Source organism: Apostichopus japonicus, chromosome 8 (genome assembly GCF_037975245.1).
Source record: "Apostichopus japonicus isolate 1M-3 chromosome 8, ASM3797524v1, whole genome shotgun sequence".
NCBI classification, from domain to species: Eukaryota; Metazoa; Echinodermata; class Holothuroidea; order Aspidochirotida; family Stichopodidae; genus Apostichopus; species Apostichopus japonicus.
In genome coordinates this window covers 9,427,942-9,553,122 of record NC_092568.1, presented here as the reverse complement: position 1 = coordinate 9,553,122, position 125,181 = coordinate 9,427,942, and the positions used below count along the sequence as shown (strand labels likewise).

General features: G+C 38.3%; 4 protein-coding genes and 1 long non-coding RNA gene across 16 annotated transcripts in view; 2 read left to right on the top strand and 3 right to left on the bottom strand.

Moving 5' to 3' along the window:
* Positions 1-3,962: 3,962 nt before the first annotated feature.
* Positions 3,963-30,491, bottom strand: LOC139971825 (platelet glycoprotein 4-like). 3 transcript variants are annotated; one of them, XM_071978582.1, is made up of 14 exons: positions 29,908-30,491; positions 27,765-28,026; positions 21,830-22,004; positions 21,305-21,468; positions 18,502-18,643; positions 17,769-17,972; positions 16,537-16,678; positions 14,805-14,874; positions 13,995-14,167; positions 12,885-13,003; positions 12,310-12,383; positions 11,579-11,630; positions 10,802-10,981; positions 3,963-10,093 (listed from the first exon to the last, which is right to left on the bottom strand). In XM_071978582.1, the coding sequence occupies exons 3-14, from the start codon at positions 21,941-21,943 to the stop codon at positions 9,983-9,985; spliced, it is 1,545 nt and encodes a 514-aa protein (XP_071834683.1). In that variant the 5' UTR covers positions 21,944-22,004; positions 27,765-28,026; positions 29,908-30,491; the 3' UTR covers positions 3,963-9,982. The 3 variants fall into 3 exon arrangements, with proteins under 3 accessions (XP_071834683.1, XP_071834681.1, XP_071834682.1); XM_071978580.1 differs by having other exon boundaries at positions 21,830-21,983; positions 29,908-30,488; XM_071978581.1 differs by lacking the exons at positions 27,765-28,026; positions 29,908-30,491 and adding an exon at positions 24,996-25,184 and having other exon boundaries at positions 21,830-21,983.
* A 4,650-nt stretch (positions 30,492-35,141) lies between these two features.
* Positions 35,142-64,811, bottom strand: LOC139971823 (scavenger receptor class B member 1-like). Of its 6 annotated transcripts, none has more exons than XM_071978576.1 (15): positions 64,623-64,811; positions 60,417-60,494; positions 58,584-58,653; positions 56,155-56,311; positions 50,498-50,655; positions 49,317-49,458; positions 47,765-47,968; positions 47,246-47,387; positions 44,877-44,946; positions 43,223-43,398; positions 40,960-41,078; positions 39,996-40,069; positions 39,581-39,632; positions 38,155-38,322; positions 35,142-36,045 (listed from the first exon to the last, which is right to left on the bottom strand). In XM_071978576.1, the coding sequence occupies exons 4-15, from the start codon at positions 56,296-56,298 to the stop codon at positions 35,914-35,916; spliced, it is 1,581 nt and encodes a 526-aa protein (XP_071834677.1). In that variant the 5' UTR covers positions 56,299-56,311; positions 58,584-58,653; positions 60,417-60,494; positions 64,623-64,811; the 3' UTR covers positions 35,142-35,913. The 6 variants fall into 6 exon arrangements, with proteins under 6 accessions (XP_071834677.1, XP_071834675.1, XP_071834678.1 ...); XM_071978574.1 differs by having other exon boundaries at positions 56,155-56,335; positions 64,623-64,810; XM_071978577.1 differs by lacking the exon at positions 60,417-60,494.
* LOC139971826 (uncharacterized) lies at positions 44,928-50,333 on the top strand. Its single transcript, XR_011794498.1, has 3 exons — positions 44,928-45,045; positions 46,014-46,098; positions 50,247-50,333. It is a non-coding gene; the product is annotated as an uncharacterized lncRNA (long non-coding RNA).
* Positions 64,812-67,790: 2,979 nt separating the features above from the next.
* Positions 67,791-95,249, bottom strand: LOC139971822 (uncharacterized). 2 transcript variants are annotated; one of them, XM_071978571.1, is made up of 16 exons: positions 94,879-95,249; positions 93,567-93,752; positions 93,179-93,343; positions 89,115-92,529; positions 87,463-87,636; positions 85,067-85,118; positions 81,812-84,761; positions 79,824-80,228; positions 77,993-78,107; positions 75,134-75,274; positions 74,183-74,302; positions 73,381-73,569; positions 71,873-71,935; positions 70,738-70,857; positions 69,159-69,224; positions 67,791-68,428 (listed from the first exon to the last, which is right to left on the bottom strand). In XM_071978571.1, exons 2-16 carry the CDS (start codon positions 93,689-93,691, stop codon positions 68,345-68,347), a joined length of 8,184 nt encoding a protein of 2,727 aa, XP_071834672.1. In that variant the 5' UTR covers positions 93,692-93,752; positions 94,879-95,249; the 3' UTR covers positions 67,791-68,344. The 2 variants fall into 2 exon arrangements, with proteins under 2 accessions (XP_071834672.1, XP_071834673.1); XM_071978572.1 differs by having other exon boundaries at positions 94,969-95,249.
* An 8,291-nt stretch (positions 95,250-103,540) lies between these two features.
* Positions 103,541-125,181, top strand: part of LOC139970621 (synaptosomal-associated protein 25-like) — a 147,763-nt gene continuing 126,122 nt past the window's right edge. For 2 of the 4 annotated variants that reach the window (XM_071976473.1, XM_071976470.1), the window contains exon 1: positions 103,541-103,695. The gene's annotated coding sequence lies outside the window, so the exon portion shown is untranslated. Of the gene's footprint in view, positions 103,700-113,240; positions 113,465-125,181 lie in introns of those variants that run through there. The other 2 variants (XM_071976471.1, XM_071976472.1) reach the window with 2 other exon arrangements.

Sequence of the window (125,181 nt, the reverse complement as noted above, 5' to 3'; positions counted from 1 at the left end):
GGCCTCTTGCTAACTTGAGACACCTCATTCAATATCACTCATCTTAAACCCAAAAAACAAACGAGGTTAAAATAGTACGTAATTCAATACTACTTAATGTATTTAAAATTAGCAAGGTAGGCTACATGTACAGAGTAGTCTTACTTTTCAACTTCTGATAGCCTACTTGAAGATAAAAAGATAGGCCAGAAATGTCTTTGATACAACTATAGCCAGGAATTGTCTATGATACAACTGTAGCTAGTAAATGTTTAGCCTAAGTTAGCCTAATAAGAGAAGGCGAGAGCTATCCGACGATTGCCATCTGATGCAAATTTCTTCAGGACAACATCATCGCCAATTGCAAAGTCTCTGTGGATGTGCATGAGTGCCAAACCACTGAGTCTCTCTTCATTCGTTGTAGAACGCATGTATTTTTTCGGCGGGTAGAGTGTTGAATGAAACGGCACGCGATGGAAATGACAGCCTAGATGACAGAAGAATAGGTCACCTAATTTAGCCATATTCTTACTACGTTCATTTCAATAGTTTTTCCTGTCTAGACTCTTAAACTCGTCCAGCAAGCGTATGGATTTGAACTATATGGGTGTTTTTAAAAAACCGATAACTTGGCCATAAAAAGTGTAGGCGCGGGCCTACAGTGCTACATACTGGCTACTCCCCTGATAACAACTTAATACTGTTATTGGCTGAGGGTGTAGTCTACTCCCACCCCCCCATGCACCCCGCCCCGCCCCCCCCCCGAATTTCTGCAGAATTGTTCAATAGTTCTTGTTCGTTTCCGTATCGATTTTGGAGCACAACAAGGAATTATACTGGAATGTATCTCAAGGCTATAGGTTCATGGTGAGAAGGCCCAAGAAAGATCAAGCATTTTCAGATATTTTGCAACAATACATGAGAGAGAGAATTTCAATTTCAAATGCCCAGGTGTGCTTCAACCCACACAAGTTTTTTCTCTAATCACCGCGTCAGTAAAACACGGAAAATTAAACTCGTGTGGATGGTGATTCCAAGCCCTGGCTGGGGTCCTTTGGAAGTTAATCTGCAGTGCTGTCCGATAGCTCTCATGTCAATTATTATGTTATGTTACAGGGTGTTCAGGATCCCCATAGCCTGCAAAGCAGGAGAGAGTAAACAGGATCAAGTTATTTAACAGCAAGTTTATTTACCTCCTTAACGGATCTCATCTGTCCTAACTTGAAGTACCCTTTAAGATATTTATAAGAATGAAACTTTGTTACTGCTGTTTTCACCAAAATAGTTCTTAAAATACCCGTTAAGATATTAATAAGAATGAAATTTTGTGACTGTTCTCCGTACCAGAACAGTTCTTAAAAGTTAGTTGAAACCGATATTAAATTAATAATAAACTTTTCATATCATCCCTACGCATGAAACTATGATTCATTGTATGGGATGGGGATTTCCCCTTCTTAAAACCAACTGCCCATGATTTACCCTATTTATAACTTGGTTTTTGTAGCCACCGTCTTGATTGGATATTATTCGCGAAAGACGCACATTCAACTCACAAAGATAAGCTGATAGCTTGTGAAATGAATGAAATATGGATAATCTTACCCGAGAGTGACACAAGTAGTGTGAATGGGTTTAAGAATGCTTTGGAAAAGCACTCTTAAGCATTGTAATCGGGTCAGAGTTTTTGTGTCTTCAGTTTTTTTTTACTCCAATAGGGTCCTTGATGGGGACTTGAGTGTCCCTCCTGATCTTTTTTTTCTACTAAACTAAATTAAACATGGTGTAAGTTTATTTCACAGCAACTGAAGCTTATTTAGCTGCTGCGCCCCTATATGGGAACTTTTACGGGACTGGAATACTTTGGTGGAGGGGGGGGGGGGTGGGGAGGTCAACCTGCCCGTTACAGCTTTATGAGAATGTCGACATTTATATCAGCATGTTATAAGGGCATGATCGTATTAATATGGTGACTTACATATGAGCATGTCATAATTTGATGTCTAAAACTAACTTAGAAACCAGACAGCAAACCTGCAGTGTGGTTTCAATGATGCTTCATGAATAATCTTATAATGAATGTGACACACTATGCTGTTGTGTATACTCGCCTGGTTAAATAACATATTTCAATCTAGGTAGTGCAGCAAAAAGCAATGAGATATGACAAACAATATTCACATTTGCAGCTGATGACCGAGATGGAAACTTCAAGTCACCAATGGACTTGATCAAGTCATCAATGGATCGTATATTCAGTATACATATTGATCTCTATCAAAGACAACATGCTTCTTCTACTCAATGTGGTACACATACAAGCCGTACATTAAGGAGGTGCAGGGTGAATTTTACCCCTGGTCCCCAAGATTTCGCGTCTGTCTTGCCTCTGAAACATCTACCTAGGCGACAGTTAATTTTCGTAAACGGCGCCTTGTCATTTCCTCAACATAACTACATCCAAACCTGAAGTTTGTATTTGGCACTGAATCTCGATAATTGCGAAATACAACGGAAATCTTCAACAACGGAAGCAAAGAAATAATACCGACTTTTCACAATGATTCCAATACATTAAGAATGTACAAACAGTACAATGTTCATTACACACCTTTGTGCACAGGAAATGTATGCAGCGAATCTAGCGATGTAGGTTAGCGACACACTTAGGCCTAAGTCAATGAGATTTGGTGGAGACTTCTTGATTCGTATCTACGGATGCCCTTAAGCCAATTTCCAGTTGCGAACAGCCTCTCATATTCTAATAAGGTGTAGCCCACATGTTATCTATGATAGGCTGGTCGGTGGGAGATTATAAAACGTTTCCAAAATTTGACCCCATACAGGTGACTCCAAATGACATTTAACTTCCACAAAAAACATTAGGCTTCTTGTACTTAACATGACACTACAGTCTACAAACTAAATATGAGATTGGTCCGAGCCTCCTCTCTTGAGATTTCGTTTACGTTTTCACAATTTGACCCCTGGTGACCTCAAATGACGTTTGACCTCCTTTAAAAGCAATAAGCTTTTTCTACTCAATTCGGTTCTCCTACACACCAAATATGACATTGGTCCAAGCTTGTTTTCTTGAGATATCGTGTTTACAAGCAAGACGTCACACACACACACACACACATAAAGAAACCAGAGCTTAATTTGCCTGCAAATACGCAGTATTGTAGTGCGCGTGAAATGCTTGCAATATTCGGAAGAATTTCCGATTGTTCGTGGTGTTAGTTTTTGGGGCGGACAACACAACAGGGAGTAGTCATGTGGGTACATACAGAGTGAGGGCGCTTGTGAGCGCCGTGACAGGTTCAGAATAAGTTGGCCACGCAGCTAGTCTGCAACTGCAAATGTACAACAAGACTAGATAAAATTTTTCAACGTCCAGTCATGTAGGTATCGTCACTTGCTCAGTAATGCCTATATCGTAGCACGCACGCGAATAACAATAATAAATATTGACCCCTACATAACTATTATATTTCTCTTTTCGTTTTCGGCATGCTCAAACATTTAGTCTTCTGCTTGGCTCCCCGGGAATCAAATTACTATAGGGCGCCACTGTCCATCTCTTCATTAATAGCAGCGGACACAAGTCAACGGGGAAAATTTATTAGCAGATTTATTGAGGTACTTGATCGTCAGGTTAGCACCTCTATGACAATGACACAAAGGTTACATATTGTGATAGCCATGGTTGGGGAGAGATTCTCCTCACCCTGTTGGCTGGCCACGGTACATGCAAGGTGTATGTTTATACAAACTGCACACATGGTTTTGTAAAGCCAAAGATAGTTGCTGGAGGGGGGGGGGGGGGGGTTGCTGGGGTGAAAACACAGTTTTGGCTGGAGAAGGCGGTTGACAAGAATTGCAACAGGATATAATCACATATTCAATTTGATTTATAGAAGTATGTAACATACATAACATAACATATGAATTGAGATAAAATGAAAAGAAACACATAATAATGCTATGGTTTTGTTTTTTATTTAATCTGTGTAGTAGATGAAATATGTCAAAAGAAAGGCCAGGCATTTCTACATACATGACACAATCATTAACAAACTTAATGAGTATAAAAAGGAAATTGACGATAAAAAACAAAATATCAGAAGACAAAATTGATAGTGAAAGTGCTACAACCATTGCATACACTAGTCTTATCCCTTTTCCTTTGGTTTTTCTGCATATTGCTAAACATTTCCAAAATCAAATTTGATTTGGTAAATGACAAAATTTCCTCTTGGAAAACTTTACTATCATGCAGGATTGAAAATGTTGTAAAATGATTTGGTTTATCTTATATTTCTTTGATCATCGTAAAAACAGGGCAACATGTGTTAGTCATGCCCTGGAACCAATATGGTGATTCTATAGTCCCAATTTTTAAAATTTTCAATCATTTATGAGAACAGTTATAATTATGTGCTAATTAGCTATGTAGTGGTGGAATGCTATCATTGTAAACAGTCTTTATTCTGAAGACTAAGGCATGATGGTATAATTTCTTAAGATGGCAGGAAACACATACGGCCTGTTAGTGCTGTCGTCTGTATAAATCGGTAGTCAGTACGTGCAATTTACAGAAAATTGAGAGAAAGAAACCAGAGACTATAAAATATGACTATATCCCGAATACTACAAGATAACAAAATCATTTACACCCAAAACTGCTTCCAAAATCTCTTGATATATTGCTGCAACTGCACATTCAGTCCAAATTCCATGTGTGAGATAGCTATAGCTTTCTACAAGAACATTCCATTTATGGCTAGAGGATAAATTTAGCACGTTTTGTTGACTATCCGCCATGTTAATATATCATAGTAAAATAAAACTGTTAGCAAACTGCTTATCCACTAGAGAGCCTGTGTAAGAGAATGTGTAAAAGTAAGTTGGCCTGACGTTTCGATCCTAGCAGTATCTTCGCATGTTAATATCATCAACACTTGACATCATTTTTGGAAAAAGCTAGCTTATTATAGAAGCCGTCCGTTTATGGCTATGGGATCATTAAGCACGTATTTTGACTATCCATGTTATGTTGTCATCAACACTAGACATGATTAAGTGAGACAGCTAGATCACGATAGGAACCTTCCATTTATGAAGGAGGGAGATGCATTTAGCATGCTTTGCCTTCAATCGATGTCATGTCATGTTATCATCAATACCTTATATAACTATGTGAGAAAGCTAGCTCTCTATAAGAACATTCCATTTACGGCTTGGGGAGCTATTTAGCATGTTTTGTTGATGATCCTTGTTACGTTATCATCCACACTTGACATGATTTTCTGAGAAAGTTAGAATATTGCTCAAGGATCATTCCATTTATATATGTTGTATTGACAATCCATTTAGATGATTATTATGTACACTAGACATGATTATGGGAGAAATTAGGCTACAGTTGATAAGGCTTACATTAAACTCACTTCCAATTAATTTAGTCCTGTTTAGTTTAGTTTTAACTTTGAGTGAATTTCAAGGTTCAGGCAACCCACAGAAGTTTGTTTGAAACTCTAAGCGTGCTGGATGAACACTTGCTTAAATATCAAGCCTTCTCTGTCTGAATGAGTGTTCAGAGAATTGCAAATCAGGTATGTAATTGTCAGTAACCGTTCCTGCTCTCCTAGCTTTCTATAGGATCATTCCATTAGTGGATGGAATTTGGCTGGGATCTATTCAAATTTTGGGGTTCATAACTTTGCATAGTTCCATTAGTCTTGTAAAGAAAAAGGATAAAACCATTTTAGTACTACAGACACCTAGCCCCATATTCAGTACATTTCTTGTGTGTGATAATCTCATTCAAAATCTGTTAATAGTTTTTGAAAAGCTCCTTTCATTTCCAAGATACACACATTTGAAGTTTTGATTTATCTAGGAAACTCATTAAATATGTGCCAACTATGGAGTCAGTGGAGTGTTGCATTCATCAAAATTTCTTATTTTAGCGCTTAAGAGGGTTAACTCTTACTTAAAAGCCCTCATATTATCATTGGAATAATGTAATGTTCCTCTTTCAAAGAGGACAATACAATATTTCAATAAATCCCGTCAGGCCACACACCTGCGTTCAGTGTCCTTGAAACAAAGCTTGTACAAAAAAAGAAGAAATAACTTAACTGAAAATTAGGCAGTCACTCCCTTGATATCATCATTGTGCATAATTAGCTAATGTTTATTCATAGATAAAACTAGAATTAAGTAAAGACTTTTTGAATGGTAAATTCTTGATGAATTTTGGTGGGAGTTGTAGTGCCTATTAGGGTGATTAGCACATTGTTGTTTATAGGTCTCCGTAGACCTTTAATTAACGAATGATTGCACACCGTGGAAAACAATTAAGACTTCACCTTTTCACATTTTGACATTCAATCCATTAAATGGTCCAAAAAAAAAAAAGGAGGAAAAAAAAAGGAAAGAATATTAAAGCAGATAATTATATTATACTGCCCAATGGTTAATAAATTGTCAAAAAAAAAGAGAAGAAAAAAAAAAGGGAATGATATTAACCAGCTGCTAACATTTTATGTTTGGCTCTTTCACACACTTTAACACAGGCCTTTAAGACAAGGCCCATTTTGAACAATGACATGTAATTTTACCACAAAACAGTCAACACAGCAACAAACGAACTTGAGGAATATTTATCTTGCCACTCTTCAAGTCATCAATTTCTCATCGTTTTTTAAGTGTTCAGTTGTACGTTTATTGCTGCGATCCTCACCCAAACATTGCTACTCACTGGTATACTTTTTAACATTGTCTGACAAGTTTTTTTTCTTTCTCACACGTTAAATTCAATCATTTATTATTTCCTAAACTGTGATATTAATCAAGACGGTCGTTAACACGAGAGATCTGAATGAGGAGTACAGACAATTATATGTCAGTGATTCTTGTCAAAGGCCTGTTCAAAATAATACAGCCTTTAAGTCCTTAAAACGAGAGAAAAGATTGCTTTTAAAGCCAAACGGACGACCTAAAGTCAGTCCCTATGATAGTACTGAAAAAAACAAAACAAAAAGCTTCTCTTAAGCAGGTCGCACACTGCCCATATTCAACTCCACGACCTAGTTTTCAATAGTCGTCAAGACCCACCTCACCACTGAGCCTCTCCCACCCCATCCCCCACCCCCCGCATAACAACTGACAAGCGCTCAAAACAACCGTTTCTCGTTGGCCACCGGTGCTTGTATAGGTCACGTTCAATATATTATATCCCTGTGATATTTTTGAAACTTGACATTGTTAGTCATCAACCGTTGCCGAATGCCAATCAGGAAAATGCCACATGTTCAGTTGTCCCGACAACGGTAGATGAGACTTTTTCAAATTTGCTAAGTTGATGTCCTAAAGCATGAGGCACATTTGCTCGATACCATATACTACGAGTTTGCAAGTTGTGACGGTTGAGATGAAACTGGTCACGTGCAACGGGTCTTAGAGAATGTCTTACGGACTGACAGGATTAGTTAACCAACAATTAAGTTTGAAAAGAAAATTTTAAGCTGAAAAATCCTCTTTACACAAGAAAACAAAGAATTCTGATCAAGAAATAACCAGTGATCTCCGTTACTCGTTACAACACCTTGACAAATGAAACTTCTTCTGTCAGATGCGATGAGATGAACGACAAAGGTCGACATGGAAATCGCAGAAATGGAGGTAATAAAAGAAATATGAATAACATTGAATATTAATCGGATTTATATTCACAGGATTCCTATGAACTTTTTTTTCTCCCTTTATCTTCTTTCTCGTCATGTAGAAAAAGGAAGTTCTTCCAACAACCAGACTTGAAGACAATCCCCTCTTTTCCATGAATATATGCGAGTTTGGCTAATACATTTTATAACATCTTTTTTTTATTTTTTAAACAGTTCATCTTGGGGACACGACGAAAGAACACACAGTAGTAAAGATCATTGGTGTAATAAAAATCTGACACTAATCATCCATCTACTATGTGCAACTTTTTTCTTTCTAAAACAGTACGAAAATAACAAACGGTGGCATTAAAGTAAATCTTTTTACCTTATTTTGAGCGAGTTGAACAACGTTCCCAATGAGGCATCACAAGGACGTAGAAATAATATATTTCAGCAAATTGCAAACAATAATGTAGTGGTGTTAAATTCTACCTGGCAATGTTTTGGTACTTACTCCCGTGGCAGAGGTAATTCTGTAATTCTTGATCGAATCTTATGACTCTGTATCAATGAAGCTGTCTGTAGCTTTTCAATGATATACTTGGTATAGGGGTTCCACGAATGTTATCGTTAGAAATTCGGGACTCGTGAGAACGTATATTTTCTTTCAATGATCATATCCTTACTTATTTCAATGTTCGTATTCTTAAGATTTATTGTCCTAGAAATGATGTACGTATATTGATATCATGTTTAAGTTTATTTATCATTCCGATGGATCGTAATATTAGATTATTCTTGTTGTAACAGTGCTCATGTTAGGATAGGTAAATGTGCCATTACGTAATAGGTGTGGGTTGAAGTGCTATGGAAGCCTGGCATTTTTGTTTGTCAAAATGGCGGCGCACTTTCAGTATTATTAAGTGGGAGTATCAAAGTGTTGTTTTGGTTCCCAATGTATGAATTCTGCTACGGTATACGTTAATATGTGTTGAATGGGATTGCAAGGTGTTAAAACTTATTTAATTGTTTGATTAAATGTTTTTGATTAAAGACTATGCTTATTGACAGAGTTTTGTAAAGTTATGTAAGATTTGTACTGTTTGTTATTCAACTGAACTAAATTGTTGTGACTTTGGATTCAACCGAACGCAGATTATATAATTTTCAGTAAAAGGACATAGACTGTAAACTGGTATATATTTAATTCAAACAGGTTTGGTGTGAGTTCTCCTCTACCTTGGGTATCTACCAACTATGATGCTTGCCATTTGCTGAAGTCAAAACCTTGTATCTAGTTTTAGCCTGGTGAGTTATCATGTCAAGGGTCAAGTGTAAATGTTGTAAATAAAGTTTCTTTTCCGTTCATACAGATCCATGCAGTTTTACTCTGTGCATGTTATCATTGATACTGATGTTTTCTGAGAGTTATATTACATGAACCGAGGGAAAATTGTTATGTTGATATTTAGAAACTTAGAAGAGAGTTAAACTAGAAAGTGTGAAGCATTTATATTAATTGTTTGCATACTAATGAGGTCATATTCGCATATTCATGTTGTTTTACAGAGGCTGTTTTATTGTAAGAATAGATTACGTCAACCGCAGCTACTGGTGTCTTCTGTCATTCGTTTGACTGTCCACTCCTTTTCTTAAGCCTTTTGGGTCCATTTCAATAACAATACTATCAAGAAAAGTGTCAAATGTCAATCAAGGTATCTGTGGGATTTAGTCTGCTGTGTGAGACGATACATGTACATTACAATGTATTGCCTACATCCACTTCCAAAAAACTAGGCTTAAAGATCATTAATAGTACCCTAAATTTTTAGCATGCTCAAAATTGCTTGATACTGATCGTTAATATCTCAAATAATTCCCAGTCAACGAGGAGTGGTGACTTAGAAGATTACATATCTTGATGATGAAAAACTGGTAGTCAAAATGTTTGTTGTAGTTGTAACAGAGGTGACCATTATTTGAACTTCTAGCAGATTTGAGGGGCAAGCAATACTGATGACCTAGCTTTCAAAGATTACATTCGCCGTTACCACGGTGAATGTTCCAATGAGCGATGAATCTCTACTTGATTCAACCTGGATAAACTCTTGCAATAACAAAACACTTACAATGATACTTTACAACATTTGGCAAAACAAAAACAGAATTGCTGGAGCTTACAAAAGATCCTTTCAATATCATCAGACTTTCTTTTTAAGCTTGAAGTCTACAGATCTACAGGTTACAGCAGTAGGTTTCTCCGAGCAATCTGCAATTCCCCATTTCCATTTTTCCCTGAAAGCTTTCAAAGAAGTCAGAGTTTATCTTCAAATTGTCGGCAAGAGGGGGGATCTTTCATTGACAACCATATGGGAGTTGTTACTGTTGCTATGGTTACTATTGTCACTGTTCCTTGACAAAAGATGTTGCTTGGATCCCTAAAATAGTGGGAAGAAAATGGGAAAAAGTTCTGTCATTCCTATAGTCAAAGTAATCATATCTGATATAAAATTGTCGTGTGAGATATAAGATGTCTTTATCATCTATTAAACAATAGTCATTTAAATTTGTTGAATAATCCAAATGGGTTGAAACACTTGATAGTTTTCCTGAAATTGAAGTATTAATACCAAACAGCTGTATTAAAACACCTGCCTTGGTTGCAACAACGTGTGAGTCATTTGAAATAATTCAACATTTATTACAAAATGGTTTGGTCACTTGGAGACACTGCAAAGAAAATACTGGGACCTTTAGCACTTAATGTGTTTGTATGTTACACTGCAAAATACCACATTAAAATGCCAGCCTAAAGCCACAGTACTTTGCATACACATGGTGGTGTAACCAGGGACCAAATCCCAGTTTCATTCACATACAACCAAGGCAAAGGATAAATAATGAATAAAATGAATACAATAAAAAAAAAAAAGATAAAAAAAAAAGAACAGGCTCATATTGCTAGACAGAAGATTTGCATGTTTGATTCCCATTTTAAATTATCAATAAACAGAGATAACTGAGAAGAAACTTTGCTTCAAACAAAAATAATTGAAAGAGAAAAAAAAATTTTTTTTTTAAATTTTGCTGCAGCAACTATTCAATTATTAGATTTAATTAAAATTAATCAACAGAATGTAACAAACCTTTGCCACACTTCTCTCCCGAGAAGAGTAGACTATCTTCCTAGTTAAAAGAGTCCCAGCCGCTAGTATAAGACAGCCTCCAAAGATAGATAATCCTATCTTTAATGCAAAGACTACCGTATTTATCACCAAGATGGTCGATTTATATTTCATGGCATCCTCTGTCCTCACTGTTACTTTCTGGAAAAAATAAAAAATCATGAAAAGGCTGATTATTTGACACGGAAAATTGGATACAAGCAATCGTTTCTGCAATTCATTTGATTGGAGGATAGATCAGGGGGAGGGATGAGGTAGCAGTCGTTTTAACAGTAAGACATCTAATATTCTATTCTATGCAACCTGTAACAATATTATTGGTTCATGGACTTGTGTTGTATATATATATCCTGGGCAAAGGTCACAGTTACTGACTGGCAAATATGAGACTTTTAAGTCCCAGGGCTACCCCTTAGTATCTACCTTAGGATCCACCCTGCGCCCCTCCCCCTGCGTCACTTTATACAAAATTTGCTCTCATTTTCAAAACCATGGTTAATACTTCCTTTTATTAAGTCGTGTAAAAGTAAGTTGGTCTGACGTTTCAATCCTAGCAGGATCTTCTTCAGAGGCTTTTTTTATTTTTAAATCGCTTTTTTATTTATTTATTTTTTTTAAATCGGTTTGATAAGTGTGAGCTCAAACCTTCAACGTTACCCGATATCAACTAAAAGCAGGTTAAAGTGAGCCGAGGTTCTTTAAGGAATCACATCAGGATGTAAACATTTTCAAACCTACCTCTTCAAACCACAGGAAAGGAAAGTAGAAAGATGGAACATTTTGCATATCCCTGAAATTGAAAAAGAAAGGTAAAACAGAAACCAGGTTAAACTAAAGCCGTGAGTACTCTTAACAAAAGTAAAGGGTTTCGTGAGATAGGTTTTGCTTCTCATCAAGCTGTTGAAAGCAAATTGGGACAAGGCCTGAGAGGGTTTGATGATGGATGCCGGGGTATTCGACCCTCTTGTAACCCCTGGTGATGCCCAGATATATATGTGTGTTGTCGTAATCTATTTACTATTTGATAATTAATCAAACTGAATTTATGTATATATATTTATAAAAGAAGAGGGGGAAAAAAAAAAAATTCAAAATATTTTTCGCATTTTGTAAATATTTCAATTTCAAATGTAGTTACCAGAATTGTAAATACAAGTGTGTACTGTGTACCATATACATAAATACTCTTGAATATAATAATATGCTCGTATACTCTTGAATAATCTCATATACTCTCATAAACTCTTAAATAAATGAGATGGGGAAGAAAAAAAATCAAACTGAATTTAAATCAAAGAGAGATATTATCTAAAATATTAATTAAATTATTACTCATAGTCAAGACTTTAAAATCACACACAGTGTACATAGACTCCATAAATATTGATTGTGACATCTTAAAACGACTACAATTTAATAATAGATTCCTTTACCGTCAAAGAATAATCAAGAAGAAATATCAAACTCACGATAAGAATGGATATGGTTCCACAAAGAGATTTATTTGAAGCCTCTCAGCAAAGATATATGGCATACCCATAATCTGAAAGGAAATCATAACCAGGACACTCACAAATGATGAATTCTCGCTCCAAGCAGGATCACTTCGCATAACAATATTTACACATCTATCCATTTATTATACATCGGACGTTATTTTGAATTCAGACCTAGAGAAACAACTGCCCGGCAAAGCGCACTGCTATACACTGTATCAGTTGAGAAAATGCATTAGCAGTGAAGAGCAACATATTCCGAGTTTCATGGATGTTCTCTGTTCTGTTCTCATTCTTAAAAAAAAAAAAAATTGATCATAATTCTCACCGATTTCTTCATAAATCCGTTTTTCTGTTTCTTAATTTGTTTATCTGTTTCATCTCCCCCCCCCCTGTTTCTCTAATCAGTACTCAAGGGCAGAATACCCTCCCAAATCCCCTCTTCTGGGTGAGCTACTGTAATCTCCTAGCCGATCCTTCATTTCATTCCTGTAGATTTCTCCAGTATATCTCAAATTTCACGGAATAACAAGAATGCCAATACTCACAGGTTCGACTTGAAAGAAATTCTCATGCAAAGACACATTAGGATTCAGTCCCTCTACAGAGTCTTGTAAATCCTTGCTGCCGTACAAGAAATGTGGATTAGAAAGGCCTAGCGGAGCACCTGTGGATGAGAAAACTCTGGAGTAATACAAGGTGTAGGTGGTAAAGGACGGTTAGTGGGTTAGCTCATCAAACTCTATTCACTCTTTGGAGGAAAGGGGGAAGGAGGGAAAGGGGAGGAGGGGAAGGCAAAGAGGGAAAGGAGAGGTGGGAAAGGAGAGGAGGGAAAATACAGGAGAGGAGGGGTGGGAAAGGAAAGGAGGGAGAGGAGGGGAGGGAAAGGGGAAGAGTTAAGGGAAAGGGGAAGAGGAGGGAAAGGGGAGTAGGGAAAGGAAAGGAGGGAAAGGAGAGGAGGGGAGGGAAAGGAGAGGAGGGAAAGGGGAGGAGGGAAAGGAAAGGAGAGAAGGAAGGAAAGGAGAGGAGAGGGAGAAGGAGAGACGAGGAAGAGGAGGGGAAGGAGAGGCGAGAAAGGAGAGGAGAGGAAGCAGAGGAGGGGAGAGGAAGCAGAGGAGGGGAGGGAGAGGAGGGGAGGGAGAGGAGGGAGAGGAGGGGAGGGAGAGGGGAGGAGGGAAAAAGAAAATAGAAAAAGGAGAAGAGGGAAAGGAGAGGAGTTGAGGGAAAAGAGGGGAGAGAAAGGGGAGGAGGGAATGGGGAGGAGGGAAAGGGGACAAGGGAAAGGGGAGGAGGGAAAGGGGACAAGGGAAAGGGGAGGAGGGAAAGGGGAGGAGGGAAAGGGGAGGAAGGGGTGGGCACTTGTGTCCAGCCTGAAGGTGGGTAGGAAAACTGTCTATTTGGGCAATCTACTCTGTGGAAGAGAAGGCACCTTGAATAACCAGTGGCTGGGTCAGTCGAAAAGTGTTAATGTGAGCGGTGTCAACCTAAACCATAGCATGATACTGAAGGAGAGAAATTTGAAATATAACCTGACATCACAGGGGCATAACAATAAAAGCAGGGTGATAGGTTGGCTGAGACCTACATGGTTTTCAAGTAGGTCCTGGATGTGAACAACCGTTTTCTTCATATCCAATAATTTTTAACACCAAACTTACCTCTCGAACACTGAGATATGTTGAAGACGCCAGAGAACAGGCAGCGTGAATTACAAAACTCCTTATTTTCTGGATGATAGGTTGTGTTGGCGTACACGTAAGGAGGAAGATAGTAGTGGTGCAGCGGTATATCTAGATACCACGCGTCCTCTTTAAATATGTAGGGCAGAGATCTGAAAGATAATGGAGAAAATACCTATTTCAAACTTTTCTGTATTGAAACATAAAAAGTTCCCCACCCTGTAAAAAATTGGAAAAATGTTGTAAATAATAATCTGACCACCACTCCCTCCTACTCCCCCAGCTGATATCTTTGTTAATTTCATTTTTAATAAAGCAAGGTAGTGTACAACACACATTTAATGTTATGATATACCATCACAGCGCCTCCTCTGGCCCCCACCATCCACCCAACACCACCAACCCTTTATCCTCGATGTTTTTAAGAAACAGTGTCAGAATTTTTTACTAAATCTACTTCATTAGTTTTTATATTTTGACCAGTCACTATAAACTCCCCCTTTTAATAAATTTGTTGCATTTCAAGTTCATATCTTGTTACCAACACTGCACTTCATATTTTTGATCTTGCTCTTTGTACCAGCTAATTACTAGTCATTTTGAAGTAATTTTGCTTTGCAATTTCAGTAATATGCTAACTACTGGTAGCTGCATTTATTCCAGACAGTTTACACTTGACTCAAGTCAACTCACAAGTGACGACAAAGAATATTCAGAATTTCATAATTTGCTGCAAGTCAGGCAAACAGCCAAGTTTCACCAAAATCAAAAGATTTACAATATTTTTACCTGCATGTATCCGGATTGAATATATACAGAATTTCAGATTTGTCGATGAACGGGTGAAACATTGTTCCATCTGCGAAAATACCGTTTGAATAAAACAACCAGAAAACGAAAAAAGTTTAGTGGTTCCGATGCCCAAAAAATATTCATAGTGTGGTGAGCCACACCTGTTAATGTTCATGAACTTGTGCACAAAACAGATGAAGAGGGATTATCTATTGACTAATGTGGCAACATATAAAGGAAGGTACCAGGAATCAGTTATCATGTTGATTATCACGTATAATTAGTGACATAGTATAAACACAGATACATACATAAATATTAATGATGTCTAATTTTATGATCTCGTAAGCATGTATCTATACACTTACACTGTATTATCCAAGTACACAGTATAATAATAAAGCTAATTTTGTACTAATTATTTTCATAGATATCTGATTAAGAATTTTATATCCACTGATTAATATTTATGAAATATTCACAAAAAACAACATGGCTGATTGTATGAATGAATGTGAGACATATCTAATATGCCAAGGATGAAAACCAAGGAACATTTGGTTCTTCTCTTGTCTTTAAAAGCCATTTCTTGCAAATTGACGAATATTATTGACATAAAGTTGGAGACGTCATGAAAATGTGCCGATTATGAACCAACATCACAGTATGAAGCAAATTTTAAGCCCCGCCCACTTGTTAATATTCATGGCATGGGAACCCAAAACAATCTACTCATCATGGGACATCTACCAAGTATGACATTGATTCATCTTGAGGTTGTTGAGATATTCTGTTTACAAGCTGTTTTTTGACAATTTGCCATTAAGCCCCACCCATAAATGAATATTAAGGAAGTAAAAACTGTTGTTGCAAAGATCATGTAGTTACATCATTAGGTGGACCCCAACACCATGTATTCAATACAATTATTAACTGGATAGTTTAACCCCAACACCATGTATTCAATACAATTATTAATTGGACAGGCATAACCCCAACACCATGTATTCAATACAATTATTAACTGGATAGGTTAACCCCAACACCATGTATTCAATACAACTATTAAATGGACAGGCATAATCCCAACATCATGTATTCAATACAATTATTAACTGGATAGGTTAACCCCAACACCATGTATTCAATACAACTATTAAATGGACAGGCATAATCCCAACATCATGTATTCAATACAATTATTAACTGGATAGGTTAACCCCAACACAATGTATTCAATACAACTATTAAATGGACAGGCATAATCCCAACATCATGTATTCTATACAATTATTAACTGGATAGGTTAACCCCAACACCATGTATTCAATGCAATTATTAACTGGACAAGCTAATCCCTACACCATATGTTATCAAATACAATTATTAAATGGACAGGCTAACCCCACCACCATGTATTCAATGCAAATATTAACTGGATAGGCTAACCCCTACACCATGTATTCAATACAATTATTAAATGGACAGGTTAACCCCTACACCATGTATTCAATACAGGCTAACCCCTACACCATGTATTCAATACAATTATTGAATGGACAGGTTAACCCCTACACCATATATTCAATAGAACTATTAAATGGACAGGCTAACCCCAACACCATGTATTCAATGCAAAGTAAAGTGGACAGACCTAGCCCTACTGTACATGTACGATGTGTTCCGTGTAATTATTAGGCAGACATTTAATAAGGAAGGTTGTACAAACCTGTTCCATTGATCATGTTAGCCCATTTGCTATACCAAAAATTTAAAGAATTTGTGCCATTCCAGTATGCTATTCTTGCTACATCTTTGTAGTTTCCAGCACCAGTATATGCATTGTACAGTCCATTCGATGTACCATTCCTCTGAGAGAGAAAATCATAAGGTTTAGCAAACATTTGAATCAAAACAGTTTAATAATGAGAAGTCAAAAAAGATATAAAACTCTACACATCCCAAAAAGGCTGTCAACCAAACATTTGAAAAAGGAATTGATTAACTCGTACTAGTATTATATAATCTATTCACGTATCCATCTCAGCATCATTAGAAAATTATTACTGTATATTTAATCCTACGTATATACTGTATTATTTATATTTGTACATTTTTTTTCCCTTTTCTTCCAGGGAGTCTCCTACTTTGTTAAGTCTTTTTAAGACTTTATAGGAGACTTCCTTTCCCATTGTACACAATTGGCGATAAAACAAATAAATAAATGAACTACATATATCTTCCAGGAGTCAGTGTTTTATTAGGTCCAAAGCAACATTTCCCAGCAAAATGTTTTGTAACTCTCTAATACGGAACAGCCAAACAGTTGTAACAACATGGATATCTTAATCTTAGGATATTTCAGGAGACAGTTAAGTTTTGATTAATCAAATCAATTTCTAAGGTAAAATATGAATACAATTCCTACAGAGAATATTTGAAATAAAAAAGATTTGAAGCTGACATCAAAAAGTGTACTTGAAGCAGATGGCTAAAATGTTGTAGATACACGCTGCAAAACACATTGTTTTTATTCTGGAACAGAACTGTGACAATTTTCAACTATTGATATCTTAATAACACTATGTAGGAATTGTATTCTAGTTTCATCAGGAAGTTATAATGGAATATGTACCTTTCACATCAGTCAAAATTAATAAAGGTTGCCCTCTACAATATATTGTTTCCCCTTAAGATTGTGGCATATACACATCTAAAATGTGAGAATGCTACTTTATCAGACATGATATGAAGACATTTACAACCAAATGCGAAATGACAGGTTTGTTGGAAACAATAGTTCACTCACAGGGTTGGAAATTGGCAGGAATAATGTATCAATAATGATTGAGAACTACAACGATAGGAAGTGTTTTTTCATAGGGTGCTCATGAGGTCAATTAAAATATGTACCTGACAACGGTAAACAAAACTATACAAAAATATGTAAAAAAAACTTACCCCCATTAGAAATCCAAAATGATCACTTGGTATAACCTTCTTGCCAGCAAAAATCTGGGCCTCGTGTAAAAATTTGTCGTAATAACCCCACAAGATTTCTTTTATGCTCAGCCTCCTAAACAGTGTGGAGTTGGTAGATTGAGCCAGTGCAGCTAGGAAGTGTTGCACACCACTCGACATATTCCGTGATGAACTGATCGCAGCCTGTGTGAGTCGAGAGAGTAGAGAGTGGAGGAATTTATTATAACCGATAGGAAATTAGTCAGCCCTGTGACATGGTAAAAGGCCTTCCCTTTAAATGACACCAAAATCAAATGAGAGGTTAGATGCTTAGAGATGATTAATAATATCATTTGAGAAAAAAAAAAAATGCATTGTTGTCATAAGAAGTATTTTGTCAGAGAGAATGGGTGGATGAGAGAAGAGGTGATGAAGGAAGGGAAGATGAGAGGAGGGGAGATGAGTAGGGGAATGAGATGAGGGGAGGGCTGGGAAGGGGAGGAAAGGGGAGAGGAGGGGAGGGGAGGATAGAGGGGATTGGGAGGTGGTAGAGAGGGCAGAGAGTGGAGAGGAAGAGAAGGGGCATGGAGGAGAAAAGGGGGATTGGAAGAGGGGAAGGAGGACAGGAGGGGATGGAGAAGAGGATGGGATGGAGGAGAGGAAGGGGCAGAAAGAGATTTTCAAACGTTTGGTACATATTTCTCATCAAAGAACGAAATTAAGTTTTACTCACTACCAGAGGAAAGTTGATGGTAGTGATAACACGGTCATCTGAGCTGACAGAAAGAGATTCTACAAAATGGTACCATATAGGCTGAATGTACGTGACAGTGTCGTTGAGGTGCCACACGCCGCCATCTCTGTGCATGGTCAAGCTGGAAGGAAAAGAAGTAAAAGAGACCATCAGGATTCACAAGATGAAGACTTTTAGGATAAAACCATGGGTCTGTTTATCATGTCCTGCATTTTTAAAACCGATAAAACTTTTTCATCAAAAGTTCTTTTCCAGCAGTGCTGGACTTTTTATGTAATAACTCAAACTCTTGCAACAATGGGATTTATCACAGTCACTCTGTAGTTCTGTTTCTACTTTAATACAAAGCACCATGTTGGGTTTCAACCCTTCCAATAATGTTCACATTTATTTTACAACTCTAAAACAGCCCACTCGCTAAAAATAACCGCCCAGTGTGTACTCATCTTTTCTAAACTGCTTCAAAGGCACTTGTGTTGACAGTTCTATATAAATATCTTGTTTCTAGCTATATTAAAGGTTCAAAATTGTTCATCTTGTCCATACAATTGCTTTTGAGGTGTGAAATGAAGGTATGTACTTTAGTGGTATTTTATTAGCATACCATTAACTAATTGTCCCAAATAGCTGAAAGTAACTCATAAAACGTTCTCTACTAAAGTTGCGGGTGAACTTTGACTTTCATATAGGAGCAAGTAGTTGGTAATTAATGTCAAGTTGTTAATGAAAACTTAAAACTTTCCTCCTCCTGGGCATAATCTAATATGCAAATATGTCTCAGTAGTGTAATCCTTGAATATTATTAGTATTGGATGCTTTAATTTTGACAAGCAGAAGACTACAGCTTTGCGGCTGGAAACATCTATAGTACATATAAGTGACACCAATTCAGACACACATATGATATAATGTAACAGAGCATCAAGGTCATCATTATCGCTTCCTAGTATGTTAAAAAATCAAATGTTGGTTGGTCACTTCTTCATTTGCAAAACTTCAAAAAGCAATTTATGATCCTCAAAAGCATAATTTACTAATTATTCCTCTCTGTGACTTTTCAATTGCATAGACTGAACATAGTACACAACATATGATTAGTTAGTGAATTCAAACCAACAGAAACTGAAACAAGTTCAAACAACAGACTACCCAGAACCACAGACATCTTATCAACTAAAAACGTCAGTAATCCAGATTATTTTTATCAGTACGTGATGTGGATTGCTTTGATAGGCTGGTCTTATACAAAAGTAAACTAATTTTGTTGACACATCGATTGTATGCAAAAAAAGAGTGTAATTGTTATCACACCTGCAGGGACAAATCAGGTTATTTAACATATATATTTAAGACGTTTTGACACTGTACAGGTTAAAAAGGAAGACAAAACTATATCACATGACTCCATGACAATTAATCCCATCTTATTGTTCCCAACTCTAGACTTCAATTAGCTGCTTGCGAAGGTGACTTGTTATTGCTTCTAGAATAACCAAGCTTCTGCATATCTTGTATGTATGTGTGTATATGTATGTATGTGTGAATGTATGTATTTTAAATCCTCCTGCAAGCAGGAACTCGCGAAGAAGCCTCATTGGCTTATCAAAGCCGCAAGCTGACCGAAGTCATTCTCTTACATTCATATTTAACGTCCATGATTATGAATTGTCAATTGTCAACAACTCTGTAACTGGACGACATACATTAATCTTGGGGTGCCTCGAACCGGGGACCTTATGATTGGAAGGCAGGTTAATTAACAGATTGTGCTAGCGGCTTAACTTCCGTTGCTGTGAAATACACCGAGATCGATGAATAAAAGATGAGAGAGAACAAGATGTTACATCATCGAACCTCAAGAAAGTCCATTTCTCGTTAATGTCAACTTCATCACTCATATCCTACAGTGGATGGGAGGTCCCCCCATACTTTCATTAATTACATGAGGATACACTAAGCTTGTTTAACATACAGCAAGTTAAGGGTCCAAATTGTTATTATCACTAAGTGTTCAGTGTGATATCACGATGATTGCACAAGTGATTTGAGAAAGACTAGGGTTGGGGGAGGGGGTGAGAAGGAGGGGAGGGAATAGAATACTGCAATAAACTGTAATCTGCTTATAATTTATCTTCAATGCGTGGATGTGATGACATACTCCACTCACCGACCACGCACCGAACACTCCATGTCTCTTGATGGAAGTGATGGAGAACTATGCCAAATTTCCTTGGGCAATAAACCAGTGGCAATTTGAATGTACATTATAAGGTTATAAATGAGCGCTGATAGACTGCGACACTTATACCTCCTTCCAGTATTGAAGAACTACATGGTGATTGGTTTGCGGGAGGTCCCGAAGATCCGTATTCAATATTGTAAAATGTTAAGAAGAAGAAGAAGCAAACCCGCGACCATCATCATTGGGAGAGGCGACAGAAATGCATTTTTGTGATATGAAATAATTTTACAGCACAAACAGGCCCACCATACCCTCCTTCTCCGCTTACAAACTTGTTATAACTAGGATTGTTTGCACACTTTATCATAGCTATAAAAGAAAAGAAAAAACATGAGATTCATGAATAGGTGAAACAAACAAGCAGCAAGAGGGAAACAATATATACATATATATATAAATACATATAAATACATATATATAAATACATATATATATATATATTTATATATATATATATAAATACATATAAATACATATATATATATATATATATATATATATATATTTATTTTTTTTTTAAATCATAAAAACAAGACTAACTTGTAAACATATGGACCAACTTCTTTCACTTTTGGTTTAGCTCCTTGACTGACTTCATCTGGATTCTCAATCTCTAAGAAATAAAAGGTTTGGTACAGAGGGATGACACTGGTTGGTTCCTTCCAGGAAGGGTATAACTGGGAACATGGGCATATAGTCATGATCTAAAAAGAGAACAAAAAGAAAAGAAACCCACAAGAATGAATCTAGTGTGAGATGTCAATTTATATTACTGATGAAAAGATCACTTTTAAAACAACACCAAACATTTGAACCTTGGCAAACCTGATTTAACCAACCTGATAGAGACACTCTTAAGCCCAATCAAGTTCCCTTACATTGTGATTAGGATAAGGAGCTAGCAATCCCCTCTTCCCATTAACATGTTCCACCTCCACAAATAGCCCCTCCGCCTCCCCCTCCCACCACCCTTGCTTATACTGCATCTCCAATACCACCACCACCACCAAACAAGCCCTCCTTAATACTCCTTCCACCCCCTAATTTCCTCCAATCAAAACTTACTTCTTTAACCATAAACTGTAGCACAGCATTCATAGACTTTGGAATTAGTATTACACCTAGGACCACAAAAATGGCTCCTGTCAGGCCCAGAGTAACATGTCCACAAGGCTTCATCTTGAGTTGATATATATGTCACAGCCTCTTCTGAGTCTCTCTGTGTATAGAAATGAATTGATTAAAGTCTATGTAAAAATCAACACTGACTTCCTTGTACCACAGTAGATTAGTACCTGGTTAATTGTATGGCATGACAGCTGTGGGATCGAGCTCTCACAGCAGACATTACAATGTTTGTATAGTGGTCTAGGAGTTACATAATATGTTGTCTGGTTGCATTTGTCAAACAGTACAATCTTCTGCATAATAATGTGGAGAAAAAAAAAAATTCATTGTTCCTGTGCACATGCTGCCCCCCTTACTAAGGGTAAGAATCGACCAATAACAAGTTAAAGGAAAATTTTTAGTGGCAGTCTATTGGGTGTATGACAAAAACTCCATATATTTTTTCATCGCCACAGTCATAGTTCGGGGATTTTTCATCCTATGATTCAGGGGAAGTGAATTGTTGAACGTTAATCTGATATATTTTGAACACTGGAGCACGATGAGCGACCGTGACGTCATCGCAGCACTGCAGGGACGATATCATCAGCAAGCTACAGTGTAGCGAGGAAAGTGAACATTTCTGAAAGTAAAACAGCAATTTAGATGGAAACTTCCCAGTGAAGTTGCAAGTTAGCAATCTTTCGAAAAGCTAAAATGTTCCAGAATTCCATAACTAGTTCTTCATCATAATATGTTGTTCAGATATTTGTTATTTGAGAGATTTTTTATAATCACAGCCATAAGCGAAGTCTGTACACATTCCTGTGTATTGTATCAAGGCCAAGCTTTGAGAGATCTTTTGTATTCACATCCATATGCAAAATGTGTTAACATTTCTGTGTATTGTATCAAGGCCAAGCTCAGAGAGTGGGATCTTTTGTATTCGCAGCCATATGCGAAGTCTATACACATTCTTGTGAAACAAAGCCAGACGCGTAGCCAGGAATTTGCCAAGGGAGGGGCAAAACTGTAGATCTGGCATTGCAAACTATCTAAGTGTAGCGCCACCATGGTTGGCGTGAAGCGTACAAGAAAATTTTGACTGAAAATGCCTCCCAGATCGCTGGAAATGGCACTTCCCAGGCCTTGTAAGTTGCATCTTAGCACTTTCTCTTTTGAAAATACTAGCGATATCATAAAAACATTAATTTTTTTTTTTAAATATGCTCAAGGGGGGGCAGCTGCCCCCTTCGCCCCCCCCCTTGGCTACGCGCCTGAACAAGGCCAAAGCTTAGAGCTAGATCTGAACATGTCTGACCAATGTGCCACACTGATGTCACGTCTCGACGTAAGTCAGTGTTAGATTCAAATGTTCTGGGCAGGATGGGCCAACGTTTTGAGCACTCTACCACATAGGCTATAAAACTAAATTTCATCATATAGCAAGGCTTAGGCCGATACAAAACAAAAAATGATATATGACCGAAAGGACTGGATATCATTTTTCACAAAACAATTCCTTTAAATCTGTATATGTGCTAAATTAAATTGACAATAGCAAAATCATTCAAATCTTTTATGTTAATGAGGTAAAACGATGTCATGGCAAATTAGACCGGTGTATATACAGCCAATCTCAACTATTAGATGTTTATATAAATTGACATAACCCAATTTAAAAGGTATTTGTCAAAATAAACTTGATACAAGCCTTGCATTAAAACAGACATATACTGAGTTTAAAACACTAGTGTTTAATTTATGAATTTTTTTGCAGGTATCAAATTAAATAAACCAAAACAAAATTTAGCTAGTTTGTGTTGATTTCAATGAAAAAGAAATTCTTCAATGTTATTTTTCTCTTCAATAAACATGATGACAGCAATAACATTTGTGTGAATTTTTTCCTGGTATAGTTGTAGTTAATGGTCATTCAGAATTGCCTCAAATATGCTAGCAAGTAAAATAATGGTCACGTGATGCACAGACTTTTAAAGGGTGTGAAGACTCGCACAAAAAGAAACGTCTTATGCCGGTAATTTGACCTAGTTTTGAATGAGGTGTAACAGAAGTGTTAAACACGACCATCGATGCCAGAAAACAGGCGCGTAGCCAAGGGGGGGCGAAGGGGGCAGCCGCCCCCCCTTGAGCATATTTTTTGCAAAATTTTTAAAGGTTTTTATGATATCGCTAGTATTTTCAAAAGAGAAAATGCTAAGATGCAACTTACAAGGCATGGGAAGTGCCATTTCCGGCGATCTGGGAGGCATTTACAGCCAAAATTTTCTTGTACGCTTCGCGCCAACCATGGTGGCGCTACGCTTAGATAGTTTGCAATGCCGAATCTACAGTTTCGCCCCTCCCTTGGCAATTTCCTGGCTACGCGTCTGCCAGAAAATACACACAGCTTGCTACCGTCGGTAATTAGACACTATTGTACAGTCAGTACATACAACTGCGGTCAATACCCACAGCACAGTATACAAACGGTACAGCGATGGACATCTCAGGTCCAGCTAAAGATAACAAGGTATCACGTTTCATTACTGTCTGCATTTTGTAGCGACACAAACAAAGCACCACTTGCATGCAACAGAAAGTTAACTTTTTAAGATGGCCGCACGCGGTTTGGGGCGAGTCTTCAATGTCTTTAAGTGCCGCCTCCCTGAAGAGTATATGTACTTCCTAAATTTAGACATCAATATTTTTTGAATTATCTAAATTGAACACTTCTCTCTTTATGTCTAACAAATAATTTGCAGAGGGCATGGTGGCATAAAAAGGACATTTGCATAACCTTTATACAATTTTTTAAGCAAGCTTAAATTGGGGCCCATATCAAATACGTTCACCTTTTGTCAAAATTCTTAGACTGTTTTTATTACAACCTTTGAGGAAACTTTCCTCACTGGCGGGACATTCAGTCATCTTGTGTGTAATTCTTTAAAAATGTCTGAGAACAATTAGGAGAGTAAAGACCTCCAGGAAAGTTCTTCTTCTAGTAATTATAGCTTGCTATAACTTGAGGCCTGCTATACTAACTACCTTTACATGCTGAACTGAACACAATATAAATTTTAAAAATGAATGAAAAAAAATTAAGTACCATGATTTACTTCACCTTGAAATGGTATTTCTTTTGCATACCACACAGTTGATCCTAAAGTGTTATTGCTTTACAGCAATATGACTATGTCAAGCACTCAGCTCTTCTGGTCTTTATACTGCTGAACGATACATCCTACCACCAACTAAACAGACTGGTGAAGGACACTTCAATTGTCTATAGTATAGAAGTATTTAACCCTGCAGGATGACTAGAGAAATACTTTCAGATGCCTGTAGTCACGGCATGCATGTATGGTTGTGCTTACACAACCAGTACCTAACTCAAGAAGTAAACATTAGCTGCTACGGATCAATAACTTCAGTTATGCAACAGCTGTTCCTAAGGTATGCAATTAGCACACAGACATATATTGCTAGCGTATAACTGTTGCATTATAGTTTGAGTCAAAGCTAGTGGTATGTGGACTGGAACAAATATAGTTGAATTAACATGACAGAGTATAGGTGAGCTTCATCTGGCTGGATATCTACTACAGGATACAATAAGTTTTGTCAGAGGGAAGCAAGTTTGAATGAGCCGCGAAGAGCTGGAGCCCTGCAGGTTGGATCACGCTGAATACAATTCGTGAAAGTTACATCTTAGATTCTCTTCAACAATACATAACAGAGGACGGGACAGGCTGTTACTCTGTCTTCATATTCACTTTTCTCCTTAAACAGACTGTACTAAGAAATGACCACACTGTGACATCATTGTGAATGATGACATCATACTGAAGAATACTTACTTGGTAGAGATCTGATATTCATGGACACCTGACAGGTGTGTAGTGTTTCTGTTGTAGAGAGTTACTGTGGAGGTCAAAGTGTGAGTGATCTACTGGGACTTAAAAGTTGGAAAAGTATATTTTTTTGTTTATGGCTTGTAAATAGAATCTGTTAGTAAGTTTAAGTTTCTGGGAAGTGTGAAGTAGGAGGACTTCTTGTCTGTGCTACTAGCTAACAGATTTAAAATGTGAACCTAGGTATAGGGTTAGGGTACGATAATAATGGTAGTATGCTTTGTTATCATTGTACTAGAATTTTCTTTTTATAACCTATCCTTTCAACACTATACAGCTGGTCAAACAATATGATCAAACATATGTCTCATTGAGAATTAGAGAACATATATGGAGCTTTCTTACTGTCATACTGTATATGTAATATATAGCTCCCTCGCTGATAACCACGGTTGCAAACAGTGACTGAAGGATAGATGGAGCTGGGCAAAATTGCAAGGGGAAGGGAAGGGTGAGAGCGGGGGTGGGGGGGGTGAATGGAAGGGTGAAGAGGAGAGGGGAATGGGTGAGAGGAGAGGGGGTGAAGAATGTGGCTGAAGTATCATATAGCAAAGAAAAAAAAGAAAAAGAAAAAAGGAGGGCTAGAGAGATGACTTAAAATATTTCCCTGGTAGCAGATTTGAATGAGTGGGAAAAAGGAATGAGAATGGGTATCGCTACATGATCACTGTCAACATATGATGATAAGGGAGGGAAATGACAGTGAGAATACAATCATAATAGTGAAAGTGGTGAAGGGAAGTCGGAAAGGAGAGTGACAGTGAAATTTAGTGAGGAGTGACAGTGACAAGGGAGTGACAGTTGGAGAGAAGTGGTGATGGTGGGTGGGGTAACATAGGTGACAATTGCACGATTGGAAAGAAAAGTGAAATTGGGAATGCAAATAGGAATTAAAGAGAGTACCTCGGTGACAGTGGGAGGGGTTAATCAACATGGCAAACGGAGGGTGATATTGTTAGGGGATGAGGGGGAGTGACAGTGGGAGTGGGGAATAATGGTTGCATGGGAGGGGGGGTTGTAGGATGATGGTAACAGTGACAATTAGGCAACATGAAAGTGGGGAAAGTGATAGAGGGAAGGGAAAGTGACAGCTAGAGTGGCGGTTGAAGTCACAGTGAAAAGGGAAAGTGGTTTTGTGGGAAGGAGATCGAAACAATGAGTGCAAGAGCGATGGGGGCATGAAAGGATCAGTCAAGGATATGAGAAGTGTATGAAAGGTACTAAGCTGCCAGTCTTAGCGGGGGAAGGGGTATGGAGGGGGGAGGTGGTTTGACAACTATAGTCACTGTGGAGATACATGCATGGGCAGATCGGAGTGAGGAAGGAGAGACTATATACTGTAAGTAGAAAGCAAGGAAAAATAAGAAGTCAAGTAGTAGAGTGTTTAATCAAAAAACCACATGTACTCTTTGATATAACCGGAAATTATCAACAATAGGATAATAAAGGTTTCCATATCCAACTTGCTATCCACGCCTCAGGCAGTGTGGCTGCAGTAGTTCACGGGAACAACATTTCTCGTACAATTTTGAAAAATGTTTATATGGTCCTGTGTGCACACATAAAAATGAACTGCTAACCACCGACATCTTTTTCTTCTGTGCAGCTATTTGTCCGCCCATTTGCATAGGATTTTGTCATGTGATATATTAGTTATGAAATTATTATAGCATTAATTGAACCTACTGTAGCTTTGAACATGCACAACTTTGTGACATCTCAGTGGAATTTCTAATACGTGTTTGATAAACTTGGATGCAAGAGATATTGCAGAGCAATTCCTCTTTCTGACATTTATTATTAGGAGCATCTGCCAAAGAACAAGAAAGCAAAAGGAAAAAAAATGCAGAAACTCCTTGGTGTTCATCCCCTGAAAACCCACCAGGGCTCTATCCCCTTGGCAACCACTCACACTCCCCAACCAATAACAGCACCCCCCCCCCCCATCAGAAATATTCTCTTATAACTTCTGTTCTTACCTGATCAGGATAAGGAATCCCAGCTAAATATAGCACTATGTATAGTTGTATATACCACTCTGGTTGTGGAGATAGCTAGCACTCTTACGGCTGTTGGGGGTCCTTTGGTTGTGGAGGTAGCACTCCTATGGCTGTTGGGGGTCCTTTGGTTGTGGAGGTAGCACTCCTATGGCTGTTGGGGGTCCTCTGGTTGTGGAGGTAGCACTCCTACGGCAGTAGGGGGTCCTCTAGTTGTGGAGGCTGGTAGCAGTCCTGTGGCTGTCTGAGGTTCAAAAATATTAATCATGGCATAATTCCTCACTCAGCTTACATGCATATTATTACTAACCTGCTTATGTATAACCTACATTTTCCCATGTTTACATATAGGCCTATATACAGTTTAACCAGTGCTGAGACTTCATTGCTTATGTAACATCACAAACTGACACAGAGACATCAGAAAGAGAGTGACTAAGTACTAGGTTGTTTTGGATACATATTTATTCACAGGTGGGAAATTTGGAAAAAAGGGAAATTCCGTAAAAGAAAATTACAAAATAATAATAGAAACAATCAACTTTGGATGACAATAATTACAATAATCATGCATAACTATGATCATGAATAGCAATAGCAGATATGGTGGTATATATCACTGTAAACAAAGATGAATATATTACTTTAACTTCAGTGTACAGGAGAACAATACTATACTGCTGTAAGATTCTAGCATTCACAGTACAGACAGCAATGAGTAATACTGTAGAAAACCAGTCAGAGCCTTAAAGGAATACCAATAGTAAACAACCTTGTATTTTGCCACTTAAAACAACAAAGATATAACCACTTTAATTATTTAATTCACAAGGATATACAAATATGAGCAAAAAATACAATTAAACATCAACTGTGTTGGAAAATCTGAGTGATTGATTACAACAGAGAAAGAAAGTTATGGTAAAAGATTGCATGAACTTCTAACCTCTAAAAGGGAACATCCTAAGAGAGTTACATAATATCTATTCACAGTATATGGACATAGCAAATAAAACAAGCTCAAAACTAAACACAAGATTCAACTACTTTAAGATGGCCGCACGGGGTACCATCTGTGACAGTAGGGTAACTTCTTAGAAACCAATCAGAATGAATCACTATTATAGACAGAACACATGGTGAACTAAATCCTTTGTCCTCTACATCTCTAAGAGACTAACAAGATAAAGTTAGAATAATTATCAAATATATATTCAGAGTTCATACAATTTTTATACCAAGAAGAAACCTATGTAATAAAACTCTTATCTGTCTTACAAACAACCTTTATCATGGCAAAGAACTTAAGCTTAGAACTATCTAGATGATAACATTATGACAACATGTTAAAACAGAACTTTCTGGAATTAAACTTTCATTACACCAAGACAAATTGTGTATCATACCAATGATGGATTATATGCAATGATACAATATCAGATAACTTACAAGTAATCTTAATTGAACTAATTAAGGTAATATCCAACAATTCTAATGATGAATTCCAAGGCATCAATGTATATTCAGTACGCATACTAATTCAGCTTATACGAATACCATTAATTAAAATGACACAAAAACCCCAAAACTTAACCTATAGCCCTGTTCCTTTTCCTTAAATGAATAAATCAAGTAGAACTCCTTACAGAAAATCTTCTTGATGCATGTAAGAATAAAACTACTAACTCCAACAAATAGAAACTGTAAAACGCCTGTGCACTACACAATGATCATGAGATGAACATGAGTGGTAACACATGGGTGACAACAGGCAATCCGTGGGGTAGTGGTGTATTGTCAAGGTCATCGGGGTCAGTGGCAAGAATTGTATGACTAATGAAGGATTCTGGAAGGTTCATCCAGAGGGCTTATACTTAAAGGGGTTTGACCTATCAAATGCCAATTGTCTCACTTAACAAACAAACTGAGCATTTCACAAGAAATAAAAACAACCCTCAAAACACAATTATTTATCAAATGAAAATGACCATACTTGTCTAATTTGACTTTTCTTATCATCTATTACCCTTTCATGAACATTAAAGTATGAAATCTATGGGGATTTGTTAGCAGGTAATTGTGAAAATGATTATGCAATTTATGGCCATATACCATTCGATCTTACCTATGACTAGCTTTAACTTTCTCCTCCGTCTCCTCTACAGGTTAATTAATCCTCACGTTTTTTTCCCCCACAGAATACTTTCAAAACAAACACATATAGCGCTATAACATTTTCGTCCTGATACAGATAGTACAACCTGAAGCTGTGTAAGTTGTGCACTACTAATCCCCGATAACCATTCACTGTTATGATGCAGTTGCTTGAAGTAATAATGTCACCACATGAAAATGTCCTTGTCAACCAGCCAACTGCACAGGGAACTACACAATGATAAAAACCACAACAATGAACCAAGTTATCAAAAAGGTCAATGAAGGGTCAGGGATCCACAAGAGCTCCACTCCTGGATTCACAGTTATGTAGAAATTTTGAGAACATTTCTTAGAACAAAACAGCCTCAAGCTCAAGGACGTTGATTCTTTGAAAAGCAATTATATGAAAAAAAAGAAAAAGCTTGGCACCAAAGTGGTTTTGCGAAATTGAAGGTGACAAAAGTCACGTGACAGAGTAATATGGTAATATTATAAAGATAATTCAGATGATTATTTTGTGTATGGAGTAGTATAATTGGCAACTATTAAAAACTAAAGCTGTAAATCGGAGGTGGAGGGCACAGCACTTAATTGGGGGGGGGGGGGGGGCACAATGTTTATTTGTGAATGCTGTCCTTGGGGAGGGGTCTTAAGGGAGGAGGTGAAATTTTTAATTAATTAAGGGTCCTTAGATGTAATCTGGTGCTGTATTTTGCAACTTGAAGTAACTTTATGTTGACAATTAAATCTGACACATCCTGTGTGTTTTTTTGAGGGGGGGTGGGGTGATGTGGGAGGTGATGTGGGAGGTGATGTGGGAGATGAGCCCACAGACCCCAAGCAATAAAGGGATGTAAAATGAAATGATCTATTCCTGTGGTTCCAAAATGCTTTGGTCCATGACCCAGGGCCTTCTTTCATGGTGACACACAGTAGCGTCGCCAGACATTTCAATCTTGGGGGAAAAGGGGGGGGAGGGGGTGAGGGAACAGCACTTAATTAGGGGGGAAAATGTTTATTTGTGAATGCTATCCTGGGGGAGGTCTAAGGGGAGGAAGTGAACTTATTAATTAGATGTAATATGGTGCTATATTTTGCAACTTGAAGTAAACTTTATGTTCAAGAATTTTCGGGATTAGTCTGTCCGATATTTATGTTTTTAATTGAGACAGATAAAAGTTTTTGTTTGAGTCTTTTTTTCAACAATTTTTTGGGGAGGGCACGTGCCCCCCCAGGTGACACCACTGATGACTGAGCCACAACATACAGCAGACCCTCACCCCACAGAATCAATGCTCGGGATGCAAGAAAGCTAGCCATGAGTGCGGACTTGATGTTAAAATAAGTAACTCAATCAATCTCTGAATAGCCAAGCTCTGAAACGACAGATAATTCAACCTTGCAGATAAATATTTCAATGTCTGGAAAAAGGTTGTGACTCACTGGAATATATTGGGTAGACAATAGCTTCCTCTCACCCCTCCCCCCCCCCACCCCACCCACCTTCTATTTCTTGTATATTCTTCTCATTTTACACTTTAAGTCACAGTTAAACAATAGCTACAAATCTGGAATAGATTTTGATCATTTAAAAAAAAAATTCCCACTGCAACGTTCGCTTTTAACCTTTGCAACTGGCAGTAATAAAAACATTCCAGAGTGTGGCTGAGGGCACGTTTAATTTTTAGTGTACCATAGGGGACAAGAAAGAAAAATTGTTAAAATTTCATGTACAGACCTTGATGTGTCCATGCATGCCAAATACTGTGCCAAAACTAGCTAGCTAAATCTGTTGAATTATTTACTGATACTTTATAGATCTCAATTAATCAAAAGGTAAAATGGAGGCCGGGGTTACGAGAGGGATAGGAATGGGGAAGGGATGGGGGATGGGATAGTCCTGGGGGCAGGATTATCAAATTGGCAAATGAGGCAACTGCCTAGGGGCTGCCAGGCTAGGTCAAAGGTTCATACCAGACACACTTTCTATTTTCTGGGTTCTGCCAGCAAAATTAAAAGGAGGGGAGATATAAGGTTGGGAAGGGGGAGGGGTGGAGAGAGGGAGGGTGAGAGCAAGGAGGACAGAGGGGAGAGGAGGGAGCATTTGACTCCTTATGGAGGGTGTTAATCTGGCGTTGAGGTAATCTGTTCCTTGGTCCTCAAAATGCAATCTCAAGTTTACAAGTTAAATCCTGCAAATTTAAGCAATGGTTTACAATATGTAATTATATGAAACTATCTTCTGTACACTTTATGGATTAAGGTTCGACATTTGTTCATTAATTTATGGCAATTTTACCAAACCTGACAAGTATTACTCATAATAAGAGTATAATTTATCAATATCTTTTTAGAAGACACTTTCTAAAAGCTTTTTATGTACAATTAAAAATCTTGTTATATATATCTTGTTTAAAAATCTTGTTATATATATATATATATATATATATATATATATATAATATAACGAAAATCCACGTTTACTCCAAAAGAAAATATTATTAGAGAAAACCAGAGAAATAAGATATGACTCATAATTGACAAATAAGGAGTAAGTTTTAGAAAATATATTGGAATTTTCAGTCCCCCTGGGACCGTCAGCAATACTTGGCAATTGACTGATATAGGTCCATTCCCATCGACAACAAGAAAGTCAGGATATTGCATCCATAGAAATGGTTGGAAATACCCATTAACGGAAACTCCAACTTGTAGATAGAGTATATTTAACTATGTATGTCTCTGCTTGTATGTTTACTCACACAATCGATACTAAGCACTATTAGAGGCATTAAACAACTGCTTTTGTTTCCTTTTTAAGACACCATTAACAGTTTCATAAATTAATACTGTATCTCTTCTCAATTTTTACACTTTAAGTCACAGTTAAACCATAGCTGGCAATCTGGGATTGATTTTGATCACTTAAAAACACAAATTATGGCCATTTGCCACTGCAACCCTTTTAACCTTTTCAACTGGCAGTACTAATAGCAACATTCCAGAGTGTGGATGAGAACACGTTGCATTTTACAGGCCTAGTTTGGGCACGAAAGAAAATAGTAAAAATATAATTTATAGACCTGGAAGTGTCCATGCTATATGATAATCCACAATAAGTATATTTATGTATGTATGTATGGGTGTATGTATGTATGTATGTATGCGTGTATGTATGTATGTATGTGTGTATGTATGTGTGTATGTGTGCATGTATGTATGCGTGTATGTATGTATGTATGTATGTGTGTATGTATGTATGTATGTATGTATGTATGTATGTGTGTATGTGTGTATGTATGTATGTATTACTTCTTATAAGCCAGTTATCAATTTTGAAAAATTTCATAGTACCACTGCTTATAATGCCTGTATTTAAAGTATTGGCCCCAAATATGCTAGATATTCAAATATAGTCACCTTTGGTCAAAATTCTTTAACTGTTTTTATTACAACCTTCGAGTAAATTTCCCTCAATTGGATATTCAGTCATCTTGTGTGTTCCTTAAAAATGTCTGAGAACAATTTGGAGAGTGTAAAGATCTCCAGGAACATTCTTTTTTTAAAAATTTTTCTAGCAATTATAGCATGCTATAATATGGGGTCTATACTGACTACCTTTAACATTCTGTGTAAAAAACATGCATTTTGCATGTAATCTGCAATTGTGTGTTAATGTGAGGATTTTTGTGTAGTATTTTGCTATATCCTATTCAATGATACCAGTAACATTGTGTATAAGGATGTATATGATAAACAATACTTCCTCTGTGTCAAGGGTTTCTAGCATCCTGTCACAACCATTGTTAACAATAATCAGGGTTCAACCACCTTGAGTTATATAGCATTGCTTGGAAACAACAGTTACATATGTAGCAAAACCACTAGCCCGTTTCAATTAACATACACCAAATCCAAACAAGAGCCGTGTATTGTTTCATGAACAATTCATTTCAAAAGGCTCCCTATATAGAGAAAATAGGTAGGATGAGTCCCATGGTGACTTCAAGAGACCTCAATCTAAGGGGTTTGGGAAGGAGAGGCTAGGGGAGGGAATTGGCTTGAAGTACAAGAAGGAGGGGGGGGGGGGGAGGGATTGGCGATTAGATTAGGAAGGAGAGAAGCGAAGAACAAATGATACACCAGTTATAAAAGAGCTTTATGTAAACTGAAGGTTTTAATACTTTGTAGAAATCTATCTAACGTTTGACACTCTAATTGTAGAGCACAGAGAGGACACAAACAAAATGACCAGCTAGCTGATTAAGGCGTTTTGTGTCATCAGTAGCCGGGTCACTTTTGGAGGGAAAAGGCTGCAATTTTCTGAAATTGCATGTGAACAGCAACCAATGGCAAAAGTGATCTATGCTACCCAGTGGCGTAGGAAGGTACCTTTGAGTGGGGGGCTGAAGACTGATGGCCGGCCTGGGGGAGGGGTCTAAGGGGAGGGGTGTCCCCTCCCTTTTGGAATTTTTTTGCATTTCCAGGTGGCCTCAGATGCAATTTGGTGCAATATAGCACACTTCAACACCCACTCCATTTTGTAAATAATTTTGCATTTTCACCTGGCCTTAGATGCAATTTGGTGCTCCAAATGAGATTTTTTTCTCATTTGGAAATGAAAAAGGGGTTTTCTGACTTGCGAAGCGGGGGGGCGGAATGATACTTCCGCCACACCATATTTTTCACTGGGGGGGCTGGCGCCCCCAGCCCCCCCCGGTTCCTACGCCCTTGATGCCACCGATTTTGTTGGGCCCCGCTATGGTTTTTTCCTGCCCTGGTATATTCTTCAAACTTGGATCAAGAAAGCCTAAAGACCAACAGGTCATCACTTAACCATAGCCGTGTCTGGCTATATATATACTATATATATATTTTACCGATATTGGCCACGTACTGTTTTCACCCAAGGGTACACTTAACCGCCGAGACAATTGTTTTCCCTATTAATAAGCACGTTAAGCCATTCAGTAAGATTTTAGTTACCTCGAGTTAGAAGACCACAACATTCTCAGAACTGAATCTTGACAACAGAAACAAGTGGGAGAGGGGCAGGGTGGGGGCAGGGGGATTGTAGGGGCACAGAAGCAGAGACTTAACGAACTGTAGTGATGATTGGTACATATATATAAGTTGTAAAGCAAAGTCAACATATTATCTGCAGCAAACAAATATATAGACAGATTTGGACAATACCATATGTTTGTTTAATAGTACTGTATTACTTCTTTATGCAATATACTTTACAACTTCAGATTCAAGCAGATATAGTGAACCTGAATAATATTTTGTTTGCGTTATGCAACCATTCACTTTGAGCAAACAACCATATCTTTGAACAAACAATTCACTCTGAGCGACAAACAACACAGTCATTTTTGGATATGGTCAAAGTACGACACACTAACTGCATGATGTAAGCTTGGCTTAGGTAATAAAAAGACTTGCTCGAGTCGTTTACAGGACTTGCCAAGTCGCGACCCTTCAAACTACCTTAAAATAAAATGAAATCTGCAAAGTTGTAAAGGAAAGGTTTTTCAATCTATAAACCTTAATTTCTTCCTTTTAAAACAGATTTGAAATTTTCAGAAAGTATCCAAATCATATTTGAATGGACCTGCAAGGCAAACAATCCCAAAATGACATTTTCAGACCATATGATATTATGACTCAAAAGAAAACTATTTTTGGTCGTACTGTTTCCCAGGTTTTGACCAAACAGCCATATCTTATTACCTTAGGCCTATAATAATGCTTCATAATATTTTTCACATACATTTAGGTTCGTTATCATAATTATTACTATTATCATTGACTTACACAAAAGAGTTCCTTTACAGTGTACACACATTATAACAACCACAAAAAAAAAAACAAAAAAAAAAAAGTGATAAAATGACTTTCCTGCCTTGAGGTTTAGACAATGAATTAAATTTTAATACACAGCTTTCCAGCATTGTTAATCCACTACGAATCAACTTGACCCTGTTTCCATCCTCTCTTCCTCAAATCCAAGGTTATCTTCCTGTTTTTCAACTTCCGATACATCAGCTTTCTTAAAGACTTCTACATCCGTTTCTTCGGTGCCTTTGAGTTCTTTTTCGTTCTATTATAATCAGAAAGAAGAAGAAGAAGAAGAAGAAGAAGAAGAAAAACATAAAAGAAGGAAAAAAACTTCAATGTTGATGGGAGGAGGAATTAGGGAAAGCAGAGCTGGTTTTTGCTTCCTTTTATGAAATCTGCATCATATATTAAACTTTTCATAAATTTTCATAAATATGACTGTCGGCCGCAATAATTCGCCTCAGGGTTCTCTGTGATTATGATTGTCTATGTTTAACAGTGATTAAAACACGCTTGGGGGAGATGAAAGCGGAAGCACATCAATTCATATAAAGACCTTGGAACTGTTGAACGAAATGCTTGAATACAACTGCTAAAGTCCCATTTATCTTTGGGTATCTTGCTCAAGACCATTAATTTTTGGAATCTCAACTCGGCAGTCCCCAAATGTTCAGGTTCACGACTGTGCCACGACCTACCAGAACCCCACCCACCCCTCCCCCACCCATCAGAATCAATACTAAGTTGGAATTGTGACTTGACGCTAAAAATGAACTTAATCGTTTCAGTCGCCGAAACCACAACCCCTCCCCCCAATCCTTCCCGGGGATATCTGTATGTAAAGTTTTGACATCATGAAAAATCTCGCAGTTCCTCACCTGACTTGTTTGTAACCCACAAATGGTTTGAACCCTATAGTTTGCAGACTATTGTCTTAATTGACATGGTGCAGCTAAGTTGGGGGGAAGTGTCTTTTATCTCTAGATCACTTCAACCATGACTGATTTGACCTCTTGTCTTTACCTGTGTTCATTCTGAGGCCACAAACAAGGCTATTAAAAGTGTTGTATCATGAATGATTGAATATAAATGTTGCATAATGCATTTATTACACAACCCATGTAAATGGTGGTTTTTTAATCTCGTTAGGATTAAATGGAAATAAAAAGTGATTTCCCCTTCTTATTACGACCCACCGACCATTATCAGTGTACGCTATTTCCTGCAGGCTTTCCTTGTTTTGTTTTGTGATTGCCGTTTTTCCTACAATCTATCTTTATACTATGTACGTAATGCTGAGGGTGACTTGCTACTACTCGTAGACATAATCTATTACATACCCTCCAGCGAAACCACAACAGAGAGCTTGGAAAAAGATATTAACTTCACAGGGTTTGTGAAAGAACAAATAAAATATTACATGTGAAAGAGAGAGGGAGAGAGAATTTCTTTGACAGTGTTCATGGAATATTCGTTTTGAATATAATTACACATTTTGGGACTATCTTTGCGTTCACTGGTGTTTGATGGTGAAAGGCTGCCATCGCTAAAGTTTGTGTACCACCAAGCCATACAATTTTTTAGCCCTCTTGGTTTGCTACCCTCTACACTGTGCCGATAAATTTGATGACCCCCTATTTGGAACAGCTTTCAAACTGCAACGACAGGGGAATTTAATCAATAGCCTGGGATACTCCAGTAGTGAAATTTTTTCAAATATTGGTCCCAAAATGACAGCTTGGTGACCTTTGACCCTTGCCATTCCTGAATACGTTAAAATGACTCACCACCTAACAAGACAACTAATCAGCAGTTTGGTAGATATTTATTTTGATTTTTGTTGCATTATTGACAGATCTCTAACTGTTACATACAGTTGGTTTGTCAGTTCACTGAATAATGTGATACACATACACTATAAAACTGCTGTAAGCTTTGTGCCTCAATAAGTCTGTGGTGTCACAATTAGATACAAAGAAGTTTGGGAAACTATTCAGGGTTCGAGGGAAGACCATTTCTGGAAATGTTTTATAGGCCGCCAAGCCACCATTTCCACCGAAATAGCATGAGGAATAATGTCATTGGGCAAACTTCAAGATCCTGTGAGAAAAATGTTTTCTCTACTAAGGGGGGGTAAAACATAAATATCTCGCTAATCATGGGTACTGCAAATTATGGTTGTTTACCACACAGGTATCTTAGTTTAATAGAAGAGAGACGATAATCCAAAGTGATGCGTCTTGGGACGAGACACGCGTTACTTTTGCCCCTTTCGTCCCTTCGACACTTGAGCTTCCACTAGGGAAGCACCAATTGAAATAATCAGCCGTAAGAATACACACTGGTTTCATATACGCTGGCCCTCCTTTACCTTTGCTAGCTGCCTACGGCGATACCAACGTATAAACCAGTAAGTCGAGACGGCCGCTAGGATGAGTCCGCAGGCGAAGAAGAACCACTGCAATGCGTCCATGACTTTCTCTGATGTCACAAATCCTTTCTTGTACAATGAAACGATAGTATCATCTACTTCCACGGACTGTGAGAGAAAAGGAATTATCAAAGAGAAGATAAGAAAGAGAGAGATAGACCTCTGAACTAAAACTTTTGGAAACGGATAGTCCGGGTGAAAATTGATTATTTGACTAATGAAAAGATGAACATAGTCTACTTTTTATTGAGCTGGGAGACACAGAAGGGAAATGTTTCGTAACAGCTATTAAGAGGGAAATCTTGCTCCGATCGCTGGATATCCTAGTTTTCAAAAGTCTTGTCCGGGAGATGTCATTTTGTACACCTGTGTCGTGATATTGCCGTTAGGATCTGAAAGTCTTTCCAGGTCAAATGTTAACAGTGTTGACCTTAACCAATGCCACCATCAGGTTTTTAAGAATTTTATAAAAACCAATCTTTATTACCAAAAAAAAATGAAAATATGTTAAAAAAATAACGAAATTAATGAAAAACATAAGAAACTGAAAAACAGGTGGCTGGATGTTTAGACTTGATCAAGTCTTCAGCTTTCCCAAATGGAATAAGATTTTTCTAAGCTTTGTTTTCCAAGCTTTGTTTTCTAAGCTGCGTCCTTTTTATTTTTCGTATTCGTATTTTTAAGGGGGGTTTGTCATTTTGTTAAATAAAATTACTTAAATCTTGTTTTTTCTTTTTAGGAATTTCACTGTAAATCTATATTGTTTTTAAAATTATTCCTTCGTATATATATTTATGTTTTTATATTAATACTTAAGCTGCATCCATTTTATTTTTCATGTTCATATTTTAAGGGTTTTGTCATTTTGTTGTCATTGTAAAGCGCTCTTGAACATGCTTAAGCATGAAAAGAGCGCTATATAAATCTGGTAAATAATAAATAAATATAATCATATAAAATTTGCGACAATTATCTCTATCAAATATGATGGTTGGGAGTGTGTCCCTCCTTTACAACATGAAATTAATCTTGGATTCTACCAACAGGGATTGGTGGATTGTCATGTGAACAGCTGAGCTCCACCTCTGACCACAAATAGGCAAGGACTTCCCAAAATCAAAACAACAGTTCTTGTTTCACGGAATAAGGATTAACAAGCAAGAAATTAACAATTTCCCTCATGTTTTTTTAAATTTAAGAAATTTCATTTTTTTTTAATTACCTTTTACTTCATTATATGAAATGATATTACTTGAAAAGTCAAGCTAATAAATTAAATTATTATGTGATTTCAGTGTCAGAACCTGTCCGAAAAATTGCTCCAATTCAACGAAAGGTCGACATTTTTAATTATGATGAAACTTACTTGCTCAAACCACACCAGTGGGAAGTACACTCTAGATACATTCTCAACTTGTCTGAAAATATAACCAAATAAAAACTCGGTTTCATATTATGAAATACAATATAGATATATCACAAGTTGGTTTCTGCAGCTTTAAGATCTTTAAGACACTTTACACTTACACACTAAGACCAACATAAAATACATACATACACACACACCTATACAACTTTACACACACACATACATACATACATAGCTCAGAAGGTTGGAATAGTTATAGTTTTATTCCAAACATCTCTGCAACTTGGAAAACTCAACAGGCTGATAGTTTCTGATGTTTTAACCATCTTTTTACAATAATTCATAAATATCGTACAGGTGGAACAAATGATCCATTACTGAAAACATATGCAAATCTCAGGGAGAATCTCACCTGATATCTTCGACAGGTTCCAATAAAGAATTAATCTGAAGTCTTAATTTGAATACGTATGGCATGCCCATTCTCTATACGGCAAAGCAAATACAAAAGAAACAAAGAAAAAATGTATACGTTATTAAAGCCAGGCAAGGGAAAAAACAAAATCAATTTAAAATCTTCTGTAGAAATGAAATTAACCAGCACCATAAACTTTAAAAGATGTTATATTTCTCACAATGTGAAATTCTTTGATCTGCTTCATCCAATTCCCCCACCCCCTCCCCCCCCATCCATCCCTTTGCTCCTTATCTCACTTCAACAGATATTTCAAAATAATTAAATTATTCCCAATGTTATTGGCATTTCTGAAGTGGTTAAACATGCCAAGTTTCAATGAGATGACTTTCCCCTGCTCTCAGATTGCCATAAGGTTGTACAGTATAACTCTCAAAGGCTCTACGTTCATAATTGTACGAGAGTCTTAACCAGTGGCGGAGCAAGGGGTATTGGTCAAGGGGGCGAGAATGGTCTGTAGGGCGCTTTGGACACTACTGTATCTAAGCGGAGCGCCACCACAGGTTGGCGCGGAGCGTATACAGAAATTTTTTGAGTAAAGATACTTCATACATCGCCGGAAATGACCCTTTCCTGGCCTTGCTAATTTGCAGATAAACGAAGAACAAATAGGTGTCATCGCCAACAAAATGTGACAAATGTCAATAGGTAGATGAGAGCGCAATAAAAAAGTAAATAATCGCGAATAAGTTAAAAAGTGGTCAAAAGCTGAAAAGGGCGCCAGCAGTCCATTTGAATCCGTCAGGGGGGGCATCCGCCCCCCCTGACTGTATGGATGCTCCGCCACTGGTCTTAACCACATATTCTTATTTTGACAAGATGGGTACGTAAATATGTAAAAGTCACATCAAAAAAATAAGACTTAAAAGTGATCATTTAAAATGAACTTCTTCATTAATACCTCTTCCATTGCCAGGTAGCTTTCGTGGTCGTCCTTGTTTGGACTCAGGCCGTCAATCGCTTCGTAAAGAATCGGGTCACCGTCGAGAAAATGTGGATTGGACAGTGCCATTGGCTGACCTGCAAGAAAAGTTTGTATCAACTATCATCCTCTTTTCTGGAGTAGAATCCAGACTTTGTTGAGCTTGAACTTCTGTCAATTTCCTCTAGCCTTTGATACTTCAAACAATGAAGAAAATATTTCAAAAAAAGCTTGAAGATTTGAAATTACTACTTGTACAAGACCAAAGCGGTTGGACCACCATTTTCATTTCTTCTTTTTTTTTGTCTTGTAGAATAAATATTTGTTGTCTGATGTTCATTTTATGAAAAAAAGAAAAAAAAATCTTTAAAGGTATCTTAATATTTTTTTGACTTTTGAATAATGATTTCGTAGACTTGGTTAAATTGTCAGAGAATTGAATACCAAAAGTAAACAGATACTTTGTAATGGTAACTATGCAGAAAAATGATATTAAAAATAAGAATTGATAATCGTTAAAAGATTAGGAGGTCATAGCAAACTTTTTCTCTGCAAAACATGTTAATAATACATCACTAAACAGCTTTTGCTGTTACACCTGCTTAGCACAATTAGGCTTAATTGATATATCCCATACAAAGTGGAATTACCAAGAACAAAACAACACACGTCCCACAAATTGTTTTAAGAAACAAGAACATTTCCTATAGATATTCCCTAGGCGGGGCGGGGGGTGGATAATTGAGTGTCTGATGATAAAAACTTAATAAATATTCATATTTCTGCTGCACAAATTACACACACTGTCTGTTAGTCCCCAAGTCATTCTTACCCTCCAAGTAACTTAATTTTTTAAGTGCCAGCACTGAAAGCTATGACTATCTGCTTTTTGACATTTGGACTAAAACATGTCATCCGAGGTGGTTTACATGGTTCGCTTTCAGAATGTTATCACGAACAGTTACTATCCATTTATGAATAGCACCCTCTTCATATGATATTCTTGTTCGTCTTCTCCACAGGCTACAGTTGATAAGGCTTACATTAAACTCACTTCCAATTAATTTAGTCCTGTTTAGTTATGTTTTACTTTGAGTGAATTTCAAGGTTCAGGAAACCCACAGAAGTTTGTTTGAAACTCTATGCGTGCCGGATGAACACCTGCTTAAATATCAAGCCTTCTCTGTCTGAATGAGTGTTCAGAGAATTGCAAATCAGGTATGTAATTGTCAGTCAACCGTTCCTGCTCTCCGGGACTGCCGCTTAAAGGCATTGAAGACTCACCCCAAACCGCTTGCACCCATCTGAAAAAGTTAACTTTCTGTTGCTTGCAAGTGACGTTTTGTGCGTGTCGCTACAAAATGCAGACAGTAATGAAACGTGATACCTTGTTATCTTTAGCTGGACCTGAGATGTCCATCCCTGTATCGTTTATACACTGTGCTGTGGGTATTGACCGCAGCTGTATGTAATGACTGTACACTAGTGTCTAATTACCGACGGTAGCAAGCTGTGTGTGTATTTTCTGGGATCGATGGTGGTGGTTAACACTTCTGTTACACCTCATTCGAAACTAGGTCAGATTGCAGGCATGAGACGTTTCTTTTTGCGCGAGTCTTCACACCCTTTAAACTCACTTCCAAGTAATTAAGTCCTCTTTAGTTTCAAGTTTTACTTTGAGTGTATCCCAAGGTTCAGGAAACCCACAGAAGTTCGTTTGAAACTCTAAGCGTGCCGGATGAACACCTGCTTAAGTATCAAGCCTTCTCTGTCTGATGAGTGTTCAGAGAGAATTGCAAAGCAGGTACGTAATTGTCTGTCAACCGTTCCTGCTCTCCGGGACTGCGGCTAAATGTGGCGACGGAGGGACGACAGTGCACCTCTGCATCTGACCCCTCTCTCATCCTGAGAGAGGTGAAGGTACCCTTTTCGGTGAAGGTACCCTTTTCGGTGAAGGTACCCTTTTCGGTGAAGGTACCCTTTTCAGTGAAGGTACCCTCTTCACCACCGTTGAAATTGCAGCGATGGTAAAATAAAGTTGTTTCAACACCAGTGGAAGAAAACAAAACCAAGCCTCATTTCCCAAATTCACAAAAGAAGTCCCACCTTCATGAAGGACTCAACAACACTGCCACAGCAGGGATTTGGGGATAGGTCAATAGTGTCCTCTTCCTGATGGATTGTATTGGAACCTGGGAACCTAAACGGTTGTGGGGTAAAGGTAAACAACTCAATTACTCACCAAACCTACATGGGTCTTGTCTTAGCAACCCAGAAGGTGCCCACATGTCCTCTCTGTAGAATCCTTCATTCGGTGGATGCACGGTACCGTTTGCATAGGTGTAGTTTGCCAGGACAAATTTAAAGAGTGGAACTCCTTTAAAATTCATATCCTTCTCATAGAGATAGGGTAAAGATCTGTAACATTGAGAATAACACAGTGTGTCAAGTATTGTACTGCAAAAACAAATCTTGACCAAAAAATTGAATGCTTAATTGCTCTACCCTTCCATGCATAAGAAAAAATTGTGACAAATTTAGGACTAGTGAAACAAAATAAAAAGTTGCATTTGAAAAACACACAGATTGTAATGGCAAGTCAGAATGAAAAAAGGTATGTTACATACATTCATTTCTGCTCTGCTGTATGTAAAAGACAGAAAAGTTTGTGATAAATTTTGTGCAACATTACGGACTTTCGTCTTTCTCAGAAAATATCTCTAAGCATTTACTGAAACTTAGCTGTACTTCTTTTACGATGGATCGGACACTAAGTTATCAAGAGAGGTCCCCCAGTGTACCCATTACTATCACACAGTAGAACATTTAGAGGCATAAAGAGGTCCCCGGTGTACCCATTACTACCACACAGTAGAACATTCAGAGGTATAAAGAGGTCCCCCAGTGTACCCATTACTACCACACAGTAGAACATATAGAGGCATAAAGGGGTCCCCATTGTACCCATTACTATCACACGGTAGAACATTCAGAGGCATAAAGAGGTCCCCATTGTACCCATTACTACCACACAGTAGAACATTCAGAGGTCCCCCAGTGTACCCATTACTATCACACAGTAGAACATTTAGAGGCATAAAGAGGTCCCCCAGTGTACCCATTACTACCACACAGTAGAACATATAGAGGCATAAAGAGGTCCCCCAGTGTACCCATAACTATCACACAGTAGAACATTTAGAGGCATAAAGAGGTCCCCCAGTGTACCCATTACTATCACACAGTAGAACATTTAGAGGCATAAAGAGGTCCCCCAGTGTACCCATTACTACCACACAGTAGAACATTTAGAGGCATAAAGAGGTCCCCAGCGTACCCATTACTACCATGCAGCAGACCATTCAGAAGCATAAAGAGCAAGGTGGAGCTCCAGAGGACAATCATGTCACCAGGTCCCCATTCTTTTTTTTTCTTTGGTTATATCATGAAAATTGGAAAATATTTTTCTTTATCCCATATTTCTATGGGATCCCAGGATATTGGCCCACAACCCGTCCTCTCATCAAGACTGATAACACAAAGGGTACAGCGAGGGGGTTCTTACTGGTAAATTCTATCTTTGTATATTATTGTCATCTTGTTTGACTTTTGGCCATTGCAACATATCCCCCCCCCCCCGGCCCATCCGTCCCCTCCCGGCTCTGAACTTAACACTTCAACCCATTGTGGTTTATTACACTCATTCTTTTTTGATGAGAACTACTCAAAAATTCCATACCGCTTATAGTGTTGGATAGTAATGGGGTTGTAAAAAATTGTCCAGGTTCATAGTGTAATTCTAAAAGCTACAGACAAATTCTGCACTTCAGAATTTCTTTCTAAAAGAAATAAACAAATTAAAAAAAATCAAGAAATTTTTTTTTTTTTTCATTTACCTGCAAACATCTGGATGGAATAACTCTAACTTCTCATCGCGACTGATGTAAGGGTGGTACATTGTCCCGTCTGGGAAGTAAAGAAAACAAGCAGTGATTCCAGGCTGTTGCCTAACTTTATAATATGATGCAATATTTGTCCACATAAAAAGGTCATTGCCTTGGCAGGGTAAGTTTGATTGTGAGTTGTGGTAATTATAATAGTCCATTAAAAATGAAGACTTAATTGTATTTATTCAACATGGTCTTATCTCACTACCTCTCAATCAATGGCTATGTGTTTCAGGATAAACATCAGTCAGTTTATTTAATGCGCTTGAACTTTGACTGATATTTGTCTTAAAATAAAATAAAACTGTTAGCAAACCGCTTATCCACTAGAGAGCCTGTGTAAGAGAATGTGTAAAAGTTAGTTGGCCTGACGTTTCGATCCTAGCAGGATCTTCATCAGAGGCCTAAACTACTTAGAGGCTAACTTAGAGGCTAACTTACTTTTACACATGATATTTGTGTTGACAGGGTAAATAATGACAAAAATACATGCATTGGGAACAAATGTGACAATACAAACATTTCTATTAAATGGATAACTGCTCTAATTTTGGACTTGTGTGAATCTCAGTTTCGTGTTGTCGGTAGCTTGGTATTAAATATTGATTCTAGATAACTGCCTACATATTTTGTGTCAGCTTTTCGTATCATTTAACTATCACATAAACAGAAACCGGTTAGCTGATATAAAAAAGAGATATCCTGAATGTTCCTCTACACTTCATTGCTGATTCTTAATGAAAAGAAGAAGAGGGTAAAGGGAGTTGGAAAGGAGGATGGGGGGGGGGGGGTGGGGGAGGCATTATATTGCAGATTAGCAGTTTGAAAAGAGAGATACGAAACAAAAGCTAAACGGAAGCAAATTATTTTATTGCGTTCGGGATGTAGAATTTTTCAGGACATGCCAGTTTCCTTCTTTTACCACGATTACATAGTTGATATATAGGTAGCCTACCCCTGTTTCTTAATTTTTTTTTATAGACATGAATCCCAGGCTGCAGTGCTCTAAAGAGATATGAGTCCAGTCACTAAATGTCATAAGTGAAGTGACTCAAACAAGTTTGTTACAAAACTTTTTCCACACAGAGATGATATGTTAAAGAGGAGACACGGCTAAGTCCGGGAATCCCCCTGGCAATGGCTCGACTTGACCACTCAAATCAAGTGACAGGTTTGTAAACTTTCTGATCAAGGCTGAGATGGCTCTTTTAATTGACCCTTGAGATTATTTTAACCAGCTGGTTGCTTGGTCGTCAAATGAGCAGAAAGCCTTTATATAGAGTCCATCTAGCTAAGGGATTTTTTAATAGTCAGTCTGTGAAGGATTTCAATCTATACCGCACAGCCCACCCCCCTCCCCCAAAGATTGAAACCTACATTCAGGTATGCTGGCTCTTAAAGGCCTTAGACATCCTCCGACCTACCCTGTGCATTGCTCAATCTAACTACAATGTGGGTTTGGTTCTCATTGGTCCCTTTTCTTCCAGCGATGTCTCTCTCTCTCTCTGGATATCAACAGAAAGTTAACTGAGAATCCCTGGAATAGGATATTGCATTTACTATTGCTGTATGAATCTATTCGGAGGCGGAATTCGATAATATAATGCAAGCTGAAAATGTACCAAGACGTCACACTGGCTAGCTGTTAGAGGACCCTACAAAGCATGTAGCAGTAACTAAGGCCTCCCATTGGCTAGCTGTCAGGGAGACCCTACAAAGTATAAGCTGTGCCAAGGCCTCCCACTGGCTACCTGGCAAAAGGGACCCTACAAAGCATAAGCTGAAACAAAGGCCTCCCATTGGCTAGCTGTCAGGGAGACCTACAAAACATAAACTGTACCAAGGCCTCCTCTTGGCTAGCTGTCAGGGGGACCTACAAACATAAACTTTACCAAGGTCTCCTATTGGCTGGCTGTCAGGGAGACCAAACATAAACTGTACCAAGGCCTCCCATTGGCTACCTTGCAAAGAGACCCTACAAAGCATAAACTTTACCAAGGTCTCCCATTGGCTAGCTATCAGGGAGACCTACCAAACATAAACTGTACCAAGGCCTCCCATTGGCTACCTGGCAAAGAGACCCTACAAAGCATAAGCTGAAACAAAGGTCTCCCATTGGCTAGCTGTCAGGGAGACCCTACAAAGCATAAACTGTACCAAGGCCTCCCATTGGCTAGCTGTCAGGGAGACCTACAAAACATAAACTTTACCAAGGTCTCCTATTGGCTGGCTGTCAGGGAGACCAAACATAAACTGTAACAAGGTCTCCTATTGGCTAGCTGTCATAGAGAGCCTACATTGAAGCATGTAGCATTTACCTGTTCCATTCAGCATGTTTGCCTCGGGACTAAACCACCAGTCCAGCTCTGTTCGTCCATTAAATCTATCAAATGTATTCAACATGCTCTGATCCTCTGTTCCGTCATAGACAGTATAGACGCCGAGATCTGAATTGTTTCTCTGTCAAATCATATGCAGAAAATATTTGCCGTAAATTTCCTTGAAATCCTTTAAGAGTGTAACATGATATGCCTACTGCGTATGAACTGCTAGATTGTGTACAAAAAAGCATTGTCATAGATGGTGTGTTTAGTGAGCTTTACAAAATTTTTAAAAAAGAGTTTGTCTATAACTGTTTGAAGGAAATAACTCTTTTATTTTATGGTAACATGTCTGGTCAAACTTTACTATCGAGTGAAACACGAAACACGAAGAAAGAAAAGAAACAACAAAAAATGAGATGACAAATACTGCTTGCTTCAAAGTGTCCAAAATTATGATACCAAAAGAAACAACTTACTTCACAAGTTTTGTTTCTGGCATTGTTTACAACTTACCCCCCAAAGAAGTCCGAACAGATCTGTATCCCATCCTGGGATATTAAAATACTTGTTAGCCAAACTGATGAAGCCATCCTCATAGCCCCAGAGGATTTCCGCTACTGAACGATTCATGAAGACAGTCTCGTTGAGTTCGACCATCTGCAAGGACAGCTGTCTTTTCACAACCTTTGGAAAGTCTTTGGCAAGAATTGTTGTTGACTATATGAAAAAAAAAAGGAAAACAAACTAACGAAACATGTCGTAAATGAGCTCAATTTTGCCTCTATCGGGAAATATAGGAGCTATGTGACATATCATTTAGGGGCATATTAAATTTACAATTTACCAATTTATATTGTGATTCATGAGACGTTTTTTTGCTCACAATGCAAAATGTTATTACATTTCAACCATGGCTGACTTCAAATGACCAATGACCTTTGACCTCCACCAAGCACTAGTAAGCTTTTATATAGTACTGTTTTCATAGTTGCCAACCTCAAATGACCCTGGATATTCCTTTTAAATTCACAAGGTTATGCTTTACACTAAAACAGTAGAAGTATGTGCAACCCATTCCAAGTTTTCCTTGATCAAATATCATGTTTTTGAGATTCTCAAGGATTTCATACTTTGAACTCAAGTGGCCTTTGACCACCACTTTAATAAAGCAGTGTGCTCAAACTTGAGTGCAGTGCCAGCTTCCATTCTGAGAGCCTCTGTTTATTACAAGGTAGGTATGATAGACAGGTGCATAAACACACACACACACACATACACACAGGTGTGGTTTACATTCAGACCGGGGACCCCATTGTTTTTGCCATTGTTCAAAGCCACATACCTTAACCTTAACAATACCCTATAACAATAGAACTCTTGCGAGGACGTGGTGATTCTTTAGAAATCACATCCGAGGACCTGGAATTCCTTTTGTTCAAGTCCTCGGTCAGAATACAAAACAAGTGCACACGCACACAGATGTGGTCCACATTCAGACTGAGGACCCCACTATTTCTTCCATTTCTTAAAATCCACAAACCCTAACCGGTTCAATACCCCCTAAACAATAGAACTCTTCTGATGACATAGTGATTCTATCAGAATGACATCTGAAGACTTTCTGAAACCTTCAAAGAATTTGAACGGGCACCAAAAGCATTGGCTGGATATAGGATATGCACCAGTGATCACAGAATTAGTCCTGTGCTTAACTAACAACTCCCTATGTAACCATTTCTTGCTTTGGGGCGGGGGGGGGGAGGAGGGCAAGGGGAAGGGTAGGGTATAAGGGAAGGGGGAGGGGAGGGGAGTGGTTGCCAGTCATACAATACAACCCAGAGAGCGAGTACAAGCAAAGTCATATAAAGGAAAATTTCAACTTTGCGAGTATAAATGAATGTAAAATAAAATCGAATGACAAGAAACTAATTGGGACAACCAAAATTACAGCAGTGCCCTCAGAGATTACAATTGTGTACTACCTGAAAGTCACTGATCGATAGTTTTGTCTTTATCTCTCTGTCGAAATTTAGTACCAAAAAAAATGATCTCAAGTTTAACATACCACTGCGACCGGGTTGATCAACGTGAAGGTGTCTGTCTCAGGTCCTACCGACAGGGACCGTTCAAAGATATACTTATACATCTGCACGCTGGACAGGGTGCCGTTACCGTGGAACGTTACGTTTGCTCGTGGCACCTCAATTCTGTGTATTAGAATAAAGACTTTCTACGGTTACAAAAAGGTTCAGGGGACAATTTTTTCTTTTATATCTTGTTATAAGTTGGTGTTTTCTATTAACAATTGAACCATATAATAACAACAAGAGACTATAAAAAATAAATAAAGAAAACCTGGTAACAGAAATTGAAACCTTGCCCTCTCCTGGATCTTCTTCTAGCAGGACATGCGACTATTTACAGCCTGACTGTTATTACCACTGTGTGAAACATGATTCTTTGCCAAGAATTTCAACTGGCCATCCCCAAAGACCCAACCCCTATATATCCACCTACTTCTTTTTCATTGTAATATATGCACAAAGACATATATCTTGGGCATTGTAAGTTGTTACCTGAATAACTACTAGATTGTACCCTCTCTAATACACACACTTTTGAATCTTTCTTGAAAAACTTAATGCTGTTTGTAGACATGAAAAAAAAAAAACACACACACACCATTTTTTTATTATCTATTCTATTACTGGGGTTGATTTGATCAGGTTATTAACGATAAAACTAAAGTAACTACTCAACAAAAATAAGCAGAGTTCTACGACTCAACCCCTTTCCCCCATTTCCCAGTATCCTTTACCAAAGCACCCCTCACCCCCGGCATCATTTACGCGGGTATCCAGTACCCCTGCATCCCCTCCCCATACTTTTCACCTTTAAAAATAGAAAATATCAAGATATGTTCAAACTTGAAATATAGCCAAAATGTTGCATTTTGAACACCGCACATTGTGCATTTTCTTTCTATCAACCACAGAAGTTCTACGAGATATTGGCTCGTGTATCGCTATATTTCCGTTCCAATGCTGCTGAAATAATACAAGCGCAAAATTGTAAACCTTTGATACTTCTTCCACATGTATAAGATGACCTCACTCCTTTCCCCTTCCCAATTTTTGGAAAATGCTCTAATATTCTTGCTAAATAAAAACAAGTGTAACATCCATCTTCAATGACATCTTCCCTATCCCTTCTCCATCCCCGGTATACCTACAGTACTGTACCTACCTGTACACGTAGGGTCCTTTCTCTGCGACCACTGGTCTCTGATTCATTACTATGGCATCGGGATTCTCCACATGAAAGAAGTAGAAGCTTGAATAGAGTGGTAAAGGAGGGTCCTTCCAATCTGGGTAGATTGCAGAGGAAGGATTTAACACCATCATCTAAAAGATGAGAAAATAAAAAAGAAGATAATAAAGAAGAAGAAGAAGAAGAAGAAGAAGAAGAAGGAGGAGGAGGAGGAGGAGGAGGAGGAGGAGGAGGAGGAGGAGGAGGAGGAGGAGGAGGAGGAGGAGGAGGAGGAGGAGGAGGAGGAGGAGGAGGAGGAGGAGGAGGAGGAGGAGGAGGAGGAGGAGGAGGAGGAGGAGGAGGAGGAGGAGGAGGAGGAGGAGGAGGAGGAGGAGGAAATTCATGCATCTTTTTGTGGAATTTTTGGTCATAAATTTGCTTTTGACCGACTTTCCAAATATCAACACTATTGGAAACTCTGAACTTTGGATGCTCAGAATTAAACTGCCAAAAAACATCCTGTGATTTTCAAACATTCATCGGAGATAGTTCTTTATATATGCTGTTATTAAGTGCAGTTGACACTAATGAGGTCTATTATGGATCCATCTGATCTATGGTTTGTACCTCAACGCAGGGACAGCTCACGGTACCTTTCTTGATAACGCATACCGTGCCTACAAGAATTTCAAAAATTTTGACATTACATAACCTTTGACCTCACCACAAAAGAATAAACTTTCTCCATCCAATATGGAAAATCGCTTTGATTAGTCTGATATTCAAGTTTTATTCTTCATAGGAAATAAAGTCTAGGCAAGCCTATCAAGTGTCATAGGCACACAGTACACACGCATAATTTGTAAGTTGCGCATTTCCTTATCTTTGGCAGGATGACTAGCGAAAATGTTCTTTTGAAGGACAAGCGGTCATGCTGCATTTGCTGGGTTCTTTTCAGCTCCATTCTTCGACTATGTGTTGGCATCGACGGTTTGATCAGATTTTGCCATTTCGCACATTCAGTGAGGTTAACTTACATAATTCTGGTAAATGTGTGAAATAATTTATGAAATCGTCTCAAAAAAAAAAATGATGTTTCCCTCTTTCACTATGGGAACTTTGTCCACTTTTGATAAGATTTTGTTGGTTAATATTAAGATTAAAAAAGTGTTAACAATTTGAATTGGCAAACAGGTCAACTATAGTATCTATCAGTACAGCCATCCTGGGGAAGAATTTGAAAGTATTTTTGGTAGTCCAGTGAATTCAGAATATAAGTCCCATGATCTTTCGGTCTTTACTCTTAACCGAAACACAGTTAACACATTAAGTTTGAGTTTGATCAGTACATTTTATAAAGCCATATAAAGATCTCGTTCAATAGCCTGCATATACTACCCTCTTTCCGAGGTCAAATTAATGAACCAAGATAGATTATACCTCTTAAACTCTTTCATTTTTCTTGTTTTGCTTATTGCCTACCAGCAGGAGATACATTCCACTCAGATAGTGATGTAGAGTTGATAAATAAAGGCAGTTCCAACAGTTATCAGTTTATCTCTCTCCTAATTAAGAGGGGAATTAAAATTACATGCTTGAGGTTTATACAGAACAGCTCAGATAATATTTGCTATAAGGGGGTGCTTTTACACTAGATCCGGATGAGATGCCCTGATGTTATCAGATGATCATCTCTCCATGAGGTAAACTGATGCACAGTCTGAAACGGACGCATTTTAAGCTCGAGTCCTACTCTGATCCTCCCCAGCTATTCACCGGATGTTGGTAAAAAATTAGATTGGAATTGTGTCATGCGCAGCCGCAGATCTTGTTGTACGCATACCCTAAAACTTTTGTGGTCATGGTGTATAGCCTTATGGTGACAATACTATGCTATGCATGGCCCACACGCACTCAATCTACTTAGGAATTAGCACATGCATGATACAGGACTGGAATTTCACGCGAGAATGCATGTGACGTAATGAGGTCACCGCGGATATCTCGGGTCACTATTGATGCGCGAGTGTTTACATTGCAAAATTGATCTCAACGTCCGGATCAGATCCTGGTCTCAGCCAGCATCAAAATAGGAGGATCAGATCCGGATCTGAACTGCGTTTACACTACAGCCATGATTCCGACGGCGGGATCAGATCCTGACGTAGAGATCTGAGCACCCTAAAACTCATTAAGTGTTGGTCCAGTTAGTCAACTAGAAGGTGGACAGACAAGACATAAGACAGAAAAGCTGTATGGATAGTTAGACTGTCATGGTCTTACAACACAAAGTGAGGAGGCCGGTCAAATGATCAAAGTTGGTGTAATGTACAGAACTCTCAAAATCAGTTCATTATGGTGTAACTAGAAACCATTGCAATTTGCACTGCAAAATATTTACTCACTGAAGCCTCTTGCTATGGTAATATAGCTAAATTTGCTTTCAGAGGTAGGCTACTTGTGTCATAACTGTAGACTCTATATCAGACTCACAGTCAGCCTGTACATATGTTGCTTATAATAACAATGAACCCATGAGTGGATCAAGTTGTGTGTCACATTTGTGTGTTGCTCCTCACAGCTTGACGTAATGTGACCATACCGAACTCTAGCTGGACTGAGAGTGATGTGACATTTAACCTGCTACCGCAATTAATAGTGTAATGTTCAAACTATACTCCACGTGTATCTTTGTCCGTATCCCTTATACCAACATCCCTAGCAGCATAATGGACCAGTCCACGAACCTCTCATGATCTCCAACTGGTTTCAGAGTTTCAGTATGTCAGCAACTATTAAACTAAATCATCAAGGTCATAGGTTATATCTTATATCTCTACACTCTGTACAAGCATCCTAATGTACTCTAGTCACCTAAATCTTAGTTGTAGTAGAGAGCGTAGAGTATTTACTGCACCAGTATTAAGCAGTATGTGATCTTGTGTCCTTCCTTTAACTTAAGGTGACCATATTTGCCAGACTGGAATCGGGGACATTTATTGCGTGACTGATATGGGGGAGGGGTCTAAGGGGAAGGGGTGTCCCCCTCCCCTTTGGAAAATTTTCATGTACCTAAGGTGCTTAGATGTAAATGGTGATACTTAGAAACACTTTCTAAATTAATTCTATTTTCAAAATTTAGCTATTTCTTCTAAGAGGAAATTTACTTACTTTATGAAAGAGTGCTAGGCTAGATCGATCTAGCATATTCCACTTTAAACTGACCCACCTAAAATACTGGTTAGTTCCGTAACTTCCGTTCTGCGACTGCACACTTGACTAAATTTTACTAATAATGTGGGATATTTTCGAAATTCCTGAACAGTATGACGAATCGGGGATATTTTCGGGGACACTTGTTCATCGGGGACAGCACACTGTAATCGGGGACTGTTCCCGAAAATCGGGGACGTCTGGTCACCTTACTTTAACTGATCTTTCTCCATCAACTTTGGAAATTTACAAATAGTAGTACCACAATAGTACCTACCGCATTCTGCGCTAGGGACCCAGCACTATACACACTAGGCCGCACAGCGAACACTTGAGAACGTAATATCAACATTTCAACCTATTCAATTTTTAAACCAATCGAGTAGCACCATTCACTCTTGCCCTGTGTAACAGTATTAAACGAATATTGGGGGCGTTGATTGGGCTAAAATACCCGAGAGTTCAATGCAAGTGCAAACAGAAGCTCCAGTTATGCATGAATGAAGATAAGGAAAAAGCAAAGTATTAACATCCTACAAGTAAAACAAACAACTGTTAATGGGTAGAGAGGGGTGGTGGGGGGGGGTTGGGGACAGTTAAATTGAGAGTGGGTGCAGTAGAGTGTTACAAAACCATAAAGACAGTGTTTTGTTACTACAAATGATAAAAGCAATTCACCTATCAAATTATTTGATGACATTCCCCAACCCTCCCCTCCCCCTCCCTTCAAGAGTTAATTGTTACATCTGAGAAAGTAGTGGCGTGGAAAAAGGGTGGAGGGCTCCTACCTGCCTTTGTCAGTTGGGGAAAATGGTTCAGTCGGGAGACTTAACATTCAGCTAAAGAAGAATCAGTTTACCTTCACTATGTGAACTTTCTAACCACCGTCAGCTCTCCACACCATTTCCTAGCTCTCCCCCCCCCCCCCCAACGTTGCATTTAGAGCTAATTATAGACCTAATTTGATGCCTAAGTTTTTCAAACAATTTGATGGTGGCAGACCCCACAGACCCCCCCCCCCAATGGGAGTTCAATGACCTCAGGGTCACATACTTCTTTTATAAAATCTGTCATTTGGCTCTGGCCCTTCCATACTGGTTCCAGTCCTTACCTAAATTAGAATTTGCCGACCACCTCTCCACCAAACCCCCCCGCCCCTCCAATTTTCTGTACAATTAAGCCACTGTGGAAAAAAGTGATTACAAAAAATAAAAATCAGATTGCATAAGTAGGGCAACCGATAGGACAATATCCGAAGCATTGTCATACTGTTTTGCAATGAAAGGAATTTGCGTAGTTATTTAACTCCAATGCAATGTAAACAAGAGACAGAAGCCTATCTGAAATAGCTTGTTTACAATTAAAATAATTGCAACTGGTATCGTGCATATATTTACAACAACAAACGCTTCGCCTCTATACAAATGTTTGCACTGCAAAACACAGCGGCATAACAAATGTTATGCAAATATATCCCAGAAAACGAGGTGGATTTACTCCATGTTGATAATGCAGGTAAAATTATGTGCACGACCCATTTCTTATACCAATTAGTTAGAAAGAAAGAAGAAAAAAATCATAAAAATAGAAATCAAATTTTGCCGGGAATATAGCACACAAAATCTTGAGAACATGAGATTTCATTCAAATCTGGGAGACTGGCCTCCTCGCAAGACTTTACAACTTAGCCCCTGGTCATTGGTAACTTGTCACGCCCTCACACCAAAGTGTCCACAAATCATACAATCCCGGCCTTCTGGGACACCACAGTGCAACACATATATACATATATATACGTGTCCCCTTTGGGGACTTCCCTGAGGGTGCAGCTACAAACCGGTGCATGCAACAATGTTTACGAGTTACCTCGCAAGTCCCCATTTATGCATTTGGTATAGGATCGGTTAATGGGAAGATAAAGCGCCTTACCCAAGGAATCAACATAATGATACGGCCAGGACTTGAACCTGCAAACCTTAGATCACAAGTCCACTGCCTTAACCACTTTACTGCAGCGCTCTCGGTTAAAAAATTCAACACCTCCAGACCAGATTTCCTTTTAACTGTCGCATTTTACAAAATGTACATTTTCATGCCTACTGCACAGTACTGCAAGAAAAAATTTTCAACTTGATCATGCTGGATAGCAAGAATTAGGCCCAACTCCTTTTTCTCACCCCCCCCCCCCCCCACTTCTTTTTAAGACAAACAGAAAAATCCAACATAGAGCTTTTTATAACCTGTCCACCGACAGACCAGACACATATCAATCCTGTCAACTTTCATTACACATGTCGTTTTATATATATATATATATATATATATTGTACCAGTTGCAAGATGAATGTGCCACGAATTAAGTTGTTGACCTGTCCACACACATACATGCACTCCAGATCGATACGATGAAACACAGATGATAAATATGTCTTGATACTCACGTTTGTGACGACCGTGTCGAATATGAACTCCGTCATCATCGGCATGAGGACTACGGAGCAGACAGCTCCGACAAGTCCGACGGCGATGAGAACCACGAAGAAGATCCACCTCCATTTCTTCACTTGAACCGATTTATTAGCCATATGGTGACAACCTCTGAATTTGAAATGAAACCTCAGGCTTTAAGATAATGAGATATATATAATTTGTGTCAAGAAAAGAGCAAACTGTTAAAGAACAAAGGTTGTCGATCCCCCTCAACTGATAACGAGTGTTGACGCAATCTGGTACATCATTGAACTTTATCTTAATTAGTGTGATGTGTGGTACTGTATTTTCAAGGCTGAGACAAATCGTTAAACTATGACGATTTTGTATGAACAGTTACATAATTTCAGCTGGACTTTCAAGACGGCAGTGATTTGCCGGTCGCTTCCAAGATGAGGAGAAAAATTTATAAAACGAGGTACAATCCACATATTTTTTTTGTTTTTTTACGTGCACGAATACAGATTTCTTCAGTTTCCTTCCATTTTAAAGTGGAAGAAACTGCAAAAACAGATGAAAAATATGTCGAAATCATTGTACAAATTTTTTTCCTAAATTAATCTAATGAATGATGAGCCGTAGCAACTTCAAACCTACACATAGTTGAGACATGATCAACACACATTTGATTGTAGGTTCTCCACTAGAAAAAAAGGGTTAACCACAAATTGTCAGACAAGTGCAAATATTGCCTACTAAAAGTAAAACTTTTACTCGATGAAGGACCACTTAAACTAACAGCATGAGAGCAGAAATCAGTCTAGTTTGGTCCAAGAACCAATCTGAAATTGTTTAAGAAATAAGCCCAATTTTTGTTTGGGCCAAACCCTATTTGAAATTCCTTTCATTAAATTGGGAATTTCCGAGAAATAAAAAGAGTGCAAAGATTCACCCACATATACAACACCAGATAGTGGCACTGACTACCCCAAAATTTCACTATTGCTTTAAAAGCATTGAAGACTTGCCCCAACCGCGTGCTGCCCTCTGAAAAAGTTAACTTTCCGCTGCTTGCAAGTGAAGTTTTCTGCTTGTAGCTACAAAATACAGACAGTAATGAAATGTGATACCTTGTTATCTTAAGCTGGACCTGAGGTGTCTATCGCTGTATCGTTTGAACACTGTGTTGTGGGTATTGACCGCAGCTGTTATGTGATGACTGTACACTAGTGTCTAATTACTGAAGGTAGCAAGCTGTGTGCGTATTTTCTGGGAATGATGGTGGTGTCTAAAACTTCTGTTACACCTCATTCGAAACTAGGTCAGATTACCGGCATTAACCGTTTCTTTTTGCGCGAGTCTTCACACCCTTTAAAACACACCCGAGGAGGGGACCAAGTTACAGACAGGGGTGTTGATAAGCACGTCTTGATTCACATAGTATCATATAATATTATTGTATCATAATAATATTATAATATAAAACATCCACAATGATATTGTTGCATTCAACCTCGTAATATGATGTATTATGTTATCTGCTGCAAATCTGATATTTCTTAATATTATGACTCTCGATAACGGTAATTGTTCAAAGATTTAATCTGTTACTTCAGTGACAAGTACCAGAATCCACAAAGAAATTAGGAAATTACTTAAAAAGGTGTGTGCATAGCAGAGCAATAAAATATGACACTTCCCTGTGGCAGCGTGTGGAAGACAAAGCTTCCTGTATTTTGCTAAAGATTTAATAATCTCCGCACTGGTACAAAATGCATTCAAATGATTAAACTCACTAAGTATTTAAATAAAAGTTTAAAGCTAGATAATTCAACTACGTGTGATATGGATCATGTAAATTATTTCCATTGTTCTACCAAAGTCTTGACTTTCACCCTTCTTGAATACTAATTATTTCATAGCTTGTTGCCACGCAAGTACTGTCTCAGTAATGAAAGGTGTTCTTCGTTTACGAATCACGCCTAATGGTAGTGTTCTACCTCTTGCGTAACTTTCTTGCCTTTACCACAACTCCACGGCATTTGCTATGGAATCTGCAGACAGGAAGCTTTTACATGGGTACACCACCTCCTCAACTTTTTTTCTTCCAACTTACTGTAAGTAGTATTTATTAGGATATCCTTGCATTTAAAGCTCTCTACATACAGTATATAGACATAATTTATTGTCTAAATATGCCCCAGAACCCGATTGGGGAGGGGGGGACTATATTGGAGTAGGCTGCACTTACCCCACAACAGCATCCCATTCTTGATTGATCTCTGGCTCCTCCTCCCATAAAGGCTCAGGCCCCTAACAAAATCAGTCGTGGGGGAGGATTCTGAATTTGGCCAAGACCTCCCTTTCCACTTTTTTTTGTGTGAGTTTACACCCAACGAACAAGATGACGTCAGATACATGAGAAAATTACAACACTCACCGACAAGGCTCTTCTTGATCCTCTTAGCAAACATCAATTCCGTTACCGTCCGTGACTACGATAACAAAAGCTGATGGAAAAAAAAAAGGGTTTCATGCAAGACTTTGTAATCAGTTGTTGACTAGAATTTGCACACAATACTGCATGGGTACACCACCTCCTCAGCTTTTTTTTCCCCAATTTAAGTAGTATTTACTAGGATATCCTTGCATTTAAAGCTCTCTACATACAGTATATAGACATAATTTATTGTCTAAAAAAAAAAAAAATAAGGGTCTCGTGCAAGACTTTGTAATCAGTTGTTGACTAGAATTCGCACACGAACATTTGCTAACATGTGGTCAACAAAATCTCATGCTGCATATATATATATGTATATATATATATATATATATATATATATATAGAACGTTACTTTTACTAAAATATGTAAGCTGTGTCAAAACTTCAAGACCTACAAAAAGGAAGAGGACATAGAGTAGATATCAATAGTTGGGTTGTGACAGCTTTGAGCAGTCTCATCACTTAAGCATCTACATTGCACTGGCGGATCCAGAGCCTTTGTTTGGGAGGGGCCAAAGTGGCATAAGAGTGATATGGGGGAGGGGTCTAATGGGAAGGGTTCCCCCTCCCCTTTGGCAAATTTTCTATTGCTGAATGCCCTCAGATGCAATTTGGTGCGACAAAAGTGTACAATGGTGATGTTAATTTACTTCTAAAAAAACTGTTTTCCCAGGTGTAATTTTCTAAAATATTTATAAAACAAAGTTGGGATCATCTTTCTCAAGAAATTTTATTTCTCATAGGTTATAAATTTCTTACAACCAGCCTGTAACTGCAAAATGGTGTTAAACTGTAAATCCTCATGCTCATACATTTACATAGCTCCCAACTCTTGAGAAGGCAAATGCTGGTCCATGCCACGAATTGCCGTCTTGGGGGAGGGGTATAAGGGGAGGGGATGTCTTTTTTGGAATCCTGGTGATGCCTTCATGTAAAATGGTGGCACTTAGAAAGTCTTTTGTCACCCAAAATTTTCTGAGAAATATGCATTTTTTTGTGTGTAACATCAATAAATTGAATAGTAGGTGATAATTCATTCTTTCCCGTGGCATGAAAATGTTCGCTGCTCGCCCCAATGAAAAGAAAAATAGGCTAATTTGAGGTTCAAATGATGCTGTAAAGGAGGTTTTATGCTCTATTATGCTAAATGCTAAAGAAATGATGGTTGCTAAGTCAAAAATTGATGCAAATTTTTTTATGTATACTTGACAATTACAATGCACTTTTTTCAGACGCTTGTGCGGGTCAGCGGGTTTGGGTGTTAGAATGCGGGTCTAATTCCCGCGAATTGCGGGTCAGTTGGGAGCTCTGCAATTAATTTTAAACCAGAAACGAAAAGGTTTAGACTAGTCTACCACTGCTATTCCTCTCGATTTTTTTAATTTCCAATCATATGATATAGCGGATGTTCGGAAACACTTTTTAGCTCACCTTTGGGGGGGCCATGGCCCCCCTTGGATCCGCCAGTGCTACATTGTGCATCCAGAATTTTGATATTAAAATGAAAAGGACTATGATGTCTTGCTCATGCATGTAGCGTGGAACTTGAATTTCTGATCCCACTATTTCAGATTACAAGAGAGCAAGAGTTTGCAAAGCTAATAATGGCTAAAGGCAAACGGTATGTACCGGAAGGGGTTAACTATCCTAACCTGAGGTGGAGAAACATCTAGATCTACTGTATGACACAAGATCAAGAACACCTATATCCTGCAGACTATTTTATTTATAGACAATCTGAATTATGGAAGAATTCTAAGAATTTCTTACCAGCATGAAGACAGCACCATGTCAAGCACTAATGGCATCCAGTAGTTGGCCACGTCTTCTTTCATAGAAAAATCGTTTCTGAAAATATTGCGTTTTTGTCTGATCGTGATGAATTAATAATGGACCATTATCGGTCCTCATTTTGTGGGCCTCCATGCATGGAAAGCCTGCATTCAATTTTGCCAAATGTTTCATGCATATTAATGTGGTGAAGAGTGTACACTCTCCAATATAACTGTCATCATAATTATATATAATAATAATCTATATATATATATATATATTTATTGTAAATGAGTTTCCAATTGTTTCAATGCGTGTGACGCTGTGTTTTGCGTTGTGCATGTTGTTGTGCGTGTGAGTTGCGTCCTTGGTTTAAATTAGCTATGTTTGCTTCTGGTTTATTTTAATCATTGATTGACAGTAACAATTTTACAATTCATGACGAATGACGTATGTATTTGTTTGTATAGGATTAAAGCTAAAACTTTCATCCACCAGATTAGCAGATCAGATCAGATCAGCAGATTGTTCATGTTGTTTAGATTGTCCAGAATGACCATCTGGAACTGATTTTGAATATATACTTCATACAACAATTTAATATCTGCATCATGTAGTGTGAATTTTTGGCTGTGTAAACTGTCAAAAACTAGGATATTTACAGTGATTATATATTCATGTACATATAATGAATTGAATGTGTTGCAGTAGACGTACCACTCAGACTTCACAGAAATATGTGTGATGAGTAATTACATGATCTATTACACTGAATATACAGTATGTGTGATGAGTAATTATGTGTGATGAGAAATATGTGTGATGAGTAATTACATGATCTATTACACTGAATATACAGTATGTCTGTGAAGCACTGGAATTTCGCGCGAGAATGCATGTGACATATAATATGAGGTCACCGGATATCTCAACTCACTGTTGATGAGGCAGTGTTTACATTGCAAAATTGATCTCGACGTCTATATCAAATGCTGGTCTCTGCCAGCATCAAAATAGGAGGATCATATCCGGATCTGAACTGCAATTTACACTACAACCGTGGAGGGATCAGATCCCGACGCCGAGATCTGATCCCAATCTTGTGTAAAAGCATCCCTACACGTACTTGCAAAGTGGTCCCCAACATACAAAAGTGGTCCCCTGATACATGGTGGTATATATACTCCATACAGTCCCTGTATCGATCAGTGTTGCTCTCACTTGGGAAAGCTGGCCGTGCAATAATAAAAACAGGAAAAAGCATGATACATGAACAAATGGCTGGATTTGGATTTTTATGGATGGCTGTCATAGGTGTACGAGGCGGGGGGGGGGGGGGGCAGGGGGGCAGGATGCCCCCCAAATTCCAGAGGACAAGAAATTCGGGCAAAAGTCCTGAAAAATTCGGGCAGCCTAAGAGGAGAAAAAATATTTTTTTTCTCCTCTTAGGCTGCCCAAATTTTTCAGGACTTTTGCCCGAATTTCTTGTCCTCTGGAAATATATATATATATATAAATATGCAGTAGCTTGCCCGAATCTTTTTCAAATTTTTGCTCGACAATTCCATGATTTTCTTTATTTAGCATCATGATGCCCGAATATTTCCGTGTAACACCACCGTAAGCGCAGTTCATCTGGGCTACCATGCTTTTTGCACGATCAATTTTTATCTATCTAGTCAATTGTATATCTGGACCAAGGGCGGCGGAACCGGGGGGGGGCACGTGCCTCCCCACTTTTCCTCAGGTTAAAAATGTGCCTTTTTCCTACATAAAAATTGAGGTGCCTCAAGTTAGCAAGAGGCCAGGGAACCAGAATGAACACTCGGGAAGGGCCGTTTCCGGCCATCTGAGGGGTTTGTAAAACCAAAAATTTTCTAGTACGCTCCGCGCCAACCGATGGTGGCGCTCCGCTCAGATAGTCGTGCATTCAACTTTGCAAATCCTGGCTAAGCCCGTGACTTTTAATGAATTTCTGTGGGTCAAACTCAAAACTATTTCGAATGGAAAAAAATTGTGAAGATATTAACAAGAAAAAAACTCTAATTCGGAAGATTCCTACATTAGCAACTAACATGATTTCACCTCATTTTGTCTCAAAAGAAAACTTGTTCCTTGTTTCCCAATTTGCACATTGGATATTGCAGTGCTAGTATGCATATTTTCCTTTAGGGGGGGGGGGGGGGGGTTGATGAAGTGATGTGTATTACACAAATAAGATCATACAATAAGAGTTATATAAAGGGTACTAAATGTAAGGCTGCATCAGTCCAATCGAATTTCTGCAAAGTGCCCTTTGATGTCGGTGCCCCCCCCCCCCCAGATTGAAAGTGCTTCCGCCGCCCTTGACCTGGAAATCCCCAACATGAGTGTATATTTTCTTTTTCATGGATGGTGGGGGGGGGGGGGGGAGTGCCTACAAGCCTAGAAGTACAGGTTTGTCATATTCTTTTTTATATTCTAAACTTTTTTTGTGAGACAAATTGCAGTCTCACCCGACACAGCGACATTATCCCGCCTACGTGTCGTTGAACAATGTATGTTTTTTTCTGGAGGTAGCTGAATACTGTGTTAAAATAATAAATTAGGTAACTAAATAGGAGCTTAAAAAATATACTGTCCCATTTTTCCCCTCCAAAGTGATGTTACCATTTTTTCTTCTTCTAATTTACCAAATTTTTGGGGAAGTGTAAATTTCTAAAACGTGAGATTATAAAATACTGAATGTTTAGATGCACCTTGCAAGGCCTCAGAAGTGCCGTTTCCGGCAATCTGAGAGGCATTGTGTGCCCCAAAATTTTCTTGTACGCTACGCGCCAACCGATGGTGGCGCTCCGCTTAGATAGTGTCACGGGAACTTTCAGGCACAAAAAGTTCTGCCCCCCCAAACTGAAATGGTCCCGTACACCTATGATGGCTGTGATTTGAATTGCATGAAGTTGAACAGAATTTAAGTTACTGTAGCACAGGGTTGTCCAACCTTTTGCAGAGGAGGGCCACATGGAATGATTATGATGAAGGAGGGGCCGCATGAACCCTACGCTCAATTTTTCGATATTTTGCCAAAGCCCAAGGCAACAAAATGTGAGCACTGCGCGCAGAGAGCACTGATTTATTTTCCTTCCTGATAAAACAGATGAATAAAGTCCAGCCCCCCCCCCCTTCCGCTGAGAGTGTCACACAAACCGACCTTTTTGGGACCCAGAAGGTTCGAATGATTGATTATATAGCTTCAAATTGTTATCAATAAATCTGCTCACTAAAATTTCGCACTATAGAGCATCTCTGGAGGGCCGGATGCAACCCTGCGGCGGGCCGGACTGTGGCCCGCGGGCTGTAGGTTGGACAACCCTAGCTGCTGTAGCAAGAAGGGATTAAGACATTTAAATGACAGATAAATTCCTCCAATGATCATTTATTAGAACTGCAATGTTGTGCTAACTTGTGCATCATCATTTTTGTATAGGTTACTGTACTGTACTTCCATAACAATTTGTCAAATTTTGAAGCATTGTTGCGAAATAGTGTACAACGGGTACCCATGCAGGAACCCTGGTGACTGATAAAAAAATTACTACACACTCCAATCCGGAAATACCTTAGTTTATTTAAGTAGACAAAAACGGATCAGGAGGGACACTCAAGTTGATCCCCATCAAGGAATCTATAGGAGAGGGAAAAAAACTCTAGGCACAAAAAATCAGACCTGATTACAATGCTTAAAGTGCTTGTCCAAATTAGCATTCTTAAACCCATTCACACTACTTGCAAGTAGCCTACAACTTTCTCAGGCAAACCATTCCACTCATTCACAACCATATTACTGAAAAAAAGTTATGCCGAATATTAATTCTACTTTGTTACTTATAACTACACTAGGTTTGCAAAAATGCATCTCTTTCCATCGGGGTATTGTCCCAGCCTCCCACAGTATTTTACCAATATGTAACATTAGGCCAAAACCAAGTAAACATTTGATACTGGGTCCTATATCATACGAATGGAATATCTAACGGCGTAGCCGTAACCCAACTAACTTAGACCTAAGTTAGGACAGCCCTTACTGTTAAATGAGGCTGGGTATAAACATAGAGCTATAACTCCATGGTATAAATAAGAGTTGAAATGAAGCCCCGTATGTTAACTTACGCTCAACGTTTTATGCCTTTTAATCTTCTACTTTACGAACAATAGCTAGCTTACCTCATGAATGTCAACCTCTCATTCTGCCATGGAAGGAATTATGAACGTCTTTGTCTGGCTTTTTCCTTCCGAGAACCCATTTGCTTTACGCTAGAAACAAAGGTAAGCAACCTTGTCTTTAACAAGTTAGCCACAATGGTTTATTGACATTTCCATGCCCGGCCCTGAAACCCAAGCAATGCCAAACTTTTCACAACTTGTGTGATGGTGATGTACACATATATTCAAGTTAGAGCCGTGTGTATACAGCTATGCAGGCAATGGACACTGATTGTCCAGAGGTTCGAATATATAGCGGGCCGGTCGGGTTAACTTATTGGGAAATGTTTGCCTGCGGTGGACCAAGTCTATGAAAGACGGGTTTGTGGGAAACTTTAATTCAGTGTTAACTGATTCAGTAATTTAGTTTTTTTTTTGGCGCAGTTCCGTGCGTCGAATGGAACTCGATTGTCGTCTTTCATACAAACTTTTGGTCAACGACCGGTGCTGTGGCCGAGTGAATAATGGCGGTGGCAATTGAAGCAATGTTTAATTGGAAGCCACCCGACGTGTAAGTTGTAATCCCACATTTGTGGTCGCATATGCATCGTAGAAATACTTCTACTGATTATTATTATTATATTATGAAATAGAGAAATGAGATACCTGCATGGACCTTCCCGCACGTACTTTTGGTATTTGTAGATGTTTGACATCGTTAATGTAAACAGGACTGTAGCTACTAGGGATATCAGGCGCGTATCCAGGGGGCGTTGGGGGCGCGTGCCCCCAGGTAAGAAAAAGAGGAGAGAAAAAAAGGAGAGGAAACAATGAGAGATGAAAAAAAGGGAAAAAAGAGGGGGATTAAAAGAGAAGGAAGGAAGGGAAAGGAAAAAGAAGAAAGAGAGAAAAGGAGGAAGCAGAAGAAAAACGCCAAGGACCCGGGAAGAGAAAGAGGAACAGTGACATAATTACAGCACTGATCCCTATTATATACACAGGGTAGCCAGTGACGGATCGAGGATTTCGGAAGTGGCGTGCGCCTCACCCTACCCCTTACACCGACAACTTCATTTTTGACGTTTCCGTATTTCCTCTCTCACTAATGTCTATATATATATATATATATATATATATATGTATATATATAAGTATCTATATATATATATATATATATATATATATATAGAAAATCAATAAAGAATAACACACACCTGGTGTGTTATTCTTTATTGATTTACTATATATCTGTCATACCACTTGCTACACATTCATTTCTTATATATATATATATATATATGTATATATATATATATATATATATATATATATATATATACATATATATGGATATGGTGTCATGCCTCACAATTTTCTTCCTGTTCCCTTTTCAGTTTTTTTTTTGGGGGGGAGGGCGGGGTTCAGTTGGGCGGGTGGGGTTGGGGAGTATGCATGACACCTAAATAGGAGTCGACTTCAACATCCCATCTTTTAGAAAATCCTAGATACACCCTTGTAAAGAAAATATTGAGAAAAATAACCAGGTGTGATTTTAATGTCTGACTTTTATATTTACATTAACATTACAAAAATGAACCAATTAATAAAAACCATCAAAGATTCATCAAAAGAGAAAACTTAGAAAAGACAAGAGAATACACAAATAAAAGTAAATCAACAAACTGAAAAGACACATATGTCTTATAATTAAACCTTTCAAAGTTCTTTATGAATAATATAACAATATTTATGGATTTAAATTTGATTTAAGTCACTTTCACTTTCATTTTGTGAAGATCACAATAACAATATTACTGGGAAGGTTAAGTGGGGGGTCTCAGATCTCTAACTTCGTTTAAGTTTTAGGTATTAGACGTACATCGCAGGTTCGACGACCCCCTTTCCATCTCATGTACTTACTCGATAATGACCTAAATAAACTCACCACCCTGAAGGTGACATTCTGAATAGCCTTAATGGGTTTTATATATTACCACAGAGACATGTGCAAGAGCATAGAATACCTTTGGGTTAGGCTTTAATGCCTAATGTGATGGTTGTGAGTTTTGACCTTGGCTGTCGCGGTACAATAGGCATCTTGGAAAGGTCCGCTTGCAGAGAAAGGTCAAACCATTGACTTCATTTTTTTAACGTTAACTGATCAAAATATATTGTAATATTTGATTCAGTCCCACGTTGTCCTATGTATGTGTTACACATAGCAGTACATAGTGGTTTAAACAACTTTGAGCGTGTATATGAACCAAGCCATGGCACATCAGTTTTGGCCAAAAGTGGCCACAAAAAAATATAATACGCATTATTTTAAAATAACACTGTAAGCTTCTTGGTTCTTTAAAGTTATACATTTTTTTCTAGATTTAAATTAACAAAGAATAATTTTGTAAAGGTCAAGATCACAACTAGACCCATCAGATGCAATTTACTTCATATTCCATTCCTGAGGTGTGAAGGACGACATCTTAAAGTTAAATATCATCTAACCCCTAGAGGAAGAAGTTCCTTTTTTACTTTTAAAAAAATCCATATCCAAATGCCACAGCATCCTTCACATACACTCAGTATAACCAGTCCAAACTTAATCAGCTTATTTTTAGAAGTTTTCTTTTCTCATTTCTTTCTGTTAACTTTACATATTTATAAGTTTACAGAATTTTTTGTGCAGGTTATTATCAGGTTTGAATATAACACGACAACAATCATCATAACAAATATCGCATATTGTCAATTAGAGAAATGGGTAATTTTGATTAGAATCAATAACTTTTAAGTGTTTCCTCTGACGGGTAAATTGGTTTCACCTTGAGATATGGTTTCTCTTGTTTAGGTTATCTGTCTGGTAATCTTTGATAAGAATACATAACTTGCAAGTGATTTTCTATATCAAATTTGTTTAAATACTCTATCTGCACAAGTTACACGTATTTTTTTCTCTTTTTTGTTGCTTGCAAGTGTTGGACATTCTGTTCATTAACCCAAAGACCAAACCAAGCTTCTTTTACAAACATTGGCCATTTCTAGAATGCAGCCTGTATTTTCATAGTTCATTTGATAGCATGTCTCCAGGTCAAATCAACTAGAATTAACAAAATAAAAACACTCTAAATAAGAAATGACTTCAGATGGCAACAAATTATTTGACATGAGATTTTTTGCTTTGATAGAGTGAAAAAAAAAAAAAAATGTTTGTTTCCAACATTTTCATGTCATGGTATACCTCCATATGAGATCTTATAAAAAGGGAAAAAAAACGTTTCGGATATTTATTTCTCAGAAGAAAAGTCCAAAGATAGAGAAATGTCAAAATTAAGTAACAGAATTTGACACTCCATCCATAACAGAGTTAGAAGTTAAATCTGGACAAAATAGCAAAATCATCTAATATTTATGGATCAATTTTTTTTTGAAAATTTTTTGGGGAATTTTTTTGGAAAAAACGGATGGTTATATTTCATCACATAATCACAGGAACTAAATCTAGTCATAGCACTTTTTAGTACCAGTTAGAAACTTTTCAATCAGATCATCCATTTTTCAAAAAACATGGGTTCTGTGTATGTACATCAACTGGTATACATCTTTGCATTTTTGTGTTGCGGTTTGCCATTGTGCTATGCGAGACCAGATAAATTCATTTCGTTTGAGGAAGAGGTTTTTGATCTGATGAAGGAGGAGGTGCAGGAACGTTCGAAGTGATGAACGTTACGATGAGGTTTCAGTTTTTATTGATCTTCTTGGTTTTTTTCATCGTTCACATTCAAGGATGAGAGTTTCTTCACCTTGCCATCTGTGGTTCCGACGTAGACCTGTGAGAGTCAAATGCAGAGATGTTAACAAAACAAAGAGTTTTATTGACCTTTGAACTCTACCAAAACATCTAGACCAATTAGTTCACACTAAGAGGTGCCTATCCATCATCCCATAGTGAGTTTAACCACAGCTTTGATGTGTGTATTTAGTGAGATTGTTCAACTGTATTTTTTTTTTTACATTTTGGTTTTTACCAGTGACTTCAAATGACCTTTGCCCTTCACCGATAGCGACAGCAGGTTAGAACTCATGAATTGAAGGGGGCATCTGCATGCCGGCTCTCAACTTTGAAGTTTCTGTAATCTATGCATGGTGAGTTATTGTGTAAATAGTCGCAGAAGTGTCATATAACACACATACATATGTAAGCCTTCACTTTTGCATAAACTTCCTTCAACCAAAACTAAATAACTGATGAATATTTCTTAGCTCAATCTCCATTAGGGATGAGATTAAATATCTCTTCTTTATATGCAAAAGAGGAAGAAGAAGAAGAAGACACCAAAGCTAATATTAATTAATAACATAACATGTTATGTACTTCTTCGAGCAAGATAATTTCCGTGTCTTGAAATATTCACAAGAGAGAATATATATATATATATATATATATATATATATATATATAGATATATATAGATATATATATAGATATATGTATGTATATAAAGGGTAAGGGGTAGGAGTGGGGTAAGCTGATGATATTTGTAAACATGCATGGCTTACAGTTTGTTTGTTGTTGCATAAGGAGAGGACATTCTCCACATCAATAGTAGTAACAAGCTCCATTTTCTGTGAAAAGAGCAGAAGTACAAAGCTTTGAAGGTGATGACATTGAATGTCCGTTTCGTCTTATTTTCGCTCCAATATAAAGCAACATCCGAGATGACAGAGGAGCAGAGGAGCACACGCACGCACACACACACGTATGTACGTACGCACACTCGCCATTACAGTCAGCCTGTCTCCTCCCCTGTGCCCATTTAGGCAGTGGTAGTCCTTATAAAATTCAAAGGACGACAGACCGTGTTGTTCTCTGAGTCATGTATTCATGACCTCCTTTCTTGACCTCACCTCCGGCTCGTACATGATATGTATAACAGAATGTTCAGGATGAACACTACATCCCTCCAAACTTTAAGAGATGATACCCTATTATGACATTAGGCTAAAACTGCTATGTAAAATATGTATAGGCTTTGTAAACCACAAGTTTTACAAATTGATTTCACATTATGCGATCATTAATTGTGTGAACATTTGTTTTCTGAGAATGGAAATGCCTAGTGTGCACAGTAAATAATAAACTTTTTTATAAGATATTGTACATAGTACAATTTGAACGATAAGTAAACAAAGATAACTAAAGACTTATAAAGATATTGTACATAGTACAATTTGAACAATAAGTAAACAAAGATAACTAAAGACTTATAAAGATATGTTGGTGATTAGACATCATCTTTCAAGTTTGCCGGTGGTTGGCGATTGCGACGTGGGTGCATACTAGGTCTGTTCTGCGGCTGTGCAGCGCGCGGTGCAGGATCAGCAAGGATATATGTCGTCATCTGTATCAGAGTCACTTGGCTGATTTTTACAGGCATGGTGTTTTTTGAGGAGTTTGAACGAGGAGCAGTTACGCGTAATGTTATGACTTCCACGCGATGCCGTAACCATGGTCCCTTTGACTCTAGTTACTATATAAGGATTGATCTTATAAGGGGTATTGCGCTTGCTCACATAACCGTCTTCTCTGACAAGCACAGAGTCTCCAATTTTAAAGGAGTGTTTACTTGTTCTGGCACGCGCGTCAGCATCTTTTCTCATTCTTTCTTTCCCTCTTCTGTCATTTTCAGGAGTGACGTCATTAGGCGGGGTTTGTACACTTGTTTCTGGAATGCCCGTACGAAGAGCTCTACCAAAAAGAAGGGGTGCGGGGGGTGCTCCCGTTGAGGTGTGTGGTGTCGCTCTATAATTTCGTAAAAACCGATGTAGTTCCTGCTTCCATGACTTTCCTTCTGCATATGCAGTGCGGAAAACCTTCTTCAAGGTTTTCATAAAACGTTCCACTAAACCATTTGCGCGAGGCCAACGTGGCGTGAATTTGCGCTGCTTAAAACCTAAGTAGCTTGCAAGGTCTTTGAATTCCCTGCTATTTAAGGGTGGACCATTGTCCGTTCTGACTACCAGACTGTGTTGTTCTCTGATCGTCATGACCTCCTTACTTGACCTCACCTCAAGCTCGTACATACTAACAACATAATAATCAACAAGAGATAAAAAAAAACAGGTGGGGCAGGCTTACATGAAAATCAAAGATTCTGACTTTGTCATCGAGGGATGCTGTGTAGATCTTGGATCGGTGGACACTTATATCTGTGATGGCCTTGGTATGATGATTGTAACGCTTCATTAACCTCCTGGTCTAGAGAGAGGAAAAGGACAAGAGACACAAAATATAAATCAACCAGATGGAAGCTCTACGCTCTTCATTTCATAATAAAACACAAGTGTTCTTTTGTTTTCTAATTACAACCTTGACAAGACACTTCTGAAGTTTAGTCTATTTACTACAGGTTACCGTTCTGGGGCAGTGTTTGAGTAATAACTGTGAGCCTTTGAGAGAGTAAACTCACTTTTTTTAAACCTCTATCTAAATAGGTGTTCTGCCAGAGGTATACAGTCTTTTCCTAGTCTTAGAAGTAACTATATATAAACAACAATAGATGAAAAGCGACAAGGCTGAAAGGTACCCAAACCCTACCTTCCTTCGCTCCATCTACACCGCTCCACCGAGATAGACAAACAGAGAAGCTGCTACACATGTATGTAAATCATTAATGCAAAATATTGTGCTTTACATCTTTCATATCTCATTGTAAAACAAAAAACAGCTGCCTACTTGGATTCTTCACCCTGCTAGGTCAATATAAAGCTCTATACTGAGTTAGTGGGTTGTAACTTACTGTCATTCTGAGGACAAAGTCATGTAAACAGGCGAGCAGCGGGTCCCTACTCGTATAATGCTGTAGTACACATATTACAAGCCTGCAATGTGATATTCACACCTGATTAGTAAATTACCCCCTCACTTTTAACATAGAATAGAAGAATAGAGGTACCATTATACTAACCAAGAGGAACCTAAACATAGAATAGAAGAATTGAGGTACCATTACACTAACAAAGAGGAACCTAAACTTAGAAAAGAAGAATAGAGGTACCATTACACTAACAAAGAGGAACCTAAACAAAGAATAGAAGAATAGAGGTACCATTATACTAACAAAGAGGAACCTAAACATAGAATAGAAGAATTGAGGTACCATTACACTAACAAAGAGGAACCTAAACTTAGAAAAGAAGAATTGAGGTACCATTACACTAACAAAGAAGAACCTAAACATAGAATAGAAGAATAGAGGTACCATTATACTAACCAAGAAATCATGTTGTAAAAGTGCAGAATCAACGGAACCACTGATGATGAATTTACCAGCAGCCTAAAAAGGGAGAAAACAAAACAGACCAAGTGAAGAACTTCATTAAACCATCGGCCATAATATTGTTAAAGAATGCTCAACTTGGAAGGTTTACAGTCATGGATCAAGGCCTTCTCACACGACTTTAGAACAGTTAATCCGTGGTGACCAGTAAACTTGTCCTAGCCACACACCTGAGTGTACACATCAGTTTGAATAAGTAGTACTCATAGTCGAGGCCTGTGACAATTTCATAGTCTAGGGTTATGAAAGTGTGGTAGGCTTGAACTAAAGCTATCGAAGGGTAGCAAGCTTTTGATGAAAGTGTGGGCTTGGACGAAAGCTATTAAAGGGTAGTGAGCTTTTGATTAAAGTGTGGGCTTGGACTAAAGCTATTAAAGGGTAGTGAGCTTTCTATGAAAGTGTGGTAGGCTTGGAATGAAGCTATCAAAGGGAAGTATGCTTTCTATGAAAGTGTGGTAGGCTTGGACTAAAGCTATCAAAGGGTAGTATGCTTTTGATGAAAGTGTGGTAGGCTTAGACTAAAGCTATCAAAGGGTAGTATGCTTTCTATGAAAGTGTGGTAGGCTTGGACTAAAGCTATCAAAGGGTAGTATGCTTTCTATGAAAGTGTGGTAGGCTTGAACTAAAGCTATCGAAGGGTAGTAAGCTTTTGATGAAAGTGTGGTAGGCTTGGACCACAGCTATTAAAGGGTAGTGAGCTTTTGATGAAAGTGTGGGCTTGGACTAAAGCTATTAAAGGGTAGTGAGCTTTCTATGAAAGTGTGGTAGGCTTGGACTAAAGCTATCAAAGGGTAGTACGCTTTCTATGAAAGTGTCGTAGGCTTGGACTAAAGCTATCAAAGGGTAGTATGCTTTTGATGAAAGTGTGGTAGGCTTGGACTAAAGCTATATATCAAAGGGTAGTAAGCTTTGGATGAAAGTGTGGTAGGCTTGGACATAAAGTTTGAAAGTGTGGTGAGCTTGGACTAGACCTATGAAAGTGTGGTTAGCTCAGACAAGTAGTGTCAATTGTATACTTTGATATGACACGGAATTTGTGTCAGATTGTATACATCTCTGGTGATATGCATCAGAATTGGCAATAAATTTTCTGTTCATTCAAATATGATGCATAAAGAATAGGTAAAGCTACAAAGTTGGGAGGTGAATCAATGTTATCCAGTCAGTATCAGCTATTGTTTTGTTTTTAAATCACCAGGCTTTGTAATACCTGTTATATATAGTACACCCCTTTTTATAGTAAATCCTGGGGCATGGATGGCAACATTCCTACCTAATGACTATTACAACACCAGCCCCCCCCCCTTTCTGAAGACTTCTCAAAGTCATGAGAACCCATTTTGCTTCTTTCCCCTGGAAACCCCCTCCCCCCCCTCCCCAATTAAACTTTACTTTCTGTCATTCTTGAGTATATTATGAGAGGGTTATAGGGTTATACATACCTTCACACAAAGGATGCTACTTGCATGGCCTTCCAGTGTACCGTGGAGGGAACCACTTGCTATTGAATGGATGGCTAGTTTGGCATCGTAAGCTCCCGTCACCAAGTATTTTTCGTAATTAATCTCAGCTATGGTCACACATCCTATTTCTTTGTTATGGCAGACAAACGATTCGTAGCGCTTGAAACTCTATTGAGGACAATCAGTGAACGAAAAAAAAATATCACAAAAACTTGAAAATAAGGAAAGTGGCTATACTTATTCACAAATATGGGAGTAAATGTTTTAATGACCATGTTTGATGATACAGTTCTCAGAAATGTGAAAGACAATATTTGAAAGAAAAAAATATTATACAAATTTTGAGGAAATAAATGTCAATTATGGGAAGGAGAGGGGTGGAGGTGGGGATGATAATTTACATACAAAAAAAGATGGGTGGTGATGTGTCATGGTCAATGGTCTAAATGAAAACTTGCACAACTTAAACCTGATCAGTATGGCCCTCAAACTTTACCATACTCGAAGTTTGTTATTTGTTTTCAAAGCTCTACTTTTTCCCAGAAATTCTGGTCGTTGAATTTACTCCCAGATCATAGTGAAAGGGATTAACTTAGCTAATTGCTTGTCTCAATGAATGAGCAATGACCTATGGTGTGGGAGCAAAAGGCTCATTGAAGTTCTAGAGAGAGAGAGTATCAAACCATCAGTTGACTGTCTATTAGCTTATTTCAGGGAAATACTGCAGATCTTTGATCAAATAAGGTTGATGAAAGGAAACGAGATAATCGACAAAGTATACCTGTATTGAGAGCACATCCACATGTCCATTTGCGAGGCCCAAGTACAACGAGCCACTCGTAGCTGCCATGCAGGTGATTGGGTGGCGCAAGTCTAGACTAAGCATCGTTGGCTCACCATCCTAGAGAAAAGAGAGATCAAGATGCCAAGGATGAAAAGACAGTAAGAGGTGAATTTTGCTCAACAATGTGAAAGACATCATTCACCTGAATATCAATTTGTTTCTAAAAGTTGAGAAGGTGGGGCGGGGGGGAGGGTGGGGGAAAGGGAAGGGGAAATAAAGAGAAGACAATTATGCTCCCTGCTTTATGGAGAATAGTAAGATTTTATGAACTTTCCTATAGGTCAAAAGGATGGAAATTGTTCCCCTCTCGTAGAATATCCCGTTCAGGGGAGGAAGGGGTGGACACCAGACCAGGTATAATTGAGAGATCACACTTACAACAGATCAGTTTGTGCAAAATGAGAACCTAATTGTATTTAATAATCCGAGACTTATCACCACCCTTGCGATTTTATATAAATTCTAATACATTAGTCCTATATGTTATATCTAATCAGTTTGTGCATGACCCCTGTCCCCACTCCCACCTTAACCCCTTGTGGTGCTTAGTTTAGTAACCAGCACCCTCAACTTATCTCCATTCTCATAAAATATATCACCGCCTCTGCCAGTGCCTCATTATTGGTATTCTATTCGACTCGACCACACAAGCAGTATTTCTTGATGTTCCAGCATGTTGTTCTCAAATTAAAGTAGCTTTACAGGCGTCATGTCGGGTAGATTATCCGGTTAACAATTTCTGCTCATTCTTGGACTTAGATTTTGTTCAGTCAACTTTATAGTCCTAAGTATCATCCAGGTGACTGTGAGACATGACAGTTTTCCCCCCAAAAATATTAAAAAAATCTCACACTTTTTTTTTTTTTTAGATGGTCATGTAATACTTACACGCAAGACACGACACTGCAGTTGTTGATCTCTTGAACTGGTGAACAAAAGACGCGATCGTTTGTCTTCGGGATCTTCACATAAGTGCAGGCCCGTTATTCTCTTCTCATGTCCAGAATATGATCCCTCACAAGACAAATTCTTTGAAAAAGAAGGGAAGAAATTTAACAGAGCCTGACAGCAAAATGTTTGTTCCTTAGATATATTTTTTGCCATTCTTCAACTTTTTTTGATCTCACTTTTTTTTTTTTAATTCAAAATCTGGGGTTCTATTAATTGAAGGGTTTCCTCCTCCACCACTCCTCCTTCTCCTTTGTCAAAAGCATAAACAAAAATACATTGGTACCAGATTTGAAAGTTAAAAAACTTGGTCTATCATATGTTGCAAAACATTTACAATATTTCCAACATGAATGTTAGAGACAACGTTAGAAAGAAAGAAAATAGGTCTGTTTAATATTGAGAATTAGTCATATTTTACTCAAAATTGTAGTAACTAGAAGTCACCATCCAGAAAACTCCACTGAAATTTTGGATATTTATTTTGATTTTGCGAATCCCCCACCGACACTCATATAAGATAGATAAAGAGTGCATATTTTGGGTGGAATACCCAGATGTGTATGTTAAAGGGTGTGAAAGAAAAAAGGAGAAACGTCTAATGCCGGTAATCTGACCTAGTTTCGAATGAGGTGTAACAGAAGTGTTAGACACCACCATCGATCCCAGAAAATACACACACACAGCTTGCTACCGTCGGAAATTAGACACTAGTGTACTGTCAGTACATACAGCTGCTGTCAATACCCAGCACAGTGTACAAACAATACAGTGATGAACATCTCAGATCTAGCTAAAGATAACAAGGTATCACGTTTCATTACTGTCTGCATTTTGTAGCGGCACGAACAAAACGTCACTTGCAAGCAACGGAAAGTTAACTTTTTCTGATGGCCGCACGTGGTTTGGGGCAAGTCTTCAATGCCTTTAAGTCTACATATATGTTGTCTCATGGTACTGGCAACTCGAAAGCCACCGGTTCTGCAGGCAAAGGTCGACAAGGAACTTAACATAATCCGCACAACTGACTCAAAGCTACTTAGTGCAACAGTTTCACACCATGGGCATTGCTGGTCTGTCAGCTTTGCTGCTGGGAATCTTGCAGCTGCTGCAGCTATCCTTTCTGATACAGTTCCGTACCAAATTTGATCAATGTACACTCAATCTCTCACCTGCAGTGGCGTAGCCAGTTGGGGGGCAGGGGGGCGGGAGGCCCCCAGTTGAAATGCTCGCCCCCCCACTTGCCCCCTAAATGGAATTATTGACTGAGAAAAAAAACTTGAATGCACACTCCATATGTTGCTGGGCCTATGTGTATATTACCATGGTTTTTATGCAATTTTTATTCTTTACCTTTTACCTAATTCTCTATCTGCGAAATTGGGTGGCCAAAATAAAAATCACCTCCATGGGAACATTGCCTTGAAAAAGAATTTGACCCAAGCAGCAGCGCAAAAAACGCCACTGTCTCTGTATTGTCAAATGTGGAAACGGGTTGGCAATTTAATTAAACAGTCTCCGCGGCACTCACAAGCGGAGGCTACGTTCAGTTTATGTTCACATGGTTATCCCTGGATTGTGTTCCGAAATGATTCACACGTGCGTGACGTGTATGGCAGAATGAATATCACAGTATTTAGAAACAATTTGCATTTTGACTGAAACTTACAACATGTTTTGCGACGCCTACGCGACCAATCGCGATGTGTTTCTTGGGTTAGGTACATTCAACACAGAACAGCCTAGTAGTCTATATACGTTTGTGTATCCGTAGTGAGCTCATAGGCCCGAGGTGACCAGACAGATATTTGGGGACAGTCCCCGATTACAGTGTGCTGTCCCCGATGAACAAGTGTCCCCGAAAATGTCCCCGATTCGTCAAAATGTTCAGGAATTTCGAAAATATCCCACATTATTAGTAAAATAATTGTAAAAACAAAATTTAGTCAAGTGTGCAGTCGCAGAACGGAACTTATAACCAGTATTTCAGGTGGGCCAGTGTAAAGTGGAAACACTTAAAAATATGCTAGATCGATCTAGCAACTATGGCAACTATACGGCGACACAACGACACTTATAGTGTGAGCATGAGCAAATCACAAGCTCTCAAAGAACCACGTAATGTAAGTGGATTTCATTTAAGAAAAAGCTACATTTTAAATAAGTGCTTCAAAGTATCACCATTTTACATCTTAGCACCTTAGGCACTTGAAAATTTTCCACACAGCCCCTCCCCTTAAACCCCTCCCCATATCAGTCACGCAATAAATGTCCCCAATTTCAGTCATGAAAATATGGTCACTTCTGTAATAGGGCGCGAAATTCGTCAATAAGTTCGCAGACAGTCATCAGAATAGGCGAATTAACGTTCGCTAGACTATTTGAGTGAGCCCTAGAAAGTGCAAAAGAAGGGCCCGAAGGGGGAATGATAACATCTTTTGTTGATTGGGGGGGGGGGGGTGGTTACACTCCCAGGCAAGTCAGATATCATGCTGATCATCTTTGAATACTGACAGAAAGAGCATAGTCTATTCAGATTTTTAAAAGAGAATTAGCGATGACTTTTTCAGTGATCTGTTTTATCGTTAATAATACCTATGTGGGAAATAACATAAAACGTCAGCTAACTAGAGTGACCATCTGTACCCTACACTGCTGACACAATACCCGATTTGCCACAGTTTGTCATGCAAACTGTTTGATATGTTTTTTGTACTAGCTTAGTCTGCCCCACCAATCATACCCTTCACCCCCCTTTGCCCCCCCCAAATGGAAAAGTCTGGCTACGCCACTGCTCACCTGTAAACGGTAAAATCTGATGGTGCCATCCACAGTGTAAGTGTAGATCTTGTCATCGGTCACGCTGAGACCAATGACAGCATTGGCAGTCTTTTCATTGGTAGGGAGGTGAGTTCTAAAATACGAAAAAAAGGAAATTTCCATTATCTTGTAACATAACCATGGAAACAGATGATGAGGGTTAATTGCTATTAATGTAAACAGCCAATGAACACTTCTTAAAGACTGCAAGCATTAGACCTCATTGATTTGGACTGGACAATTCAAGAGGAAACCTGTGGTCAGATTTTCATATTGCTTTCAACTCTTTAACAGAAAGTTTGTGTGCCCGGATTATCTGTAAACCATCCATCTAGGAACAAATTGTACATAGACAGTGAAAAAATTCTGCAGGGCTGACTTAAAGCAGATTTTTTGCAGTGATTTTTCACTGACTGATTGAGTTCGTTTTAAAATGATGTAATAATTCAGGTGACCAGACAAACCCAATTTATGAGGACATGGGAATGTCCATGGATTTTCATGATGCCTTGGTGATATAATATTCATCTTGACTACTGACTTGTAAAGTTCTTTTGCAAAATGATGTAATAACAGGACCAGACAAGCCCAATTTATGGGGACATGGGAATGTCCATGGATTTTCATGCCTTGGTGAGATAATATTCATTTTGACACTGACTGGGTCAGTTCTTTTGCAAAATGTTATAAATCATGTGACCAGACAAGCCCAATTTATGGGGACATGGTAATGTCCATGGATTTTCATGATGCCTTGGTGATATAATATTCATTTTGACACTGACTGGGTCAGTTCTTTTTCAAAATGATGTTATAAATCATGTGACCAGACAAGCCCAATTTATGGGGACATGGTAATGTCCATGGATTTTCATGATGCCTTGGTGATATAATATTCATTTTGACACTGACTGGGTCAGTTCTTTTGCAAATGATGTTATAAATCATGTGACCAGACAAGCCCAATTTATGAGGACATAGGAATGTCCATGGATTTTCATGATGCCTTGGTGATATAATATTCATTTTGACACTGACTGGTAAAGTTCTTTTGCAAAATGATGTTATAAATCATGTGACCAGACAAGCCCAATTTATGGGGACATGGTAATGTCCATGGATTTTCATGATGCCTTGGTGATATAATATTCCTTTTGACACTGACTGGTAAAGTTCTTTTGCAAAATGATGTTATAAATACTGTGACCAGACAAGCCCAATTTATGGGGACATGGGAATGTCCATGGATTTTCATGATGCCTTGGTGATATAATATTCATCTTGACTAGTGACTGGTAAAGTTCTTTTGCAAAATGATTTAATAATGACCAGACAACAGTTTCCATATGTATTGACGATGTTCTGTCCCTGGATTAATAACATCCCCAGAATTGTTCCATTTTGTCCTAGAAACTATTTTAGTAAAAGACTAATTTGTAAAATTTCCCAGATTAATTTCAATTTGGACAAAATGGCCTATTTCTGGGGGAGGTAATACAGAACCGTGGGCATTTCGACCGACATGCTCGAAACATTTAGTGCTACCAAACATCATGAGGCCCTCAAAATCCTCTTCAACATGGGGAGGGTCGGAATCAATTATGTCCCCGGATTTCCCCGAGCAACAATGTCGTCACCTCAGCAATACAAACTTTTTCAATTTCCTTCTGGCATGTGACTGAAAGCTGATTTAAAAAATATATATAAAATATATATATGTATATAGTTTTTTCCAGCTGTTATATAGGTTCACAAAGATTTTGACATTAATAATAATAACACTATGGCATGTATAAACTTAAACACTCACAGGTTGTCGGCCATTTTCTGCGATGACCACACATTTTCTATCGGCTGGGATCGATGGCCTGCACCCTCGGTTTTTATCGTTCTATCGCTGCTCAGTGAAGGCAGAATGAGATCTTTAAACTGTTTTCGAGCAGCGGAACGCAGTCTTAGTCTTGCCTGATTTTCTTCCCTCCGGCGCAACTTTTTTTCTTTTCTCAATGCTCTCCTGCCTGCGAAATATTCCTTCTTATAGTTCTTGCTCTCTTTCCTGAGAGCATTTTGCTCTTCCTTACTTGCTTCAGGTCCTTTTGCCATGATAGCTACAAACTCTGCTGGCATTCCAATACTTTTATACACCTCTAACTTCTCTGCTTTCTTCCTCTGAGCTTTGGCTTGTCTTTTTAATCTGCGTGCTTCTTGAAGTAGGCTGTGGGGTAAAGAATCTGACACTGCAAATCACTTGGTAATCGACTGGTTGTACAAACAATCTCTAATGTAAAACCGAGGACCTTGTCTTTACTCCTTTATTATCTTACTTATGTGTTTGTTCTTCTTGCAAGGGAGTGGGGAGGGTCTCCTTCTTTTGGGGGGGTGGGCAGAGGGGGGCTGTCACCAATTATATTTGTTTGGAAACAAAAAAGCATCATCTATGGCATGAAACATGACAGCAATCTTTGGTGAAGAACGATTCCTCCAAAACAGCCAAGAAAAATGCTGTTCCGTTGGGCGATATCCTAGGCTTGTCATTTTCTAAACCTGTAAACTTTGACCTTCTCTTTGTTTCGTATTTTCATATTTCCATGGTAACATGTTAACAGTGTTGACAGGGAAACCAATGCCACCCATTAGGGCATGTTATAAGAGGTTCAATATTTTAGATCTCAGCGCTTGCAAAATCTACCTCCATTACAGAAGATCAACTTTATAATACATTAAGAAGAACATAAAAACAGTGTGCACATGTGGCTTGATGATGTTATATTTAGACTTGATCAAGTCCTCAATTCAGTGTGTCAAGGAACATTAAATCTGACATCTCCTAAATGGAGTCAGTTTTTTTCTGTAGCTGTTCGGGGAAGCCGATCACGCCAGTTTTCTCTAACAAGGGTTGTGTTCCCTTTGAGTACTATGTTTTAGCAATATAATATGTCAAATGTAAAGTCCAACCATGCAAATGCACAAAAAAAGTATTTTGCATAAAGACAAAATTGTTACACTCTGCACTGTCGTTGTTGAGACTAAGTCAAGCCATCCATCTAGATTTTACAGGGCTATGTATTAAAACTTAAACTTCAACACTGCTCTCCACACCATCCTCCCACTGCCTCATCCCCCCCTCCCCCTCCCAAAAAAATTATTGTGATAATTATACACCACCAATAAAAGCTTGATAGGTTGATGATAAGAAACAATCTTTGCATTCAATGTTCTTCCTCCAGTAATTCACTTTGAGTTAGTTATTACGTAAGCAGTTATTAAAAATAATCTAGTAAAATTACTAACTGCAAATTAGGTAATAAGGCTTCATCTAAAACCAATGTTTGGTCAGTCTAAATAACTGTTAATGTTTGTTATGAAAAGTGAAGAGACTATACAAACTTGTAAATCCTTTAATACAACAACACCCCCTCCAGAATAAGAAAATGTGCAAAAGTGAAACCCTTTGATACAACTTTGCAATACCTAAACCTAGCCCCTCACCCCCCACCAAAATAAGAAAATGTTCAAAAGTAACACCCTTTCATACAACATTACAATACCTCAACTAGCCCCTCACGTCCCCCCCCCAACCACCCCCTCCAGAACAGAAAATGTGCAAAAGTAACACCCTTTAATACATTACACTACCTAAAACTAACCCCCCCCCCTCCGCGCCTTCCAGAAAGGGGATGGTTAGTGGAGTGCACTGCAAATGACATGTGAATGAAAACCATCAAAAAAAAGGGGGGTGGGGTGGAGGGTAATGTTTGAAAAATACTTTAAAGTTTTCTGTAGTACAGAATATGCTACCTTTTGTCTTTGGCTGGTTGTGGTATGGGTTTAACGATGGGTTGATCAATTATTTGGCCAGAACCCTTTTTCAACTGCCTCATCCTCTTTGTTTCATTTCTGAGCATTACAGTCTCAGCTCTGCTGGCCAGTGTTCCTTTTCTGGCGATCTGAATGTAAAATTCGGACAGACCTAATCTCTGGAGACTCTGGATTGTCTTCATGTGTTTTTTGACCAGTCGAGATCTATATACCTCAAGTTGCCTTTCTCTCTCTCCCTGCTCCTGGATTTGTTTTTGCAAGTTGTCAAAGCTGAATGGACTTCCTGCTCCTTCTTGACTCTTGCCACTTTGCTTGTTGGAATTCTCAATGCCGGACGAATTGTTCACTACTTTTTTTGGTCGGATTTGACTTTTCTTTAGATTTGGGGCTGGTGCTGTCCTTCTTGGGGTTGTCCTTGCTTTACCTGATTGTGGCCTCCTCATATGGTACAAAACGTCTGCATTACGACGACTCCCCACGGAACGTAGAGAATATTCGCTAGTCACGGGTATTTCGTCATCCATTCCTTGTGAACGACTATTTGAATCGGAGCTGTTGGCAACCGATGAAGGGTCAACAACACCTGAGCCGGTGGGAAGAAGTTGACCCTTCGGCAGACAGGATTTTAACAACACTTTTAGTTGCATTTCGCTTCTATTGGCATCATTCTCATCTCCTTTCCTTTCCTTAGATCCTTTATTCAACCTCTTGCTGGCCGGAAGTTGGCTCTCAGCCAGTCTGCATTTTCGCTTGGAAGTGTATTGTTTGACAAAAGTTTTACGACTTTTGACTTGAGTGGGTTTTGGACTGCGGACCGAAGAGCTTGTACCGTACTCTACTGGTGTTGGTTGATTTGAACTGCTTCTGGCGGGAATCTGATCTGATGGGCTCCTTGTGCTGGCAGTCATTCCATGTTCACTAGATGGCTGAGGCCTCTCCTCACTTCTCTCTGTTTCTACCAGATGATCGGCCTCTGGTTCTGTTTTGATGATCACACCTTGGTGTCCTTCCTCTTGAAGCATCTGTGGAGGATTAGCCTCCAGTGATGTAGCAGTCGGCATCACTTTTGAAATGCTGACAGGATATGGAATGTCAACTGCCAAACTTCCTGGAACTGACTGTGCGAGAGCGTTCTCTCTACTGGAGGTTACAGGAAGTTGTCCTCCATAGGATGATGAACTTGTTACTTGCGGTGTTAATGTGAGAGGTATGAGGCTGCCTATCCCCTGACTTGGTTGTTGAGCATTTCCTGGTCCTTCTGCTTTATGAGCTTGGGAGTGGGTGGCAACCACCTGACTTGGCTGTTGAGCATTTCTTAGTCTTACTGCGTTAGGGGTCTGGGAGACGGTGCCTACCCTCTGACTTGGTTGGAGGGCATTCACTGGTCCTACAACATTTGGAGTCTGTGACATGGTGCCTTCCCTCTGACTTGGTTGGAGGGCATTCCCTGGTCCTACAACATTAGGAGTCTGTGATAAGGTGTCCACCTCTTTACTTGGTTGGAGGACATTCACTGGTCCAACAGCATTAAGAGTCTGTGACATGGTGCCTACCCCCTTACTTGATTGGAGGGCTTTCCCTGGTCCTACAACATTAGGAGTCTGTGACATGGTGCCTACCCTCTGACTTGGTTGGAGGGCATTCCCTGGTCCAACAGCATTTGGAGTCTGTGACATGGTGCCTACCCTCTGACTTGGTTGGAGGGCATTCCCTGGTCCTACAACATTAGGAGTCTGTGACATGGTGCCTACCTTCTGACTTGGTTGGAGGACATTTGCTGGTCCACCAACATTAGGAGTCTGTGACATGGTGCCTTCCCTCTGACTTGGTTGGAGGGCATTCACTGGTCCAACAGCATTAGGAGTCTGTGACATGGTGCCTACCCTCTGACTTGGTTGGAGGGCATTCCCTGGTCCTACAACATTAGGAGTCTGTGACATGGTGCCTACCTTCTGACTTCGTTGGAGGGCATTCCCTGGTCCAACAGAATTAGGAGTCTGTGACATGGTGCCTTCCCGCTGACTTGGTTGGAGGGCATTCACTGGTCCAACAGCATTAGGAGTCTGTGACATGGTGCCTACCCTCTGACTTGGTTGGAGGGCATTCCCTGGTCCTACAACATTAGGAGTCTGTGATATGGTGCCTACCTTCTGACTTCGTTGGAGGGCATTCCCTGGTCCAACAGCGTTAGGAGTCTGTGACATGGTGCCTACCTTCTGACTTGGCTGCTGAGCATTTCCTCGTCCTATTGCCTTAGGAGTCTGGGAGAGGTTGGTGACCCCCAGACTGGGCCGCTGAGCATTCCCTAGACCTAGCTTGTTGACTTTTTCAGCACCCAGAGATCCAACCGGGCCGGTTCCAACCCCTTGTGGTCTTAAACCTTCTATAAGCTGGGGTGTTTCAAGGCCAGACTGATCACTGGAAGCGGCCATAGCATTGGAGGTGATCTGTGCACTTGGAGCTACTCCAAACATAAAGGAGCTGGGAACCTGGGATGTCTGAGCACTATTTAACAAATCTTGTCTGGCAAGCATCAATAAATCTTCGTTTGACAATCTCTGAATGGAGATACCCATGGCTGAGGGAGGAATAGTAAACTGTTTAAACATCTGGTTGGGTGCTTGACTGACAGAGGTATTGCTGGCATCAAGATCTCTGGGTACAGTGGGGTCATGTGAAGATGGTGAAGCTTGATGTATCATGTGAACGTTTCCTGCTGTCATTATCTGAGTTGGTGTCAAAACACTCCCCGACCCAGAGTGAGGGAGCAAGACCTCTTGGCTGGTGAGAGGCATGGACCTGATACTACTTTCATTCTGCTGTTGAGCTCCTGCAACAGCCATATCTATTAAACTGTTTCTTGAGGAGGCCAGAAAACTTCCACCTTCGACAACCGTATTGATAGCCGGCTGTGGCAGTGTTGTGTGACCTGTAAGAGATAATTGAGGGTATGGTTAGGGTATGTTGAAAAGCCATTGCTGAAATAAAACACTGAATTTACCTATAAATCAGGGATGAGCCTGGGGTAAAAAAAAAATCACAGAACTTTGCAAATATTGCAGTATAGGCTCCAGTTTGCTTATGCTACAGTGTGTTAGGATAATAGTTTTTGTCCCCCGAGGTAGAAAAGAAATCATTGATCTTTCGCATATTCTCAAACAGTTGCTTTCATCATTTCCTTCACTCGAAACCAGCAACGTATTTTGTTTGCTTGAAAAATCTGATTTATTGTACCTTTAGTAAGCTTCAGTCTGTTCTTTCGCAAGAGTTTCATTTTCTTTTTCATCTGAAAGTAAAACACAACAGTGATACAAATAGGAATAACGTAGGTACTGATCATTGAAAAAGAAATATGACTCAACTACTGTTGGTACAAACAAACAAAAACCTGAAAATATAGAAAATGTTGTATTTGGTAAAGAACAAATTAGTGGTCAGAATTTACGGGCCTTGAGATTCAGGCTATTTACTAGCTAATTGCCATTGGATTTAATCATTTGACAGTTGAAGAGCAAAATACACATGCATTTTTCTCCAAACAGACACTTATACAGGGAAGAGCCTGCGGTAAAAGAAAAATCACCCAACTTTGCAACAATTGCGGTAAAGGCTCCAGTTTGCATATGCTACAGTGTGTTAGGATAATAGTTTTTGTCCCTGAGGTACAAAAGTAATCACGGATATTCCGCGAATACGCGGAAAAAGCTCATGCCTGCTTTTAGGGTACTTTGGTGGTTGAAGTTGATCGCTTAGCAAAATTGCCAAAAATTGTCTTAATCTTTAGCTGAAAACCGCATCCTCATATCAGTTTGTAGCGGAAAGACATGAATTTTTGAAAGTTTGCAATATTTCGTTCATCAGGGCTCTTCAGCTGAAAAATGTCTTTGTTTTTTCTTTATAATTTGTCAATTATTTACCCACAGGGGAAAAGAAAATTTGTACAGCTAAGCAAAATTTCCGAATGTATCAGATTCAAAGGCTAAAAAACATAATAGCCTTAGTAAAGCTCTTGAAGAGCATTTGCCCAAATGACATCATAGACCTGCTACTGTGATCCAGTTTTCTGGAGTTGCTGAAGAAAGTTCAGCCAGCCATAATAGATTTACATTCAATCAACCCTATTTGAAGTTAGAGACAAGATAATGAGATGAGATTCTCAATAAAACAATATAAAACAGGCAGGAATATTTTTCTCTTCAAGTTTAACATTGTTTGCGAACAAGAATATCCTCTTTAAGAACAGAGTCGGGTAACAATCATCTGCACAAAACTTGCATAACTTCCGTACCAAACATATTTTTATTTATTTTTTATTTTATTTGTTTCTTCACATTGTATAACATGATGAACAAGACAATATAACTGTAAATAAGTAAAAAATGTGAAAGGAAGTAAACTAAGAAACCCTTTTGGGCTTAATCGAATAGAGTACTCCCATCAAAGAAAATAGATAACCTTAACACCTATAAAATTACTACCCCTCACAAAAAAAAACATAAGCCCTACATTACTGCTTATTATCATCAATCGTTATTGGGCTGCTCTCAGAAGCCTGCACAGTAACTGATGTGTCTGTAATTCAGGAAAATGCCAGTAGGATCTCAGAGATGCCAACCTCTTGACACAAAAAAAACAGACTGAACATCATAAAAAATCAGATCTTGGAGAGATATATCAGATTTTCACAAAAACTCAACACTACCACTGGCCTGTTGGCCCTGGGCCATTAAAATGTCAGAAAAATGTTTTACTGGTAAGAACGGGCAAGTAAAATGTTTGCTTTTTCATTAACATTTAATGAGAAGATTGTAAAAGCTCTGCAGATTCCGCGTATTTCCCGCCCATGAAGGCGTTGTTCAACGTGTTTGTTGGGGTTTGGGGGGTTACTTGTACATGTTTATATGCAATTCCGCTTCTTTAAAAAAAAAAAAAAAAAAATTTGGAAAGATGAAAAATCGTATTTTCAAGAGGCAATATCGTATTATCGTATTTCACTTGTTTTATCGTACTAAATAAGATAAAACCGTACTGGTTGGCATCTCTGGGAACTCGATTTTAGCCAGCTGATGCATGTTTTAGCAACTTATGAAATTCTAAGCCTGCGAAAATCCTGACCATAGAAAAATCTACATTAATATCAAATTCATCTTCCAATGCTTTTAATACAAAGTTCTGACCTTGGAACACTTTACCCTCAATCGATACCTTCCATCGATAGTCAGAAAATATTGATCTTAGAATTTTCGGATTTGTCAATTCACCAAAGTACAACTCAAGCATTGTTAAGTATTTTTTTCAACAGATATAATATATTAATAGGTGGAACTTCAATAGTGACATTTGATATAATTCCTTTTATGACATCAACGAAATAAATATCTTGCTGTGAAAATGCAGATAACAAAATTTATCCAGCATCACATAACAAATGGCTACAGAACATAAACAAAAAGTTCTGCTACACAAATTCAATTTTATATTTCAGTCTGTGTACACGGATTCATCATATTTTTCAGCCATTTTATGTTAAACGGATCCAACAAGCATCAATATTGATGAGTTAGATGTTAGCGTTTTTCCCACTATTTTAGTATCTACACTGTGATGCCAGCTTCTCTGGCTTGGCTTACCTCAACCTTGGTCTTCTTCAACGAGACGACCTTGGCGGTATCACACTTTATCCTCTCTTCTAAGACCTTCTGTTCTTTCCGGATGGCTTTCAACTGCTGTTGAAATTCTGTCTCCTTTAGGGATAGCTGAAAGACTTGGCCATGTAATGAGTTGTCTGCTTCTTCTGATGGTACCTAATGGAGCAAAAGTCAACATCAAGAATGATGAAAAGTATAGCTCCGTACGGTACCTTCACTTTGAAACATTGTTACTAAATCCTATGACTAAACTAAACAAAACCAAACATACTGTCTCCTGTATTGAAAAGTCAGCAAGTCTGCAAACTGTTAGAACCACTAACCCTGTAGAGTGCATTGAGCAACTTTTTTTTTGGATTCTGCTCTATATAAGACTAATTCCTATTATTACCCACGATCCACCACAAGGACAGTCCCGACGACTCCCACCCCTAAGACTCAGAGTCGAGGCTCACGATTCATGAAATGTCGGCTATGAGGACTTTTTGTGTTACAAAATGAAAAGAATAATTAATTAATGTATGTAAATGAATAATGGGAAGCTGACTGTGACTATGACTAGCATGGGATGCCAACGGTCGGTAGCCTCTGGGGCTACTAGCCCAGCACTCTACCAGCTGAGCTAACCAGCTCTTAGTTGGTGGTGTTCCCTATCTAGCCATTTCCTTGCTGGAGGCGCCAGTCAGAAACCACAGTACCTTACAAAACTTGTAACAAGGGATCACGCACCAGTTTCATTGGACACGACCCAGAAAGCCCAACCCAGAAATTTCAAATTTCTTTCCTCTTTTCCATCAAAATCAATTTAATTTATCTCCATCGGCAACCTCCAAACGAAACAGGATTGTAGATGGTTTTACAGACCCGCCAAATATTATTTCACGACCGCACCTTTTGGTCACACCTCATTATTTGCACGGGCCTTCAAATTGTGCGGAGTTGCATTAGGTGGTGCATTTGCCTCGTTATCACCCAGCCATGAAATAGTCATACATTTAATTTGAAACCCCCTCACATTTTGTGACTACTACCACTTAGCTGCTGTGTTGTTCTTAACTGTTTAAACAAATGCAGAAGGGACAAGGGGTCCCACACGTGAAAAGAGAAATGTTACGTTTCATTCCCAAACCCAGCTCAACTTTATGACCTTGTGCATTTTTCTGGATGGTACCATTTTAGTGGACTACATATAGTCTACAGTAATGCAAATTATACTTTCAGTGTTCTGAATATTAAACAGATAAAACGTTCAGATTCCTTCCTTTGGGTACGTTCTTTACACTACAAATGGATTGTTCAAAATTAAATAATATTAATCGGCTTAAACGAATTTAGTTATCCAGCTTGAATGATTAAAGAGAGACAGCATGAATATAAGACATGAATATAAAGACACAGAAATATTCGCCAAACTCTTATAAAAAAGAAACGGACCTCAAGGGGACATTTGAAAGGTACAGTTGGAGCCAATTTATGAAACTGATAGTTGAAAAATAAAACAATTACATCATTATCACGACACCATGAATAAATTATTGGTACTTGCTACTCCTATTAACGACCTATCACAACTATAATGAATCAATGTGAAAGACGAGAACGTGTGATAAAATAGTGAAGCAGGCAGCACTTACAGTCTGAGACATTGGTAATGTTGGCAACGTTGGCAACTTTGTCACCTCATCCTCTTCCTCCTCACTCTCCGACGAGACGACGATTTCCATCTGAACGGATTGGATGATTTCTACATCCGAAGAACTGTTGTCGCTTGTGGATCCTCCACGAGCTGGACTCGTAGTTTCAGGATCCTTTCTCCTCTCCGCATCCGTACTGCTTCCGTTCCCAATCACCCTGTGGCGCATCTGACCACCGTCTGTGCCCTCATTAGTGGCCTGACTGTTTCCACTCGATGGAGGAGGCTCTTCGGCAAGCTCAAAGAGTGAGAGCAGTTCCTGCAAGTCTTCCTTCGAGTCCTCTTTGGACAAGAGTTCCAAGTCCTCTTCGGTCAATCTTTCCAACATTTTGATCATTTCGCTGTCATCTGGGTCCAAACTTTCCAGATGGACCCCGAATCGTTTAAACCGCTCTGACGTTTTGCTGGCATTTGCAAACAATTTCTTGAGTTGTGCCTCTTGAAGTTTCTTCCGGTGGTTAGATACAGGTTGTTCAAAGAGATGCAAGAGCACGTGCTTTAGGTCGGACAACGCCAAGTCCAAGTGCTGACTAGGATGGTGCTGGACGCGTGAGGATGTCAGATTCGGTTGAGCAGAACGATATCTTTGCAGTTTCTCTACATGTTTCTGTATCAAATCAGGGATGAGAATGTTATTATCACTAGATTTATTACCAAGGGACTTGTCTCTTATATAGGCAGTGATTAATTTGCAGGTAGCGCTTGGCACATTGGTTGTTTTTCCGCACAAGGGTGCATTGCTACTGGAGGGTTTATCACTGGAAACGGAATCTGCATCACCACGAGAGGAATGTTTTGGCACATTTCCTTGCTGTGGACTGTTGGCACTGTTTATGCCCGACTGAGGTTTTTGTTGGCTAACGTCGCTCATTCTTAGGCTGCTTCCTTCGGTGGCTGAAGGTTCTTTGTCTTTACCCAGATCGGGAGAACAGTGAGTAGGTACTTCATGACTTGGGGCTTGGGAACTTCTGCTGACTGTGTAGGAGGATTTATCTGCACTTACGGAAAGACTCTGAATCGTAGACAAATTGTTCTCTATCAAACCGGCGATACTCGCCGCAGAACTATTTCTACTGGTTGCAGTTCTTACACCTGAACCTTGCAAATCCTTCCGCTTAGCAGAGAGGTCCACTCTAGCTCGAGCACTTGCAGACAGTCCATCAGTTATGGTTGTCTGTTTGTTTTCAGATCCACCATGATTCTTGTCCTTTTTAGACGAGACACCAGCTTCCTTTGGTGTGTTAATTACATGTCGCATTGACACCTGTGGTACTGTTGCTGTGGTGCTTTCTCTAGAATCCCCCAACGTCTCCTTTCGGCAGATAACCTTATCTCTCCCAACTACACGGCTTACTGATTCCACGCAAGGTGTCTTTGCTATCGCTGACATGTTGCTATTGCTACCATCGGAACCAGTGATGCCTGTTCCAATGACGCCAGTCCTTTCCCTTGGTGTTTCCGGCACAAGAGCCGAGCTTCCATCGCTGTTATCTCCGGTCAGTGTTTTCTCACTATCCACAGACTTGCCGAACCTTACGCTGCTGTTTTCTGTCACTGCAACACTTGCAATATCTTTCATCTTCACCTGACTTTGGTAATTTTCTTCCGAGGAAACTGCCATCTGTAGTTCTACAGATGTTTGGCTTGTACTCCCCACTTTATCTCTCCCTGTAGGAGGAACATTCGGCATAGCAGAAGGCTCACTTTGTCTTGTAGAGGGTTCATTTGATTTGGTAGAGTTCACTTGTCTGAGAGAGGGACCATCTCGTATGATAGGAGGCCCATCTCGTAAGATAGGAGGCCCATCTCGTCTGGTAGAAGGCCCATCTTGTCTGGTAGAAGGCCCATTTGGTCTGGTACAGGATCTTCTTGGTGTGGTAGAAGGCCCATTTTGCTTGACTGAGGATACTGGTCTGACAGGGGGCCCAATTTTTTCCGTAGAGGGTTCAGATTGTGCACTAGAGGGCCCATTTTGTTTGGTAGTGGGCTCATTTTGTTTGTTAGATGACACTTCTCTGATAGAGGTCCCGGTTTTTCTGATAGAGGGCCCGTTTTTTCTGGTAGAGGGTACACTTGGTGTAGTAGAGGGCCCATTTTGCTTGGTAGTGGGCTCATTTTGTTTGTTAGATGACACTTCTCTGATAGAGGGCCCGGTTTTTCTGATAGAGGGCCCGTTTTTTCTGGTAGAGGGTACACTTGGTGCACTAGAGGGCCCATTTTGTTTGGTAGTGGGCTCATTTTGTTTGTTAGATGACACTTCTCTGATAGAGGGCCCAGTTTTTCTGATAGAGGGCCCGGTTTTTCTGGTAGAGGGTTCATGTTGTCTAGCTGAGGACACACTTTGTACAGTAGAGGACCCACTTTGCCCAGTTGAGGACACACTTTGTACAGAAGAGGACCCACATTGTCTAGTTGAGGACACATTTTGTACAGTAGAGGACCCACTTTGTTGGGTAGAGGGTTTGCTTTGTCTAGTAGAGTGTTCAATGTTTCTTGTAGGGGGCTCCTTTTGTTTCCTTGTTGGTTCATTTCTTCTGGTAGTTGTTATCACCTTTTGTCGGTTAGGGGTCTCCCTTTGTCTATTAGAGATTGCATTCTGCCTAGTAGAGGGCCACTTTTGTCTGTCAGAATATTCAGTTTCTACATTAGGCAAATCAGTATGACAATAAGAGTTGGAGATTTCCGTTCTCTGTGGCAATCTGTCTATTTCAGGATTCACAGAATCTTCGTAATTCCGTCGAAGCTCGTGCTCTCTTCCCTCCAAAGCAAAAGGTGATGGGCCATCGTTGCTGAAGCCTCTACCACAAAACCGATCAGAGTCAAAACTGGAACGGTTCTCAAAGAGTGTCATCCCTTCCATAGCAAAATCATGATCATTAAACCTCTCTGGCTTTCTCAAAGTTGAGGAGGAGCCGAAATTCTTTTCTCTTGGAATCGGTCTCGAAAGATGAGCGGCTCTTCTCTCTTCTCTCCATGATTTCAACTTATCCTCTGGAAATCGTTGGCGAAACACATCGTTTGAACCCTCCCATCTGCATGCCCTAATTGAGGGAGGAAATTCCGTCCTTAATTCCTTGCTGGATAATCGATCCCTCTGGGTAGGCCAGTGGTAAGGAGCGGACCGCCTCTCTCGGGAACTTCTCGTGTATGAGACGTCCTTGACGTGAGTGAGCCGGTAAGATGACCTTACACTTATTTCTCTGAACGTTTCGGACAATGGTGTTTCAGGCGAAATTCTACTTTCAGAGGAGCTGCTGAGTGGTGTTCTCTCAGACATGGAAATGGCACTATCTTTAACTGAAGACTTCCTTTCATCATTTCTTGAGGATATCCTCTCAATCGGCTCTCTGAATTGGCTATCACGACACAAGAACAAAACAAAAAAAGAGCATTCTTAAAAATCCTTGGTCGTCCACTTTTAAATAATAGTCCAGATGTGTTTCATATATTCATATTCAACCAGAAACATACAAAACACACTTCAACAGATTATTTACTGGAATAAACTACAGGTTACAAGAGAAAAGTTTGTAAATATCTCAATCCAACCCCCTCCCCCAAGAGAAAACCAGAGTAAAGACCCTCCCAGTGGTTACTTGCCTGGACAGTATATGCGGAAGAAAACTTTCAAATGGTTTACTTATTCTGGTATATATCCTATATATTATGCAGAATGTTATATCAGGGAACTGCCACTTTAAACATTAGGTGTAGCATACAGTAGTACATGATGAAGATGAATTTCCAAAAAGGTTTTCACAATATTTAACACTGTGAACCCTTATAACCTGTGCTTCCATCAAAAGTACCTAATGTATTACTGATCTTTTCCACAGGGCAGTTCTTAACTGTGGGAATGGGAGAATGGGAAAAGGATATCTTTTGTGTCAATAGGGGGACACATTTTATGAAAATGGGTGCAATTTTGAGGTTTTTCCAGAACTGGGAGTGGCCCCCCTGTCTCTCCCCTCCTACACAGTAAAGTATCATTAGGCCAGTACTCACAATGAATCGGACTGTCTGTTAGGAATTTTTGGCTCGAGATTAGCTTGCTTCAGTATCTGAAGCCGCTTTAGAGCAGCATTTTTGTGATATCTACTGATGAGATGTACCCCATAATCTGGTAAGGATGTCCAGCTTTGTTTGCAAAGTGCACAAAAATGGGTCTTCCTGAAATGGAACAGAGACACATATATATATTTCAAGTTTGGTGAATTTCATGGACCAAACAAAACACAGACACACACAGCTACACACAAAATGAAGTTAACCTGTTATCAAATGTCATAAAAGCACATTTTGAAAGTCTTTTAAAATGCTGAAAACATTTATGCATTTATGTAAAAATCAGTGCTGTTACATACAAAAGCAGTATCTTAGAGTAAATCCTCACTCATTTCTCTTGTTCTCCATGTGTCTGTGGTGCAACATGGACCACTGGTGTTCCTCAAATTGGGGATAGCTGTCATATTGCAAGTTGCATAATCCACAAAAGAGTAACTTCTCCTTTGGAGCCATTTTGTTGTGTCCCTCAGCCAGAGATGTTACCAGCTTTATCAATCATCAATGGCTTTCAGGGCTGCAAAGATTCAAAGGAGCAACGTGTATGGATGTACAGTTTCATTACATACCTGTTTTATTATGTTGGTTTATTTTATTAAAGACAATGCAATTAGCTTATTCTGCTTAGTAGAATATTTTTACTCCTCTTACTATACTAAAATGACACATTTCCTAACAGGGTACATTTTGCTGGAGTTCGGAGTCATACTTGGGATATCATTAAATAGTTATGGGAAGAATAACTTTTTTCACTGGAATTTGAGTCACAAGTGGAAAAGTCAAACAACTCAACCGAAACTTCAAAAGCAAAAAGAGACAGCTTCTGTAAGGCGGTGTATTCTATAATTGTAGCAATATATTCTGCAAAGGACTAATTGCAACAACGTTTTCACTGACCTCACTCGTAACTTTTAGGGCCAATTCAAAGCTAACGTTAGGCCTACACCCTATGTTAAAGCCCTGTCATGCAATCCATTAAAAAAACACTACCAATTACTTAACTCTACAATCGTATCTAGTACTATTTTGTAGTAAATATAAACACAGTCATGACAATGTTACTCTTTCCCAATGCTGGCACATTCGCAGAGATCGAGAGGATGAAACAATCAAACCAAACACACGTAGTCAGTTTATTTTTTTTTAGTTTTTCTATAAAAGCTAGAGTGAACAATAGCCCATGAAGATTGACATAACTTAAGAGCTAATATAGGCTGTGAGGCACTATAAAATATATCAACATGGGCCAATCAGTGGTTCACAGCAGCTTAGGAACTACTGATGGGTGGGGGGTTGCTGGCCCCCTCACCCCAGAAGCACACCTAAGCGGTGCGTTGGGAGGTGTGCACTATACATGACCTAAACTGAAAGCATCCAGAGATTCAGAACAGTTCAGGCATCCAGATAGCAGATGAACACCTCTCGGTCAAGGATTGGGTGATCAGTGCCTATAAAATACACCACCCACTCCCCTTCCTTACAGTGTACAGTAGGTAAATATAATTAGGCTGAGCTGAAATGAAAGTAGCATGCGTTCTGTTCTACTACTATAGGCCTAGGCCCTAGTAGTATAGGGTGTATGCCATGCAATAAACATTAGGCTTCCCTCGGCATGAAATAAGATAATATAAAGTAAAAGTTACCCAAGATCATGAGACCCATCCAACCCGTTACCTTATTCGAAGGTGTTTGTTACATTAAGCTCACGAAATAGTATAGAGTAAATTACTTACAACTTCAGGCCCGTTGATGTAGCCTAACGTTACGCATAATCCTACATGAACATCGCATTCATGTTCGGAAATCCCAAAGCTGGTGTAACAATAAATTCCGTCCGCATGTCTGGTGTAGTAGATTATTTACAAACGTGTCCGGCCAAGGAAAATAATATTAGACCGGACTAAATATCTTTGGAAACTTGGTGTGTAATGATATTATTGGATGTTTAAAAGAAGTTTACTTAGTAGATTTTATGTTATATTTAAGCTCAGTCCACATTGTATAATCATTGATAATGCTATAACTACCATAAACAAGATGTATTCAGCTGGTTTCAATTCTTCTTGTTCACCACGCATGATTGGTGTGATGAATCCTGTGGTGAATCCTGGGATATCTTCAAGTTGGTAAAGCTGTTCAATGCTAATGCTGTTGTCTCGGGAGCATGTGTAGTATTATATCTGTCCCCTTTCGAGGGGAAAGGTGATGCACACAGGGGCGTAGCGAGCGGGGGGTGTGTGTGGGGGGGGGGTGTCACACCCCCCAATAATTTGGTCGCTGTCGGCAAATTTTGGGTCTGTCGGCAAAAGGAGAAAAGGTGAAGAGAGCGGAAGGGGAAGAAAGAAGGAAAGCTGAATAGAAAAAGGAGAACGGGAGCTTCTTCCGTGCCAAATTTGACTTAAAATATGCACCAGATTGCATCTAAGGACGTTCAAACTAATTTTTCCAAAGGGGAGGGGTAGACCCCCTACCCTTAGACCCCTCCCCCATTTCAGTCACCACTTCCAGATCCGTCGGCAAATCAAATTTGACTTAAAATATACACCAGATTGCATCTAAGGACGTTTCAAAACTAAAAATTTGCCAAAAGGGAAGGGGACACCCCCTCCCCTTAGACCCCTACCCCATTTCAGTCACCGCTTCCAGATCCGTCGGCAAATCAAATTTGACTTAAAATATGCACCAGATTGCATCTAAGGACGTTTCAAAACTAAAAAATTGCCAAAAGGGAAGGGGACACCCCCTCCCCTTGGACCCCTCCCCCATTTCAGTCACCACTTCCAGATCCGTCTGCAAATCAAATTCTCCACACCCCCCAACAAAAACCCCTTCGCTACGCCCCTGGATGCACACCTGACGATGATCACACAGTCACAGTCCCGATGCAAGGGGACTGGGGTTGAGAGCGGATCAGTCATTTAGTAGTTTGGTTTTCGTGCCTAGGTTCTTTCTTGGCGACTTTTCCTTAAAAAAGCATGTAGATTTTTTTCACTAGATGACAGATTATGAATACGATTTCATTTGATTCTTGCAAAGGAATTTGAGGCAAAAATGAAAACAGGTTGTATTAGTTGAAATGAAACGTGCATGACTATAGTAGTAACATATACAGCATTATGATAAAAACTATCAAATCGCATCGAAATATTTTTTTTATTCAATTGTTGAGCACGTTGTGGTTATGTAATCGTAAGTTGTTGTATTGAATGAGTATACAAACGTTCAAGGAATAAAGTTCCTTTACTTAATCGTTTAACTCTACTTAAGAATTTAGTAGTTAAAGGCCATTATAGTGTAGCGTCTGTTCGCAGCTCACTAAGTGCGTATATACGAATTCTTATTTCAATCCTTTTACCGCATAAGGAGGACCTGATGTTTGTTCTGAAATGTTTCATGAAATCTTTTATAGGTTGTAGGTATACCTCCTAAGTAACTCATTCTGTTCTCGGCCATTTAATTAAACGCATCCTTTGAAAAATCGATCAAAGCTATCAATTACACACCTCTTTGAACATTCCTCTTGGAAAAAAACAGATGAAGAAAGGTGCAATGTTCAACTACAATATTTATTGGATTAAGTTAGAAAACAAGTAGCAAGATGAAATGAGAAAATATTAATGTACAAAATGTGGAGTGTTAGCTCAGTGGTTAACGCCGGTGCCTTTCAATCATAAGGTCCCCGGTTCGAGTCAATACCAGATTAATGTATGTCGTCCAGTTACAGAGTTGTTGACAATTAACAATTCATAATCATGGACGTTAAATATGAATGTAAGAGACTGACTTCGGTCAGCTTGCGGCTTTGATAAGCCAATGAGGCTTCTTCACGAGTTCCTGTTTGCAGGAGGATCTATATACAAACAAACATTCACACAGATACACATAATCATTACATTATTGTAATCAAAGAACTACATACCTTAGATATCGATTTAGACAAACGCTTATTATTTTCCCTTACAAGTTTTAGTGTATATGTGTTAAAGTATAAGAGGGCCTGACGTTTCGATCCTAGCAGGATCTACTTCAGAGGCTGAGTGACACGTTACAGTAACAGAGGGGCAAACTACACACACATACAGACAGGATAATGAGTAGGGTGAAGACAAAAGAGAAAGATGTAAGATTATTTAGTAAACAAGCCTTAGGGAAGAACAAGGTTTTAGTTTAATATGTATACTTCACACAGTATCCCACAAATAGATCGTTTACAATATCCAGGCTTGTTTTTTCCAGCTAAATAAAACGAATATATATACAGCGGACAAATTTTCGAGGGAGGGGAGGGGATGGGGGAGATTATGGTAACGTGGGAAATGAAGTTTGTAGTTTTCTGGACAGTTAATGTCAGTATCTATAGAGGGAACAATAGAGTGAACAAAGTACATATCCGGGCAGACAAAAAATGACTGACCTTCACTTCCGATGCTACAGTAATTCAAAACACCTGATACTTTCAATGTAATTGAGGTCACCGTACACTGACCGACATTCTAGACTAGTTTTCTTCGATCTTCTTGGAAAATTAATCACTTCATACGATCCAGAGCGCAATGTTAATTAACTTGACTTCGTGTTATCCTAAACACCATCGTAAGTATAATTCAAACATCATTGAACCCTTCACATAGGTAAACGTAGACTATAAGTTGAGTGAGTTTAAAGGATGACTTTCGACAAAACGTATTTTTGATATGTTGTAGACCGTGTAAAAGCTCTGCTATCAGTCCAGTTTGTATTTATAGAACATTTATTTTCGAGCAAAAAGCCTATTTTACCCAACTGAGGCTTTTCAATTACAACGACTGGACTATGTAGTCTGATGAACAGACCCTGTAGATCAGTTCTTAGTTGCAACACAAAAGTCAATGGGAGAACAAAAGACTTCAATGTCCGCTCTTAAATGACATGTTAACAATGTGTTACAAAAATGTCAAGGACAAATTATGTTGAATGTTATCCTGAAGGGTGTACGCTCTGTAGTTTATATGAAGTAGAAGAACATGTTTTGGTTGAGTTATTATAATTGATAAATTAACGGATTTACATTTTATCGCATGCAATGAGGAACCGACGTGGCCATCAAATTAGCCTAAAGGAGAATTCCAGATATTTATCACCTGCAGTTATAAAGTTGAATATCTCGAAAACCGGAATAGCTTGATAGAAACGTTACCTTACAGTTTTTTACTATACATATCAAGACAAAAATTGTGCCTTAAGGTTATCCGTTGACACACTCAGTTTCGTTCGAACGCGGTATTCCAAAGTAACGATCTTTAGGTTTACTGCAACTGGGATCCGTTAAATAAAACCAGGTTATACATGGCCGGGGATCCTCGTGATTTTTAGGCCTTTCGTAGTTTTTTCATCCTCTTCCAAATTTTAAGCAAAAAGAATGATGATGGATGGCAACGTTAATGCCTGAAAGTTTACTTCAGGTGGTCCATTTAGGAGTATTTCTTGTCAATGTACAGCCTATGTTGAACCTGATGTATATGTCTAATTTTGGCAGGGGCGTAGCCAGGGGGGCGAAGGGAGGCCCCCCCCCTTGAGCATATTTTTGTGTATGTTTTTTATGATATCGCTAGTAATTTCAAAAGAGAAAATGCTAAGATGCAGCTTACAAGGCCTGGAAAGTGCCATTTCCAGCGATCTGGGAGGCATTTTCAGCCAAAATTTTCTTGTGCGCTTCGCGCCAACTTCATGGTGCGCTTCGCGCCAACTTCATAGTAGAGCTATGCTTAGATAGTTTACAATGCAGAATCTACGGCTCTGATAGTTTGTCTACAGGTTCGCCCCTCCCTTGGCAAATTCCTGGCTACTCGCCTGAATTTTGGTATGTATACATGTAATACTGTACAAGTACATGCACAGCTATGATTGGTTCATGGCTGGGTTGTCCTCGCTATCAGGATCACAAAGGTGTTCAGGATGGAGAAACAACGAAATATTGAGTCTTTGAAGCTCTGTGCGAATGTTGTAGTCTGTTATTATACAATACCAGTATAATCAGATATTAGCGAAATATACCGGGGACTAATTGCTAGGTTACTGCTACATCTTATACAGCTAAATTCCGCAATGAGCTCTTGAACGAGTATTGACAGCAGCATAGGCGTAGGAGCCTAATTTGATTTGGAGGGGGGGGGGGGGGGGGCTGTAACGACTTGCCCGAAAAATATAACCAAAATTTTTCTCGCGCTCTGCGTGCATTCAACATCTTCGAATCATGTGCATATTAAGTAGGCATCGGTTATTACATCGCATGCCAATAACATACAATCATTTTCCGTGTAAATTTGTATTGGTTATAATTATTGGGGAAGTCGTTACAATATGACGATAATAATAATATCAGTTTAACCATTGATACACACTGCAAATTATTCTTCTTTCAGTAGGTGCCCGAAAAATTCTCCAGCATATTGCCCGAATCTTTACAAAATATTTTGGTTGGGACTGCAGCCCCCCCCCCCCCAGCCCACCGCCTCCTACGCCTATTGCCTGCAGTTATAAACTTGAAATAAATGTTTAAAGATAGTGTCGCGAGGTGCTGCTATAGTCAATATCAAGCAGACCAGATTTTTAAAATTTAAAAATTTAACAAAAATAGGTGAAACGTATAGACTTATACTTGCTTATAAGTTCTCACTAATGATGAACCCAAGACTCGCGAAAACGCTGTGATAAATGATGATGTAGGTTTGATCGTTCAGTTGTTTTTATCTAAAAGGCCAAACAGATATTTAACGGTTGTTCGCTAATCAAACCACGTCAAAGAACTGTTTCATTGGCTTTTTAGATTTTGAAAGATCCAGCGTTCCTTGGGAATGGTAAGCTTATATTTAGCTTCAAGGAGCAACGATTGGGCCTAGGTGTCAATCCAACGACCAGAGAACGGTCGGGGGGGGGGGGGGGTACTAACTAACTCTAAAGTCGGTATTGAGAAGGGGGTTATATCATGAGACTGGAGGGCGTATATCTGCTCTGAATTAGGCAGAAAAGTAAGAACCTGCATAGAGCACATCTTTCCATTAATTAGAGATGGCACAGCGCCCTCGATATTCCAAGAGCGCTCACTTAAAGGGCTGTTCCTGTGGCAGACATGTATATAAAACATTGATTACATGGGAAATAGTTCTCACTGCTAGTTAAAAATCAATCTGCTCTAAGTCGAGATATGGTTGATTTCATCTATTTTGATTGGCTAAAACCCTCCCTTAATCCAGGATGACAGGAACACAGTATAGGTGGTTTCTGATACCAATATGTAGACGCCTTTCAAAACGCTTCACTGTCCTAATATAATCTTTCTTTTTTATTTATTTGTCTTCGAAATTGTAAATGTTCCCAAAATCCTCTACATGTGAAGAACTGATATGTAAATTATAAAGAAAAAAGAAAACATGTTCAGCTCAATTCAGCCGTGATGACATCACTATCTCTGCTTTTGCCAGATGCATTCATGAAACATCACCAAATTGGCATTTTATTTGTGTTTATTCAACATGATCAACTTCAGCAACCGACCTATCCCTTTAACTGTGATTTGCTGATGTTGTAGCGGGTTTTGAAGAGGGATCTAAAATATATATAAAATCAACCAAAAACACAGAATTTATACAGAATATTACTTGCAAAGAGAGCTCATGATGTTTACATGACACATAAAATTCTGCTCGATACTATACACAATAAAGGAATGAAAAAAAAACCTTCACTTTCTCGAAAGAAAAAAATAGCACATCAGAAATCGATCGTTTACGGATATAGAGCAAGAAAACTTTCCCATGAATAAATTGGACATGTTGAGGTTCATGTGGATCATCATTGCGGGCTTTTTTGTTGTTATCCAATTCTGATTCAGCGTCAATGGTTTTTCCACCATTACCATTTTATCTCGGATATTCTCAATCACATTATCGGTGGATCAATAGACCGCAGCTATTTACCCCCTCAGCCCCTCCCCCTCCCCCGAAACACACCCGGCTCTAAAATTTCCATTTCCTAAAGTATACCTGACCTATCACTATATGCATTTTACTCATACTAAAGTCGTAATTATGTATACTCATTGTATTATTTCTTTGAATACAATTAGTGAGCGATCGTCAATAAATTATGCACAAACTTTGTAATTACAAACTTTTTCAATGATGAGGGTTGCTTTAAAGGATGTCTGTACTTACAAAATGATTTTGGGTTACCATAATAACACAACAAAAGTTTTTTTTTAATAGAAATAATCCTTTAGACATCAGAGCCACGTGAAATTGGCTACAATACCTTTTTTACACAGCAGGCACTTTCGAAAATTCTTTTATGATTTCTCAGTCAGTTTCCTGTTCATAGATCTGTTGTAATTAAACAGACCAAGCATTATCTCAGCTCCTCTCGAAATCATCAGTAGATAAACAAAAGGGTATCCTGGCCACTAACGACATGCATGATGTTGACAAGGTGTTATACAAATTTGCCCAGCTCGGACAAATTGCTTAAAGTTGGAGGAACATGTATTGGTTGAGTATACTGTAATTAGGCAGCCTACAATCGAGTTGATTAACATAAACATTGTCTGGGAAGCAAACTTCATCATCGATTTTAGCCTTAAAGGATCACTCCAGATGGTTTTATTGATTCCTAAAGGTGCATATTTTAAAAGATAGAAATATATGTATATAAATAGAATAGATCCAACGGTATATATTGCACTCAAAGATGTCTTTTCTAGACTAGGAAATATCATCACTAATTAGGTTTTTGCATGTAACACTCATTGTTACTGCTGGTAAAGTACTCGGTGTTCGAGTAGTATACACGAGTATCTTGTTTTGCAAGTACTCTGTATTCTCACATGGTGAACAGTACTCAGATGCTAAAGTACTCGTACTCGGTCAATGGTACTCATTTCTCTGATCCTAAAAGATAGTATTTACTATTTAGACTATGATACTGGAAGAACATAGTATTTGTATAAAACTACCTGACTACAACATTGGTATAACAGCACATCTATATATATATAGCATCGCCTACATCCAAGTTGCTTGCAAACACAGTTAACGGCAGGAGAGGCTTGGTGATAGATCTACTCATTTGCAAGTACGAACGGGAAAGGTACCATCAGTAACCGTGAGGGCAAGATCTGGGAGAAGGACTGGGGAGGGGTATAGCATGATCATCTGGGTTCACAAGTCACCGGAGTACAAATTTAGCAGTGTCAGAATGATGTAAGCCTGCATGCTACTAACTTAAAACTTACAGTACAGAGTATACTAACATAGTTGTTCACCATTGAGTAAAGTAGGTGCTCATACATCTCTTGTAAATAAGGAAAACACCTTGGCTGGGACTTGGTCTTGTGCATCAGGATATCATATCAGACATACGATTGGATATTTTTTTAGTAAGCTTTTATCATTCTTTGCAAATGATCTTTTCTCTTTCATATATGATCACCAACTCGACGATCATCGTCAAATTGCGATGAGTTCTGTTAATATTTAAACAAAGAAAGTTCGAGTGAAGAACGTTCGCCGTCGTCTTCGTATATTTCGTCGTAAAGTTAATCATTATTGTCTAAGCAGGGAGTTGTTCCATAACAACTCCCTGGTCTAAGCTATACAAAGTCACATACCCTAAAAACCACATTGCCTCACATTGACACATTTACATGTTTGGTTCCTCAAAGTCTCAGAATAACTTGGAAAGTCAGAACCAGTGGGAAGCATTTTCACTTTTTTGGGGCAATTTTTAGTATGCTAAAACTTTTGGACAATACTGATGACCTTTAAAGTCAACTCATCAAGGCGGTGAGTAATTCGAACAGGGGACTGTCCAACAGGGTTTCACACTCAAATCCCCCCTCCTGCCCGGTCGTCTATTCAAACAAATTTATGGGTTTCTTCACCAGAAGCGGATCCAGGGTGGGGCGTAAACACTCCCTTTGTTTCAACCCACACAAAATCAAAAGTATATATTTTAGCAGAACCTTGCGTGTGTAGACCAAATAAAAGACATGATAGAAATAATTTCATGTCTAATAGTCCTAAGTTTCATTTTTCCTGGCGAACAACCACCAGACCCCCTAAATGGGAGCCAGGGCTAACGACCCCCAGTGCTACACCCTCCTTTATATCCTTCCTTTACGATCCACCCTTGCGTCACTGATGTGCCTAAGAGTTCTACCTCGTGTCATGTTATTCATTATTGCAAATAGAGCGCACGCTTTACACCAAGCCTGTGTGTACTGCCCCTTTAATTTGGGGATGCATAGATGTAAACATTATCAGACATGTTTGACTGGATACAGAACAGACGTTAGCTACAAGTACTCTTACGTACGTATCGCGCCGGTTTCTACATCACATACTCTTTACTGTGTGTAGCTAGCAGGATTTCTACTTCTTACGCTTAATCATCAAGTAACAGGGATTTTGGAAAAAAAAGAGGGAAAGGTTGGTAAGATTTAAGAAACACGTCTCTTTAGAAAGCTTATTTAATTTTCCTGTTGTGGAGCTGAACAACAGCAAACGTTGTAAAAATGATACTCTAGCCGTTGTCGCTAATCTACTTTACGCCTACTATCCTAGGTCTAGGCCTACATTCCGAAGTCTTGGCTTAGGCGTAACACTGACTTAGGCATCACGTAGGCTATTATCATAGCAGACTGGTATCAAATTATGAACGATTAAGCTGCGGCGCACCTGTCTACAGCCTGGGCAAGGTCGGAAAGTGCGTGCAATTGTACTTTGTAGCCTCTGTTACCTTGTCGCAATAAGTAAGTGGAGGACATTCACGATATTATACATAGGCCTGTATAGGCCTACATTTCCACTTCTCAGACTCAGAGTCACACCCCTTAGCAATTGAAACAACTTTTGCAAATCCATTTCCTTCTGCCAGTGAATGCTTTTCACGTTGGGTGTGGGGTCAAATGTGTTGTTCTTACCTACAGTGTGTTGGACCCAAGGAGTCTTGCCTCGTATCCCCAGGGGTACATGCAACCCTGGATCAGAAAGGCTGGCCTAGGCTAGTGGTCTAGCCTGGGCTTTGACTTCTGGTAGATTGTAGTCTTTGTAGGCTAAGACTGGTTAGGCCTAGATTAGAGATGTATTTTCTGTGTGTCTTTCCAACTGCCTGCTATATCCAAACTAAGTTATGCTAGGCATGGGCTACTTTAGGTTGTAAGTATTGTAGAACTGCTAGTCTGTATTACTCGCAAATTTTGTCAAGGAACAAACATTATGCCTTTCCTAACCATTAGTTAAAGTCATTTAAAGTACACTGGAACTATAATTCCAGTGTAATGTACATCCGCTGGAATCTTGTTGGTGTTAAAAGTTTTTGTTGAAGTAAAATGCATGCAGACCTACATGTACAGTATCAAGAATACCATCAATTTTTTGCAAACATAAACAAATTCTAAGCCTATCGCATTATCATAGGATGTCTACCCAAGCCTATTTTGCATATGAGTTGGAGCTGAAGTTGCCATAGCAACTAAGTGCTAAGGACAAGAAACTTGAAAGCCAAAATTACACATAGAGTTTGCTGGGTTTTACTCCTCTTACATGGTTCCTGAAGGTAAAATGAATCATTTCAGCTATTTTGAAGTACAAAATCTAATATTAAGCAATATGTTTATGATGCAGTCCAAGCTAAAATAAACACATTTGTTCAACTCCCATCTTCATAACTGGTTCTGTTGATTCATTGTATAAAATTTTGAAATTGCCTTCACTTTGATCCATTTAAAACTTCATCCCTTACTCCCTATTCATTTCTCCTCACAACAACTGCATTCTTACTCTAACCTATCTGGAATACTTGGTTGCCCCTTAACCCTGTACTCTCTCACTGTATCCATCCCCTTCTGGCGTACTGCCCTCCTTCTCATTCTACCATCCAAAGTGTCTGGGTCACATAATGAGAGTAGAAAATTCTATCTTACAAATATCATACTGTTGGTATTAAAACATCAGAAGTTTATCTAAGGATCTAAGGGTAACGAAATTGCAGGATTCAGCAATTTTTATTTTTATTGGATTCTGGAAATTAACATAATCCAACAAGTTTCTTTAGGATTACAAGTAGCGGGAGAGGGGGAAGGGCAGGGGGTGGTGTGAATGTAAAATTCTACGTACTCTTTTTGTTATATATTCATCTTACTCAATGGGTGATGTTTAGCTAAGAGATCTTTCTTTGAATGGAATACTATAGCTATTACTAGAGCCCTACTGCTTGTGATGTTCATTTCATTAGGAAAGTAAGGTGGAGTAAATGTTTGTAAGGGTGAGAGTCTGTATTAAATGGGATAACATTTTATTGCAGCATTGGACAGTTAAATTGTAAGCAAACATCATTAAAACGTTTTTTTCTTCCAGACCTTTTAAATTATGCAACTAGGAAATAGGGCCTAATATTCTTGTATAAATACAGGTTAGGCTTGAAGGAAGACATTACTGAATGTGTGTTTACCCGGGGGGGGGGATCAAATTCTGTATGGTGGGGGGATCAAATTATGTATGGTGGAAGGGGAGGGGGATAAAATTTTGTATGGTGAAAAGGAGGAAGTGGCTTGCTTTAATCCATGTGGTGTATCAGATCTATGCATAATTACTGTTTCCCTAAATGTTATCCTTTTGCAATTTGTGAAGTGATAGATTTAGTGTCAAACTTATTTTCCATAATTTAACTGAAGTCCTGAATTTCCTTGCCCAGGCTCAGTTTGGCGATATAGTTTCGCTTTCTTTGCAATGTATAGTAAAAACTTACCAGGTTTCCTGCATTTTATATTGAACAGTGAAACTGTAATTTTATGTAATGAGATCAGAAACTGTATTGTTTTTGGCTGTGTCAAATTTGACCAAGTTTTATCAAATTGAGGGCTATTCAGGATTGATTTAGTTGTATCTGCAGATGCTTTTCCTGTATGTCTACCATATTGTGGATGACCTTAACTTTTATGCATTTTGAATGGAATAGCAAAATTGATGTGAATTCCACTGAGTTTTGAGCAGCAAGGGTGAACGTCAGCTCAAAATTAGTTTTGAATATTTGCAGCCCAATAGTCAATAGTATAATTCAGGTCATATTTCAATATCTCATTTTTTTTTGAGTTTTTGAGAAATTATCCCTTAGACATCAGATTGCAGAGATGCATTTTAAGTGATCGAAGCGACTGGACTAACTAGTTTAGCAAATAAGACTTTCACAATTAAAATCAGAGATGCTCACATTTCCAAGTTCAAGTTTATTTCTCATGAACGCTTAAGTTAATAGACGGACTTATGAAACTAGGTGAGGCAGTTGGAAGCATCTTGCCAATTCTTACTGACTTATAAATTATGTTCCCATTGTGGCTTAGTGCATACAGTATCTTTTAACATTATGTGTTTTATTATTTATAGAACTTTGAAAAGGTCATGCTTGTCTTTTTTTTTAATGTATCAAATTCCTAGAAAGCTCTAAGAAACTCTATTGTACTGATATTTTATAGTGTTAAATATTCATCAAACAATTGAATCTATTCAAAAGCTCTCCCTCCTCCCCCCCCCCCCCACCTGTAAAAAAATAAGATTAAAGATTGCCTTAATATCAAGAAACAGTAATTTATTTTTGGATAGTCCACTAAAAATTGTCACTAGAAGAAAAAAAAGAGGCTGGTAATGTGTTGCACTCAATATTTCCATGTTTTATTCTAAAATACAAAACAATGCAACCCAACCCCCAAATCCAGCCCCTCTTAGAAAACAGGTAAGAATGTTACAGCCATTTTCCTTTTCCTTTTAATAATACTTTGTAAGAATGAATCGTCTCATATTAAATGTGCTATATGTGTGTGATCCATCATGTTATTTGGTAAGTACATGATCATTATCTGTCAATATTATTAAGTCAATGGATCATGGAAGATTGATACACTGCAGAAGTTACATGTCTTGAATGCGTAAGATGCTGCGTAGTAGGCCTACAGAAAAGGATACACTCTACAGAGGACATGTAAATGCTACAGTTGACAATGTTTTAACTGTTTGGTTTTCCATTGAAAGACATCAATATATATATAGTGTATATTTATAGTGAGTATTTTGTTTGTGTGTGTGAATGTTGGTACTCTTGCTTGTTAATATCTTATAGCAAGGTGTGAAAGCTGCATCTTCGCCAAACTTGTCATATACAGTACTAGCACTTGTCCATCTTAATTTACATAACTGTAGATTTCAGTCATTTCACTTTGATAATTTATATGTCTTTGATGAGAGTACAAATCAATTTGACTCTTCTCAGTACAAACTTTTCTACATGGGATAAGAAATAAGTATAAAAAAAAGAAGAAGGAAAAAAAAATTACAAATAGCTTCTCATCAAAAAGAATTAAATTTAAAAGGACATTATAGGTTCCAGGCTTCTCTGCAGACATCAGTTGGCAGATTAATGATCAGATAAAAAAAAAGAAGAAGAAAAAACAAAAAAGGAATGGAAAACATCCTTTCTGATAAAAATAAAATGTTGAAATATCCTTGCTCTTTAAATTAGGAAAGATTAAAATGGAGGAGGGAAGTGAATTGGTTTGACTATTTTGTGCTCCTCATTAAATAGTTGCAGATGATGATCATCATCATTCTAATATACATGGAGATAAGACAGGCCTCGAAATATCAGGCTATTTACTGGCTAAATGCGAGTGGATTTCGCTGAGGTTGTCAGCAAAAAGGTACAAATTACTTAGTATTACTTTGTATTCAATTGGAGGAAAATACAAATAGAGAATTTGATTTAATGTTTTCTGTACTTACATTTTTTAGCTAGTGGCTAAATTTGTTAAAATCTAGGTCTGATTAGACATTCGTTGACTATGAGATACAGAAGCCTGCAGTCCATTAGGGATAGTGTCAAATCCAATAGGCAACAAAACATCCTCCCCTCCCCCTTCTCCCCTGGAGCTGCAGTACAAATATGCGGGTTGTCCCTCCCCCTCCCATGTTCTAAAGGTTCTTCCTTTGTTAATGTGGCTGTTTGGGAATGCAAGTATCACTTAAATACAGATCTGTTGTCGATAAAACTGTAAACATATTTTAGCTAATTGGATTAAATGTTATTAACACTACCCTCAGTCATCAATAATTTGCGTAAATGGCTTTAACACCGCAATATTTGTAGATTGCTTACTGCTCGACCGAAGGCCCTTCCGATTTGAGAATATTACATAGACCTGTTTTACTGTAAAGTAGTAACCTGTGAGATCCATGACCAAGCTACTTCGGTAGTTTCATAAAACATGTAATTACCCAAGGGATAGCAATGCTCATAATTTGAGAGAAACTGCTGTACAAGAAACTCGTACAACTGGATCATATTAATGCAATGACTTCAGATGCATTCCTGATTAGGTCTCTTTTTGGGCTTTATCATTTTCTGTAATTTTTTTACTGATAGTGTACAGTCTTTTCCATGCTTGATGTTTTGCAATTACAGCTATTGTTATGGTTGAGTGGATGAGAAGGCGATGGCTCTTGAAGCAATGATGTATGGTAGTGGGATTGCGAGTCCACGACTGGCTATGGCAACGACCAGCCATAAATTATTATTAGTCTCACTCATCCAGGAGGAATTGAAAGGTTTTAGCATGTGACCAAATTTTAAAGATATATAATTTGTCATTTGAAAGAAAAAAACACGCACTATATATTTGACCACTTTGGTTCACTCCGAAGATACTTTTAAAGAAAATTTTCACCCAGGATAGAGCCTGGGCACGAAAAACCAAACAACCTGATCCATTCTCAGTCCGAGTTCACTTACATTGATGTTAATTACGGTACGTCACTCAGTAGCATTCTGGTAAATTCTGTACTTCACAAGTGGAGAGGACTTGGTAAAAAAAAATGACCGCCAAGAGCTAAGTGTTAATGGTCAGAAAATACACAGACATGGATAAAATATGAAACAAATAATATGTTAATTAATTAATTTATTGATTTAATTTAATCTTTCTTACCTAATTGTCATACCTAGAAGGTTTTGTTTGGTTCAGTTTTGGTTTGTCCCTTTTGCTTTAAAACTGATCTTCGATGATCAGTTTTCTCAGGTCCGTATTTGAGACCCATCCTGAATCGCAGATTAGAGGTCCTGTACAATACACACAGTGCCTCTGTCTAATAGTACTGTTTCAAAAGTACATGCAAGAAAAAAAACATGTCTTTGCTAACATTACGGTACTACACTGTTTTATTATCGTCTTTGGTTTACTTAACAGAACTAATTAAGCTTGGATGTTAAGTGGGTACTTGTAACATGGAATGCCAGAATGGTCACCAGTTAAACAGTCCATTGTTGGCGTGATATATATGTTATGCTCTAATATAGCAAACCTTTCTTTAATCTCTCAATTTAACTTTTAAACCATGATGGGAATATTGTTCAATATGAAACTATAGTTTATCAAATTAATCAGGACACTCTTGCAGACATTTTAACCCATATGAACACTGAAACAGTGTAGCGAAGTGTATAAGGCAAGGGAATGATTTAGTGTTCAGATTTTGTGTAGCAAGTTTGAAGACTCTGTACTTTGTCTTTAATAAAACACTATAGTTTCTGTGCACAGAAACTGCTATACATACAGTACATCTTTGCATTTGTATAGCAATCTGCCCATTTTGCATAACATTTTGCGATGCGATAGTTGATAAGTTATTCCCTGTAAGGTCCTGTGATGAACTTTAATATATTTTAGATTCAACATTTTGCAAGACTAATCTCTACTACAGAAATTAAACTCTGTAAAGGATACAATAAAAGAAAATGAACTATACAGTATCCATACTGCTCTGTAATATCATATTTTAGACTTGCTCAAGCCGTCAGCATTGTGTGTGAAGGAACATTATAGCTATGATACCTCCCAAATAGAATTAGAGTTTGCTTAGCTGTGTGAGCAAGTTTTTAATGACAAGTGTCTCTATAACACGTACCGGCCAATGCAATAAAGATGGATTGCTGTTTATGAGATTCTCAGCTGGTATTATTATCCAACTGGAGTCCTGATAGCCAGAGATACGTTGATTAACTTGATTGTTGCACAATTTTGAAATGTCAATGGTGACACCACTGCAGCGTTTGATACATGATTAATACTACAGACTTGTGAGTGAGTGGTAGGGTGGCGGTCAGTTATACAGATGATAGGACACCAAATTATAAAAATCTTGTTCTTATTATGAGATATTTATTTACTGTATACTAATACAGCTGAATATATAATGACTTCTGTTGTAATCTTGTAATTTTATCAGTCTATGTCTTGCATATATATATAATTGAAAACGTAATGAGAAGGAAAATCAAGAACAGTGAAAAAACTTCCAGCCTCCAACGGGACTCGAACCCGGGCTTCCGCTTTGTACACGGACACACTAACCACTTAAAGCTATGGACGCTGATTGTATGTCCAGAGGTTCGAAACCGGTAAGGAAGGTCGTAATTCCTCTGTAGTCGTTTGTCACCTGTATCGAACAATACTAGTTCTGTTTTTGGTGACATATTTTGCCACTGTATATATATACTGTATAAATATACTGTATATATATATGTATATATATATATATATATATCTGCATCTTTCTATATGAGTGACATTGTACAGTTGGCCTAGTAATTACAATGTCTTAAGATATCAACCATACAAAGAAAAGAATTAAAAAACAGAAGGAAGGTAAAACAAGATTACATGGCATTGTATCTGAATTAGTGATTACAAAGTGTGGACAGTCGAGAGATACATTAAATCATTCAGGGCTTTAGCCTTCAGATCCTAACATTCACTCTGAAACAATGAAACCTGTGTCCTAAATAATAAAGAGGTAATTATTTTCCGTCTTCTGTAGACGACTCTCATGGACAGTGGACCTTCTTTTGTCTGCAACTTTCTCCAGCTCAAAATGGCAATGCGGTTTTATTGTGAGATAAATGCCTTCCTGTATATATACAATAAACGAACATCTCAAATTTACCCTCTTACTCTTTGAAACCCGCAAAATTATCATCGTGAGGTTTGAACTAAAGAAGGTCACGTATGAACGAGGCTCTGAAACTTGTACGGAGCTACCGTAGAGTTTGAAATTGTCCTCATTATGAATGCAAACTGGTTTCTCACTGAAGCCTGCAAATTCACTAGAAGGCTCCTTGTGGGTAGTAACTGTCAAGTTATCTAGCATATTTCAGGGCCAAAACTAGGGGGAAATTTAAGACGTATGCTAAATTGATGCAGTAAAGATGTCACTGTGTTGTGGCGTTGAGGAGTTTACGTTTAACAAGGATTTGATTATATTATATATCTCTTTTTTTTGCTTTTTTTTGGCAGACTTCTAAAAAATTATGTAAATTAAAATATAGCTTTGGTAAGGTAGTAAAAGGTTATTTTCTTAATGTTGATCAAGCTGTATATATATTATCTTGTTAATATCAAACTACATGTATGTATGGTATATGCCATTATAACAAAGTGCAGTGAGAGACACTTCTCGGGGAGCAACAACTAAGAGTAGGTCTATTGCTTCAGTGCATGAAACTTGTTGTGTAATTAAATTAAACTGCTTTGTAAAAGACCTCGTCACATAATCCAATTGCTGACGAGGAATGGAACATCATCCTTAAATGTGCTAGACAGTTTAATAATGGTCACCCATCAAACATCATCAAGATTTTACTGCCACCTACACAGCACTTTGACCCCTTTGAGACCTGAAGTGTTCTAATACCCCTTAATAATTATCCTGGAAATATTTTCGATTATTAGGAACTTTTCAGGAACTTTCCCATTTGAAAATTTTTTTTTTGCCAGCTTAAATGTAGTGTCATTACTAATGACTTTTAATACATGACAGCGATCATATTGATCAATCTAACTGAGACATGTGGATAAAACCTTTGAGTTTTTCCTGATTAGCAAGTTAAGTATATAATTGAAAACGTAATCAGTAGGAGAATCCAGAACAGTGAAAAAACTTCCAGCCTCCACCGTGATTCGAACCCTGGCCTCCCGCTTTATATGCGGACACCCTAACCACTAGGCTATGGACGCTGATTGTATGTCCAGAGGTTCGAAACCGGTAAGGAAGGTCGTAATTCCACTGTAGGCGTTTGTCACCTGTATCGAACAATACTAGTTCTGTTTTGGTGACATGTTTGCCTTACTCTAGAGATCAAACCTGATCAAACCAACTCGAAGTCATTTGTGATTCCTATAGCCGGATCTCGAAAGAGATACTTTGAACAGACTTTTGTTAATGAAATGGAGGTAAACGTAAAAGGCAAATGAATATATATATAATATGAATATAATAGACATTGTTGTACAAGTGATACCAAAATGTTGTGCCCCCACATGTAACCTTCTCAGTCCGAAAGGTTACAAGCTCTTTTTTCTTCATTTTGTCATTGCTGTGCTAATTATGCTGTCAAAGTTTCTGTACCGATTTCTACTTTTTCTGTTCTTCAACAGTCAATTTCTTAGTATCCTTAGATTGTTGCAAAATGCAAATTCAATGTTGTATGCATCTTTTAATTCACTAGATGGATATTTGAAATTAAAAGCTATATTGCTTTTAAATTGTGATTTTTTTTCCATCTTTTTTTCTTTTTGTACATAATACCTTATCATCACTACCATCTCCAATATTAAACAATTTATAATACACGAATTGATCGTCATCTAAAAACACAATTATAGTTCATTCAAATCCTCAGCACCTGGATCTGGAAAAACTGTGCAAACAGGTCAAACCCCTTTAATGAGGTTTCCCATTAAACTTTTAATATCACAGCTGACTTGCCCATGGATATTAAACGTAGAGTAGTACTGTACACCTAGTGTGTATATATATCTGTGTGTGTGTAATAGTAGTAAGAAGCTCACGATAAGCAGAAGATAGCTGAAATCCACATGCTATACGAGACCACGAGCACTGAGCGATCCATAGACAACAGAGTAGTGGTGTGGGGTTAGTAGTATGTGTTTTAACAGTCTGTATACTGTGTACTTGAGCATGTGTGCTGTAACAGAAAATTTCAAGAATATATGACACAGCTCATGCAACTAGCATTATTGATTGCAACGTGGACTATTAATGTTTAGCAAAAGGGTCTGTGTTTGTCTGCGTGTGTGTGTGAACGACTAATACATCCGAAAAGGCTGTCCGAAACGAACATACATCAGTCAAGGTCAGTTCTTCTCATCAATTTTTCTTTAGCCTCTTCTCGTTGGTGTGTTTCCTTGACTCGGTTTCATCGTGCTCTTTTTTAACCTGTGTGACGAGAGAGTATCTCGTTGTAAACATTGCAACTTAATTAGTCACTGAATCAATCCGTCTGGATGAATTATAGCAGTTGGGATAATATATATTGGCAAAGACTCAGAATTTACCCAACCTATATATTTTAATCATTGTAACTACTGTACTGTGTATATATATCACATGTACATCTACATATAAACTGTTGGTTATTTATGTCTTCTTTTGACTTCACAACAGTTTGTTATCAGCACTTGACAAATGTCAGGAAGTGTTTTACCACTTGAAAAAAAAAAAAAATCTAAGTGCAACATTTGAAGTTCTGATATTTTTTTTAAAACTTCTCATAAGTTCAAAATCATAATTGATTGAATTTATTGGCTATCTATCTATGTCTTAAGGTATCAATGTTATACATGTCTAAATTGACTGAAAAGTTATGTCTCTCACCTGTCTCCTATGTACATATGCACTCTGATCTACCTGGTAACTAATGTTCTTACGTTTTAGGAGACAGATAAAGTATTGTCATTTTGTAAATATCCAAACCAGTAAATTTTGGGGCATTTATTTGCCAGGAATCTGATAGAAATGTCACGTATTCTGTCAATCTATAATCAGGTAGGAATATTCAGACTACGTAGCTATTGTATATATCTCTGACAGGTGAAATGGTTGGTTGGGTGTTTGTTAAAATTTACACTACCTCTTCGGACTCAACATTATCATATTTAATAAAGTTCTAGGAAATAAATACTGGAATAATGATAACAAAGCAGTATAGTCAATTCACAAACAAAGCGGACAGTTGTAGGTGTTGAACACAGTACCTTGGTCTTTCGGCATTGAAGACTCGCCCCAAACTGCGTGCGGCCATCTGAAAAAAGTTAACTTTGTGTTGCTTGCAAGTGACGTTTTGTTCGTGTCGCTACAAAATGCAGACAGTAATGAAACGTGATACCTTGCTATCTTTACCTAGACCTGAGTTGTCCATCGCTGCTATGTACACTGTGTAGTGGGTATTGACCGTAGCTGTATGTATTGACTGTACACTAGTGTCTAATTACCGACGGTAGCAAGCTGTGTGTGTATTTTCTGGGATCGATGGTGGTGTCTAACACTTCTGTTACACCTCATTCGAAAGTAGGTCAGATTAACAGCATTAGACGCTTCTTTTTTGCGCGAGTCTTCACACCCTTTAATGATTAACATTATTCATAATCCTCAAAATGAATGTTGCCAAATTTAAACACTTATTTATTTCCCCGAAAAATAATCTTGTGAGTCACTTAACTTTGCCATGTGTTTAGCATCTGACCTAGTGTGACCTGAACTGGTGAATTTCTGCAAGGTTGACTTCAGCATTGCAGGTTATGTAATAGTATTAATTAAAAAACTTAAAAAAAACTAGAAACATTACAGGAGGCTCATCAATCAAAGTGACTGGATTACCTAGTCTAGCACACGTACTGTTCAAGTTCACACTGCAGAAGCCACATAGATATTAAAAGTTCAGATGTTCATGATCTGAAGAAATAGGTTAACAATTTGTTACAGATAATTTACAAAGACAATTCAGTTTGGATCTCATTCTTGGCTGCAGCTGTGTTGTTTATTTTAGAGTTAAGCATTTTTTTGTTTTTAAAGGAGATTTGTATGATAACAAAACATTGGATTACCATTAACATGTAGGCTAGAAAAAATTAACATTAGCATATTTAACAATTCAGATTGTCTGATAAGACAGCTGTAACATTTGATGAACGTTCCTTAACGATTAGGTGTCGGTTGAGAAGCCTTCTTTGATAATTATCAGTTAAACCTTAAAGGAGTGTTCCAGGCTTTTTGAAGGTGGCAGTCTAGAATTCATAGGGAAAAGAAAAAAAATAATACAGTGTACAGTCAACTATTTTCTTCAAAATATGACAACATTTCAATCGAGAATTATTGCCTCAAATCAACCTTAAATACTACTTAAACCAGAGTTGTGACAATCCTGCTCAATCTTCAATTTGAATTATAAATTTTTCTACAACTTGTATACATAAATTTGTGTTTTTTGCTACCTTGCTTTCCCATGCCTCTGTTTTTATCTCAATACATTACATGTATAGAGATATTGTAACAGTAAGTGGGACTCTCTCTTTTCTTAAAAATTTTTCAGCGTCTTCATATAAAGTTCTTTTTCTCTGGAATTTTCAGAGCAAGCATATATCATATAGGCCAACAAAAGTTACTATTTTTTATTCGAGAATTTTATCTCATTCTATGACTTTTTCACCGATTTATGTCCAAATCGGGCCAATTTGGACTGAAATACAGTCGAAACAACCCATTTTTGCACACGCTCCAAAACTTATGTTTAATGAAAGAGAATAGAATAGAATTGTCTTTCAACAGTGGTATCGTCTAAGATAGGGTCCTATGTATTATATATTTTATTAACATTTTAAACTTTCATTTGTTGTTTACAGGTAGGTATTAATAAGAATTTTACCAGCTGTATATGACATTTTATGGCTTTTATTTGCTTTATTTGATGTTTAAATGATTTTTCTTTCTTAAAACAACACTGAGCTGCCGCCCCTACTTTTAGTAAAAAGGTCCGTTTTTGATGATTAAGCCCCGCCCCCAAGTCTGTTTTGTAGCAGATTGGCTATGACTCATGGCAGCTACATGTTAGATATACGAAAATGGCTACCCTCGCGACCAATTTTCTCTACTGTAGTTAGGTACGCCAGGTGTAGTCTATTGCATTCTAATTACATATACACATTTTGTACTGCTGAATTCTACGTAGTGCATTTAATTTACATTAGGCCTTCGTTTTTGTAACATCCATTTAAGGATAGTACTGGTGTTCAGGTAGCTTTTCAGAGCAAGGGCCATGATAAGTTTGTTTGGTACAATTATAGAATACAGGGCCATTCATTAACTCTTCCCAGCATCCGGATGCGCGGATGCTCGGTGTGTCTGTACATGTTCGTACACGTAGGACGCCCTCTAAAATTCCATCATATACGATATACCATCACGTATTTCATTTTGACTCCGCATCCGCGCATCCACCCTGGGAGTACCAGGAATGGACGTACAATTTTCGAAAAGTTTCGACATATACCGTCACGTATTTCCAATACTGAAAGTCCCGTATATACGAAGATATTCCACATCAATAGTGTGTCGTTCTTAAAAGGCATCCGTACATGTGTGACGCCCTCTAAAATTCCTCCACAGAAGTACTAGGAAAGGACACTCCGCATCCACGCATCCGCGCATCCACTCAAAAAGAAAGAACTGGGACTTTGACATTTTATACTCACATACGTACTGGGGTGAGACTAAGCATCCGCGCATCCGGATGCTCAGATAGTATCATCGAGTGGCATATATTGATAATTGTAGAGACAGAGCAAAGATTTGAAATTAGGAATCAAAATTAAAACTTCCAGTATTGAGATACTGCGTCATTGATGCTCTTGTTTGTCTAGCTACACCCTCCATCTATATCAGAGGTTAAATAATGCCAAAGTACCCATCTTTTTCTTCCTAATTTTTCCTTACTCCAGAGATCTTAAAGTTACTGTCTGAACATTGGATTTATTTTATACTACCTAGACACATACTTTATCATGTATAGAAGTCGACAAAAGGCTGCTCAGCATGTATGAATGACATTGCCTGTTTGACAAGTGAAATATAAATCATTAACAGTCTGTAGTATTCCCCTCAGAAAAAAGAGGAAATTTCAATCATGGTCACTAATCTAGTCAAAGGTTTTGTTTTTTTCTTCTTACATTTTTAACTGTGGTTCTTGGACCTTTTGTTAATCGTCTAAACTCGACCCTCAACGATACCTCGATATCATGAGGAAAAATTAGACCCTTCATAAAAACAACTTGTCAGAATTTATAGCAATTTTTCTATTTTGCTTAATTCTGGAGGCAATACAGTGTGATATTTCTAAGCAATATTTCTCATATATGGGGTGACATTTATCTCTCTGGGTAATTTCCTAAGTTGGATCTGATAAAAAATGAAATTAGTGGTTATGTACTAATAATTCACAATATAAAAGAAAATTGATATATGGAGTTTTATAAAATAATAAAACGGATCTAAGTTGACTTTTCATTTGTTAGTTTATACGGTAGTTACTAGACTTGATGTCAATCTTCTAGTTCATTCCTACAAAGTTTTGTAGTTTTTGTGCATGATTCAATTGCCAGTATTTCACTGCCACCTTTCCCCTCCTTAATGTATAAAATAGTTCATCCCTCAAGCAACTAGGGTGTTTTCCTGTATAAATTTTTAGAGACCATCATTCACTTCATACAGTTAATACTCCTAGGACTGAATCAAGTCTTTGATATCACTGAAAACGTATGTTGCTCTCTCTCATCGTGCTGTGTGGGAGTCTGTAAGACAGATACAAAATTGAATTTTTATGTACAAATTTTTAGCCTGTAGTACATCGGTGACACCATTTTTCATGTTTAAATAAAATTTATGTGTTGCAGCTGTGTCAAAAAATCATAAGACGAACAGTTATCCAAAAAATATAATTTAAGAGTGGGGGGGGGGGGGAAGAAGTTACAGGCTAACAAACATTGCTATGGCATTTGGCAAATTGCCTGCAAAACTTGGAAAGATGTGTTCAGTTTCCTGACATAGAACACGATTTTTTTTTTTTAGTGATACACATAACCCATGAACCTCGAAGGTTTTAAAAATATAATTAGTATTGAACTGAGCCTCAATGGGCTGGCACCATAGCCATAGATTGTGAATAAAAGCACTGTTATTCAAACTAGGGGTCCCCAACCCTTTTAAGAAAAACACTGATATTTTATGAAAAAAGTGGAAAAAAATCTTGTGTATAAGTTACTTCAAAGTTGCAAGTAAACGATATCTTGCAAAGAGGCACCCTTTAATAGTCACATACCAATTTCTATAAAGATATGGGGATATTGTATTCCCCCCCTCCCACCCCACCCTCACATTCTGATAAGCTCTCTTTAAATATTTGACACTATTTGATACTAAAAATGAAATTTATTCATCATTTGTTATATATCCGTATGTTTTTGAGTGCTAAAAAGTGATTTCCAGGTGGTTCTGACCCTACAAATTATTCCGAGGCATTCAGGAAGTTCACAGTAGACTGTGAAAGAAAGGAGCTAATTTTGTCCCGAAATGTTACTGACCATTATTGGACTTCCAGCATATTAGCATATTTTGGGAGCAAAATATTAGCTTTGATATACTGTAAAGGCAACTTTTTTCCAATATACATGCAAGTGCGTTCATTTCCTATATTGTTCCAAAACGCCATTTTGATCCTGCCAAGCTGTGGCATGCTCCCCCAAATGAATGTGACCAGACTCAACTGAACCAATGTGACCTAGTTCTTGGATATCTGTGAAGAACCATGATCTTGCAACTGACCTCCTATACTGTACACTGAACAAACGCACACAATTATACTGTTTCCTGTTAATGACCGGTGTTGGTCTAGGTCACATGCAATATGCCTCTTCTGTGATTGGTTAAATTTGTTCAGACTGGACAGTGTTTATAGTCATTACATGTTCAGTATTTGTGTTATAAGACTAGCAAAATGGTGATAAGATGTAGTCTTAAGTTCCTGACCAAAACGTGAACATCCACGATTTGTATTGATGGTCCAGTTGAGTCCAGATTGTGATGAGTCAGGCAGTGTGCGGCTGGCATTAAAACCACCCCTGGTCTCCTAAGAATATCTGGTTCGATTTAGAAATTGGATTTGTTTTTTAAATTCCTAAATGGCTTTTGTAAAACAGTTTGAGTTCATGAGTTGATTTCACAACGAGTGAAATCTTATAAAAAATGCTCAACTATCTATATAACATTTTGGCAAATACATTATCGTGTATACTTTGGCAGGTTTGTTGACTATAGCAGCTACTACTAGTACTACTTGTTGACATATATGATACATTCAGGTAAACATAAGAAATATTTTCACCCTCAAGTTCTTGAAGTGGTGTAAACTTCCATGCTTGAAATCTGTGAAATTTTAAGCCGGTGATACTGTACGTAGGTAGAATATTTCATGTATAGTGAAACCCATAGGAGAGTCGAATGCCAGACTGCGTATCCTCGATATTAATTGCGCCATTGGTCGGGAGATTCTTGAACGTTGATGAATTATTTAGGGTCTGCGTGAATCGCTGCAAAAATATAACCGATGATAGAATATAAAAACTAGGTAGACGGCATGGGAAAGTGGGTGTGGGGTGAGGATGGGGTATAGGGAGGGGGTGTATGGTAGGGGGAAGGAAGGATGTGTGTGGGAAGAGGGGAAGGAATGGGTGAGACAATATATGGTAAGTTATGGAAGTTGGCAGAGGGCAGAGGACGGAAGACGGAGGATAGAGTGGAGGTGAGGGGTGCGGATGCAGGTGTAAATCAATGCATGGGATTATTTCTCCCTTGTGTAAGATTGTGCCAAGCAATTATTACAAATACGCCCAAGGTTCCTCTGAGTTTGAAACCATGGAAACAAGCCATTGTGTCATTGCTATGTGTGTCATCACTATTTTTATAATTAGCACATCTATAGGGGAGAGGGGGGAGAAGTACACATTATTTTGAATGCTAGTTATAGTATATATATGCCATTGCTCTTGACAGAATGTAACTCAATTATTTGCAGCTGGAAAACAAAATAAATTGGAAAGAACGAAACCTGGAGTCCCCTCAAAATTGTCCAAAAATCAATTGCAGAGACACTGAGAGTTAAACTCGGTAGGTTAGCTGAAAACTGAAAACTTGAAGATGCCTCTTTTGCTCTTCTTTTGACTTTCTAGATATCGATGAGATATTCTCGTCTGAAAGGATGAATGTACAACAATGACCTTTCATCACGTTTAATAAAGTTCACCATATTCTTTAACTTGCAGTTATCATTTCTGTTGGACTGAGTGCTATTTATGTTCCTACATTCAAAAGTCTACTTAAGACCCATCTTTTCACTTGTTCTTTTCTAAATTAATCTGCTTTCTTTGTAAAGCGCCTTGAGCAGTGACTTTTGTCTACTGATTTGGCGCTTTTTAAGTCTCATTATTACTATTAGTGGGACAATAATTACGTGTCCCAGTAACATACATATAGTGATCCTATACATATTCACCCACAAGAATTAAAAAAATAAATCTAAAGTCATTTTTTTTGGGGGGGTGGGGGTGGGGAAGGGGAGTTTCAATGCATCACCTCTCATGAAATTTAGGATTAGGAAAGAATTAGCACAGGTCTGTCTGGAGTGAGATAATATTTTGACAACATTGATGGCAAATTTAAATGTTTTTGCTTATTTATGAATTCATGATGAAGTACTAGATGACAGAAAATCTGGCAGTATTTTGTTAAACTTTGTTTCACCTTTTGTTTAACCTTTTGATTAATCTTGCTTTTAGATCATTAAAAGTATTGAAAGTGCTAAAAGGTGTTGTCCTTTATGTCTTCTTGTAATAATGATTTGTAAAGAGAAGCCCTTCATCAATCTTTGATTCATTGACTAGCATTAAAATAGTTTCTCAAAATTCTAGCAATTACACTGTCTTGTACCGTCCATATTTTTAAAATTACAGGTCTGTAACGTAGAGAAATGTCGTCGCCGCCGTCGTGTTCTATTGCACGTCATGACACGTACAGCTCTATACGAAGCACGCATTGCGTGAGAGTGTTCCATTCCTGTAGAGAACATACAGTACATGCAACCATGTGTTATTGTATTACATTACTCGCATAGAATATATGCAGAGTGGCTCCTCTCTCTTTCCTGTCTCCATTCAGCATTCATGAACTCTAAAATCTACCCAGAACCATCTATTGTATTACATTAAAGATGTAAAGGATATGCTAGATGTACGTACATAGATATGCACAGATTCAGAACACTACATAGTAGGATAAATTATTAGTGAAGTCAGCTGTGAAAATTGGGAGGGAATTCATAGCCAATAGCTACCTTTCTAAATGCTTGGAACATCTCATGGAAGGTAAAACATTTTTTTTTCACCCAAAATTGCTTGAGGTTGGGGGTGACTAGCCTTGTAAGAACTGTTTGTCTTGGGTGTATAAAACCTTTCATGTGCAGGCTTAAATTTCTGTTCAATTGAGTGAAAAACAAGTAGTTAGAATTATCACAGTGGTAACGAATAACCGTTGTTACTACTAGTTTTAATCTTCATGGTGTGCTGTCTGTAAGAAAAAAGAAAACAGCAAACATACAAAACCAAACCCCCCCCCCTCCAAAAAAATAAAAAATTAATGCTGCTGAAATGAGCAATTCATATAATAATATATTATTAAATTAATTACTGTCTCAAATATATATGTGTAATTTGTGTTTGTACTTTGAAGCAGGATTTAGATTTTGATTTCCAAATTTCCAATATATACCTTTAGCTTGGCCTTTTTTTCTTTTCTGCATTGAGTCATAAAATCTAATGTACAATAGCTCAGAAAATTGATATTTTCCAATGTACTAGCATAAACACTTGATTAGAACAAAATTAGAAATTATAAGACCGCTTTTGGAATTTCCGATGCCAAACAAATTAAGTTTCCTCTTTTGAAATTTTTCCTTTTTTTGTTGTTGAAATGTAGCATTCGATTGATAAACATTCCTGTTTCTGTTGACACTATTAGCTGTCGGTATGCATCTTAATGATATGATTCTTGTAGATGAGTCATTGCCCGATTAATGCTTTAAAAATAAATATTTACTACCTCTAAAATAATTTTATTTAAACAATTTAAAACAGATGATGATCTTTGTACCTCATTAAGCAGTAGATCCTCTTCCTCCCTGCCATAAATTTTTCCCTGTGTAATATTTTGCATTTTTTTATTTTATTAATAAATTGGTCATATATTGGTGAACATTTGAATGTGTCTTTATTGGTCTGTTACTAAGATACCATCTTTAATTTTGGTAGGCTACTTTATTAAAACCCAAAATGGATATCATAAATGGAAAGGAGTTTTTATGTAGAGAGTCTATTAAATTCCATGTCAGTTCCATGCTTTTTTTTTTTTCCATGCCAGCATTTCAGCATTCCATGCCAGCATTTAAGTTTTTCTCTATATTAGTAGTAATTTTAATTTCAAACACTTGGTTCATATCTAGCAGCAAGTAGGAGATCTACACAGTGGATTATTTTGGGTATGTTATAGGTTATGTTTTGAAAATATTCTTATTTTCATTTCTTTGTATAAAACGGAAAAAAAATTACCCATAGGGAAGTGGGAGGTGGTCGGTATTTTCTTTGTCTTATTTACTATTCAAGCTAATAAACTGTAATGTTATGGAATTTTAATATCTAATCTTGTTGAAAATTATTCCAAACAGCTGCTGTAACGGGAATTATCCTTTCAAATAAGTCACTCCAATCGGTTAGCCCATAATTTTAGAAATAATTTCAAGAGCAGAGCAGGCTTAGCAAGCTAATACATGTAATAACCATCATTTCATCCCAGCACTATAAGATAGGCCATTATGAAAAGAGCATTTTAAGATGAGGTGTTTTAAAACATTTTTTATGCCATTCGATACTAAAATCACACTGTAATGTAAGCAATTTGCTTGCCTAGCCAAGTTTCATCTCAATTTATGAGGGTAATGAAAGATTGAAAAATTTTCTTATTTTTCTTCTATGAGACATTGGTGTATCATGTTCTTTACTGTAAGAGAACAATGAAAAAGTGTTCGGCAGCAAAAACATGTTTGTGAATCTGGTATATGCTATCGCATAGCAAAATGCTATGCAAAAATGGGCACACTGATCTGTACAGTGTAGGTGCTAAGATGAATCTGACAGTCTATGTACACAGGGACCATATGTAGTAGTTTGTAAAGGAATGAGTAGAACCCTCACAAAACTGCTGTATCATAAAATTTGATCCATCCACTTTACCCTGCAGAGTATACATACATTATATTTACTTCACTTCTCACTTACCTGTCGAAATGAAACGTGTGGCCAAACAGCATTTTGGTGTGCTTTGTTTTCGTGTTTTTTTTCTAAAATGGCCTACCAATTTAAGAGAAATGATACCCTGAACATTTTAAAATTCCTCTAAAGAACATTGTTTTCAACCATTTCATGTTGTTAATTCTGACGTTAGGTTGCATATATAGGCCTATGTATGCATCGGTAGAAAACATTGAATTTTTCTTACCACGTTTCAATACCTTATGTTCATCTAAGAGACACCCCCAATTGCAAACCCACTTAAGTCCTATCCATATGCAGTCAGTTGTCATAGGACAGTGTAATTGCTATGGAGTGTTATGTCACATAAAAAGAAAAGTGCTGGTCAAGAAGTGTGTGGAAGTAATCTAAAGAAGATGGTTCGATAGTTTTCTGCAAAATATGTGGGCAGGTGGGATCAAGTGGGGGGGAGAGAGGAGTGGGAGAGGTAAGTAAAGTATATTCTTTACTCATTTCAACAGACTGCTGAAAGTTGATTATTATTATTTTATTTTTTTGCAGTTCTCAAGGGCATAGTAGTGTCATTGAAATGATTCATCACCAAACATTATGTTAGTCATGAAATGTGAGAAACTTATATTAAGTAGATGTTAGGTGGGTTGAGTGTCAGGTGCATACAGCAGGGTAATTGAGAATCCAAAATCAAATGGAATGAAATGTAACAAATGTTTTGTTGATCAAGTAAAACATGGTCAAGGAATATCAATCATTCACCAAGGAGATGTTCAATAGTCTTCAACAAAAAAGGTTGGACATGTTTATCCTGGAGGGGGGGGGGGTGTGGGGGGCAGAGGAGATTGATAAATTATTTTCTATGTAGACACAATTACTAAACTGCTGAGGTCTCTCTTTACCGGTTCTGAACATTCATACGTGACTTATTTAAATATTTATTGAGTTACATTCTGCTTCAGTGTATTAACCTTGCCCACACGATTGTCGCTATGTACTCCTTAATGTAAATGCTCTCTGTAAACAAATTTCAAGACCGAAGCTTCAAATAAAAACCTTTTGAATCCTTTAAAAGCCTGCCGTGAACACGATCTACTGTACCTTTAGAGCCCCTGGTTATATGAAAAGTGTTTGCCATGACCTTACCGAAATGGTTTTGTCCTCTGGTCAAAAATGCAATTTTAGTCTATAGATGCGGGTACTGACAAGTGTAATTTGTTTAATTGAGGTTACTTTTTGATTTCTACTAATTCAGAATCCAGATGGGTACTTAAACATTTTGAAATGATTTAGAATAGTTTTGACCATCATATATAATGAAGGAAATGGCTGTGGTCATTTATTGATGTGAGATTGTAGAAGGGAGTAATGAATTTTAATTAATCAGATTAAATGCCCATGTCACATTTAAAACAGTACTATGTTTGATGTACTGTAGTTCCATTAGAATCGATAGCAATTGCCCAAAAAAGCCCACTTCAGCGTGATACACAGCTCTGATATTATTTTAGTCAAACACAAGCAACGGTCAACTCAAACTCTTTGCTCGTCGGGTGACACACTCGATGCTTATAGGGAGTCGCTGCTTTATTAATAATCCATGTACGCTAATCTGACAGTCATTGGGAAAATTTAATGGGAAAATCGGAGTGAT

Excerpts from the sequence above, each read along its gene's own strand:
- LOC139971823 (XM_071978573.1), bottom strand. Across the intron at positions 50,656-56,154 it reads TCGACACGGTCGTCACAAAC|ATGATGGTGTTAAATCCTTC; the intron begins GTGAGTATCAAG and ends CTCATCTTTTAG. Across the intron at positions 43,399-44,876 it reads TTCCATCCAGATGTTTGCAG|ATCTTTACCCTATCTCTATG; the intron begins GTAAATGAAAAA and ends TCAATGTTACAG.
- LOC139971825 (XM_071978582.1), bottom strand. The coding sequence starts at position 21,943 with ATGAAGCCTTGTGGACATGTTACTCTGGGCCTGACAGGAGCCATTTTT. Across the intron at positions 18,644-21,304 it reads GTTGGTCCATATGTTTACAA|CTTGACCATGCACAGAGATG; the intron begins GTTAGTCTTGTT and ends TTTTCCTTCCAG. Across the intron at positions 12,384-12,884 it reads ATTTCTTTCAAGTCGAACCT|ATTATGGGTATGCCATATAT; the intron begins GTGAGTATTGGC and ends ATTTCCTTTCAG.
- LOC139971822 (XM_071978571.1), bottom strand. The coding sequence starts at position 93,691 with ATGGCTCCAAAGGAGAAGTTACTCTTTTGTGGATTATGCAACTTGCAA. Across the intron at positions 71,936-73,380 it reads GTAGCATCCTTTGTGTGAAG|GCTGCTGGTAAATTCATCAT; the intron begins GTATGTATAACC and ends CTCCCTTTTTAG. Across the intron at positions 69,225-70,737 it reads TCAGAATCTTTGATTTTCAT|AAAATGGAGCTTGTTACTAC; the intron begins GTAAGCCTGCCC and ends CTCTTTTCACAG.